We start from the raw sequence: 140,812 nt of genomic DNA on the forward strand, positions 1-140,812 counted from the left end.
GGATGAGCCGATCAGGCTAGATGATGGGTCATACAACCACACTGATCGATACCTCATTAGGTTTTTCTGGTCCTTTGGCCAATGCATCGAAGCTTTCAGGCATTGCAAACCGGTGGTATGTGTGGATGCCACATTTCTTAGCGGCAAGTACCATGGTAACCTAATGACAGCGATGGCGGCGGATGCAAACAATCAGATAATTCCTCTTGCGTATGCATTGGTTGAGAGTGAGAACAATGATAGTTGGTTGTGGTTCCTTACCTTGGTGAGGACACGTATCGTCGGCAATAGAGAACGAGTCTGCATCATATCAGACTGCAATAAGGGCCTCTTGCATGCATTGGATGTGCTGCATGCCAGCACAAACCCCTCCATTGCTTGATCTGATGTGGAGAGAAGGTGGTGCATGCGACACTTAGGTGCGAACCTTTACTCAAGGTATCACAACAAGGGTCTTGTGAAGAGGTTCAAAGGGTTATGTCTTCAGAACCAGTAGGCGAAGTTCAACGAGATATGGCGAGAGTTAAATGAGACCACTCGTAAGATGATGGCACAACAAGAAGCACAGGAGGACCATCTCCGGACGCAAATGGTGGGGGGCCAAACCATCATTAGTCGTTCACGTGGTACATTTAGCCAGTGGATAGCGGAAAAGCCGGCGGAGCGTTGGGCCCTATTCCATGATACTCACGGTTCCAGGTGAGAACATAGCATTTGAAAGATCGTAATTTCCTTTTGGTTACGCAAAAAATTGTATCTAAAATTGTTGTATCTTATAATAGATATACGATCATGACAACGAACATAGCTGAGGCATTCAACAATGTCCTAAAGGGTGTACGCGGCCTCCCATTGTGTGCCATAATTGAGCTCACATTCTATAGGACGGCTGACTACTTTCGAGACCGTGGTATAGCTGCAATGGAGTGCAGCACGCGGTTCGCACCTAAGGTGGAGGAAATCCTATCCAGAAGGAGGAGTAAGGCACACTTTCATCGGACTAGGATCTACGACCGGACCAACAATGAATTTGAGGTCATGTGTCGTCGTCGGTACACTTCTGGATACAGTGCGGGGGACACCGTGCAACAATATCAAATTGGTCCTCACGAGGTGAAGTGCACATGAAATAAGCCAAAGCTGCATCATATCTCGTGCTCCCATATCTTGGCCGCTTGCAGGGACATGGGCGGGAACGATGGATCACAATACGTATCACCCTATTTCACGATCGATGCACTGAGGAGCACATGGCTTCCAAAGATGCGTTCATTTAACATCGGATCCAGCTACAAAGCAATCGAGGGGTCTAAGTGGGTACCTTATCCCAGGGCCAGACGCACGGATCCTAGAAGGCCTAGAGCCACGAGGCTTCAAGGTGACATGGATGCAGCAGGTGCTGTTGATGGACTACGTAGGTGCAAAATATGCAAGCAATCCGGCCATGACAGGAGGACTTGTCCGACCCGGCGGTAAACTATTAGGCTACGATCGAACTGGATTGTATTAGCTTTGGTGCTAGTGAGTTTGTTATATGAAGTTTGTTGGAAACATGGATTGTATTGTAATTTGTTATGAATGTATTAGGTGTTGTACCCATTTTGTAATAGCTATTGTCTTACTTTATTTTATAATTGAACCATGAGGCTTGAAATCATTGGCATGGCTCACGTTCACCTTCCTGAGCTTCTTTAACTACGGTATGACGAGAACCACAGGGGAAGGATGATTTTCGCAGGGCAATAGGTACATCGATATTACGTGAATTTCATTTGCTCTAATACCTTGGTACTTACTCTATAAATGTATTTCATACCTTTGCAGTTGCTCCCATTGCGTTCCAGGAGTGTGTGCAAGCTTAAGGAGTTAGACCCTCGATTCCACGAGCCCCTCGCATAGGTCGGACTCCTACCGTTTGCACTTATGATGGCAGGAGCTCCCATGGAGGGTGGTGGCAAGACTCCACTGCCGCCGATCGAGGTCTCACTGCTCACAGGCCTGGTCGACCGCTGGCGTCCTGAGACGCACACGTTCCACTTTCCTTGCGGAGAGATGACCGTTACTTTACGGGACGTTGCCATGCTGACCGGGCTCCCGATAAGGGGCACCCCGTTAGTACTTCCACGACCAGCAAAGGAGCAGTGGAAGAGTTATATTCACGACAGGTAATTATTTGTTACATAAAGCATTTCACACATTGCAGTGTTGTTCGTGGTTCATTGATTCTCTGCATCTTGTAGGTTTAACGTGCATTATGACATGAAGGATGTAGGGCTCTCCATGTCACGGATTCATGACCTACCACAGTTCAGCCCTTGCCCACCGAATGTGGATGAGGCAACAATTATGCAGCATTACGAGGTGTACTTGTACATCTTGCTTGGAGGCATAATGTTTTGCAACACGGTGGGCGATTATGTACTTCCGCATATTGTATGGTTAGCGTGTGAGCTCACATCACGTCCGTACGAGCCGACACATTACAGTTGGGGATCTGCTGTGTTGGCTGCTACATACAAAGGATTGTGTGCCGCAACCCAACGGTCAACGAAGATAGGATCTATTTCTGGCTGCCTACACCTTCTACAGCTCTGGAGCTGGGATTATCTCCCGTTGTGTCGACCGTGGGTGAGCAAGACCTACTATCCAGTTCCCATCTCTGACGGCGTCGCCGACGACATGAGACCAACGATGGGTTATAGGTGGCTTCATGCCAGGCTGCGATGGAGTCACCACCAAGACCATGGAAACTACTCCCGGGTGATCAGTGACCTTGATGTCCTCAGCGCCGATCTTGTGGAGTGGGATCCATGGCGTAATGAACGAGTGGCCGAAATTGCGACTAGCGGCCTCATCGCACCATCTTGTTTCCGTGACTCCGACCTATGGATGACTAGATGTTTTTTGCTTTATATGAACAATGTAGAAGTGTATTCTCCTGACCGTGTGTAGAGGCAGTTTGGTCATCGTCAGTTGGTGCCAGTACCTCATCCACGAGACGCTGGTCAGGCGCACGAGTAAGTGTGTTACTGTATGTACCATTTTTATGTTACAAAATTTTAACTATTTATGTCACATACAGGAGGAGTGCCCAAGGAAATGCAAGCACCCACGACTGGTCGGAGATTAATGCAGAACACATAACCCGGTGGATGGAGTCTGGCCCAATGGATGTTGTCGTTCCTGCGGGACAGTACGACGATAGCTCGTACTGGGAGTACCTTGTGTGGTATCAAGCACGAACGTGTCCCACCTTACTCAGCGGCAGCGTACCGCCAGCCTCTAGACCCTTCCCCGAAGATCGTGCCCGGCTTCTACATGTGGTGGTAAGTGATGTTGTACTTATAACAATTTTCATTAGTTTTTTATCCATATTACTGACATAACCCTCAACAACAACAGACCGAAGCGGGGATCGAAATGCATAGGCATGCGGAGCATGAACGTGGGGAAGCGAGTGGGTCAGCCACGCGAAGGGATAGGCACCCTCTCCAGGACTACATGAGGACAAGAGGGTCTCGCCTTTGGTCCGTGATACGTTGACTAGGTGGTTACGCCCCGCGTTATAGGGGATACGACGTACCCGCCATGGACCCGTCCCGTGCCTCCCACAGCAGACGCTCATCCAGTGCTCATGAGGCACATTCACGGAAGGCCCCTTCGTCTGCGGCACATCATGGGACACGTTCTTCTGCTGGAGCCGAGGAGGTGATACCTGAAGCTCCTGCTCCTGAGAAGTGCATACTGGGTTCTCAGCCCCCTACGTTCACTTTCTATCGCCATTTTAAGATGATCACTGATACCTTGTTAATCTTGCGCATGTTCGAATATACCCTGTTAAGACTATTGGTCGTCTTAAAGACTGTTTTTTTACTCATGCATTTTAAAATGTTTTAGATTAGCAAATTTTTAATTTTGTTACATAAATTACACAGTCAAATCACGTAAATAGGAGGAGTACGAAGATAACATGTATTTCGGCACACCGTGTGCCGAAATACGCTTTTTGTTGTATTCGGCACACGGTGTGCCGAATACAGTCATTTTTGGCATATCGTGTTCCGAAAATTCGTTTTCGGCACACTGTACACCGAATACATGTGCTAAAATTGTAAATACGAAAAATAGTTATCCATTTCAGCAAATACGGTCACGTATGTAGTACAAAATCGTATTTTTGCCTCTGAGAGCAGAATCCAATTTCATCGTGCGCCTCCCACCTGCAACATCAGAAAAGACGATGGCACTGTTTATCTTTCAATTGCCAGCGAGCCTAAGGTACTGAGATCACTGTTGTACCTCTCAATTAACCCGATAAGGTTTTCTCGTTCCTCTGTTGATCCTCCGCCGTCAAAGAAGTCGTCAACTGCGACTGTCAGAAGAGTATTTTTGATTGATTCAATGTGGGCGTCGGATAATTCCGAAGGGAACACGGTGGAAGCCATAAAGATCCATATATATCGTCAGTGCCAACAAGAGCTGATGAGTCTGAGGAGTGCGAATGCAAGACGAATTGTTTCCGATGCGAATGCGTACCATTCCTGACGTGCTCGTCGCCGACGTTCCATGTCATGAGCGCCAGAACGCACACCAACGTGGAGGAGATGGCGTCCTTGCCGAGCGAAGAAAGATGGAGGTCGCCGCCGCCGAGGCCCCAGGAGCCGTCGTCGTGTTGGTTCTGCATGATCCACTCCACAAACCGTGGGAAGCGCGGTGTACGAGGAGCACCCTGCGCCGGCACCGTGGCGACCCAGGCCGTGTCGTAGGAGCTGGATGGCGACGGCTGCTCGGCGCCGGCCCGGAGCTGCTCCCTGATCCTATCCTCCCCATGATCCCTCGTCTGCCGCCGCCGCTGCCGCAAGGTGCATGTTGGCTCTAGGTAGCCTGGCATGCATGGTAGTGAAACGATCGAGGGTGAGGTTTGTACACGGAATCGGCAATAGCGACCGGTGCAGTACTCCCGCTGCCTCAGCCTCTACGAGCTCGACGTCGGCGTGACGTGGTAATATAATCAACGTACCTTGTGAGACCATGAACCGTACCTGATGGACCGCACGCGCGCAATTAGGACCCGGCCCAGACCTGGACTCTCTACGTTTTGCTATTGCCGATTCCGTGTACAAACCTCATCCTCAGATCGTTTCACTACCATGCATGCCAGGCTACCTAGAGCCAACATGCACCTTGCGGCAGCGATGGCGATTTCTTTTTGCGAGTTAGTCGGATGTGTGCGTCCGACTTATACTCGAAAAAAAAAAATCCAGTGGCCGAAACGAAAAGCGTAGAGTGTAATCAACTTCGTTTTCAGTTGATTAACACGTCCCATATAACTTCTCTGCATCCATGAGAACGATTTGAGCTGCTGGTGCCTATCTTGAAGGGCAGTTGAGTCAGACTAGTCCTACCAATTCAGCCTCACAAATTTGTCTTTTTAGGAAATCATATCTTTTTTTAACACCGGACCCCTTTTATCGAGGTCTTCATTGGAGGCTAACAGGGAATGCGACGTCGGGGGATTGAACCCCGGCGGGCTCGGCTCTACCATTGGGCTCCTTACTCGTTCACCTCGTGAGTGTAGTATTGTGAGTGTGCCATCGGTTTCAAATTCTATAGTCTATGTTTTACCCACACGAGGACACTAGCAGTGATATTTTTAAATGTGTGACAAAGGACGCGCTCGCGAGTAAGTGCATGTGTTATCCTTACAATAGAGAAAACAAATTGCTTTTCTTTATGTGCTAACGAGACTCATGAAATTTAGGGTACATAGACCAATCGAGTGCTACAAGGAATCAGATCTACCGACTTGCACATGTATATCAAGGTCTCTCTAACAATCTATGTCATCTAGCTATAGGGGTGCCACATAAGATTTTTTTACATATGTGGAAAGAATTAATAAAGAGAAAGAAAAGTTAGTTATTAATCAGTAGATAGTCTACTCATTAAATACAAATATATTGTAGTCTATTGCATATGAATTTATAAATTGCAAAAACCTACTTGCAACTATAGGATTTGTGACAAACCCTACAACTTTTTTTTAGGACTGTCTAGCTATCCGTTAATAGATTTTGTAAGCCAAAATCCGTCAAATTTTCAGCCAATAGAAAGCTGCCATGTGACAAAAGAAAAATCTGACAGATATTAAACAAAAAATATGTCATATTTCTTAAATAGGTTGACTATTAACGTAATGGGTTAAAAAAAACCCAAAATCCAATAGCAATGAGATTACAAACTCCATCATCAGAAGTATAGCAGACATGCTCAAACAATAAGCTAACAGACATGGCTAACAATCCATCCACTCCGCCTTCAATTTCTCACAACAACCGTACAACCAGTTCCACCATTAGAATCCAAAATATAACAAACACATAGTCCCATCAAAAAGAAGATCCGAACACAGCAATCACATAATTATGATTGTATGGTGAGTAACATCAAGCAATCACATTGAAGGAAAAGCAAATATACAAACAAATAGGGAACATATATGCAGACTCACATTCAATGATGTAATTAGTAGATCTAAACCTGATAATTATAAAAGGAAGACCACCAACATCAAACAAAAAAGATTGGTGCCAACTGTTAAGTAGATCAGATAAAAAAAATAAAAGTATGATTTTTGCAAGCGCTATAGTGGAACAAATCATAACATATCAACATGTGAATTAAAAAATAGTAATTCTTAGTTACACTTATGTTTGCAATGTTGTCACTGAACAACAAATCATTGACAATTTGAACTCGAATGTTCTTAATGTTATCTTGAGATAACTCATCCACCAACTTCGCATCGACATTCCACAGTTCGATGTAGTTGATTTAAAAAAAAACACCATAATCAACACTACATAAACAAAGACATGAGAATAAAGAGATGATAGAAACATAATAATAACCACAATTCAATAAACCTACGCATTGTTTTCTTTCATATGGATAATCAATCTTGAACATGTGAAAAATCAGCACAGATAAGGCCATCCCATACATACCTGAAATGTGGTACCTATATTCATAGTTTATAAATTTTATGAGACAAACAAATATATATAGCTATAAAAGAGAGAGAAAAAGATACGAAAACATAAATAAAGAGAAAGAGAGATAAATTAGAGAATGAGAGGAATAGAGAGATTAATATAGAAAGAGAGAGGGGTGGAAATATATAGAGAGAAGATAGGAAGATATAGAGATGGAGAGATATATATAGATACAGATAGAGAAATAAATAGAGAGAGGGGGTAGAAAGAAAGATTGAATGAGAGAGAGAGAGAGAGAGTGACACAAAAAGTGAGATAGAGAATAAGAGAGAAATAGATAAATAGAGAGTGACAAATGTAGAGGAAGAGAGAGATAGAGAAGCAGAAATAGAGATAGAGTAATATAGACTTGATCTATTGTATCTATGTCGTGTTCCAGATACTAGAATAAATAATATCCAACGATTGTTAGATTGAATTCCCACTTTCTTGGATACGCACGAATAAAGAGAGAAAGATATATAGAGAGACATTTACAGAGAGAGAGATGGAGAGGTATATATAAAGAGCTACACATAAATAGAGAGTTAGAGACATATGTGGAGAGAGGTAGACAGAAAGAGAGATGGACAGAAGAAGAGAGATACATATAGAAAACGAGAGAAACATATAGAGACATAAATAAATAGAGAGTTACACATAAACAGATATTTAGATATATAGACATAGATAGAGGTAGAGATAAAAATGTAACCTAACAAGAATACAAATGTACTATAATACAAATATAATCTAATAAAAATATAGACAAACATGCACTACTAGTCATAATACTACATGTGAATTTTGTCTAGTAGACAACAATATCAAGTGTACTTGAGCATATTCAGATAATGCTTAGGCATGCTCATGCATTCTATTCAACAATATACCTTATTATTGAACAACTAATATAAGTTATATACAAATCAAGTGTACTTGAAGCTAAACTAGATACGATGATTCACATTTAACAAATTCAAAGAATACCCTTTATTTAGTTTTTTAAGAGGGAATTCCTAATAAACATTTACCAGAACTAAGGTATAAAACAGAACAAAACATGTGAGAGGTAAGGTAAAGCAGAATAAAACATGGCAGTAGCACATACATGCCATATACAATTCAAGCTCGTCAATGTCAAAAATTACAGAATGCATACATGTGAACGTAGAGTATTTATAGATGTTTCAAATAACTGAGACCATATATTGCTTATTAGAGGGGAAAGGATAACAAATACTAGCCGAACAAGATCCTAGCTAGACACAACCTCGACAGAAAGCACAGACAGGCATCCATCTCGAATCTTCTTTTACAAGCCTTGGGTTGTAAAAGTACTTGATGTCGCCTAAAGGGGGGGTAAATAGGCATTTTCTGAAATTTAAAAAATTCATAGCGGATTAAACACTACCCGAATACTCCGGTTCAATCTGGACACTCCGGGGTCCGGAGTCTTCGAGTTCACCCGGATTATCCGGCCTATACAGGAACTTCGAAATCAAAGAGAACTTGAGCAAGTCTAGATATATTTGTGTGTTACCACAAGCTCTAATAGAAGCCTAAAGGTCTTTTCTCCAATATCCTGCAGCCACAAACTCACTAGCAAGTAGATCGGAGCAAATCGCTCAAAATCCACTAAAACAATGAAAAACAAAAAAGTAGAGGAGACAAAGATTTGTTCCCGAAGTTCGGCCACTCTATAAAGAAGTGCCTACGTCTCCGTTGAGGAGCTCAAAAAGATCCGGATTTCTTTCAACCCTTTCCTCACCCAAGCGAACACAAAAATCGAGCTAGGGTCTCTTACACAAATCGATGGGTAATACAAACTTCCCGGGGCACTCCACAAGCTTGGGTGCTCTCTGGGCGATGCAAACCGTCTAGGAGCTCAAAGCTCAAAGAGTAAAGAATGTAAATCGAAAGCTTTGGCGACGAACTCAAGTGCTCAAGGATGGGATTTAAGCTTTCTAGCACTTAATCTCACTCTTCCAACTCTAATCCCCAAACCTAGCAAGAATCAAAGCTCCAGAGAAGATTGGAGGGCCATTGGATGGCAAGCAAATGAAGAGAGAGGTGAGGGGTATTTATACCCACCCTCTCAAAAATTAGCCGTTACTGTGCTTTTTGAACTAACCCAGAGTATCCGGGTTCACACAGAGACTTAGGGTAACACTTAGCCCCAGCCGAAAGCACAGTTCGGAGTCTACCCGGAAGGTCCGGGTGCTTCAGGACCCGGAGTATCCGGACTAACCCGGAGGCTCCGGGATTAAAAATAATTCCGAACCGAGAGCCTCCTCCCGGAGCTCTACCAGAAAGGTCCGAGTGCTCCAGGACCTGGAGTATCCGGACTAACCCGGAGACTCTGGGATTTAATAATAAATACAAACTGAGAGCCTCCTTCTGGAGCTTTACCCGGAGACTCCAGGAAAAACATCAGAATTCGGAGTATCCGGGCTAACCCGGGACTTTGGGTTCAGAAAACTTTTTCTTTTTTCTAGTGTCCGTGGGTGATTGTGTCTCTCACTTTTGGTTCTAAAAAGGATACTTTGAGCACTGAGACATCATCAAGACTATCATTACACATTCCTCTTGATAGAGCGGCATTTCTAAACTCAATTTCAAAAATAAAAGAATTAAACCCCATTGAACAACTACATCACATACAGAACAACCTAATAACAATTCTCAACACAATTATTAGTTCATAGTTACTATCATTAATTACCAAAACTACACTTAGAAGCTAGATAAAACTTCAGCTATCCAAAAGTTAACATAGAATATCAAGTTTGAAAATAGACCACCACAAAAGTCCACCCACCCCAAAAGATTATCATGATAAAAATCCATCTGAATGTGTGAAGAGAAGATGATGCTGACTTGGAGTTCAAGTTCCACCAAGCCATGTATTAGCAACACGTCAATTGACACCTCCTCAGGTGCAATGCTGCAGTCCTCCATCACTCTCAACTGGATAGCATCCATAGAAATTTCAAGGAAGGGGCTAGGAAAGCTATCGAGATCGGCGAGGGAGGGGAATTTTGAAAGGCCAAGGAATGAGGGGGAGAGATAGGAATACCATCAGGAAGAGTTGGCGTTGCTGAAGGGTTTGAAACCTTTTGACTACGCTTCTTCCTGTGAGTAGAAACTGAAGTGACATCTCCCGTAGAACCCTAGAGCTTGGCCTTCAATCTCTTGCTTCAGTGCAGGTTGTCCTGAAGAAAAGAAGGTGAATCATGAGCACTCGTTGGCTTAGTGGTCAACCTGGGGGGCTTAAAGAACACATTTTTGGTGGGGGAAGTGTACTTGATCACCTTCTTCCTTTTGTAGGTTTGATTGACATGCATGCTGGCCTTGGACTCATACTTGTCTTTCATCTAGGCCTCATGGATTGGAACCTAAATGTATGCGGCCATATTGGGGGTCTACACCATTGGGATATTCGTAGAAGTGAGCACCACATGACTGGGACCAAGCATTCTGGTATAAACTTCTCTTCTGTCACCCCGAAGGGAGAGGTCCATGATGAAATGCAAAGAACAGTTTATGGGGCTGAAGTTGGGCTGCTATTGGCGCCACTAGGCAAAAGGTGAAGCTTGAGGAAAGGTGGAGGCCCACGTGCACTAATTCTTCCGACAAGAATGGCTCGATCCAACTGGGTTGCACATCCAACTGATCAGCATTGACTAGCTGGAGATCTTCCTGGTGCTGGGTAAGCACCGACATGTTCTAGGCAGAGCAAAGGTGCCAGACTTGGCCACTGTCAGAAGAGGAACTAGTAGCCGCAGAGCTGCTGTCGAAGAGGGTTCATTATGCGGGTGAAGCGGGTGCTGAGGGACTTGTTGAGGAACTAGCATACCAGGTGGCCAAGTGTTTTGTTGCTGCTGGATCTCTACCACTGCATTGTCCCATATAGGGTCCAGTTGGGCTATTGAAGCTGCTGTTGAGGCTAGTCTTCCCCAATTTCTGGTTCCACCGGAATAACTGGAGGCTAAAAAGGGTGTGGATTACCATTGTTGGAAGGGACATCATCTTCATCCACCAGGAAGGGTTAGCAAACTCACACCACCCATTCTCACTCCCTGTCTGATGACCAAGCTATGAGGAACTGATTTGGCACTATCTAATAGACACTTGACTATCTATTCAGCACTGTCGAAAAAATACCCCAAATTCCTAACATGAACTCTGAACGCAAACCCATCCGCACTAAGCATATGGTTTGAGCACCCGACATAACAATCGAGCAACGCTTTCGACATCCCCTCTTGATAGTACGACTATTGATCATATAACCTGGTCTCCCACTAAACTTCTTGAGATCGGCAAAACTAGAAAACATATTATAGTTATACCTTTGCCTTAAGTCATCCCGTCAGACTTGACAAACACATCATCCAAACCCTAACGCTTCTTATAGCCCTTCAAGGCTCATCATCAACTCTTCTTCTCTTGATGACGATTTTCCATTATCAAAGGTTCGAAGTGCCAAAGTTGTGTGCAATCTAATTGTCGGTGTATCAAGAACCGGGAGTCCCTGAGTCCCGAGGCCCGGCCAGCCATCCGCCACAAGGCGCCATCCCACGAGGTCCCTCCTAAAGGATGAGAAAAGTTTAAGTCCCGGGAGAAGGTGCTTGGGGCCACAGTCACTGGTCCCCGAGCACCCCAGTTCCCCGATGATCCACAGAGTCTAAGTACCGGGAAGAAAGTGCTCGGGGAGGTGCCCGGTCACCCCTGAGCACCCTAGTCCCCTAACGATCAGAAAAGCTAAGTTCCGGGAGAGAGTGCTTGGGACTGCGTGTGGCAGCTCCCGAACGCTCGGTTCCCCGAGGATCCGCGTAAGAGTGCTCGGGAGAGAGTGCTCGGGGCTGCACGTGGCAGCCCCTGAGCACTCGGTTTCCTGAAGGATCGAGCAAGAGTGCTCGGGAGAGAGTGCTCGGGGAGGTGAACAGTACCCCCGAGCACTCGGTGCCCTGACGACCCAGAAAGGCCCCCGAGGGACCCGCCGATGAGGTGTCCACCAGTCAGAGGTCCGAGGCCACATTTATTGAGCGTGCGTGGCCTGACATCTCCAACTGCTCCCGACGCGGTGTCAGTTCCTGCCATGTTTTGGCAGAGAGGCGTGGGGCTATTAATTGCACGGGTCCCGTCCCGTATCATCCGGCTTGTCTCAGGATAACATCGCAAGGATCAAGGCATTCCGTCTGTCGCCCTGCTGTGGCAGAGGAACAAGACAGGGCGGGCACGCCGGGTTGCTCTACGGCTGCCCGGTGGGCCCTCTCCACGGCGCCCGTTGCCAGGGCGTTTATGGTGACAGGTGACCGGGCGTGCGGCATTTTTTCCACCTCCGGTCACTTCACCCAGAAGAAATGATGACGCCTTTCCCAGTCATGGCGTCTTGGAACTTGCGCCCCCCTCCTTCCCGTTCGGGGCATGTCTCGGCCGGCAGGTGCTTAAAAGAGCCGGCAGCACAGAAGAGAACCGAATCCAACAATCTGATAATCGAACAAGAGACCAAAAGCACCCAAGCATCATCAACTGAACCATAGACGAACACAAGGCACAAGGGACAGTCCCTGCCGAAGAACAAGGAGCCTCAAGCTCTTAGTTAGGCCAATATTCTTATAACCAGCAACATCCTTGAGGGACTTCCTCAGGACAGTTATCACATCCATACAGGAGTAGGGTATTACGCCCCCGTGCGGCCCGAACCTGTCTAAATTCCGGTGCATTTACTTCTTTTTGCACTAGGTCGATCACCCCCACCACCGGCCGTTGCATTTACTCTCATTCATTTCTCTGATGAACTTATTCAGGATCATCCCCCCGGCCGAATCTCTAAAAAGGGGTCTCTCGGGATCCCTGCGACAGGAGTTAATCCTCCGACACTAATAAACATCGAAAGGCTCACAAACCTACCGAGGAGAGAAATTTGGCACCACTGCAACTCATACATTTAGATATTTACGAAATGAGTGGTGTGTTGACTAAGGGTGAAAAAAGATATTTCATGACTTTAATTGATGGTATGCCTAGATTTTGTTAGATGTGTCTGTTGAAAATAAAAGATGGGGCTCTAGACTACTTTAAAATCTAAAAGGCAGAAATTGAAAATCAATTGTAAAGAAGAATCAAAGACTTAGGTCGAATCGTGGTGGAGAGTATTTCTCTAGTGGTTTGACTTATTCTATAAAGAACAAGTATTATTCATGAGAGAACGTCTCCTTATTTGTCCCAGTCAAATGGGGTATGTAGCATCTAGGCCCCTAGGTAAGAGATAAGAGTTTCGGTGATTAATGACAACTGTATCATTATGACTAACGTATGTGCTTTGAACAGTATAAAAGAAAAAGAAAAACTTATTTGACAATGATGTCTTGATACACTTGCCCGTTAAAGAGCTTATATGGACGATCAAAGGACCGGTACATGAAGGATAAGGATCTTCTAGTTCTAAGTGTCACAAGAAGATGAAGGACACTTAGAGTAGTATAGGTTCTATTTCTTTTTAGTCTTTTGACCGTACTATAAAGAGGGGTTAAGAGTTGTAGCTTGACCTAGGTGAGTCTAGACATAGTCGATGCACACTTGTGATTTTCTATTGCTAGGTTGGCCATAAAACCTTTTGGTTCAGTATCCAAGAAGTTAGAACTCAAGACGGCTTTGAAATAGATACATTCAACGAAAATTCAACTCACCGGATGATCCTCTGTATAAAGAGTAATCTCACCGGAGAAAATTTCTAAGAGTTCTGACTTGAAAATTTGTTGAAGACCACGCCGGATAATCCGGCGTTCGAGTGGTGAGATCACCGGAGAAATATTCGCAGTGAAGTCTCGGATTGAGTCTACATACCGGATGGTCTGGCGTAGCAAAGAGTAATCACCGGATGATTTTATACAGAGATGTTGCAAACTATCATCTGGCCGGTTTCAATGCGCCGGATGGTCCGGCGTAGAATAGAGTAATCACCGGATGAATTTACACAGAGAGGTTGCAAACTATCATCTGGCCCGTTTCAATGCGCCGGATGATCCGGCGTAAGTCCTGATTAAACGCCGGAGCTTTAACGGCTAATGGAACAGTTAACGTCTATTTTGTCAGGGGTATTATCACCGGATATTCCGATGTGAAGTGAGTTGTCCACACCGGAACTTCCGGCGTTAAGAAAAATTCTGGGTTGTTAGGCAACGGCTAATTCTGGATCCTTATCCTATAAATACCCACCCATTTGGACCTCTCAGCACCTCTTGCGACCCTGTAGCAGCTCATACACTTGGTGTGTCATTTAGAAGTAAGAGAGAGCACTTATGTTAATTCCAAGTTCTTAGTTGAAGATTAGGGACTTCTTTAAGTGCTTGAAGAGTAACAAGTGTGCATCTAGCTGTTGTCTAGGCTTGGTCTTTGTCAAGTGAAGCTTGAGGCTTGTTACTCTTGGTGGTTGGCAACACCTAGACGGTCTTGGTGATCGGAGGTTCTCTCGGTGAGCTCTTGGAGGACTTGTGGGAGCTCCGGGAAGAGATGATGTACTTGGTTTGATGCCCGCCAATCCGGAGATGGAGAAGGGGCAATCAAGAGGGAGCACTTGAGTCTTGGTGACTTAAGGGGGAGCTACATCCTTGGTGGATGCTCCAACGAGGACTAAGGGGAAGTGCCAACTTCTCAAAATCTCGGGAAAAAATCGGTGTTCTCTTCTCCAACTATTTACTTTCCCGCATTTTACTTTGAGTATCTTTGCTATTGCGAGTCCTTTAAAATTCTCTCTCTTGGCTATCTTGCTTGTTTAGTTGCCTTGTCCTAGTTTAAATCACGTAGTCGCATTCTTTTTATCTAGGCTAAGGTTTTATATGTTTAAGCGGTAGAAGTTTTAATTAGCGCCCAATTCACCCCCCTCTTGGGCCATTCGATCCTTTCAGGGTAGCCGAAAGGAAGAACAACATCATGACTGACTTAGTTAATGTCATGTTGGATACTTCAAGATTATCTAAGGTATGGTGGGAGAGGTCTTGTTGACTTCATGCCGTGTTCTAAATAGAGTTCCTACTAAGAATAAGAAGAAAACCGCATATAAAGAATGAGAAGGGAGAAAATTATCACTTTTTTAATTGTGCACTTGGGGATGCTTGACAAAAGTCAATGCACTAATAACTAAAAAACGCTAGCTGATGCCTAAAATTGCTAATTGTGTCTTCCTGAGATATGTTCATCTTAGCATTGACTATATGTATTTAATAGTTAAATGTGAGTACCTGATATGCTTGTCGATGCAATTATGGAGTCTAGAGATGCTACTTTGTTTGAGAATATTTTCCCATAAAAGAGATACTTACATAACAATTCTAGTCAAACCACTGAGAGAATTACTGGACCTATCACATCATTTGAGTATTCTGAACAAACACATAAGCTAATTCTTGAGGAGGATGATAGTAAGACTCTAAGGAGTAAGAGACAAATGATAATAAAATTATTTAGTGATGATTTCACTATGTACCTTGTGGATGAAACTCCCAAGTCTATTTCAGAAGCATATACATTTATAGATGCAGACTTATTCACCTATCACTACATTGACCATGATTAGAGTTCTACTTTCTTTGACTGCATCATATGGTCTTCTCGTTCATTAGATAGACGTTAAGACAGCTTTGCTTAATGGATAGTTGGATGAGAAAATTTATATGGTTCAACCTGATGGGTTTGTAGTAGAAGGTCGTGATGACAAGGTATGTAAGCTGTTGAAATCTTTGTATGGTCTTAAACAAGCTTCTGAGCAATAGCATGAGAAATTTGATAGAACTTTAACATCTATGGCCTTTGTAGTTGATTAAGCTAATAGATGTGTGTATTATCACTATGGTGGGAGTGAGGGAGTTATTCTATGTCTGTATGTTGAGGACATATTGATTTTTAGACAAATGTTGATGTGTTTAATGAGGTTAAGTCATATTTGTCTCAAAAATTTATATGAAAGATTTGGGAGAGACTGATGTGATCTTAAACATCAAGTTGATCAAAGAAGAGAATGAGATTGCACTTTTGCAATCCCATTATGTGGAAAGGATCTTGAGCCACTTTGGCCACATGGACAGCAAGACCGCTCCAACATGTTATGATCCTAACTTAATACTTCAAAAGAATAAAATGGTTTGTAGGGATCAACTGAGATACTTCCAGATAATCGGATCACTCGTGTACCTAGCTAATGTTATAAGGCATGATATCTCATTTGCTATGAGCAAATTGAGTCGATTTACTTCTAACTTGGGTGATGATCATCGGCATGCGCTTGAGCGAGTCATGCGCTACCTGCTTGGTACCCATCAATATATAAGGTTATAGTAATTCAAATTGGATATCCAATGCTAATGAGATTAAGGTCACAAGTGAATATGTATTCACTCTTGGCAGTGTTGCTATCTCATGAAGTTCTTGCAAACAGACCATATTGACGAGATCAATCATAGAAGCAGAACTCATAATATTAGACACTGCCACTATTGAGGCAGAATGACTGTGTGAGCTCTGGACTATTCTTATCGACTATTCTTATGACCAGTGGTTGAAAAACCGATATCGACTATTCTTATGAATTGTGTTAATCAAACGGTTATTGTTAAAGTGAACAAATCTAAGGACAACATAAAATCCTCAAGGCATGTAAAGAGACGATTGAAATCTGTCAGAAAACTGAGGAACTCTGGAGTGATAGCCTTGGACAATATCCAAACAGATAAGAAAATGGCAGATCAATTTTCAAAAGGACTAATGTGGAATGTGATAGATAATGCATTGAAGATGGGTATGAGACCCGTGTGAGCTATACCATAGTGGTAACTCAACCTATGTGATCGGAAATCCTGTAAATTAGGATATGAAAAGAATAAGCTATTGGTTAACTGAAAGAGAGTAGTATGCAAACCACTCCGATGAAGATGCAATACTCTCGGAATATGTAAGACATGTTGACTATTGCTTTAATGTGTTTTGTTGGCTTTAATTAGCAAATATGTTGTCCTACAGAGCATTCTTGAAAGAACACATCTATATGAGCCTGACTGTTGGCCGCAATCTGTGAGACTTGGGTAATCTCTAATAAGCTCATGAAGAGACCAATGAGTACGACTTATATGCTCCACCCGATGGATAGTCTACTAGCAACCAAATATCAGTTATGACTTTTAGTGAAATTTATTTGCACAAAACTTGCAATTCAAGGTATAGTCCATTGTCCAAGTTGTGAATGAATATAGCTTAATGCTCTAGGTGAAAGTTCAACCCTAATATGTCTCCATCGAAATACTGGTATATCAAACAGTATTGAGAAAAAATAGATCTCTGTGGGACTTTGAGATCTGGTGGGAGACTGTTAGATATATGGGCATAGCCCATTATATTTAAGAAGAATTCCAAATAAATCTTAAAGTTCTAACTAAATGGAGGTGGAGGGAGACCAATTTAAAAGGAATTATCTTCTTCACCCACTTAGCATGTGTGGATGAGAAGACTAGGAGAACACACATGCTCACTCGCTCGCCTCACCACACCCTGTTGGGCCAGGCTGGGCCAGGTCAGGGCCATGGCTGGGGTGGGCGGGGGCGGGAGCGAAGGGCATGGGTGCACTCGGGTCCATTAGCTTGCGCATGTGTGGCTTCTTTTTGCAGTTTTATTATTTTGTTGCATGGGTAAACAGATATATATACAAACAGTGTAGGTCAAAGAATTCGATCGTGACACGTAACTGAGTTCGATTGTGACACGCCTCAATCATGCAATTCTCTCTCCATATATTTGTCGGCCACCATCATAAAAGATATACACAATTAGGATTTTGCTTATTTCTCTCTGCTGCGCCACCACACGTAGTCTACCCTATCCCGCTCCGCCAGCGTGCACCGATGATCGGAAGAGCAGATCTCCGGACCACGTTGTCCTTGGGATACTGGACCGAGAGAGGACGAATAAGGTTTTTTAGAAGCGCTTTGCACGACTGCTCGTGATCTGCTTCCTCATCATCATCAAGCACTCATTTTTTGCTATCTATTCGTCATTGTCTTCTGTGTCACCATCGCAGAGGCCTCTGCATCTCATTCTATCAATGGTACGTTCACTATAATCCATCATGACTGTCATAACTATTTTTCTGCTGCTTTCGTTCTGTAGTATATTATAGAGATATATGTTTAGGATAGACTCTTGCAATATGATAATGCTAATCGATTCATATTATATTTAGAAATTAAACTAAATGTGAAAGTGCCCTTTTATCCAGCAGGTATTTGGCATTAAAAAAACTTGCAGGTGGAAGACTGATTAAAAAATAGTTGTAGGAGGGTTTCTGATAAACCCTATAGTTGTAGATGGGAGTTTGTAAATTTTCCTAGACAATGCTATAATTATGTTACTGGAGAAGTTAACTATTGTATTATCTATTGGTGGCATGTACAACTTTTATAGATATCAGTTATCTATATTGTTAGAGATGCTCTCAATAGCTAAAAAAAGCCCACCGGATTTGACATGTTGCCTTTCTATAATAGAATCCAAACTCACGCCATGGAACGCTAGGTTAATCAAGTGAGTAAACACCATATTTGTCAGTGTCGTTAGGATCATAACTTGCTCCGCTATCCTCTACGACTATATGATGGTCGTACCACCCATAAAGGATCACATGATCACTCCCCCCCCCCCCCACCCCCTGTTCCTTTCTTCTCCATCCACTTAAGCCCTCAATGAAAAAACATCAAGAAAAGCATAACAAGGTTGGAACTCCTTTCCTCCGTGCAACACCGCACCATGAGTAGCAGAGAGCCTGCACCTATGATGTTCTGAGTTTGTGGCTGTATGTAATTTCTGATTAAATCAACAGTTATTTTCTTGTGCTAAATGTAATTTTAGTATCTTGGAAAAATGATACTCCTACGTCCTAGAGTCTGCTCCTTTCAAGACCCTATCCCTCAGCAGTTTTTGGTTTCTCCAATGCATTTCTACGGGTAAGGATCTCAAGGATCGAGGTAGTGTTCCATGATCCTAGAACGGCATCCCAATTAGTGTGTCAAAGACGGAAAGGATCGTTGTTCTGTAGCTGACTGGGTCGCCACCCATCTATTGTGGCATGGTCATGCAGCATAGAACGTGATGTACAGAGTAACGGGGATGAGAGAGGAGAGGAGGAAAAGATAGCGGTTGCTATTTGTAAGAGTAGTGAAAAGAAGAGAAAGTCATGGGCAATCAATTTTGTTGGTGTGAGATGTCGCCTGCAGTGATCAATTTGTCACCGGAATGTTGCATTGTGTTGAAGTAGAGAGAGAAAGATACAACGATGGTTGCCATGTTACCGTGTACGGTAGGCGGGCTGATGGGCCAATAGACAACAGCCCAACTCTTCTTTCCTTCTCTTTTCTTTAGTTTTCCTTTTCCTTCTGTTTCTACTTGTGTGATAACTCATCGATCCGAATTAATTGAGAAAGTGTTCAGTGTTTCGAACTGTCACCCCAAAGAACAATACCCAGTTCGATCCACATGTTTAGACACCCTCAACCCATATCCCTTGACTCCAACCCACGTCCCTCAAACTCCAATTGGCTCAGGTTTCTGACGACTAAAATGAGGTAGCACTAGACTAATCAGAACAGGGGAGCAAACGAGCGTGTGGCTCACAGGTAAGACGTAAGGGCGCGTCTTCACCGATTCAAGGTTCAAACCCCGGGTTACACCCGTTAAAAGGTCTTAAATAAGACCCCAGCCAAAAAGGATCCGGTGTAAAAAAAATCAGAACAGAGGAATCCTCACATAAGTGACTGATGCGTCTTTGCCAGTTCTGTTTGGTAGTAAGTGGTACTAGCTGGTAAGCACCAAATCAGTACATTCCAAAAGGGAACCGAAGAAAAAACATCTTGCAGATGCCACTTTTCCCCAGGTTTCGCTGCTTGTTTCTGCTGCAGGAGGTGCGTGTTTCCGGAGGGAGGAGGTTGGTTGGGGTCTTGGCGCTGAGCTCGTCGTACCCAGCGCTGTTGGCTGTTGCTTGCCGTTGACAAACCGAGACCACGGCGATGGCGATGGCGATGGCAATGGCGCTGCACCTGGTCCCTAGTTTGCATCGTTGCATGCATGGCGCTGGCCTGATTCACCAACCACACACCTGGCCTCTTGTGCTTGCCACTGAAATGCTGGGATATATGGGCTTAGCTCATTTATTTTTAAGAATAATTTTTAATAAATCTAAATATCTATTAAAAAAATTAGAGGTGATGGGTTTATTGAAGTATAAGTGACTTGTTCACTTTTTATATCAGTTTATATTGGGTGAACTGGTTGGTGTATACAGTTTAATTTAGTATTAGCGTTAAAGGTCTTAAATTCGAGTCGTGACGGACATAATTAAACAAAAATTTACAGTCGACTCCTATTTTCACGTCTAAGTCCTAAGGAAGCCTCCACGTGAGGAAGATTGTTGAAGTATAAATGAATTATCTTTTTTTTTTCTATCAACTTAAGCTTTTAAGCGAATTGAGTGGTACATGCAGCTTAATAGGGTTTAGTCCCACATCACCAGTAGAAGTGAAGGAAGATCAGCTTATAAAGAGTTGTGTATTCTACTCCCTTAACACATATGGATGAGTGGACTAGAAGGCCACACGCACTTGCTCGCTGGGGATCCGTGTCGGGGTGCAAGTGCACGCAGGTGGGTGCGATATCTTCATTTTGCAATTTTATTCTCCACACATCTATCAAGAAGCAAGTGTAGTTCACCATTTCTCGTCCCCTCGCCCCGGCATAGCGCTTCGCCGAAAATTTTGGACGTGTCCAGATCGATCAGAGGTTCTCTTGCTACACGGAAAATGATCCATGATTATTTACAGAAGTCGTGCCGACTAAGAGACCAACCGTGACGCGTAATTGAGTCCAATCATTACATGTCTCACCCACAAGGCTTCTCTGTATATATCTAACGGCCGTCACTACAAAGGTTATATACAATTAGAGTTTTTTCCCTTCTTCTTTGCTACGCAACCACAGGTAGTATACTTTGTTTCATTGCATCGAGGTGCACCAGTGATCAGAAGTGCAGGTTTCTAGAACCTATCGTCCTTTCGATCCTGCATCGGGAGAGTGCAAATAATATTTTTAAGAATGGCTTTGCACCACTATTCACGATCTATTTCCTCTTCGCCATTGACTGAGTGCGATCCGCTTCTTGTTCACCGATGCCTTCTACGTCAACATCATAAGGGCTTTTGTATCTCTTACTACCGATCGGTATGTTCGCTATGATCAAATTTTATTTAGTCATGCTTATCATGCTCAACATTACTTTGATGTTCTGGTTAGGGAGTACTTTTAAAAGTTACATGTACAGTTCTATTATATACATATCTATTTTATACTGTCACTATATCATGATGTTAGTCTAACAGTTTTTGCTCATGATTTATTTAGAAATTAAATTAAAACTAAAAGTACGTCTTTTTTCCGACAGAAACTCCTTACGCTGTGACGGAACCGAACTGCTCTCTCCAACTCCTCAAGGCGGGCAGGAAGCGTGAAGCTTCAAGGATCAGACTCCAAACCACAAGGTACAGATCGAGACGACAACCGAACAGACGCTTCCAACAGGTCAATGACTACGCCCGGACACGGCCAAACACGCTGGCGTACTACGCTGGGACACATCGCAGCACAGACACAACGCATCGATCTGCATTTGCACGCCAAGCGTTGCACGCACGCATGCCTGCTCTGCTTCGTTTGGGAGTGGAGGTTTCAGCAACTATATCGGCACCGGCGGCCTACCCTTCCAAAGTGAATAGTGGCGGGGAGGTCAAAGATAGGAGCCAGAGGAGGGTGATGTCCTATCAGTAGAAAGAAATTTTATAAGATCGATTTTAAAAAATTATCTCTCAACATGACATATGTTTTCTCTTTCTCTCTTTTTTTATGTGCATTCATTAGATTGAAAAAGAACGATATAAATCAAGTCTCGCAAGAATCTTCTACATATACAACCATAAGATTAAAAAAATACGATATAAATCAAATCTCATAAAAGTCTTTCTCAATCAAATCTTATAAAATTTCTTTCCCTCTCAGCCATCACTGCAGTACCGCACTGGAAACGGAAACGCTTCCTTGCATGACGCGAAGGCCACTGGTAACTGAAGCTTGGCTGCTTTCTAATGTTGACTCGCGTGTGGCAGCCGGGTGCCGTATCAGCTGGAGTAAACAGCCTTTCTATAGCACTGCGTGAATGTTAAGCCACTCGTAGTGTCCGGAGTAGTGGAGTGCCAAAAGGGGCTTATGGCTGTCTTGTCTGCCTTGACAAGTTGCACCACGTAGAATCACTGCAGGAGAGAATCACTGCAGACCTCTCACCATGCCCGTGCAAGTCTGGTGGCGCCACCCGTATTAAGTGCGTTTGGATGTGTCCATGCCCCGGCCGCCCCCATATATCGCGCTCCAACAAAGCCACGGCCGAACAAGCCAAAGGCAAAAGGATAGAGGAGGAGGAGGAGGAGGAAGCAAAAGGATAGAAGGCAGAGCCGAAGCCAAAGACGATGGAGGGCGCGCCATGCAACGTCGAGCCGCGACGCCGCCTGCGGTGGCGGGGGCTCGGTCGCCGGCGCAGGAAGGTCCTGGTCGTCCGGCTCGGCGGCGGTGGCAGGGGAATCCTGCGGCGGCTCCGGCTGCGGTGGCTCCGGCGCGCGGCCCGCAGGCTGGCCGCGATCTACATGGCGGCGCTGGTGGGCCCGCCTGGCGCGTCGTCGTCGTCGACGTGCCCGCCGTGGATCGGCCTGGAGCCGTGCTTCGCCACGCCGTTCGTGGCCAGCACCTGGCCGTGCTGGTGAAGCGCCGGCGCCGCCGTGCCAGGCTCTCAGGCGGCGGCGGCGGCGGAGCAGGTGACCAAGGACGTACGACTCTCCTGGAGACATGAGAACGTGCGGCTTTGGTGCAACAACCAGTCAAGAGCTAGCAGTAGTGATATCCATGGCGTCCGCATCAGTTGCATGCATACAAGAGTACGAGACACCCTTCTTTTAATTATCAGTAGTTCTTCTTCTTGTTCCTCCCCCACCCCACCCCCCACCCCCGCTTCTTTTTTTCTTTTGTTTTAGAAGCAAAGAAAAGGTAATAACAATCTAATGTGTTCTTCATTTCTAATTCCCCTTTTGACCATCGGCGATCTGTGGGTTCACTAGCTCCTTCTCTGTTTCTTGAATCGAAGTATTGCCCGTTCGTTTTCCTTAGAAAGATCTACTGCTAGCTCGTGTGTGTGTCTATATATATATAATCTCAAAATCAGGCGATCATCAGTAGGGGGACCAAAAAATCAACCCAAAATGGAAGGAGCAAGAGGACAAGCAGGGCATTGTCGTAAGTAAAACCACAGATATTTATCAGGGTTATTGATAAACGGGATTTTCGAATTTATCATAATTCTATTGAGATAGACAAATTTTCAAGTTAAATTTAGAAAAAACAACTCAATTTATCTAAAAAATAACCCTATTATCCCTATACTATTTAACATAAAAACTATATATAATAATATAGAGATAAGATAGTATCACTGATTTAAAGATATAACGTTAGTAGTATACCGGTATGCTACTAAAGAAAAAAAAAGATTGATAAAGAAATTTACCGGATTCAACTGTTAAAACAGAAATATCGGAATCGTATCGCTGATAATTTTTTCCTGAACCTAAGTCAAATAAAAAAAATAAACTAAATAAATCATCGGTCGGTCCGTTGAGCATAGATGAGGTGCTGCAACGTCGATCCGTCCCTGCCTCTTGCACATCTAATATAGCATACTCCAGTTATCTGGATGATTTCTCATTTGAATCGTACGATTCTCTTACTCGACCATGTGAACACGTCAGAGTTAGGATTGTAGGGTTAGGGACCAGGATTGCTGGAGCTTCGTTGTCCGACGGGCTTAGAAAAAGGGTTCGAGAGAGAGAGGTAGGCCAGACGGTGGTGGGGAGAGAGACAGCGAGAGACGCTAGCCGCGGGCGACGGGAGACAATCGGTGGGCTAGGTCGGGGCGGGGACGTCTGAGTCGACGGGTTAGCATGGCGGGGGCGGATCCGGTGGCGAGGATGGTGCTGGGGACGGTCGGAGGAGGGCGGGAGCTAGGGGAGCAGGCGAGTGCAGACGGGGAAGGCGGGAGCTGTTTGGAGGTTAAAGATGATATCGGATCATTCGATCACAAGATCTAACGGCAGATAATTCGTATGAGGAGAGTTTTTTTTTTTCTGGATGGGCCATAGACAGCTCCTAAAGATATGTAACTGAATCCTTGGAGACAAAAAGAATATCGCGAATCCTGAGCGAGCGAGAGCTGCTGCTGCTGCTCCCGACGATGCTTCATCCAGCACGGTAAAATCATCATCGCTTCAATCACCCATGTGTTCGTCGTCGGTCGTTCCAAGGAAGCCCGTCTACGGTGGTTTTAGCAGCACGCGAAAACTGGGAATTTTGCATCCCCAAAATCATACAGAGGAAAATGCTAAGAATGCCGTTCATTAAATCGGGAAAACAGGGAGATTGTCGAGGTGCTGTAGCAAACGCTGAGGAGAGAGAAATGGCTGAATTCCTGCAGTGTCTTTAGCAGCACGCGTAGATTGAAAAAATACGCGTCCGTGCTATCGGCACGGGTTTCAAGCACCAGATAACAGCAGGGTTACTGCAAGAACAAGGCACCGCACATCAGCTGGAGAGTCGTGGCCATGCCTGATGCCTTATAATTCCACGTGCTATCTATCCTGCACATCGATCTCCCCATAGATTCAGACTTCCGCAATCCGTAGTCTCTGAAGGGCATATAAAAGGAGGTTTCTTTTTGTCACAAAGGCCTTAGGATCTGAACCTAACCCACTGGTAGAATGTGTAACGATCTGACGAAAAGGAGTAGACCAGTTAGTGCCCATGACCGTGAGCATTCCGATTGGGTCTGCATTCCAAGGATGCAGGGAGCAGTATGCGAAGGATTCTGACATCTCACCCCAACTCTGCCCGGCAAAGACGATGGCCTCCGTAGGTGGTGGTCTGACTCCAATTATGGGGCAAGTGGCTTACTGAACTTTTGCAGGCAGCACCACATATAAATGATCTGATCTGATGCCTGAATGCCACTTGATAGCTTGGTTTCACCAAAGCATGCTACTTGCGTGTATCTTCGTGACCAGCATTCAAATCGTTTCATTTCCCCTGAAACCAGCACATTATTTTCAACATGAGAAAGAAAGAACGGGGCAAAATGATAAAAATATACAGAGGCACCCAGTCGAAGGAAGAACTATTCCAACAAATCACTCTCAGAAACCGTCCTCAGTAACCCCTTCGCGGACAGAATCTTCCCCCTCAAATTTATACAGGACACAGAGAAAACACTCAATCTGCGCAACAACAAGACCCAAGCCCATAGCAGTGCTGTAAACAGGGTTGTAATTATAAAAAAAAGTATTCATTTGTTCAAAAGATTGGAAAACATGTTTATATAGTTGCCGAATGGGATTGGGCCTTATGCTACGGTCATTGAATTAATCATGCTTAAATGCAGATGAGGTCGCAATCAAGGAACCGATCAATTACTTTTTACAGGTGAAGCTTTTCAATCCAACGCCAATCATGGCACAATCTAATAAGGTCTCTGCTTCCATTAGTTGAAGCCGCCAAAGAAAAACTTGCGGCTTCAATGGAAAGAGCTGCCGGTCAATGGGATGCTAATCGAAGTCTAGGAACTCCATGCTTTTTCTCATTGATCCCTTAGACCATTTCTAAAGGAGTCCCTTCGGGGACGAGAATCTCTTCGCGAAGGGTTTCGTTCCATTTAGGGATGAAAACGGACGGAAACGGTCGGGAAAACCCTCTAATCATTTTCATTTTCACATTTTCTCAGTCGGACGAAAACGAAAACGGGATAGACGGGAACGGAAACGGTCGGGACATAATCGGATGATCGAAAACGAACTAATCCGATAGGGAAAATGGCGGTATCGGTCGGGATTCGAAAAACACAACGAAATTCGAATGAACACTTTCTAAAATCATCATTTTATTTTTATCACAGTGACTAGGACACTTCCTAATATTTTATTTTCGTCAAAATGACACTCAATATCGCAACATTTCATTTTCATCACAATGACACTTCTTGAGGCTGGACAATGACAAAGCTCACTTGCTCTGGACAAAGCACACAGCAGCACAAAGCACACAGCAGCACAAAGCACACAGCAGTACAGCACAATTGCACAAAGCTCAGTACAGCACAATTGCACAAAGCTCACTTGCTCAGTTGCTCTGGACTTCTGGAGCGCGGTCACCACGGAGTCGGACGCCACAGAGCCGGACGCCACAGAGGCGGACGCCACGGAGGCAGAGCGATGGCGGGGCGGGCCGGCGACTGGCGGTCGGACGCCGCCGAGCTCCTGGCGGGCGGCAGGGCGGCGGCTGGCGCGGAAGCCACGGAGGCGCAGCGTTGGCGGGGCGGGCCGGCGGCTGGCCGGCGGACGTCGCCGAGCTCCTGGCGTGCGACGGGCCGGCTGCTGGCGTGGACGCCGTCGAGTGCGGTCGGGCGGAGTTGCAGCGGGTGCTGGCGGGCGCGGGCGGGTGGAGTGGCGGCGGATGCTGGCGAGCAGCGGGCGCTGGACGGCTGGAACCTGGAGCGCGCGGCCTGGCTGGCGGGCTGGCGGCAGCGCTGGAGGGCACAAAGCGCAGTAGCGTGGGGGTCTGGGGGAGTTGCCGAGTTGGGGAACCGGCGGCTGGCAGCTGGGGCGTGGGGGGCTGGGATTGGGAGCCTGGGAAGGGATGACCGACCGGATGGAAAATGATAGCAGGCCGGCAGACCGTAGATGGGCCTTCGTGGGCTAGGGTTGATGTATTCGGGCCTTATCCCGCGAAGGAAAAATGGGATGAAAACGGTAATATCCCGAATAAAAACGGGAAAATAACAAAACGGACTATCTCAAACCGTTTTCGGTACCGTTTTCGCAAGAGCTATACCATTTTCATCCCGTTTCCGAATAAGACCCGAAAATACGAAAACGATCGGAAAAAAATGGGATACGGCACCGGGACGGGACGGGATTTTCCCGTTCCGTTTTCATCCCTAGTTCCATTCAACGTTCTAACAGTTTCCTATAATGGTTCTTATCACGAATACATTCTCAAAGCTATTCCCTAAAGAATAAGATTCTTTCTTCTTTTCTTTCACGAATCCTTTTAAAGGAAAGCTATTAAAGATTAGAGAAGATAAAGGGACGAGAATAAAAAAGAAAATCATAAAAAGAACGAAATTAAAAAAATATAGTTAGAAATAGTCTTAAAATGTCTAGCGTCCTTTTCTACTTTCTCGGCCTGCGTGGAGGAAGGAGCAAAGTCTTAGCACAGGATCTGACAGCGCAGTATCCGAGAAGAGGTAATCAAGCTTAAGCATACAAAAAAGAATGTATAGGGCAGCACACTGTGCACTTCAAGAGACAATCAAGGGTTTCAGAACGAAGGTAGCATATTTGGTATATAACTAACTATACAGAATGGATACTGAGAAGCTCAACTGCTTCAAGTGGAACTGCAACTAAGGAAAGAACATCTTCTATCTTTATATTTATCATAAACCTAATAACAAAGTCATACACAGACACTAAAAAAAGAGCACAGGGTCCGACAGAACTACTATGCAAGATAGCTATGCATAGAAGATAAAGCGCCAATAGGAGACTGGGGCAAAAAAACAACTAAAAAATGAAAAAGAAAATATCTACGTTACACACTAAAAGCACATTCGAGAATTATAATTAGAGGAGTGGTTGGCCGTTGGCCTATCAAGGATTTTATTTGATGCAAACAAGAATTAGTAACGGGGCAAAATCAACTCAACTAATAGCTCTTCAAGTGTACTACTAGTTTAAAATAATTATGACAGATAGCATCACAATCCACAGCAAAGAGATAAGAACTAGCCGGCCTAGTGCAATTAATGCGTCAAAGGCCATTTCTCGCATATTGCAAATATATCAATTAACTCCCTATATCATGATTTCCTCTTTTCCAAACTATCAATTAATGATTGAGACCACTGCCCTGGCTAACATGGATCCTCAGGCTATCACAATAGCATTAGACTATCCCAACGCAGAATCTCTTTATAAAGTTATTTTTATTTTTTTAGTATTCCAACAATTTTTCTTCATGTTACTATCACGAAAGGATACACAAAATCATTACCTTCAAGACGGGTGTCGGTGACACAGGAACCAGGGGTCCCCGAGTTCAAGGCCAGAACAGCAGAGTGCCACGTGGCGCCCTCCCTCAGAGGATATCTCTCCGAGATCCGAGAAGACTAAGTTCCGGGAAGAGGGTGCTCAGGGCTACGAACAGTGGTCCTCGAGCACCGAAGTCCCCCGATGACCCAAGAAAAGCCAAGTTCCGGGAGAGAGTGCTCGGGGCCGTGAACAGTGGCCCCCGAGCACCCGAGTCCCCCGAGGACCCAAGAAAAGCCAAGTTCTGTGAGAGAGTGCTCGGGGCCGTGAACAGTGGCCCCCGAGTACTCGGTTCCCCGAGGATCCGAACAGTCAGTTCTGGGAGAGAGTGCTCGGGGTCATGAACAGCGACCCCCGAGCACTCGGTTCCCCGATGACCAAGAGAGGGCATATCCGGGAGAGTGCTCGGGGCTACGAACAGTAGCCCCCGAGCACTCACAGTTCCCCGAGGGCCTAAGAAGTCCTTCGCCGGTGGTCCCCACAGAGGCTCAACAGTGAGGTGTCAACTGGTGAGAGGCCCGATGCTGCATTTAAAGAGGGTGCATAGCCTGTCACTTTCAACCACTCCCCTCACGCCTGCTGTCAGTCCCTTCCACGGCTTGGTAGGGAGGCGTGGGGACATTTAATGCATGGGTCCCATCGCGCGTCATCCGGCGCACCTCGGGATAGCGTCGCAGAGCTCGAGGCACCCCGCCTGCCGCCCTGCTGTGTCAGGCTTGCTTTGACCGAGCGGGCACGTCGGGCTGCTCGGTGGCTGCCCGGTGGGCCCTCCCCACGGCGCCCATTGAAAAGCGGCATGATGATGAACAAGATCGGATGGGGGTGCATTTTCGACCCTCCCCGTCACCTCGCGCAGCAGCTCATGATAGTTACTTTCCATTTATGATGCCTTGAAACTCGTGCTGTCCTTTCTGGACACGCTACCGCCCCGATGGGTACATAAGGCGGGGCGGGCTCCCCGGAAGATAGAGGACAAGTCTAGAAGTCTCGAAGAACACAAGACACGGAACAGACAGAGAACGCACAAGACAGAGGCTTAGATCAACCGAAGAATAAGGAGCACGAAGCTCTAGACTCAGACAAATATTCTTGTAACCCAGCAGATCCTTAGTGAGATATTTTCATAGCATACACATAGGAGTAGGGTGTTACGCTCAGTGCGGTCTGAATCTGTCTAGAAATCCCCTGAGCATTTACTTCCTCCTGCATCCGATCATTCCATCTCTATCTGCATCTCATTTACTTCTATTTATTTCACCTACGAAGCGGGTTCAGAATCATCCCCCGGCCGAATATCAAAGAGAGTCCCTTCGGATCCTCGCTTGAGGAGTTCACTCTCTGACAATAAAATTCTCTTCTTTCCCTTCACGAATTCTTTCGAAGGAAAACTGTTGATGAGAGAATAAAAAAATGAGAACGAAAAGGAGAATCGAGAAGAAAACTAAATGAAGAGAATGTGATTAGAATGATCTTATAATCCAATAGTGTTTACATAGACTCTCGTGGATCAACTGCTAGGCCAAGAAGTAAAATAGTGAAGATTAACCAGTGAAAGGGATACGAAGAATAGACAATTAAAATAAGGAAATAACTGAATAGAGCAAGCGACTGACAAAAACTTTAAATATAACAATACTTGGGAACAGTATATCTTTCAAACATGAGTGTAAGAGCAGAAACACTTGCCCGTCTTATTTCTGCCTCTGTAACACATATCATGTGAGCAGGGAGTTCATCCTTTTCACGGTCCTGCTCAATTCAATACCGAAGACAAAACATGAATACAGACATGAATTCTGTCATGGTCATCTACTTGGCAAAAGTGGTCATTACCAATTCGCCAATTAAAACAACGTTCTCTCCATGGATGACATACAAACAAGGGAAACATCACAGTACAATGTTCTCTTCATGTATTGAGAAACCGTTGCTATCGGATGTAATGCAGCGATCTCTCGAAAGAACAATTACAAAAGAGGCATAATGTATAGAAAAAATTATTTATTCTTTATTCATCTGTGTTTACAATGAGCTGCTTCATATATATATATATATATATATATATATATATATATAAAATCAAGCAAAAAAAATATAATCAAACATTTTAAGAGATTAAAATAGACCTACATTCAATTGCAAACTCCAAATTTACTAACATTTGGAACCAAAGAGCAAAACAGAACCAGTTATTGAAAAGAAAGAACTTGGAAATTGACAGGTACAAGAAATGCTTGGCACCGAGCCGTGTTTTTAAAAATACAAGAATTCGGTAAGATTTTTGCCAGGAAAAAGAATAAATTCAATGAGAAAAGGGAAGTTTTTCTAGTGTACGAAATTCAGTTCGGATCGTGGAATTTCGACCTCGGCAGTATCTTCCAAAACAAATGAACAGTTGAAATACTAGCAACACACGATTTTTTTTTATTTTAACTTTTTTGAAACTAATATTTTAATACCAGCACGTGGGCATCTAAATTTTTAAGAACTAGCCCATTTTGTCACGCTAAAATGACTAACGTGACTCCCTAATATAGTCACACTATATTTATTAGCGTGATCAAAGTGACTACATTGACGGAAACCCCGGCGCCCGTAAGGGTTGAAGTGTCACTGCCGGATAACCAGTGTTTTCAACGATTTCAATTGTTCTTTTTTCTTTTTTTCTATTTGAATAGTAGGTTTGCCGTACTTTAAAATTCATGAAATTTTTTCTATATGTCCTATAATTCATGATGAATCCATTTTAAAAGGATTCACCTCAATACCCCATCTAGGTTTCGAAATAAAAAACTCCAAAAATGACTACTTTTAGAAATTCTAGCAATTTTTAAGGCCTCAAATAAATTCCCAAAAATCTGATAAAATTCACTAATATTCCTCTCATATGGCGTAATAATTTCTAAAATTATTTCCAACCCTAGGTTACTTGGTGAAAAAATGAGTTCGTTTGGAATGCTCCATTTATATGCATTTTTATCATTTCATACTATTTAGCCTTGTAAACGTCCTCTAAATAATTAGCAATTATGTTCGATTTTTCTCAAAACTTTGCCGGCGCTTAATGCAATATGTACCGGTCCTATTTGCAAACATGTGTGTGGTTCGGCTAAAACATATTCTCGGATAGTTCTAAATTTTTGAGGAATATTGGTGATTTTTCTCAGATTTTTGGGAATTTATTTGAGGCCATAAAAATTGTTAGAATTTCTAAAAGTAGTCATTTTTAGAGTTTTTTATTTCGAAATCTAGATGAGGTATTGAGGTGAATCCTTTTAAAAATGGATTCATAATGAATTATAGGACATACAGAAAAAGTTTCGTGAATTTTAGAGTATGATAACCTCACTATTCAAATAGAGAAAGCGGAGAGAACAATTGAAACCGCTGCAAACACTGTTTATCCGCTGAAAACACTGTTAGAATCCACGTGTAAAGACGCCGGGGTTTCCGCCAGCGTGGCCACTTTAGTCACACTAATAAATATGACGTGACTACATTGGAGAGTCACGCCAGGCACTTTGGCGTGATAAAAGAGGCTAGTTCTTGAAAATTTAGATGTGCACGTGCTGTTATTAAAATATTAGTTTCAAAAAAGATAAAATAAAAAAATTCGCAACACACAAGGGCACCGTAGGCAATCTTACTTCTTGTTTGTGTGAGATACATTGACAAAATAAAACCTTGTTATCTAGAAGTCTTTTATCTAATTAGAAACTGCTTAAGAGATTCATTTTGTTCACTTGGAAGACGTTCACTTTCAAGAGGTTGTTTTTATAAAGCCTAGCATCGAATTTATATCATATTCCAATATCCTCACCTCGCCTATTGATACGACGCTAATGATGTTTTTCCCTCTTTGACAAACATCACTATTTACCAATTTAAATTATCGTAACAAAAGAGTTCTTATTAAAAGGCAATCTGTAACTAGTACATGCAAGAATAGAGATGAGTTAATTTGGTCTCTGAAGTTTGCCGAGGCTCAGTTCGGTCCTTAAGACTATCTCCAATCATATTTTTTTATTTCATTGTCTTACTGATTCCCTTCTCTATTCCTATTCTCTTTAAAGTCATAGGGTGACTTCACCCCGAAATCCCGCCGTTAGCTTCCAATGCTCCAATCATACGGCTGCAAGACATTCGACCTCGGCCCACTTGCTCTCGTTCCTCCTAGAGACGAGACACTAGTCCAACCCTCCTCTCGGAGCCTCCCATCATTCGGATCCCCTCCGCCTCCGCTCCCGCCTCCCATCGGCGCACCAGATCCAGATCCCGTCGACCTCCCCTTAGCCCGGCTCCTCTCCGCCCCAATGTCAGATCGTGACGCTAGAGCTACCATTGGGGCACGCAGCGCGGCTAGCGATTAGCGAAGAAGGTGGAGTGCCGCGCCATCTTCCTCTTCGGCGCCGAGGGGAGGTCGCTCCACAACATCCAGGACCTCCTTGACACCGCGTGCCACACACTTGCCCCCTCAACCGCGACCGCATCGTGTAGCTAGGAACGAAGCTTTAACGATGAGCTACAGTCCTAGCTTCCCAGTCCCCATGGGCTAATTAGGGTTGTGTCATATGTTCTGGTGAACTACTACTACTACTCCATCTGTCAAATTGATTCTTCGTTGTCAAATTGTGGTTGTCAATTGGCTCATGTTTAGTTTGAACTTACCCCCTCTGTATGGTTCCATAGCTTTCGTGTAGTATTCGGATTCCTCGCCGAATAGAATTTAGTCATCCTTAAATTTAAGAGTAAACTTTCTCAATTAAAGAATATTTAGAACTTATGGGCAGTTTCTATACATTCAAAGACTCTTTTTCCAAATACATTCGTATACTTTAAGAATTAAAAAACCATGAAGAATTTGTATATATACAGATAATAGTATATGATAGTTTTATACTATTCTCATCGGCATTTTTTACACTGCAGGTCATACAAAATTGTTTGTTTCTCCTTGTACTCTGGTGAATGTACCCATATATTGCAGTTTCACAGTCATTGGAGGTGTCACCGGTGGTGCTGCAGCTGCTCGCGGTGGACTTCAGCTTTGCCGGGCCAGGACAAGGACACGACCTAGAGTATGTATATCCGTTACCACCTCTATTAGACGCTAAGGTTAATTATCTAGCTTTACCTTTTCCTTAGCTACTTATGTTGTATCTCTTAGCACCTATTTTTAGATGCTAAAGTGATTTAAAATATTTAATTTTGTTACTAAAATGAAGTTTAGCACCAGTAGTCAATCTTAGCGTTGATGCCATATATTCTAGTCTTAGCACTCATACCTACATCCTTTAGCACTGGTGGTAACTCATTTATCTCTCTATTAGCTTCTCCTTAGCACCAATAGATGTACATGCTCTTAGGCGAGACGAAGCCCAGGACCCCATGGCTGCCACCGTCGGTGGTGCCGCTGCCGTCGCATCATGTTGACTTACGCGCACATGGACCTATCGCTAGTCCAACAGTGTCTTCAGTTGCGGGCTTGCTCCCTGCTGCAATACTTGCTCGGTGAGGAACTGCTTGGTTCACCGATCACCTGGAAGATCACGAGCGAGCCACTGCGGAGGGATTGATTTCTTCAGACTCTCCGATGTCTTGCGAACCATGTTGTTGGGCCGAACTGGCACTTTAGGTTTCAGTGGGCTAGTTTGCTTCAGTCGTTTAGCCAGCGCATAGCACAGGAGCCACACGTTCGACGGTAGATGGAGCGGTGACTGTACGCTCGTGAAGTAGAGGATTCCAATCCCATGTGTACACTGGAGTCAGCCTCCAGGTAGGAGCGGGGTTCAATTTATCGTCAGTAACCACTAAGTTATTATAGTTACCGAATAATTTGATCTACACCGTATTCATTAACCGAGCGGTTATCGACCAAACTTAAATTCAAAAAAAATCGAAAAATTAACAAAATTTGACCGATTTTTATCTATTTCAACAAATTACTGTGCGGTTACCGCTGGCAGGCGGTTTTCAAGATCCAATGCATTTGTGAACCTTGGGTAGGAGATGCCCATTTTTCCCTGGTTAATACAGCATTGAGAAAAGAGAGGGGGAAAATAGTTTAGTTTTACACGTAAAAATAGAACGGTGGCCCGATTTCGTCCGACTTTTGCTGGCTCGGCAGGCAGGCCTATGCACAGATTTAGACCTGAAACAAAGCCGTCTTTTTTGCCCGCCATGGCCGGGTTGAAGTGAAGGTTAGTCTCGGCCCGACCTGGCCAGGCGCGGCCCAACAAGGCAACAGCCATCCCGCTCGTCCCAGGGCAGGGGCACGGCACGGCAGGGACGATTCTCCTCGCCGCCGGACGCGACGGCCACAACACCGGAACCGGAAGGAGAGAAAATAATCGGAATAAATCCGCATTCCCCACTCCCCATCCTGGAAATATCCCTCAATCCCTCGCCCTCCTCCGCCGCCGCCGGCCGCCAGATCTCCGGCCATGGACGACGACGCCGCGGACTCCCCCTCGCCCTCCCCGTCGCGCTCCTCCTCCCCGCTCCCCGTCACCATCGCTGCCGCTCCGCCCGGCCACGTCGCCGTCGCCATCCCCCTCCGCAAGCTCTCCCCCTCCAGCGGAGGCGGCGGCGGCGGGGGCCGGGAGGACGCGTGGAGCGACGGCGCCACCTCCGCGCTGATCGACGCCTGGGGGGAGCGCTTCGTCGCGCTCGGCCGCGGCAGCCTCCGCCACCCGCAGTGGCAGGAGGTCGCCGAGGTCGTCTCCTCCCGCGGCGGCTACTCCAAGGCGCCCAAGTCCGACGTCCAGTGCAAGAACCGCATTGACACCCTCAAGAAGAAGTACAAGATCGAAAAGGCCAAGCACGACTCCTCATGGCCCTTCTTCCACCGCCTCGACGACCTCCTCGCCCCCGTCCACAAGCCCGGGCTGCCCAATTCTTCCTCTGCGGCTTCCGCGGCGGCGGCGGCCGCCCGGAGCGCCATGCCTATGATGCCGCCGCGCCTCAATTTCCCGCAGCGTACCCGCACGCCACTCCAGTCTTCGGCGGGGGCCAAGCGGAGGATGCCATCGCCGCCGCCCCAGCCGTCGGCGTCGTCCGAGTCCTCGGACGGGTTCCCACCGGAGCCACCATCGGCCGTGGCGAACGGGAAGAGGCGGCGCGTGGAGGAGGCGGCCCCCGCGAACGGCGCTGAGAGCAGCAACCGCGCGCAGGGCCTGCGTGAGCTGGCGCAGGCGATCCGGCGGTTTGGGGAGGTGTACGAGCGCGTCGAGAGCGCTAAGAGGGACCAGGAGGTCCGGATGGAGCGGGAGCGCCTCGACGCTGCGCGGCAGCTCGAGGACCAGCGCGTGCAGTTCTTCCTCAAGACGCAGATGGAGCTCTCCAAGGCCAATGGCGGCGCCCCCTCGTCCGCAACCATGGCTGTTGCCACCGCTGCTGACGGCGACGGCTCAAGGAGATCAGCCATGGCCGCCGATGTCGCGACAAGCAGCAATCACCGTGTCCGGTACCGCATCAAGGACAGCAGGCACCGCCACACCCCGCAGCACCCACATTACCAGAACAACGCCGGCGCGGCCTCCCCTGCCTCTGGCAACGGCAGCGACTCGGACAACAAGGAAGATGAGGAGGACGTGGACGATGAAGAGGAATAGAGCCAGCAATGGCTCTCCTCCGATCCTCTCTATCGACGGTGATTCAAGCAATTTTTATCTGTCAATTGGTATTCTTCTCTTTAGAATTGCTCCCAGGAAGGCTGATCTGGGAGCTAAGAAATGACTGGTGAGTACAACTAGGTGGTAGTGGTGGTGTTAGCAACAAGCAATGGAGTGGCAAAGTTATGGTAAGTACCTGTGAGAAGTGGGGTGAGTGTGTAACCTGTACCTGCCTGTTTCTGCTCGTGATTGTGATCTTGGGTCGAGAAACTGTCGTGGAGAATGTGTCAGCAAATGTAACATGTTTATTTGTGTGGCAATGCTAGCTGTATCTGCGATTGTTCTTGGAATGAGTATCGGTGTCTTGTGTGGAAAATGCGTCCAATGTTCTCTTTCCCTGGTTGGATTAGATCTCTGAACTGTGCTTTATAATCATCATGCGATGTGCGCGTACTACTCTGCAGTTTCTGCACACGATATACTCCGTCTTATCATAAATACTTATAGTTTTGATCAAGATTTAGTCAAACTTTTAAAATTTTGATAGTTAATAGTTTCTAAAATATTTAGTTTAGAAACATAAAAATTATTAATATAGATTTGTTTTAAAAAATATTTTTATAATTTATATTTTTATGAGATATTATAGCTATATTATAATATAAAATAATGATCAAATTTACACGTTAAAGAATAAAAATATTAAAAATAACAAATATTTATGACATAAGGAAGTAGCAAACATTCACACGAAACTAACTTGCTCATGAATTACTCCACCATCTCTTATATATCACACTAATTGGTACGTAGCACAGATCATTCATGACAAAAATATTGAGTTCCAATAATCCATTGCATTAAATTCCAGATGTGCATATGGACATTACAGAATTGAAGCACCGTTTGATGCTACCTAAGCTGGGCCCTACCAAAATCTAGCTTGCAGCTGTACTCCTACGTGTTCATTTTCATCGAGATAAAGTTGGTGTCCATTTACTTTCACCAAATTTATTTTTTTAATCTCACCATTTAATCTAAAGTTCAATTATCAAATCTCAAAGTCACATGATTATGTATACATGTGGCTTATAGATAGGGCTATAAAAAGCTCGAGACTTGCGAGCTACTCGAACTCGACTCGCTTTAGACTTGATTCAAGCTCGGCTCCAAACTCTAACAAGCCAAGCTCAAGCCTAATTGTAGATTCTATCAGATCTTTGACTCGAATTAAGCTCAGCTTGAGTTTCTATCAAGCTGAAACTAAACACGATAGGTTCACTCGAGCTCCAATTGTCAACAGCCTACTTGTACATTCTCGACATGATACAACTTAGACGAGTTGGAAGGCATGATCCCCCTCCCTGCCCAACTGCTTGGTTGGTTTCCCTGTAATGAGGCCTCCCAAGCAACTAACTTAAGCTTACATGTTGTTGCGGCACGGCGGCACCATCATTCGAATCTCGTAACACAACATAGCGAATTCTTTTTTTATTATTATAAGTGACACACATCACACTCATACACTTATAAGTATGTTCCTGTCATACGTCTACATATAATACCACTGAAAATACATAAGTGTGTGAAAATCATGTGTATCAGGATTTAAATTTTAGTGAGTGAGTCATATCCTCATGCTTCCGACACCATATTAAGAGGTGGTTCCTAACACTAGCCAATTATGATGGTATTCTCATGGTCTTTAATCATTTGCAGTAAGGTTTCAATTTTGATATGGAGTCGTTTTTTTGTGTGTATTGCACAAATTTATCTCATTCACCTCTCTATTTTTTTTCAGCCACGCTTTGTGTTTGTTGCATGAGGGTTGAATACTTGTTACAAGCTCGGTGTCTCGTTAAAGTTTAGAGAGTTTAACTTCATGTATATAAGAAACAAGTATTTTCTGACGCGAGCTGGTATAGCTATAATAATTGTCAGAGAGACCCTGGTTCTCACTTAGCCCAAAAGTGTTTTCAAACGTAGCCAAGAGATTTTTCTAGCCTTGGCGTACGAATAACTTTGAACTCACTTGAGACAACTTTCCAAATAGATTCTCTTTTCTAGCTTTCAATCTCAATAAACGATGGACTTTGAACTCAGTGTTTGGAAACTTTGAACATATGCGTCCCTCTGCAGCCCTGCCCCTGACGACATCTAGATCAGGGGCTAGCGAACATGAACCCTTACCATGCCACTCGTACTCGAAACACGAATCACAACGTGAATTTGACTGCTCGAGATTTGGATGACTTTTTGATTGATTTTATCCGGCAACACTTTACTAGAAGCTGAAAACTATTCTAGCGGCAAGGGGCCAAAAGAAATTGAAAAGGTGGGCAAGCATTTGACCGGGGCAAGCAAATGCATCAACCGTTGGTTGCGGGTGGCGGACTTTTTCCCTTTTTTTCCTTGTCCTTTTCTTCTTCTTTTTTATTTTTTATCTAAAAAATTAAAGGGGAGAGGGACTCTCGGCAGGGTTAATAAATGTGACAAAATAATTTGAAATGCCCGATTTTCAACCGATTCGGTCGGATTCGTATTTAGAAACTAAACAATTTTTTTTATCAAATTCAAATTCATAATTTAAAGTTTTAACAAAATTTGATTGAATTTGACAGAATTCTTCTGTTTTCGAAGAATACGTTGGGATCCAATTTTCAGTCCGGGTCGTATTTGTTAACCCTGCTCTCAGGTGCTTTGGGGCTTGAGCCCTTCTACCCATCCATCCAGAATGGGATCCCCTGGCTTCACCAACCGGTGTCAAATGACTTTAAATTAACGTGAACTGTTGGATTTAAGATGAATAGATCAGATCTGATGCTATAATACTGTTTGAAGTCACGATAATATTTATCCTCTCACATTTCATTATTCATCCATGACTTCACTATTCTAAAGTGAGGGGATTTCGATCCCATCCGCCCCTTGCGTCTTTTGCCGGTGAAGAACTCTCCATCGTTTCCTTTTAGTTGTTTTTCTTTTCCAGCGTGCAAGCCAGGGCGCAAAGCCGACCGCGGCAACGACGACTCGGCCGGGATTAAAAATGGCGCGCGCAAGCCGTTACAATCCACCCATCCCGAGACTGCTCCGGGCAGAATAAAATCATTTTCGGGATCAGGACGCCTGCAGCATCTCCTGCAAAGCCCCTTTTAAATTACCACTAGTGCTACTAATACAATATTGCCGCTTAGTTTAGTGCATCATTAAACTGACTCGAATCAACTGCGTAGCCAGACTTTCGATTGAACTTTCGGCTAAATCTATATTTATCTATACCCCTATAAACTAGATGAATTATGATAAATTCGAACGATTTTTATCGTCCTTCTAAAATAGTAAAATAATCATCGTGTAAAGTTAGATCAGTTCCTCCTTTCAGAAATATTTTTAGTTTTCTCATCTTCGAATAAGAAATTAATAATAACTGTGCTCTCTTTTGGCACAACATACGTGTGTTTTTTAAAGTTCGATATGCAAATATTTCTTGTTATACAGTATTTTATTTTTTAAAATTAATATATTTTAAATTGATTTTTTGTGTGTGAAACATATATGTAATTGCTAGTTGCTAGTAGACCAACACTTCACCTTATCTAAACTCTAAAGTGCCGTGGTGTTACTGCGCTAGTGATTCTTGTCACTCACTGCCTTGCGAGTACGTATTTATCTCCCTTTTCTCTCTTATATGATTCTGCACTTTTTGTCTCGGTGTGAAAGAATCACCAGCTTATCGAATCGTCCATATAGAATCTATATCTTCTTGCGACAGCTATTCTCGACAAAAAAATCTCATCAGGACTATTGGAATGAAAAGGACGTGGGGTTTATCTATTTGCTTCAACATAACTTTTCTAGTTTTCTCTACAAATAACCCAGAGAGAAATATTATATTTGAGCTCTGTCGAATAAAAATCAACAGCCAAATTTGATTTTTGAAGAACTGTCTATATCCGGAACATCACTTTGGCCGTGCCGATGGAGTTCATTTTCACTGTCAGTTTCTTACTTTGGTCTATAGTTGTTGCTTAAAGGCTGTAATTCAGTGGTGAAATAAAATGACTTTATTAGTCTCAACAATAATTTGATGATATTATGTCGACATAACCACATGTAAAGGTAAGAAAGAAAACTGTCATTGGCCAGTAAATATTCGTACACATCTCATCATGGTCCTATCAAGTGCTAGTGTCACATGTGAACTGAGCATATCTGAGTTGAATAGAGTTCTTGCAGTGGAACATGCTCATCTAGGTTTAACTTCTAGACCATATTTTGTTATGATTAAATCTTGAAAGGAACATTGCTTTGGCCGGGTTCGAGTCTATATCCGGAGCATCACTTTGGCTTTCACTGTCAGTTTCTTACCTTGGTCTACAGTTGTTGCTTAAAGGCTGTATTCAGTGGTGAAATAAAATGACTTTATTAGTCTGAACAATAATGGGATGATATTATATCAGCATAACCATAGGTAAAGGTAAGAAAGAAAACTGTCATCGGCCGGTAAATATTCGTACACATCTCATCATGGTCCCATCAAGTGCTAGTGTCATTTGCGAGCTGAGTATATCTCGGTTGGATAGGATCTTTGCAGTGAAATCATCCTATACAGATTCGAGTTCTAGACTCAATCTATATATTTATATTTTTTTTATTAAAATTTAAAAGAAATAGTGCATGCGCATGTTGATGTGTTAAGTGGTTAAAACATATGACTATGCTACATAAGGTTATGACTCGAATTTTATAGAACACATCCACATGAGTGTGAATGTAACAGTGGTACGTGTCTATATGTACGTTCCACTTGTATAAAATGTGATGCGTTTCACTTGTAAAAGAAAAATGCTGCAGTCATCTGCACGGATCAAGTGGGGATACTTGGCCGGGACGAGTATATAACCACCCGCCCGCTTCCCCTGCCTACACTTGTCACGCAGGGTCACTGAGACGCACACGCACAAGAAACAAACAGTCTCGGCTGGGCTCCCTCTTCTCCAGGCGTCCAGAGGAGAAAGCGGGGGAGCGGGAGCTGAAGCGGTTATTCCTTCATCCCTTCCTCTCCTCTCCGGCTCGACCCCGTCAACTGGTGAGCTCACTTCCTCCTCCGCCAGAAGTTCCCCGTCGATCTCACCGGCGGCGCAGGTAGTTTCTTGCCCCCTTGTGTCCCCGTGTTTGTATTGTGAGATGCGAAGCTTGTCGTCTTGTTCTTGCATGTTTCTGTTGGAAGGAGATGGTTGGATTTTTGGTTCGAGTGCATGCCGCTGGTGGGTGGATTGCTCTCGGGACTCTGATTCTTGGCTTATCTTTCCCTTGATTGAGTGAGTGATTGCGGCGGCCTCGGCCGTCTCGTCTCCTCTTGCGCGGATTTTTCTTGGTAGGATCAGTACTCTGATTTCGTTAGACGAAAATGTTTTTCATCTGTAGGCTTGATTAGTTTGTTACTTACCGGCCTTCATAATCTTGCGGTTTCTTAATTACAATGTATTTTAATATAATCAAAATAAAAGGCGGCTTTGATGCACTGGAGACGTGCTTCCCGAGTGATGGCTTCTATATTCCTAGTCTGTCCCATTTTTGTTCTGAATATACTAAAATTTGGGACCAAAGGAAAAAAGAAGGGAACTAGTGGCACTGCGTTGTGGTTACACTGTTCTTATCTGACTTCCTTTGAGTCGATCCATTTCTTTATGCAGCAATTTGTTCAGATGCAAACGGTTGAGTTAGAAAATGTTATAAGAGTTGCTCTTGAAATCTTGAAGATTTTTCTCAGGGGCAGGGAACCAATACGTTTCTAAATGCAATTGTCAGACAACTTGAGAATAGATGGGAGAAAATTTTTACTTTTCTTTAATCCGGATGGCCTGGTTGACCATATTAGGCAATACATAATAGTAGCATTTCATTACAGACTTCTTTTTTAAATATAGTCAACTTGCTTTACCCATTTAGAAATCTTGAAGTGGCTGTTATACCTTCATGATTGATCTTCTCCATTCCTCTAGTAACTGAGAAGGGCCTTTGTTCTCTCATTGCATCCATCTGAAGTTCTGAAGCTTCCAGCTCTGTCTCACGAGCACTTTTTTCAGGCATCAATCTAGTTTAAGCCAGAAAAGTATTTCTGTGGATCATACAAGCGAGCAAGATGGGCGGTTTCGTGGATCCCTTCATTCCGGCTCAGGACGTCGTGTTCACCGGCTCTTCCTGGTCAGGCACTGCTTCCTCTCTCGCCGATGCTGCAGGCGCGTATGGGGGAGCTGCACCAGACCAAGACATAGGGTTCGACCTCCAAAACGGCCCCTCGCCGGCATTCTTACATGGCAGCGAGAAAGAAACTGTGTCACCTGTGGAGCTGCACGAGCAGCTCTTGCAAGGACAGCTTCAGGACGACGTGACGCAGGGCCTGAACTTTGAAGTGGAGTGTGCTCTGATGGCCGGCACGCTGGGCTCGGTACTGAGCACACCTTGCGCGATATCCCTTGCCGACAGCGCCCCGGTGGTGTGCAGTTCCAATGACAGCAGTGGGAGTGAGCACTCCGGCCTGCCTCAGTTCCTCTTGGAAGAGCAACCTATGCCGGTACCAGCTGCGTGGCCTTCAACGTTTGCGCACATTTCTTCGCTGGTCGGGGAAGAAACTTCGCAAAGCTTTGGTTTCGGTACCGTTAGCAACGATGATCTTCTGCACGAGGGCTGCCCTCCAGATGGGAAGAAGTATCCGCAGCTAGGCAATGTGTCCTCTGCACCACTGCTGCTACATGTAAGTGACCAGAAGCATAGAGACTTGAATTTTCCGCTTATTTATAACATGCTCTTACTTGTGTTGGTTATTTTGCACGTTATATGCTTGCAGGATGATGTTGAGTTTAACACTGGAACGATGCTCTCTTTCACTCCTCGACAGCAAGTGAATACAAACTTTGACAACCTGCAGATCAGTCACAAGGTCAGTCTGAGATGCCTACTTTCTTGTTTGTCTTTTATCTCAGACATGTTTCATTTGTAATAGAAGCCCATTAGCTGATTGTGCCGGCGAGCCATCAAAATAAAGCTGCACGGTACTGGTTAGCTGACGCCTGATGGCGTTGACACAGATTGAGATTGTACCATGATGCGTCTGTTTACCTAACCTGATTCCAACGTTACAGGAATTCAGCGGCCTGCATCACCTGAACCTCTCCTCATTGGTTTCTGGGCAGCTTTCATCATCTTTTAACGCACCAGTAGGAGCACATAATCCTAAACAGGTTTCTTTCATCCTGGTCTCTGTTGAGCCAAAGTTTATTTGAACTGATCATATGAACAATTTCCCTCCATGTACAGTCCAACGAAGTCAGCAGTGGCAACAATGGTATGATTGCTCCATTCGTAACTCGATCTGAAGGCACAAATGGCAATGGGATTGGTGCGAACGGGGCTCCCAAGCCTCGCGTTAGAGCTCGCCGAGGCCAGGCCACTGATCCACACAGCATCGCAGAGAGGGTGCGTCCATTCATGTTTTTTTTTTCCGGTCTGAATTTAATCATCAGTCCATCCAGAACATCAGGTTTGAACGTACTGTGGTTACGTTTGTTGCAGCTCCGAAGGGAGAAGATCTCCGACAGGATGAAGAATTTGCAGGAGCTTGTTCCAAACTCCAACAGGGTACTGAGTTACTGAACTAACTCTTGTAGAAAACAACTCTACTCTCAAAGCCAGTCAACTTCAGTGTATACCTGTTTCTGAACCCTCATTTCTCCTGTGCAGACTGACAAGGCATCCATGCTCGATGAGATCATCGACTACGTCAAATTTCTTCAGTTGCAAGTCAAGGTTTGCACACCACCACCATCTCCCTGTTTCACGCAGTAGACTCACCACCACTTGCCTGATAATGCCATTGCTGTCACTGAAGGTTCTTAGCATGAGCCGACTTGGCGCGACCGAAGCCGTCGTTCCGCTTCTGACAGAATCTCAGACTGAGGTAAATTATGCAAGTCTGAATTGAGAGTACATTTTGTCCTTGTAAACCATCTAGGATCCACCTTTTCTTTACTGATGATGCACGTAATCTCTTATTAGCTTATTACTTCATTAGAGAACAATGAACAACATTAGCTTAAGCATGTTGTAACTTGTACCGGCAATGCAGCAGAGCTCTGGGCTCCTCCTGTCCCCGAGATCCGGCAGGCAGGGAGGAGGAGGCTTGCTCGAGCAGTCGGAGCTCCGGGATAGCTCGGCCTTCGAGCAGGAGGTGGTGCAGCTGATGGAGAACAACATGACGACGGCGATGCAGTACCTGCAGAGCAAGGGCATCTGCCTCATGCCGATCGGGCTGGCGTCGGCGATATCCGACCAGAAGGGGACGTCCTCCGCGGCGGTCCGACCAGAGAACGGCGGAGCTGCGGACGATGGCGCCGGCAGATGCGGCGGCAAGGGTGACGTAAAGAAAGTGCTGGAAGCAATGAAGCCTTTTAGCAGTCCAAAGGAGATGAAGTCCAGAGCTTAAGCGCCCGCTGTCTCTGAGAAAAAGGAAATCAAGCCACCCAAAACCGAGTTTAGATGTTTAACAGTTTGTTACTGTGTTTCACAAGTTCTTTCTTTGCAACTTGTAGCCTGGAGTCTGGATCTAGCTTACATGTGTAGTGTCCTTTGTTCATCAGAATAACTTCTGATTAATTCACCCCTAATTCAATTCCCTTGAATGGTCCCTAATGGACAACCCGTGTATAACTGCGTAGGATTGAGAATAGCGACCAGAGTATAATTCATCTTTAATTGAATTCACTAGAATGGTTTCAAATGGACAAATCGTGTATACCTATGTAGGACTGAGAATGAAGAATAGAGGGAGTAAATATGCGCCTTATAAATTTCTTTCGAAACTGATGATCTTCTCTGTTATGATCACACAACACACTTTAAAACTCAAGCGGAAACAAAATTAAAGAGAAAGAAGTTGCTATGGAAATCAAAAAACAAGTTGCTATGGAAATAAAAAAACATGGATCTCATAATTAGAATAGAATACTAGGTTTTATGAAACTTAATCTATGCGTCATCGCACATAAAAGCTTGTAACTTAAAAAACAAACAATTAGATCCAAATAGGTAGACTTTGGATGAAAAAACTCTCTAAATTGATGATTTAGAGGTAATGGATTTTAATACCTACTTATATATATTTGTATGTGAATTTTATGCATTTAGCAATAAGAAGAACAACTTAAACAAAAGACAAAATTTCAACCCTTAAGCGAAAACAAAAACTGCAATGAAAACTGAAAAACTCGTACTAACGAATAGAGCCAATAGGAAACTAAAAGGAGACGAACACAACCATTAGAGCAAGTTTAATCTTCATTACTTACATAGATCAGCCCTATTTTCGACAAATTATAAAATATTTTACTAAAAAAAACTCTCACCTACACATATTAATTCGATGTCCATTTTACCCATCGTCGAACCATCCGACGACTGCAAGTCTACCTAAGCCAATCTGCAACCTCTCCGAAATAAATGCTCCAGTGTACACTACTTTCCAACACCGGATCATTCAGCATGTACTTCATCTTTTTCTTTTAGGTTCAAAATGCTCTGACGTAAAATCTTTTTTGAATGCCAAACCATTCAGCGTGTTCGATTTTTCGAGCACCGAATCATCTGACGTGTACAATTTTCTTAGCATAGAAACAAAACACTACAAGTCTATTTCTTTCTGTAATTTTAGTTATTCATGATCATACTTGCAGTACATAAACATGTTCATGTAATATAATAAATCATTAAACCAAAACAGCAAACTTGCTAACTACTCATCACATATAAATCAAGGCATATTTTAACTTAATTTTTCAATCTTTCCTTGATGAGTGCATTGAAAACTCTTAAAACACAAAGATTTTGGTTTGAAAAAAAATTCAACAAGAGAAACTCAACCAAGTGAAAAAAAAAACTCCAGAAAGAACAGAAAATATCAGTTGGTATCAGAAGGATTGTAAAAACCCGAAGAGATATAAAGAAAAGCTCAATACAATGCTCATTTGATGAATGCACAATTTCATTATATAAGATTCTTATTTGTGATTTAGTTCATATTTTTCCCCCTTTAAAAATGCAAATATCAAGGATAAAACACAATACAATGTATGAACAAGCAATCCTAATGAGTTTTTACAAATATACCACAAAGCATTTGCAAAAATTAAAAATATCAAAGAACTATGAAGAGTAGGAAGTGGAGCTCACAATTACACAAAGGCTAAAAAGATACAATATTACAGTAACATGAAACTACACAAGCTAAACCGAAAAATTGTTAACTCATTTAAGTACGCACAGTCGAGCCATGATAAAAGTTACAGCCACATAAACATCTACTTACACCGAGGCAAGACAAGTATTGAGGGCTAGCAAACTTAAATCTCAAGCTAAGCAGACAAACATTTATGATAATACTATTTACAAACCTCACATATGAAATCAAGACTTATTTAGATCAAGTGATTAAAATAAAATTGATCATTTAGACATATTTATTTGTAATTCACTTTATCCTCAAGTTGACTTAAACTATCATATGTTCACTTCTTTAGCAAACCACATGAAGCATCAAGACAACCTTATTAGATAAAATTTTAGCATAATAAGATTATTTAAGATTATTCAATTTGCACAATTTATTAAGTTTGTCATAAGATCAAGTCAAATAGTATCTTTACGACATAATAAATACATGTTACCATAAGGTTCTATTATATTTGACAAAGATAAAAAAATATAGTACAGATCAATCTACGATTTTGAACAAGAAACTTAGAGCAAGATATTAATCAAACTAGCATTAACTAAGACAAATCAATTACGAACATAATGATCAAGAATATATCATTTTATAGTCTACATGATTTATAAAATTACTAAATTTCATCTTTAAAAAAGCTAACTTCTTAAAATATTAATATAAAAGCATCAAGAGAAGTCTAAAATTAAGAGAAATCTAAAATTAAAAACTTACACTGCACAACAACTTAATTTAGTACAAATTCAAGTCTAATAACAAAATACTAAATACATATAAGTCAAAACGTAACTATTATTATTATCTTATATGATAAGATATAATACAAATATAATAAAAATAAAATAAAATATATACAACTACAACTCCCCTATACTATAAAATTGATATACTCCAAGCTCTTTAAAAAATGTAAACCTAGAGCGCATTAGAACATAATATTTTTTATTTTTAAATCTATAATAAAAGTTAGATATATGATATTTTAAAATAGATACGTATATTTATAATTTTTATTTAAAATATAAAAATAAAAAAGTTCTCACGATAATCCCGAAAGCGTGACCTCTCCTTTTCTGGATACCGCATTCTTCCCCGATCCGCGCCGACCTCCGTTTCTTCAGCCGTCTTCCTCCGCGCGTTTGGGTCACTCCGCCGTGCCACCCCGATGCCACCGTGGAGCCCCAAGCCCCGCCGTGTCGCCCGCTCGCGTCACACCGACTGCTAGGAAGCAGGATCTGTTTAGGCGCCCAAATGCTCCGATTCGTTGCGGGATTTTGTTCCTGTGAGCCCAAAAGCTCCGATTTGTCGCGGGATTCTGTTCTCGTAATCTTGAAGAGCCCACCTGTGAAAGGAATTGGGCGCTCATACGGTGAAGAAGGAGATCGGCCGCTGTGGTCCTTGGCCGGCCGTGAGGAAGAAGGCCGCGCCGGTGCTAGAGCTGGGTCTCTCGGAGGAGAAGGGGCGAGGAAGGATAGATCGCTAGTGGAGGGACAGCATGAGGAAGACAGGGCGCTGGCTGGAAGAGACAAGGTGCTGCTGGCCTGCTGGGTGCTCGACTGTGGACACAGAGATGAGAACGAACCTGGTCAGGAAGAAAATGCATGACAATACTGAAAAAATTCCCTGTCTATTGCGGTCATTTTCCGCATTTGAGCCAACCTTTCATTTCCCGTTCTTCATTTTCTCCTGAAGATGCAACAAAAGCTCTTATTATAGAAAAAATGTCTAGCAACTCCTGTTGTAAATCATAACCTGTTGTTAAAAACACGCATCAAAACCTGCAGCTTTCAGGGGGAAATCGTCTACTGCCTTAGGTCATCTACAGCAGCTATCTCAAATTTTCATCCTCAAAAATACTATTACAGCATCCTCTATCACTATTACATCATCCCTTATTTTTTCATCTCCAGCAGTTCCCTCATTTCCTATCTTCTACTCCTCTTTTTCTCTCTCTGGACCCGTCTGTCAGCCTTTGTGAACAGTGTGTGCCTGCCAGCAGTGTTGCTACAGTACTGCTACAGCGTACTACAGTACTGCTACAGTAGCCCCCAAAATACAGGTCCCCGTTCTCCCTCCGCAACACTGTAACGTCACTGTTTGGCACTGTAGCACTGGATAAGGTATCTGCTGGAGTGCGGTTTTCCAGTTCTACAGTACTTTGCGGAGTACTGTAGCACTGGATATTGACTTTCCTGGTTTTGCTGGAGTTGGTCTTATGTAAAAAGTGCATAGCAACTCCTATATAAATTGAGATGCAACTCGAAGATTATCAAAATTATTTCCTAGCAACTTCAATTCAACTTGAGGAGCAACTTGAAAAGATTAAAAAAACAAATATTGGGAAACCAATTATCATGAGTAGCAATTAATATAAGCATTATATTTCACAATAGTAGTTTTTTAAGGGTACAAAGAGGACATACACTATTTACATACTCCACACTCACATTATATATATACACACGTATGTGTGTCTATACACACGTTAAGAAAGAATCAGAAGGCTCTATATCTCCAATACGTAGAAACGTATAATATCACTAAATCATATATATATACCCTAGTCTAACTCGGGCTTAGTCCGGGCGCTACGAAAAACCGATGAGACGCACGATCCACACGGACTAGGCGAACACCATCACACCAAGCTAACCGAACTAGCGTTAGGTTCTCTTCACAGTAGTAGCTTGGAGACACAAAGCATGGAACAGGCCAGCCCAAACCCGCACCGTAGCCCATTATGCCTTGCCAAGGATTTTTTTTATATTTTTAATATTTACAAAAGTATATGACTATTTCAAAATATTGTATACATATGCTACCATCGTCTGTTAGTTAGGCGACAATAAATATCGCCCATCCAATAGATAATATCTTTTTTAAAATATAAAGATATCACTATTTTAACGGATGATATCTTAAAAAAATAAAAAAACACTAACATCATCAAAATAGTCATGAAAAATTCTAAAAACATATATATTGTAGAGGATGCTATAATCTATCTCTCCAAAAAATTTCAACTCAAACTATACTTTTACAATGAGAAAAAAAAGATAAATTTTATTATACACAATCTGACAAATTGTGTATAATAAATTTTATCTTTTCTATATCTCATTGCACAAATTATATTTTTATCTGAATTTTTTGAGATCTAGATCATAGTATCTTTACAACATATGTTTTTTTAGAATTTTTTATTACTAGTTTGATAGTGTTATAAATTTTCAAAGCAATAGAACATAGTGTTTTTGATTTTTTTAGTACCGCTCATTAGATGGTCAACACCTTGATTTCACCTCACCAACAAGCCATGATAGGGTAGATATACAATATTTTGAAATAGATATGTATTTTTGTAAATATTGAAAAATAAAAATAAAAAAACTCCCTTGCCCAGGAGCTAGTAAAACATCTAAGAAAGCTTCGGCCCACAGATTCAGCCCGGCCTGTGACTACTCTGAAGATGATCATTGAGGACTTTTTTATTTTTTATATTTTGAAAATAAAAATTGTACAAATAGTCATTCATTTGAAAAAATTGTATAACTAGACTACCATCACCTGTTGGAAGAGTGCTATATTTAAAAAATAAAAAAAAATTATGTTCTATTGCTCTTAAAATTCAAAACACTATCGAAATAGCAATAATTTTTTTAAAAAAATTTTGGTGGTGTATATGATACTAATCTACGTCTCCAAAATATTTCAAACAAAACTATGATATGTACTATGAGAAATAAAAAGGACCAATTTCATTATCTTTTTTATTTCTTATTGTACAAGTAATTATTTGTATTGAATTTTTGTAAAGCTAGATTATAGCATCATGTGCATCATACTTGTTTTTCAAATTTTCTATGATAATCTCAATAGCATTTTAAATTTTAAGACATTTTAAATTTTAAGAGCATTAGAATGCTATATTTTTATTTATTTGTAGCATATCGTCCGTTAAAAGAGCCATATGTTTATTATTTTAAATATATTGTTTGTTGGAAAGGGGACAGGTGACCAGGCAATAATAGCCTAGGTTTGCAAATTTTTCGAACGAAGGTCTATTTTTGTAATTTTTATTTTCGAAATATAAAATTAAAAAAAAATCATCATTGAGAGAGGGTCGAATCTGCCCGGCCCATGCTAGTCTCCACTATCGCCAATGCTTCGAGCGAGGAGCAACTTCTTGATCTGCTGCTACTGCTCTTGTTCCTGCGAGAAGCCCAACCCACAACGAGTCGTCCACTTCGCGCGGCGGCGATCTCTCTACTCTCCTCTCGCCGCGGCGAGCTCCTCCCTCTATTGGCTACTGCTGAGGTGGGGGCGGAGGGGTAGGAGCAGGTGGGGAGCGGGAGCAGGAGCAGGAGGAGGCCATGGACACGATGCGGGGCGCACTGGAGCGGGCCAAGATGCTGGTGGGCATGGAGGTCGACGAGGAGTCCGCGCGGCCGCCGCCCGAGGAGCAATCCTTCTTTGACGACATCAACCGCCACTGCACCCTCAACACCACCCAGGCAAGGATCAATCCCCTCCTTCCTTCTCCTTCGTCTTCCCTTGTTCGCCTCTCGGATCCGAGGCGGCGAGCCGTGTCCCTACCCAGATCTGGCCGCGGATCTCGCGAGCTTCTCGAGTTCCCGGGGACCGGCGAGGAGTTGCGGGACGAGTCGCGGTACAGGTCGCTCGAGCAACGCGGCCGCGCTAACCATGAGTGATCTCCTGTGTGCAGAGGCTGTACGGTTTCGCGATATGCTTGGCTGCCGGTCTGACGTGCACCTTCTTGGTGAGTTTACCTGCCCCGCTGCCTTATGGTCTCAGTTCAGGATAACATTGCCTGTCATTAGCTAACTGATGTTGGCATTGTTTCGCGAAATGACAAGAAGCAATCTTACGGAAGTTAATAGGTCAGGCAACTAATTGAAGTTGTAATATGTTCCCTAAGCTCTTTTTGAGACAAAAAAGAGTTCAAGCCTTCTCATATGATGATTTTTTTCTTAAGAGAATCCGCGGATAAGTTAATTCTATTATATCGAAGCGGTGTATTATCCGTGGCAGTAGACAGCAGCTACCTGCCCAAATTCTTGCATCGATCTATCCATTATGATAATCTAGCAGCTGGAGAACAAAGCGAAAGCACAATGCAATTTTGCTCTGTCCATGGTTGGACTTGCGCTATGTATTTATATCCACCTAGTTTGTTGCAATTGCCTTTTTTCTCCCACTCTCAAATTCTTATGGATTATTTGACATTTTCATGTCTATCATTGCAGTCAATGCTTGTTTTCTTCAATCCAGTGAAATTCGGGGTAACATTCACCCTTGGCAATTTGATGGCCCTTGGCAGGTCTGTTTCAATAGTTGTGAAAGTTTTGTTTAATATATACCTGCGCCCTTTTTTAGAATATATTTGTCTCTTCTTTAGATCTTGGTGATGCAGTAAAACTGAGTTGATGCACAAACTATGTTTTTTTATTTAAGATACTGCTTCCCTATATGTGAGATTATCAATGACCTAAGTTTAGATCAAAGAATCCTCTAGCATATCATCAGTTCTCCCTCAACCAAGTTATATTTGTTTTGTCCTTAGATACCAGTAATATCAGCATGATGCTTAGTTTGCGAACTAATGTCTAACTGTTGACTTTTACATCTGGATCAAAATCAGTACGTCCCTTTACACTTTATACCCTGATAAGCCCTTTTCATTGTCTGGTGAACTTGAAACTTCTTGAATGATATTATTACAAAAGTTATCCTGCCAATTAACTTAGCCACACAATAACAATTTCCATTACCAGATATATATATATATATATATATATATATATATATATATATATATATATATATATATATATGTGTGTGTGTCCGCGCGCGCTATTCTACACCTATTCTGCACCTAGGCAACCCAACTCATTCACAGTCATCCCAATTTGTCCCCTGTGCCACGCCACGTGCCCCCGAGCCGCCCCCTCCCCATGCGCGACCCGGCTATCGCGCCGCCCCTCACCCGTGCCCTTCTTCGCCTCCCCACGCTGCGCCGATCCTACCTCCCCCCGTGTTTGTCGCCCGGTCTGCCGCAACATTGTTGGCTGGCCCGCGCCGCCCTTAGCCCTCCTCTGCCGCGCCACCCTGGCGCATCCGCCACGCCACCCCCCCCCCCCATCGGTCCTCCTCCACCGGTGCCTCTGTTGCCCTGACCGCTGCGCCGCCCTGGCCCCCCTCGGCCCTCTTTCGTCGCCTCAGTCGCCGCGCCGCGCCGCCCACGCCCTCGCGCCGCTACTGAAGCACTACTGATAGCTACTAACATTACTGCAAAACTACCGAACAAAAACTATTGAACAAAAATCACTAATGAACAAAACTACTGACACTATTGAATAACTATTGAACAAAAAGTACTGACACTACTGAAAAAAAAAATTGTGACTTGAAACTACTGAACAATTACTGATAGTACTGGACAATTACCGGCACCTACTAGGGGCACGTGGCGCAGGCATGCGGGTGCGGGACGCGGGGACGCTGCTAGTGCGGCCACGTGGCGTGCCCTGGCGTGTGGGTGCGGACGCGGCTGGGGCAGCCACGTGGCGCCCCTTGGCTAGCGTGGGGCGGGGCGGATTGGCGTGAGGGGCAGGGCGTGCTAGTCCGGGCGGGGCGGGCTGGGTCGGACGGGTGTAGATATATATAAAGCATATTTGGTACTCTCGGGAGTATGTACTCCCATATACGTATCTCATAATATAGGGAGCATTTCATGTGATAGATGATATGTACATGGAGCATGCGAGTATATAAGATCATCTAAGTGGTATGCATACTTTTTTAGGTGGTTTGTACATATATTTTTTAGTATATTAAGTTTTATGTACAAATATGAAAGTATTATCAAAATCTATATAGTTCACATCGGAGTATCTTAGAATGAGTATATAAGTATACTTATAGTGATAAAGGAGTATATCGAGTTCATTTATGTGGTATATCATAGTATGGAGTATATACTCGCAGGAGTACAAACCATGTTTTCATATATCTCTAGAACCACAGATCCGATTCTCGATCCATTTGATGCATATTGTTGGAAAAAATGTGCTTAACAAAATAAGATCCATCAAGACTATATTTTGATGAAGTTTTAGAATCATAAAGGAGTTACGTCCATATAGTTACAACATGGTGAACATTGCAGTTACAACATGGTGAATTGCAGTGTTCTCTGGTGGTGATAGGCACTTTAGTTACAACATGGTGAACTATTTAGTTACAACATGTTGAACGTTATAGTTGCAACATGGTCAAGCAGTACAGTTGCAACATAAAAAAATCAAATCAAATTAATTGCATCATGCAACTAAAAACAGTTACAATTTGGTGAACACTACACTTACATATGGTGAAACTACACTTACAATATGATAAACAATCTAGTTACAACATGCATATAGTTGTAACCGCTCTGTTTGTGGTTGCAACTAATAGTTATAAACTCTCTGTTTGTAGTTGCAATCACTCTATAATACATGTTGTAACTCATCTATACACCTAGTTGTAACTGGCTGCAAATCGCTACTCACGAGGTGGGAACGTGCTAGGTCATCCAGTGGGCCTGCGGGGTAGGTGGAGGGGAGCGCGCTGGGTCAGTGGGCAGTTACAATACAATATACGGCTAGTTGCAACTCGTGAGTTGCTATTCTGTGCATGTGCGCATGCTGCACATACACGCTGCGTATAGGCACAGAATAGCAATAATATATATATATATATATATATATATATATATATATATATATATATATTGCGAGATTATTCTGCACATATGCGCAGTTGCTATTCGCACTGCGCATATCCTCCAGTTACAACCCGAAACGCTGTGAGTTACAACTTGTTAGGTAGACTAGTTACAACTTCACATCTAGAAATGCATAATTGCAACACGAGAAACTAACACTGTGAGTTAGAACTTGTTATTTGCAGTGCGCACATCCCCAAGTTACAACCCGAAATACTATGAGTTACAACTTGTTAAGTAGACCAGTTACAACTTATCCAGAAATGTATAATTGCAACATGAGAGACTAACACGGTGAGTTACAACTTGTTATTCGCACTGCGCACATCCTCCAGTTATAACTCGAAATACTGTGAGTTACAACTTGTTAGGTAGACCAGTTACAACTTCACGTCCATAAATACATAATTGCAATACGAGAAGCTAACACTGTGAGTTACAACTTGTTATTTGCACTGCGTACATCCCCAGTTACAACCCGAAACACTGTGAGTTACAATCCGAAACACTATAAGTTACAACTTGTGGGGTGTGCGCAGACATGAACTACAGTGAGCATACCTGCAGAATATACATACAGTATATATACACATACATATGTACATATATATATATATATATATATGTATGTATATGTATGGTACTATCGGAAGTATATACTCCCACATACCTATCTCATAACATAGGGAGTATCTCGTGTGATAAATGGTATGTACATGGGGCATGCGAGTATATAAGATCATCCAAGTGATATGTATAGTTTTTTAGTAGTTTGCACATATTTTTTTGAGTGTATTGCATTCTATATACAAATACAAAGGTATTACCAAAATCTAATAAAATTGATGGACTTCTTTTTTATTTTTTTATGTAGTTTATATTGGAGTATCTTAGAATGAGTATATAAGTATACTCGTAGTGACATAAAAGTATATCTAGTTTATTTATATGGTATATTATTGTAGGGAGTATGTATTTCGGGAGTACAGACTAGTTTTTCTATATATATCTATTGCCAGGGAACCTTTCTCCATTATTTATTTATTTATCTTTATATGCCTCTCAAAGGTTTTCGCCATGTCAACTAATGTTGGGATCATTTGTTTGGCAGTACAGCATTTCTTATAGGCCCCAAAAGGCAGTTTGATATGATGCTTGATTCTGTGCGAATATATGCCACTGCGATATACATTGCAAGCATCATAATTGCTCTATTCTGTGCTCTCTATGTAAGTAAACTGATCTTTAAGTCTTAGCAGAAGTAACAGGCATTTGTTATAAATTTTATGTCGATGCAAATTGTATAATCAAGTTCTGCACCAAATAGGTTCACAGCAAGCTGTTGACTCTACTGGCCATCATTTTGGAATTTGGTGCACTTGTTTGGTAAGTTTAATTATCCTTCAATGAGTGAATTTAACCATATGTTTACTTGCATAATGCCTGCCCAGCCACATTTCTTCTCCTTGAATAGTCGGTCTGACTTTTTTTTGCCACCTCAAGTACTATTTACTAACATTCCCAGCCAGACTCCACCCAACGAGGTATCAGAGTGTTTGCATATACATGACGTGAGCAAATGACATTACATCTTGCCGAAGAATTGTTGCTTCACATGTCATGGAGCGCACAACATGTTCGCGTCTATATAGGAAACAACCGTATAAAATTAGTGTTGCACGTGCATGGAGATTGATTGATATATTGAAGTTTCAATTGTTGGTGCCTGCAGGTACAGCCTTAGCTACATACCTTTTGCCAGGTCAATAGTTTCGAAAGTGATGACCTCTTGCTTCGACACTGATTTCTAGATCAACCATCCGTGTCTACCTGCCATTGTTGGAAGAGTAGATATTGGTAATTACAGATGAAGAGGGAATACCTCACCTCCCCCAACAAGCTCTTGTAATCATTGTGAATCGAGTTATGCATTTATGCTAGAAGATCGTGTTAATATTATCCAGTGTTCTCCCCTTTGTTCATACATTGGCACATGAATGCGCTCTTTTCTGTTTTGCTTGGGCTTTCCATCTGTGAGAAATGCTTGGCGCATTCACCGTGGATGTAGAGGAACAACATTGTGATATCCCTGCAATGGTAGTGTTGTTATTGTGTGCACTGTTTGGTTGTTGAGGTTTGCTGATTCGGTGCTGTAAAAAATTTCACGATGCATCATTGGTTATGATATTCTTGATCTGCTATGCTTGGCAGAATGCCCATGATTTTGGAGCCTTTGTTACCTCACAAACTTGACACGGTCTTTGGTACTTATTACAAACTGACATGTTCCATACTGTCTGACTCTGTACAGATACCTGGGAGGCCGGTGACTTATTTTTCTTTTTTGGCTTCTTGTGCTAAACAATCATAACAAAATCCTCATCTAAACGACGCCTGAAATCGTTATGCTTATTAGATTATAGTTAAAAGGATTTAGAACCTGCCCATAGAAAAAAGGATTTAGACAACACCATTTTGCGCATCCTTGCCCCCTTTCGCTTCTTGCATTTCCATTGTTTGAAGTTCTAACATCCAGCAGCTATTACAATTCTTGAGCATTATGTAATATATTATGACAGTCTGTACGACAAACATAGATACTGAACCTGCTCGGCTATACTCTTCCAAATCCTGCTGCGAATTATGCAAGCCCTGAGAGCGGCCGGGCAGGGTGTGCTGGGGCTTGAAATAGCACAAGGACGCTGCACATTCTGTTTCATTTACAAGGCTAGTACTTACATTGATACAACTGGGATTAGATTTTACAGGTTACACTAGAGCTGTCAGAATCAAGAATCACATGCCTATGGCTCTCGACGAGGAAAGCTCAGCTTCTCCATCCACTTCGCTTCCTGCTCCATCTCCCAATGCCTATCACAATTTTCAGATAAGTATTATTTTGGCATCAAACAGTATGGCTCTAAAGATAACGATAAGAAGACATTGTTCAAGTAACATCAGACAGGAAGCAAGTCAAATACACAGGATTTAGTAATCGTTACCTTCATCTCGAAGAGATATCGATCCAAAGCACCATCACCGTAAAGGATCTTAGCTCCGCAGCCAGGTCGGTCCACTGATCCGACTGCATCTTCATCTACAACCACTGCATCGATTCGCTTCTCCCCAGATTTTGCATCTGGGATCTGTAAGGAAGCAGCAAATCTTTGAAAAAACAATAGAAGCAAGCTCCATTGAGTTTACGTGTAAAATCAATAAAAAGAAAAACAAAATAAAATCTACATGCGACAAACCTCATACATGGAATCCATGAGAATATTCTCAAGGATAGTTCTTAAACCCCGTGCACCCGTATTTTTGGACATTGCCTTTTTGGCAATTATTCTAAGTGCACCATCTGTAAAATGAAGCTTAACCTGAAATACAATGTTGAGCTAAGCTGAGACGCCATGGAGATATCGCTTTTCATGTTTTTTATGGTGAATTTACTCACATTATTCATGCTAAACAATTTCCTGAATTGTTTACCCAGTGCGTTCTTTGGCTCCATCAGAACCTAGATGGATAAAATTGTTATCAGTGCACTGTGAGATGTTCTCTAATAATCATATCGAAATATGAATATAAACTTTTCCAGATAAGGTAGCATGAATCAGAAGATGATGTTAGGAAGAAGGAAAAAATCTACAGTGGATACCAGGGATACCTGAACAAGCTGGTCCTCATTTAGAGCCGCCAAGCTCACAAGGACAGGAAAACGTCCAATAAACTCTGGGATAAGTCCATACGCTATTAGATCACCACTCTCAACCTGAAAAAGGAGGCACAATGGAAGACCTCTTAAAGTTTTACAGCAAATACATTTGAACTTATACATTCATTCTCTCAGACAGAAAGTCATCTAAAATAATTGGCAACAACTACTCACTGATTCCAACAAGGACGATGTCACTTGAGCACTTGAAATACCACCAGCCCTCATGTTTGCACGGACTGGTGCCCCAAAGCCAATAGAAGAATCCTGCCGTCTAAAAGAAAAGTGGAAAACACCTTAAGGTGAAGACTAAGAGGAGACACCAGTGACAGCAGATTCCAAAAATTTAATGACAGTACCTCTCTGATATAGTTTTCTCCAAGTCCACAAAAGCACCACCACATATAAAAAGAATATCCTTCGTATCTATCTGCATGGATGCAAAGACCATTATAGAATTGTAATTAACCAATGTTTGCATTCTTCAGCAACAAATGACTAAAACGCAGGGTCAATATTTACTTGGCTCCGTGAACATTCTTACTCTAGGCCTGACACTTGTGGTGCAAGGAAACAGTTTGGGTTGTTTCTAAATTAACCAGCTTGTAGATGAAACATATCCAAGTATTTGTTATGTTTTCACAACAAAGAAATGGTCTTCGCTACCACTCCCACTGTTTCATATAGAAGTATCCTCTATACGGAGTTAGTGTCAAATTAAAATGGCCTTCAACTGTGAAACAGAGGAAGTAGAACGACCATATCTCAACAAATTTCTCTCTTTGGTCTACCATTCAGGAAAAGATAGGTGAAAAACATGCTATGCACATATTTTCTTGCGGAGTAGAACATCACAAATGAGCTTGCTAAGTTTACCTGTATATTATCACCACGAGGATGCTTCCTTGCTCCTTTCTCAGGGACGTTTACTATCTAAGCATGTCAAAATTTCAAAAAGAAAACAAATAATACATCAACATAGAGATAGGAAACAAACAATAAACTTTTGTTCGTCCGAAAATTAAAATGTCCCCACGAAGACTAACTGGCAGCTCTCTAGTTCAAATGGTATGGTACCCATATCTTGTGGCTAATAGTTACAAATTGGGTCCCACTAACTACAAGATAGGTGGGCCTATTTGTGGATTTTGATACTGTGATCTCAAGGTTGTAAAGCCTTAAGGGTAACTATGATTACCAGTTCCACTCCTTCATGCAAAAAGGAAAGAAAGAAAGAAAAAAAAACTCCCAAAGATTGACCTATATAATCGCAACCAACTAAGTGAACCGAGTTCCTTTAAAATGGATAATTGGATGACCAATGAAACTACAGAATATTTGGTGCCTTGCATTTGACACATTGCAAACTCAATGTCGATATCACAAGAGAAGCTCCAGAATGAACTTTGCAATATACAGCATACAGTAAAGGGCAATCCATACTAGGAGTACTGGGTAACAGCAATTCAACCACCACTGTAAATTTTGATACAGATGCAGACACAGTTTGTTGCTATGCTGTTTCATTTGACCAAGGATATTATGTATACATTATGCAACAATCTGTATTTAAAGCCCAGAGACATGTAAAATTTCAACTCAAATTGCAATTCAGTATGCCAACTACCAAGAGACACATGATTTGACTAGGTCACCGGGAGGTTACTACATAAGCATTACCGTGCCTTCCAGCATTTTTAGCAACGCCTGTTGAACACCTTCACCTGATACATCTCTACTAATGTTAAGGCTCTCAGCCTGCACGTTAGATAATAAACTGATTAATGTCCACACTGAGAGGGAAAATCCAAGCCAAAGATAGTTGCGGCATACCTTCTTTGTGATCTTATCAACTTCATCTATGTACACCATCCCTTGCTGTGCTGCTTGCACATTAAAATCCGCCACCTAGTTAATGTCAAAATAAAACAGCCACAGCCAAAGCTCACTCTCAAAGGCAAGATATTAAGACAACTCGCAGTTCAACTTATTTCGCTGCATGTATACGAGTCAAAATGCATACCGTAAGTAACTTGTATAATATAGATTCTACATCCTCTCCTACATACCCTGCCTGCAGGAAGTCGGAAAAATTCAATCCTTAGTGCTGAAACCAAGTGCATATGAGAAGGGGGGGGGGGGGGGGACTATTCCATTTTTGTTATTCCATGCAGTACCAAAAAGCAAGAAATGTCACAGTAAGAGCTATTGGATATCCGAGTCTACGTATATCTAACATTTTTAGCTCATACCCTACACTTTTCTAATTAACGAACTAAAATAATAAGTGTAAACACTCAATGTTGAATTAGAATAAATGAGATAGGTACAATATAATCAATACCTACACATGCAGAATCGTTAATAGCATACTTCTTGCTACCATAGTTTACATGATATCATTGATGGATGCCCATAATACTGTCTATAAAATGACGTTTGTTGTGTGCTTCAATATTATGCATTTCTGATATTCTCTCGAACGCAAAAATTCAATACTTGCCTGGGTCAATGTCGTTGCATCAGCAATTACAAATGGTACATTCACAAAGCGAGCTAATGTCTTCGCAAGTAAAGTTTTACCTGTGAAAGGAATGAATTATCGAAACAAAATACTGCTGAGTGCCCTTTCTTTTTTATCTTTTTACAGTATTTTAGTTGATCCAATATAGTAGAAGACAGAACAGACCAAAATCTATAAACTTTAAATGGCTACAAGTGTCTTACCTGAGCCAGTAGGTCCCATTAACAGTACATTGCTTTTATCTAGTTCTATATTGTTATCATCATCAGCTTCCCCAACAAAACCATCCAAATCTGCTCCAGACCTAATTTTTGAGCTTATATACCACATAGTTAGTCACTGAAAGACATGTATGAATTCTAGTTTTTATGATTGCAGAAATAAACATCATTCATTGTTTTGTGAAACTGACCCCTTTTGTGAAGATTGATGGTATATCCGTTTATAGTGGTTGTACACTGCAACAGATAACACCTGCAGGTTTAAAAGGCTACATCAGATCAGGACAAATCCATGCAAGTGCTATTATTGAGTACTCAAAACTGAGGCAGAACAACTAGATTATCATGGGAATTGGATCGAATGAATAAATATCTATGTGAAACTTTCACTATTCACTGCAATATATCTCAATTCACAAGTGAGAAGAACTTAAAAAATATCCTCTACTAAAAATTAGATCAACCGACAGTTCTGACTGGACAATAAATCTGATTCTTTATCATTCTTTCAGTGTCAAAATGGATGTCACATGTGCAACTAATCAAAACCAGTAATAGCAAACAGATCACAGTTGTCAGATAGCAAGGGCCTAACACAGTAAAACCACAGTGGGTTAAGTGCATTTCTTTTATTCTACTGCAATTATATACCGAAATCCATTTCCAAATAATCAGTTCAACTAAAACCAACATTTCATCTATTTCCTTCTTTCTAATGGGGGAAAAACATTTCTTCCATTTTCGCCCACTACAGGTAAGATAGTCTAAAATCCCAACTCTAAAGTGGAATTCAGATGGAGAAAAAATAAGATTAGAGGACACTCTCATTTCGTTGAACATGTTCCTGAAACAAAGTATAAATGGCAATTTGTTTCCTTTGAAACATTGACTTTGATTCATCAAGCTACAGTTAACTAGTTAAAAGCATGCCCTTTGCTCTTCTTACACTACCCGCTGTACAACCCAATTAAAGTTCACAGAACAAGCACGACAATAACTGCCCATTGCCCCATTCTAAGCATCCAGCATAATTAAAGTTCAGAGAAAGTGAGACTGCCAGAAGTATCACTTGACTATTACCCCCCTCGCATTCAACCAAACGAAAACTTAATTTTGTTCCATAATGAGAGCAAAGCCCAAAACTTTCTCAAATGGCCACAGTAAAAATTCAAACTTTGCTGTAAATTCGCCTCTACGAGAACATAAACAATCGAATTAAGCGTAAAAGTCCCTCAAGTGAATAAGTAAAATCATCAGAAACTGCACATTTCGCACAAGCTGACCAAAAGGCATCATCAAGATGCCGACTCTAAATCTTTAGCCACGAAAGTAACCAAAACGAGCGCACGAGCTACACATAAACACCAAAATTAAATCAGAAATAGTATTTCACCTTCTTGGCTCTGTCCTGCCCAATCACATACTTGTCGAGCCCCTTACAAATCTCTTTGGGCGTGGGCAGATCCTTTCCAAGATTCGGACCGCCCCACCCCTCCTTCCCCGCTCCCTCCTCACCACCACCGCCCCCACCGCCTCCTCCGCCGGCGACGCGGACGACGTTAAGGTTGGGGTGGAACGGCGGGCCGGGCGGCACGTGCACGGCCACGCCACCGCCGTCCCCGTCGTCGCGCGACGAGGAGCTCGCCCGGATGGCCTCCCAGAAGGAAGGGTCCCTGGCCCTCGTGGCGGGGTGGTCGAGGAGGTCGGCCCGGACGCGGCCGATCTCGACGAAGGTGCCCTGGAGCGGCGCGAGGAGGTGGGGGCGGAAGAAGTAGGCAGTGCGGCAGTTAGGGCAGAGGTTGAGCGCCTGGTACCCGCCGGCCCCGGCGGGCGCGGAGGGGGGTGGGGTGCGGTGGGAGAAGAGGATGCCCATGTGCTTGGAGCAGCGCGGGCAGTGGGCCTCCGCGCGGATGTGGCGCGGCTCGGGCTCATCGGTGGAGGACGACGACGAGCTGCTCCCGGAGGAGGAGGACTCCCACTTGCGCCGCTCCTGGAGGCGCCGGTGCGGCGGAGGGGAGACGGTGACGGCCGCGGAGCCGGCGGGGGAGCACTCAGCGGCGGTGAGGGTGGAGGCGGCGCGCGTGGCGGCGCCGGCGAGGCGCCTCCACCGGAGGAGGCCGGACATGGTGGTGGGTGCGGATTGGGAGTCTAGAGAGAGACGGAGGTGAGAGAGAAAGAGAGTGATCCAATACTGTGGGATTTTTGTTGGGTGTGGATAGCGAATTTCGGGCTGTGTTTTCTCTCGTGTGCTCGTTGATTTTCCCCTAGAATCTTTGTACTTACTGTTTTGGTGGATGGGAGGTTCCCTGAATCTGTATCTTTCAATTTCAGAATTCAGATGGTTGAAAAACGGAGCTTCCTTAATTCCCTTTTATCAGGAAGGGGTGAGCATGTACACTGGATTATTTAAAGAAAGTGCTTATGAAAAAAATTCAGATTTTTTTTAACTACACTAGGACATATGTTTACCCGAAGACAAGATATTTAACATCAATATTTATATTAATATTAATAAGATAGTTAATCATATTTAAATATATATCATATTTTTTAATTATAAATTATAATTTTTATATAAATATTTAACACTCTCTTTCTTTAAACCCCTAGCTATAATCGTCTAGCATTATTTATACTTTGTAAGGTCCAATTTCCCGGGTTTGGATTTTTCTCACAACACGTTACATCTATCCGAGAGAGAGTATGAAATTGCAAGAAGACAATGGGACCTAGCTAGAAAAGACGAGGATGCTTTCCTACAACCTGTTGATGATCCAGGAGGTACTCATCATGTTTTCTAGAACATTAACAGTTGAGCAGCACATGTGAGAACTAACAATGTTTCCCTTCCCACACTTGTGTTCCTTGTTATCAACACCTCTCGGCAGCACCCACGACTTGTTCATCGCGCTTGGTGGATATGTCTTATTCCGAGAGCCACGGATCTAGAGCTTCCCAACCCCTCGCAATGTCCAATGCAACGGTATAGGAAACTCTTCTAGACATTTAGTGGCAATAAATATAAATACAAGATCTCGTGTATTTATATATGGGATTAAAAAGGTGGATAGATGTGCGACGGAGTGACAATCACGTGTATTATATTGATGTCATGCTATCATATTATTTTATAATGATATAAGTTTTTAACAAAGCAAAAATATCTTCTCCTATTGAGTAAGTTTTTAGTATATTCATTGGACTCGTTTGTGTCTTATTGTAAAATGAGGAGCAACGACATCATATGAAAAATGCATACTGTCTTTTAGAGATTATTAATGGAAATCTTTACCAAATACGGATAGAGGTTCACTATTCGCATATGTGTTTGAGCGTTCTATTTTTCATATTTTGGTTTCCTATAGGTTCTTTACTTCTCTATCATATGATATTTTTTGCTTTAATTATGTAATAATGGACGATTACATACATCATGTGATACATGATGTAGAGGTTAAGATAATATTTGTTCCATCATTAAAAAACATTTAGATTGGGATCTGTCAAATCTTCCCCGTTGTTGTGATTATTTGTTTAATTGCTATTATAAGTATTATATTAGTTTTATCATTTGAATTCATACTTCGTTCTTGATTTCACGCAACTTGCTCGATATCTCAAAGCATCCAGAATTATGGGACGTAGCAAGAGGTACTGGGGCTAACACTTGTCGCAAAACAAAAGTTTATATATAAAAAAAGATAAGTTTTGAGAACAATTACTAGTCACGTTTGGGACCAGATGGGCCCACTAAAGAACCTACTAGTCACGTTTCTAGTGGAATAATTCTAATTTTAATTGTGTTGGCTGCTGATTAATCACTAAAATACCACCTCTCAAGCAAACGAGATGGCACGCACGAGTGGAGAACCGATGAGTTACACCCCTCATGAGTATCTCAAACCGCAGATACACTAGATATTTAACTATCTGTTATTTTTATCGTGCGCTAATTGTCGAATCAGAGAACATCTCTGGTACAGAATTTACCACATTTGTATCTCACAAACCAAATCGTGTTTGAATTTGAAATTTTGTGTGGATGGATAACATGGTCTCACCTACAGCTGTGCAAAGCTTCAGAGATATTTGAGAATACTTAGATATGGTTTTTGTTGAGTTTGCACTGTTGCACTGTTTTTAATGGCTGTGGCATTTGAACCGTAAGCGTAGTTGAAACCATTTAGAATTTTTTGTGTCCCCAAAGTTCACACGTTCGGCTGTTGCACGGCCCCATTTGCGGTGAGGTAATAGAAGGGGCCGTTTCATTGCTGCAAATTTCTAGACAAGGTCAGGCGGGTCTCATCCGTTGGATCGAGCGATCCAGCGGTCACGGAGCAAGGAAGAGCGAGCGGTATCCGTATCCCGTTGCCAAGATAGGCCGACAACACTCACACCCGGGCCACACAGAACAGCACATGGCGAGTCCTCGCGCCGCCGCCATGCTGATCCCCGCGCCAGCGCCGCCGCTGCCGCTCTCCTCGCTCCACGCCCTTTCGTCCCACTACTTCCTCCTCCCCTCCTCCCCCCACTTCCTACCCCCTGGCGAGGGCCGCCCCCTCCGCCGCGGCGACCTCGCCATCCGCATGGGCGGCGGGCCGCGCACCTACCCCGGCGGCGTGTCCAAGTGGCAGTGGAAGCGGATGCAGGCCAAGAAGTCCCGGCAGCTCCTCAAGGCGCGCCTCGCCCGCGAGCGCCAGCTCTACGACATGCGCAAGCGCGCCGAACTCCGCGACGCCGTCGCGCACCTCGAGCGCCCCTGGGACCCCGAATCCGCCGTCTCAGCCGCCGATGCCGCGCCCAACCTTCTCTCCGTCGCGGCCGACGATCAGCTTAGGGCGCTCGCGGACCGATTCCACCGCCCCGGCGGCGTCGACCTCTGGAACGACCGCGACGGGCCCCGCGTCTTCGAGTCCCCGGCCGCCGGCGCGGCCTCCGCGAGGTTCTTCCCCAAGAACGCCGTCCACAGCGTCCAGCCCTACGCGCACCTCGGTGCTGGCGGAGAAGCCGGCGCACCGCGAGCTCGCGGGAACGCTGCCGACCTGCTGCTAGGGCGCGGCGACGGCGACGGCGCGCAAGGTGTTTGTGAGAATGCTAATGAGGAGGAGGCGTTTGGTGTTGGTGACCACGAACCTGCGGTTGAACTTATGGAAAGGAATGGAGCTTGGGAGCCGGTGAATGCCTTGGGCGACGGCGATGACACTAATACCGGCAATTGGAGTTCGGATGACGATGACCATGTCGTTACCTCCGAATCAGAATCAGAGGGCACGGGAGATGTCGGTTCTTGGCGCAAGGGACGAGCAATGGTCAGGAGAAATGGAAGGAACAATGGTGTGGCAAGATGGGACGCGGCAAGCGCCATGGGTGTCGGTAGAGATGATGACAGAGGCTGGAGTGGTGATGCTTTCTTCTCAGACTCAGGAGGAGCAATGGAAGGCCATCCTAAACAAAGATGGCATGAAAGAAGTGGTGGTGGGCGTGCAAGGAAGCGTGCCGGCGGGAGATGGAATGTCTTGAACACGGCGGCAGGCAGTGGCACCAGCGAAATGCGCCGACAAGATGCTGGTTCGTTCTCCGACTCTGAGGTGATCCGTGGTGGTTCTGGGCCAAAATGGAGAACAAGGAACAGAGATGACACAATGAATGGTGCGAGGAGGTGGAACGCTCCTAGAAAGGATTGGATGGGTGACGAGTTTAATCCAAATTCAGACGGTGCTGGAGGTGGTAAACTGAAACCAAGATGGGGAGCCCAAAACAAGTTGAATGGAAGAGGAAGATTGAATACCAATGATGGGGAGAGGCCAGGGAGATACACGAGGGCCAACAATGGCGATGAGCACGCGAACGATAACAGTGGCGATGGAAGATATCGGTTTGGTGGTGGCTTTGCCGAAGACTTGGAGGCGCCAACATGGAAGCCAAGGAGAATGAATCGAGCTAGGAACAGCAACGGAGGCAGAGACGATAGCATGGTTGGGAGATTCAGGAGAGGTGACAACGGAGCCGCGAGATGGTTACAGGAAAATCCTAGGAACAACATTGATGATCGACGAAGGATGAGCAGGAATGGAGGAAAAACATGGTTGGGAGATTGAGGGGGGACCAATACTCGCTACGGCCAACATCAGAATTGTACAGTTCTTGGAGGGAGATGGGATCGGATGAATTGTAGTTAACAGCGATAGACTGATGTGATCTGTTTGTTCTAACATCTGTAAAACTATACCTCTGTTGAAAAGTAATGTACTGATATTTAGCATATGCTTTTTGTTCAACTTATGCCAGATGCAGACATGCAGTAATTCATCGCCGAAAAAACTTGTTTTGCTGCAAAACTGCTAGGTTATTGCCCCCACCAATAATCAATGAACATCGCAGCCAAATAACTCCCAGAAAGAAACGATCAAATTCAAGTGTAGGTGGACACTATCAAATCAAACATGCACATAAAAGATTCACAGGAATTGAGAATAATAAGAACATTGCCATTTCCAAATACCAAGTATATGACAGGGTCCCATGAACACTAGTCTGACCAGTACGAATGTTTCCCTGGTGGCCTGGTCATAAATTACATGATGGTCATGGTTGACCTTATGAGCTCAAACTGGAAAAGATCAACAATACCAGTGCTTGGTAAAATTTGCTCCAGCTACTTTTCCTGCAACATGCAATATCACCAATTATTCACACAAACAATACGAATGGAATGCGTGTTGTATAACAAATGATGGAAAGCTAAGCAGCCTTTTGCAAAGGCCCTTGCACTAAAACAGATTACAGGAGAAACTAATTATTTATACAAACTTCGAATCGTAACCACAAGGTCAAAACCCAATCATGAGGTAATTCTTTGTTTTTCATTCACAGAGAAGTATCGTGATCTTTTTAATCAACCTAAGCATAAATATAGGCAAATGCCCTCAAATTAACAATCTAAATCTTAATGCAGTGATAAAATGCATTTTTCAGAAGTAAATCAGCTTATTAAAGGATGGAAAAGTCTGTGGCATAACATAACCATTGAAATTTCAACTGACTTAAAATGTTTCTTATATATCTCGTGACTGCTGAATCTTGATATAATCGTACATGAGAACTCCAACTCATCTGCTAATAAGAGTTGCTAGTTTTCATTTCACAAAAGGGTCCACTATGAATCGAAGTAGAACAACAAGTCCTTAACTAAATCTGAGAAGGAAAAAAACATGATATTTCATTAACAATAGTAACTACTCAGGGGATATGAAGAAAATGGGTAACACATCAATTATGTGAAATAGGTATCATTTACAACTTAAGTTTAGGAGGGCAATCAATCTGCGATCCAAAGAGTATTATGTTTGCATGAATATACATCGCAACATGTAATAGGCAACTAGACAAAAACATATAACTCTGGATAGGTCTGTGATAAAGTATATCATGGTAAATGAGTTTGAGTTGACCAATATATGTGGTGACTATTCTAAAACAACAAAATCTTACATTAACAAAACATGTAATTCAGAAAGTACCGCAACTAATTATTCTTAATTTACATGCTAGCAAAGAACCACACACCAATTTAATGGGGGTTATAAAACTGTATCACCCAATGCAGCTAAAGGTGAGGGCACTTGATCATTCTGGGTGCTAGCTATATTTTGACTCGATATGACCACAGGTCCATGTCACAACTCACAACTTACAGTGGCACCACCGCACCACACACTTCTTAGAGCAGTTTTACAGAACTAAACCTCTAGAAACAAAATCTTGGCCACATGTCCTCTAAGGTCATACCATGAATATTGTTATGCACCTTTCAAAAAAGTTCAATATACATATACTATTAATCCATGCCTATGGTCATCCATTTCACAAGGCTTTTTGGGAGTTCAATAAATGCATCTTAATGCAAATGGCAATTTAAATGACATGAAATTATAATACTGGGTAAGGAAGTTTAAAGACTGAACCTTAAAACAAGTTCCTCAATGATGCATTGTTCATGTTATAGATTGAAATTTAGCCTGTATACAAAGGACAATCATTCATCACTCTTAATACATGTTGTTGTAATTAATCCACATTCAGGTGAGTTACTCCAGTATTGATGGCTTCAATTACACTGAATTAAAGTTAGCAAACCACATCACTAATACTGGAGAAGAATGCTTAGAGGTTTCCAAGCAAAAAGAGTGGTTTGACATTTCAGTTAGCATTGTGTCAAATCTGAAATGTGTAAACTGGTCTCGCAAGATCGCCTGAAAAGTTTAAACCCTAAAATAGCTATCATGTTAAGTGGACAACTGGTGATCAGAGTGACCACAAATGCCATTCGACTGATGATGATTGCATACAAAACATTATGCAGGTAAGTGACGCATTCTGGTCCCAAGCTTTGGGGAACATCATTTACGCAGGCTGATTAGTGATCACTTCAGTTTAATCGAAACGGTTCTGTAGTTCCCAGTTTAATCGAAACGGTTCTGTAGTTCCAGTATGTGCGAATTCATAATCCGATCCAAAGGAAACAGTACAGCGCAATCCCAAATAGACAGATCTACGCGACAAATCCTACCACCAAATCCTCCAAATCGATCGTCCAATTCAAACCTACCTGACCAAACAAACCCATTTCAACTCAGAAAAACAGGGGGAAATGGTGGGTGTTACCTCGGAGGCAGATTCCGGCCGGAGATCTAGTGGTGGTGGTCGCCGGAGGGGCGGTAGAGGCGGTTGTAGGCGGCCTCGCCGACGAGGTAGATCCCGAAGGCGACGATGGCGATGCCGAGCCCCGGGGTGGCATGGCGCAGCTGGTTCCCCACCAACGGATGCCTCCGCCACTCGTCCCGCCGCCGGAAGAACTCCCCCGTCGCGTTCAGACCCTTCCCTCCGCTCGCCATCGCCTCCGCCGCACTCTCTCTCTCTCTCTCTCTCGCTAGCTCGAAGGAGGACTGGAGGAGGATGACAAGGACAGCCACACGCAAAATCACCAAAGCCCAGGTAATGCAACACGGCCCAACTCGCTGCAACTTGGGCTTACCCGCTTACTCGGTCCAAATCCACCTGCTGAGCGATCGAGCGAGCGAGACGAAAGCTCGTCGGCTTCGGGTGCTTAGCGCTATCTCTGTATCTCATGGCGATGGCGACCTCGTCGGCGCCGCTGCTCCCGAATCCCGCGCTACCGGCTCCACCCTCTCCTTCCTTCCCCGTTCCTAAGACAAGTTCCAGCCGCCAGCGGGCCATCCCCGACCACCAACAAGCTGACGGCAAGCGGAGGAGGCAGCCGAGCGGCCCGCTCCGTCGCGGCGGGGGAGCGAACAGGCGCCTGCGCAGCCTCGTCCAGCGCGGGGAGATAGAAGACGCTCTCGCACTCGTCGATTCCATATCCTGCAGCGGGAAGTTCCCCGCCGTCGTCCCCTGCAATATCCTCATCAAGCGGCTCTGCGCGGGCGGCCGCGTCGCGGACGCGGAGCGTGTGTTCGCGGTGCTCTGCTCCTCAGCTACCATTGTCACCTACAACACCATGGTGAACGGGTACTGCCGAGCCGGCCGGATCGAGGACGCGTGCCGGCTCATCGACGCCATGCCGTTCGCGCCGGACACGTTCACGTTCAACCCGCTCATCCGAGCGCTCTGCGTCCGCGGGCGCGTCCCCGAAGCCCTTGCGGTGTTCGATGATATGCTACACCGCGGCTGCTCCCCGAGCGTGGTCACCTACAGCATCCTCCTGAACGCCACCTGCATGGCGAGCGGCTACAGGCAAGGCATGTCTCTCGTCGACGAGATGCGCGCCAAGGGCTGCGAGCCGGACATCGTCACATACAATGTCCTCATCAATGCCATGTGCAAACAGGGAGATGTTGATGAAGCTCTCAAGATCTTGAGCAGCTTGCCGTCCCATGGATGCAAACCAGATGCTGTCACCTACACGCCGGTGTTGAAAAGTTTGTGCATCTCTGAGCGGTGGAAGGAGGCTGAGGAGCTCTTGGCCGAGATGGCCAGCAACAAATGTGCCCCAGATGAAGTGACATTCAACACGATAATCACTTCTTTGTGCCAGAAAGGGTTGGTTGATCGTGCAATCAGAGTTGTTGATCAAATGTCGGAGCATGGATGCATCCCAGATATTGTCACATACAGCACTATTCTTGATGGTTTGTGCAACGAAAGGCGTGTTGACGACGCAATGGAATTGTTAAGCAGACTGCAATCCTATGGGTGCAAGCCTGACAAAATTACCTATACTACCGTCTTGAAGGGCCTGTGCAGCGTTGAGCGGTGGGAGGATGCTGAGGAGCTCTTGGCCGAGATGGCTCATAATAATTGTCCCCCAGATGAAGTAACATTCAACACAATAATCACTTCTCTATGTCAGAAAGGGTTGGTTAATCATGCAATCAAAGTTGTTGAGCAAATGTCAGAGCATGGATGCATCCCTGATATCGTCACATACAATTGTATTATCTATGGTTTGTGCTACGAAAGGTGTGTTGATGATGCCATGAAACTGTTGAACAGTCTGCACTCCTATGGGTGCAAGCCTGATCTAATTACATACAACACCGTATTGAAGGGCCTGTGTAGTGTTGAGCGGTGGGACGATGCTGGGCGGCTTCTGGTCGAGATGATCCATAGGGATTGCCCCCCAGACGAAGTGACATTCAACACAATAATCACTTCTTTATGCCAGAAAGGATTGCTTTTACAAGCAATTGAAATTCTGGAGACAATGCCCAAGAAAGGTTCCATTCCCAACTCGACCACCTACAAGATAGTTGTTGATGAGCTTTTGAAGGCTGGAAAGACCCAGGGAGCCGTTGAGCTGTTGAGCGGCATGACAAATGGCTGTACTCCGGATTTATTTACTTACAACACGGTAATCGCCAGTATATCCAAGTCCGGCAAAATGGAGCAAGCTCTTCATTTGTTGTATGTGATGGTATCTAAGGGTCTTTGCCCAGATACAACTACTTACCAATCTTTAGCTTATGGGCTCTCTAGAGAAGATGGAATGGACAGGGCTATCAGAATGCTCTGCCGAGTTCAGGATATGGGCTTATCACCTGACACTACGGTGTATAATGCTATACTGCTTGGTCTTTGTAAAAATTGGAGAACGGACCTAGCTATTGATTGCTTTGCTCATATGGTTTCTAATGGTTGCATGCCTGATGAATCAACCTACATTATTCTCATCGAAGGGCTTGCTTATGAGGGTTTTGTGGGTGAGGCAAAAGAACTGCTAGGGAACCTTTGTTCTCAAGGAGTTTTAGATAAGAGCTTGATTGAGGAAGAAAGCCACTATTCTTAGACTGAATATGCATGTTTATCGAGCTGTGGTGAAGTTTAATGGTGCCTTTGCTTACAGTAGTGCAAGCGTTGAAATGCTTGCTTTGCATCCTTTCAAGTCATGACGAATTGTGCATACTTCTGTACAGTTGCTATTTTTCTCCTTATTTTCCTACATACACTTTGTAGCTTTAGCTTCAAAATTTTCATGGACAAAGTTGTTCTCCATCATTCACCTACCACAGTGCCGTCCAATAGGTTGCCCTGCTTACCGATGGTTGTTCAAAGTTTTGTTCTAATTCAGTTATAATACTTGTAACAGTATGCTAATTTTAATCTTTCTTGCTGGTTTCCGATCTTGCAGTTTGCCTTTAATTTGTATTGTTTTGTTTCAACTACTTCTGTCAGTGATTTGGCCTCATGTTTCAGCAATAATCTCTCCTAGAAAATCTAATCTTCCTTTTGCCATAACGCCTATTCTGGGATGAGGCCTACTTTTTAAAAAATATACTTATATGTGCCTAGTGGAGGTGTTAAGGCTGCAGACATTCGTTTGCTGCAGATGAGAGTTCAGGGATAAAACTTTAGTGTCATGTACTCATGGTGTATAGGTAAAAGTTGTGCTTCGCAGCTCCTGCGATGTAGAAAATGTCAAAGTGTTGTTGTTTTTGGCTCTTAACGGCTAGGCATTTCACCGTGGTGCTACTTCTGCTTTATGGTTTAACTGCTAGCTCCTGCAAATCTTATATTGGCAGCGCTTGGTCACTGGAAGTGATAGCATATCGCATTGCCCGTGTAGCGAAATGAAACATATTGTTTGTGCTTGCCCGCACGGAACACATCCTGTTTTGTGTGGATTTTAGTATTCTGGCATAAAAGTGATATGCGTCTACAAGGACAAGCACTTTTATCCCTTCGAACAAAATAAGTCCCGTTTTAAGAACATGGTGAGGGTGCTGGATTCAGCCGGGAAACTTATCAGCAACATCTGCTCACAGCATCGCCAGAATAACAATCTCTGGTGACAAACAGTAGGCGATTATCAAACATACTAACGCATCAATTAATTACTGAACACAACAGTTTCCAACTTTCTAGCAGTTCATCTCACACTACAATGACAGCAGTTAGCCTGCTAACACAACACATCACCGCCAGCTACCATGTCCATTACAACAACACACGATGGAACTAGTACAACCACCGGCGCACCGGTGCGCTAAACAGGTGAAGCGGTTCTAGGCCCCTTCACCGTTCCTAACATTCTACATACGTCGACAGGGAGGAGCGTCCCAGGGGTGTCATTCGCGGCTCCTCTTGCTGTTGCAACTGGGGCACTTGTACTGCTTGATGTGCTCCGCCTTGGCAGGGGTGATCCGGACGCACTTGCCGTGGAACCACTTCTCGCAGATGTCGCAGCAGATCCAGAACTCGCCGTTCGTGTAACTCTCCCCGCAGGAGCCACACAGGTATGCTTGGTCCTCGTCCCCTGCGCCCTCCTGCCCGCTGTCTTCCTCGTCTTTCGGGTGAGCTGGCTTTGCAGGTTTGCTGTTAGAATTGCTCTGTTTCGATGGCTGAAAGAGAAGGCCAAACAAGTGAATGAGGGGTTGTGTTAACATGAGCAGGATGTAGCATATGTCATACATAGCGCATATACTTACTTTTGAGTTGGACTTGCTGCTTTTGCTGCTGCCGTTGGGAGCTTTTGATTGCTTCTTAGCAATCCCCGTCACAACTTCATAAACAGTGGACAGATTATTAATCATGGTGAAGAGCCTTCTCCTGAAATTCAAGTGCCACCAATGGATTATCATCTCTTGTTCTCCAATAACTGCCTAATATTTTCCGCAAAAAGAGTAAATGTTGATACACCCTCTAGAATAAATTCTGTGAATCCTACGATAACAGTCACATAAAAGCACAAATTATATATGAGACCTTAACACGTGGAATAAAGATGTTACACTCCTATCATTTTATTTAGTAAAAGAAAAAAAAGTTTTGATGAAGCAATGTATCAATTTCACATGTTGCAAAAATATCCACATGAATGCACAAAAAATGGCAACAACAAAAATGTCATACAAGTAGAGAGGGGCGTAAGGCCGTCATGATTTCAATCCATGTGAGCAAAAGAATGGCAGATAACTACATACATGAACGAAAAAAATAGAATCACCTAAATAATGGAATCCCATTTTCTATTTTTCTCACCTAAAATGAGACAACCCCAACTGTGGCAATATAATGGCTGGGAGCCCTCCATTGACCACAGCCTTAAATACTCCTCCTTAGCTCTCAACTATCAAATTCCCTACATCATCTCCCTGATACACTCCACAAAGCCCACCAATCCCTCTCCAGTCTCCACCACAGAGACTCCTCCAAGCTCTGTGGAACCAGATTCCCCATCCACCCAGCCAGTAACTAGACCCTCTGCATCCTTCCACCCCCATGGCCCCACCCAAACCAGAACCATAGGATGATAGCAAGACGCCAGAATAATATTTTTTTCCTTTTCTTTTTGTGTCGAGAATAATATATTTTTTAAATAAAGAGGAAAATAATTATGAAAGTAAATCTGTGACCGAGGTGATCTATAGCACGAACAGTTCCACAGTGCAATCAAAAAGCATGAAAGGGAAACACAAGTCCAGTATAGGAGAAAATAAAAGAAAAGCAACGAAATAAATCTTTGCAATGAATACTAAACACAAACCTGGCATCTTTATCGAATCCAAAGCGAGCTCCGAAGTAGAATGCAACAGACAGTAGCCATGCATCACTATGAACAGCAACCAGAGATAACCAATCTTTTTCAATCATTCCATCACGAGCAAAGTTTATCCCCAGTGCTGGCTCTGGAAGTTCAGGAGGTACTTCCTCAGCGGGCAGAGTGACCTCCCAGGTCTCATTCGGTAACCCATAAAGGCACAAGTTCTCTTTCTCTGGTGCAAGAGATACATCATTATACCAATAAGACAAAATGAAGGGAATTGAACCTGATGTCTTCAAGTAATCACTAGTAGTGTACCGCTGAAGAACATTTGTAGACAGTGGAGCACCGGATGCTATTCTAAATGTTAATATTTAATGTGGATGATGGAAAGATGACTAGAAGTCAATTTACTCACAATAGTCTCCCTTTAATGCACGCCATCATTAGTTATGATATTGGATAATACTAGGCCTTGTCACCACGATTTCTGCATCTGAGTTTTATCTTGTCTCCACTTCTTCCTACAATTTGAAATTCCTTCTACTAACATACGTTCCTTTTCATTCCTTTTTCATTCACAGTAGTACAACCTAGGAAAACCAGGTTCAAGAACTCCCACATCATGTATCAAGTGGAAGGCACTAGTTTGATTTGGTAAGATTTTATAGTTTGGACCAGATTTCAAACCTCGTGGTAGTAGTAACTTGAACCGTACATGTAATCAAAATCTAAGACTGAACAAAAATGTTCATGGTAATTACTGAGTAACATGACATGACCACAATTTATCGTGACTGCACTTATAGTACACACTGGCATGCACTTATAGTCAAATGAACACGTGCCCAATCAATTGACACTGCCCTCAGATAGGTCATAATTCCCTCTCTTAACGAACAAGATTCGCAACGGTTCCTCCCAAGCGTTATGCATGCAAGCAGAAACACAAATTACCTCAGCTCTAGCATCATTTAGCTACATTTTGTAAGGTCCAGATGTCCATCCATGAAGTGTAACATCTATTGCACTTCAGATTGCCCAAACTTGACCTTCCAAAATCCCAAACACTTCCTTTAGCTGATGGACTTGAATAGACCCAAGTTTCTTTTTTCTGATGGACTTAAATTGACCTAAGTACGCTGGCGGGCGCAACGAAGTTACCAAACTCGCACGCCAATCGCACACTGAAACAGACATACCTGACATGGGTTAGGGCTCAAATCGAGCTACTATTCGAGCTTAAGTATCCAACGAAGCCCTGAACGGCAACCGGATCGAGCTCCATAAGCAAACAAGGGGTCGGTGCAGAGTGAAAGGCACAGCTTAGCTCGAAGAAATGAGCAGCACAAAGGGAGAAAAAAAGGGGAACGACGCCTAGTGCCTCACCGGGGTCGCACTGCTGGTAGAACTTCTCCACATCTGCGCACACCACAGAAGCAGCACGGTGAGCAAATCCGTCAGCGAAGCATCCACAAACGCAAACGCCAGGAGAAAGCTAGGGAGCGCGAGGCTGGCTAACCCGTGGTGAGAGCCTTGACGATGCCGGCGCGGCGCGCGCGGAAGTCGCGGAAGACGTCCTCGGGTGAGCGCGCGTGGTGGTGCACGGCTGCCGCACCCGCCGCTCCGCCTCCGTCCCCGTGCATCGCCGTGTTCCGCTCCCCTCGGCTAGGGTTTGGGGAAGCGAGGGCAGTGGTGGACTGGTGGTGGTCTCGTAGTGGAGAGCAGGAGATTGAGGATTAGACAAGCGCAAAACCACGGCGAAGGATTTCGGAGGGGTAAAAATGGAAAAACGGAAACCACCAGAGGTTTGTTTGAAATTGTCCCACTTCGCTTTCGCTAGGATCCCGGAGAGTCTGGCTAGCGACCGCTCGGCGGGCCACATATGCGCTTATTGCTTTTTTTTTTATCTGTATCTATACTTTATTTAATTCATTAGTTATTACAGATTTAAACATCTTTACAACCTATTTGAATTGATCAAATAGTTACAGTATAAAATTGAATTTTATTTTGCTTTAAAAAATACTATCAACCATTTATTATTTGATTTATATATCTAGACGTCAAATTTTTGACATCTATATATTCTAAAAATATATTTATTTTATTATTATTTGTTTTCTGTACCTTTTCGGATTAATATATCATATAAATAATTTTATGTGTATAAAATACGTATGCAGATTAGTTTTGCTAATTGCCTTGGCAGGTGTGATGTGGTTGGGCCGTATGGGCCGAGCCTGTATCTGCTAGGATTGGGCCGTATGGGGCGGCTGTATGAGTTTTTATTTTATTTTTATATTTTTTTCGAGTTTAAATTTAAATAAATAAATTCCCGGTGAAAAGATTTGCAAAAGTAGACGCCCACCGCCCTCTCAAAGGGTTGCAGCCCTCTCAGAGGGCGGGTACGGGTGCTAACCGCCCCCTGAGAGGGCGGTTAGGGGCTTTTTTCATGTGAAATTAATTTTTTTTCTATTTTATCCTATAAAAATGTATTATTTTTGTAATTGAAGAAAAAAAAAGAAGGGGCGTAAGGAAATTAAGAAATTAAATTTGGAGTAGGTTATGTAATAACGGGAGAAAAAAATCAGTAATTAGTAGTTGCAGCATTTTACGTGGGTATGAGGTGCGAACGAGGACAAACATAGTATTGAACACATGGTGAAAACATTACAATACACTGTAACCGCGACAACACGATGAGGAAACAAAGGTGCCATGTACGGTTCGCACTAAGACCTTATTAGTGCGCCGATCCTAATCATAACATGTCTTAGGGAAGGAAAGTATGTCGGGTTACATTAGGTACTCTCTACTGCGTGCATCTAGTATACTTTCCCTTTCGGAGGGCATCGGGACCTGCCGCCTTAGCACGGCGGGCTCTCTTCCGCTTCCGTTCCCTCTCAGCCTCTCGAGCCTAAGCCACGGTACGGTCGTGCGCCGCCTTCCTCATGTGCTCTTCTTCCTCCCGTTTGAGACGAAGTTCCTCTTGCTGTTGCTCGTACTCCGGACGTGCGTACGCTTTCCTTCTCCACCTCATGTTCATGTCGACCCACAGCTTTTGTGAGTCATTTTGCTCATTGTCGAGCCACTGAATAAAATCACAGAGCGGTGGAGGGGACTGAACAAATGGAACAAAATGAGCGGTTAGTAAAAGAGGGTGCGTAATCGGAAGAGATGAGGCGGACATCTGTTACCGTACCGGTCGATAACCAGTTGTTGCATTGCGAGGCTTGTCATACTCGTAGTTGGCACACATGAAGAAGCGTAGTCCATAGGTGTATGAGATGTCCTGCGACTCGCGGAGCTTACAAAGGTCACCACAGAAGCACATTGGTGGTTCGAGACCTTCAGGTACGGTAGTCCTCCAATGTTTCTTTGGTGGGCTCGATGGAGCTGAGGAAGACATTGCACTTGAGAGATATGAGAAATGAGCGATGCTTCTACGTAAGGAGGTTTGGCTACTTATAGTTGGGGGAGGCAGGAGCATTGGATTCGCTCTTAAAGAAAGGAATTAGGGCATGGGCGTAGCTGGCGGGAGGAGCATCGAATTCCATCTTGAAGAATGTGACAGTTTTGTCGTTGCCCATGGTCAGAGATTCCACGTTTATTGGTACCCGTGTTGTCATTTACTGATTTGAAAAAGCTGGGTAGTGTTGTCACATCTTGTTTAAAGCCTGCGGCAGGAGGCATGTGTTGTCAAGTCATAGTTAAAGTTTAGTGGTGTGGTCACTTGTTCATTGAACGTGTCTGAATATGAAATGCATTTACGAAATGCTAAGTCGACCATACAAAGTGAACGTGTCTTAATACATATGAGCACATCACGAAGCGAATACGCATATGTTAGTTACAAAAAATGTAAAATGCTACTCATGCCTCCCTCGTTGCCGTCGTCCGTGCGCCCCATCGTGGTCCCGATGCCGCTGGTTAACCCTCACGTGACCCCTGGAGTAGGTGAGGGGGTCAGGTGGGCCGACGTGTCTGGTAGGCCTAGTAGGGACCACCGGTGTCGAGGGCTCATCGTGCATGGGCTGGATCCGAAGCGGTGCACTGGAAACCTGGGACCGCTGAAGGACGTCGTAGTCAGGTGTGCCCCCGAAGAAGTCACGGACGATGTCGTATGCGGTGTCGGGGCCAGCCTCATCCTCCTGACTAGGGTAGGAGGACTGTGAAGGCTCGGCAGGCGTCCATGTGTACTGGCTGGAGGGGCCTGTGAACAAATAATCACGTTAGATACGAACAATATGGTATTGGAAGTAGTAGTAAAAAGATACTACAAATAATATACTACAGGTAACAAATTGAAAATAATATACTAAAAATAATATTCTATATTCAACTATTATCGTGCAATTTTCTAACTAAATTTTACAATTTTCTAAACCCTAGATCTAAATATCTAAAATCTATGTCATATACTACTACTGCACTAATTAACAACAATAAAAAGGATAAAAAGATTGACCTGAATTTTTTTTCCAAATCCACAGCCCAAATGCAGCAGGGCTTCGCCGATCTCTCTTCCTCCCCTCTTCTCTCCTCTCTTCTCCTCTCTCTTCTCAACTTTTTTTTTTCCGAATTTTATGGTTTTTTCTCCAATTTTTGGGGTTTTTATAGACTCAGGGCGCAGGGGACCGCGCGCGGGGCGGCGGGCGGGAGGAGCCCTTACCGCCCTCTCAGGGGGCGGTAAGGACCTCTACCCGCCCCCTGAGGGGGCGGTAGGCTCGGACACCAGGCGGGAAGGCCTACCGCCCTCTCAGGGGGCGGTTAGCACCCGTACCCGCCCTCTTAGAGGGCTGCAGCTCTCTGAGAGGACGGTGGGTGTCTACTTTTACAAATCTTTTCGCCGGGAATCTATTTATTTAAATTTAAACTCGAAAAAATATAAAAATAAAAAAAACTCGCAGCTGTATTGCCAAAGAGCCTAATTGAGTCGTTCCGAGCTCCCCGTGTCCCCCACAAATACTACCACCTATTATTTGAACTTTGTATCTATATATTTAATATTTGATTTCTATATATTTTTATTATTTTTTCTACATACTTCTTTAAATTATTATATTTACAAATAATTTTACGTTTGTGAAAAATGTGTGTAGTTATAGTAGGAGGAGGGTAGTTGTTTTTTAAGGAAGGGGCTGATTGCCTTGGCAGGCGTGACGTGGCTGGGCCCGTATGGGCCGAACCTGTATCGGCTAGGATCGGGCCGCATGGGCCGGCTGTATTGCCAAAGAGCCCAATTGAGTCGTTCCGTGCTCCACTTCGCTTGCGGTTCTTCTCCTTCCCATCGTCTCGGTCTCGGTTCACCGAAGCAGCTTGTGCGTGGCTGCAAATGGCGGAGGCGGCGTCGCGGCCGAAGCTGTACTCTTACTGGCGCAGCTCATGCTCCCACCGCGCCCGCATCGCTCTCAACCTCAAAGGTCCCACGGTCTCACTCCCCACACCCTTCATCGTTTCTTGGATGGATCGGGTCGGGTCACGTTGACTCGATATCGATGTTTCTTCAGGTGTGGATTACGAGTACAAGGCGGTGAACCTCCTCAAGGGCGAGCAGTCTGATCCAGGTGGGTACTACTACTGTACTAGTATTACCGTATGCTACCGGTGCTTGGATTTTGAGTGCTGCTGTAGCTGGCCAAGCTTTTTTTTGGGGGGGGGGGGGGGGGATGGGGTGCGCTGTGTCTTTTCTCGCTTTCTAGTGGGCTTTGGAAGTGCAGAGTAGGGCCTAAGCATGCTCGATGTTACACTCGTCGGTATCATTGCGTGACAACTTCAATTATTGTAGTAGTTTGTGTGGAACAGAGCTGGATGCAATTGGATTATGCAAGAACTCTTGTTTGGACATTCAATAATAGGTTGATCTTTGTGGGCGACAGAATTCGTGAAGCTTAATCCTATGAAGTTCGTCCCTGCTTTGGTTGATGATGATGCAGTAATTGGCGACTCTTATGCAATAGCCTTGGCAAGTATTGAGATACTAGTGTTTTCTGTCTCAAAATTGGGTATCGCTCGAGTCACTTGTTCCTTTGTGGCTTTGCAGTATTTGGAGGACAAGTACCCCGAACCTCCTCTTTTACCTCAAGACCTTAAAAAGAAGGCTCTGAATCACCAGGTAACGATAAGTTCTGCACCACATGTTACTCATAATTCATTGAACCTAAAACTGCCATTTGTGGATGGAATTGTAATTTAGTGCACAATATTCTTCATTATTTAGGGCCCGTTTGGTAGAGCTCTCCAACCTCCTAATTCTGTGGTAGAAGTGATTCTGCGGTAGAAGTAGATTCTGTGGTGAAAGTGATTCTGTTTGTGAAATCGTTTGGTATGTTAGTGGTGGAAGTGATTCCTGAGAGAAGATTGTGTTAAAATTGAGGAGAATCAGTCGGGAATCGGTGGAAGCTAGATTTTTCGGCTCCCACCTCGCAGTACAAAACGTGGGAGTGATTCTCTCTGATTCTGCCGCGGAATCGATTCTGCGGCAGGGCGTTTGGTAGCGCTCCTGCCGATTCTGGGGCGGAATAAACTCCCAGAGCTCTACCAAACGGCCCCTTAAGACAAACACAGTAAACATCCAGATTCTCTGATCTGGAATGTTCTGCAATCATTACACTAATTGTTTACTAGTTGCCCTTTTTGCCGTTTCATGCCTTTTCTAAAGAGTTTGCGGATATCTTTTTATATTGTTCAGGGAATAGCCCAATAGCCCAAGAATAGGCCCTTAGAAGAAAGTCAGTCCAATCATATGTAATGGCACAAGTGGTAATTCCCGTATGCCACCAAGGGTAAGAGGGGGATTTACCCTTCTCCCTCATATATATAAGCAGAGATGGCCAAATGGGCCATTCGGGCCGGCCCGGCACAGGCCCGACTCGGCACGACCCTGCTACGGCATGGCTGGAACGGCCCAGCTACTGTAACAGGTCGTGTCGTGCCGGCCCGTGTGCCTCCCCCTCGGCCCACGGCACGGCCCGTTGGTCACCGTGCCGTGCCGGGCCAGCCTGGGCACGATTTCGGCCCGGCGGGTACGGTGCCACAGGCGGCCCGTCGGCACAGCCAGCCTGAAAAAATAAAAAAGTAGCTATAAAATTAAAATATATATATAAAATAGATAAAAATATAGAAAATAGATAAAAAATAGCTACAAAATTAAAAATATAGATAGAAAATAGAAAATAGCCGGGCTCATACGTGTCGGGCCAGATCGTGCCGGGCTAGGTTGGGCCGTGCCCGTGCCGGCCCGACTCAGCCGAGCCGTGCCGTGCCGGCACGCCGTGCCGCACGCTCGGCCCAGGCACGACCCGTGGCCTTGTGCCGTGCTGGCCGGGCCCGTCCTGTCTCGACTCGGGCCGGACCGTGCCTACAGTGTCGTGCCTCGGGCCGGCTAAGTAGGCACGGCCCATTTAGGCATCTTTATATATAAGACCCCAAGGGGGGTCATGAGCTCTCAAGCTCATTTTAGCTGTCCACCGTTCCATGTCCCTCATGCTGTGGTTTTTCACCACAACAATATTCCAATCCAAACCCATCAAAATCTGCATTCTGCCATCCGCAAATTCATCTTAGGAGGCTAAGTCACTAAGATCACATAAGTAGCACAGCAGAAAGGACAAAAAGGGAATAAACCATTAGCTTTGTACAAATGCAGAGATGGATAAATTGGTAAACACCATTCTTTGTGAGCCAACGTGTGGGGCTAGGTTCACATGATAGCGATGCATTGGATGGTATTTCCAACCCACTGTAATGATATCGGACAAGCTTACCCAAAAGGAAAAGAGTGGTAAGTGGAAATGTAATTTCAAGGTGATGGGATTGCAGAGCGTGTGGAAGTACAGGACAAAACAAAGCTAGTTCTGAAGGTGTATAGAGTTGGGCTGTCATGCACTTGAATTTCATTGTGGCCTGTGCTACACATGTATGGAGTAAACAAGGACTCGACAAAGGTTAACCAACTAAGGGATAGATAGTACAAATACTAGAGATAAAGCTCAAGTAAAACAATTACAGTTGGAGTTGTTGGAGTCCATGCGTGCGTGTGCAAGTCCCTCAGCTTTGCTGCATGGCAAGGCTATTCTGCTGTTGTCAGGGTTAGCGGGTGGCACACGGGACACTACCGCACAGGCGCAGCACAGTGACATATAGTGTACCATGGTCTAACCATAATCTAGAATACAATGTGTTGTATGTTTGCCTTGTTTTGTTTTGTTCTGTTCTGTTGTCACCAATTCGTCATGCCTAATGTGAACTTTACTATTTTCTTTATGGCAGATCGCAAGCATTGTAGGTTCTGGTATTCAACCTCTCCATAATCTTACTGTGTTGGTAAGTAACTCTAAATTACTTCTATCCAATTGAGATTCTTCATATAGAAATTGATTGCTCAGCGCACCTGAGTTCTATACAGGAACAGGATACCCGTTTGCATTGTGCAATGAGCCAGTAATGCAATATGTTTGCTGCAGATTGATTCTATATTCAGACAACTTGTTTTTTGTAAAGTAAAATATATTGCACAGTTCGTTTAAAGAACAAAAGCTACTGTACAGGGACATTACTTGACGTGGTGCCTATTTCTTTGCAGAGGTTCATTGAGCAAAAGGTTGGTGCAGGGGAGAGCCTCTCGTGGACCCAGCAACAAATCGAGAGAGGTTTCACAGGTTGTCTTCACAGACATAACCATTCATTACTGACTGAAGTTACTACTACCTTTGCTGCACTACTTTTACTCTCATCAAGCAAATTGTGCTTCAAGAAACCATGCAGTTCTGTTGCATCACATGATTATAGAAACTCACCATAGTTCTTTTTTAGCTCAGTTATTGTTATATTATCACTTAGCATTCTTATTTTCTAATCCCTATTGCTTTTGCGCTTGTTTGCTATTCTACAAATGCTTACTTTCCCTAATGGTTTAGCTATTGAGAACCTGATAAAAGGCTGTGCTGGCAAGTACGCAACAGGAGATGAAGTCCAACTGGTACATTTACTTCCCTGAGAATTGTCTCCTTTTTTTCGGATTGGGTTCTTTTCCTACTGTAGGGAATTTTCCTTGCAGTGGTTTCAGAGTGAAGTGGCATCATATTGATCTGACGTAGGTGCCCTTTTGTCAATCTAACACTTATATAGCGGTGTGTGCGTGAAGAAAATAAACAGAATTATAAAAAATGAAGAATCATCAGCTGTTTTTTATATTCTGCTAAAAACAACTAAAATTGTATAGATTTTTTTTTTAAAGAAGTTTGATATAACAGCGTCTATTCCTTGCTCAAACTAAAGGAGACGGTATGGGTTATTAACTCAAAATGAACATAAGTATAAGGCTGTGCCTTGCTATTAGCAAGGGATGGAACTGCCTTCTATGCTTTGTTATGATTTCAGAACCTATTATGCACATGGCGCGCAGGTGGTCTTCTCTGAAGTGAAATAGAGTTCCTAATATAACACCAACGCCGAATGATTCAAATTGCTATTGATACTTGTCCACCTAGGAGTTCCAGTTCATCAAAGATATGCACAACCTCATGTAGAATTAAACCCAGTATTTGGTAACTTGACTTCTGTCTGTTATAGGAATGTACGACACTGCTAGTATAGACCAGCTGTTAGTTGATTCGTTTGTCATTTGTACACATTTTTGCATGCAGGCAGATGTATTCCTTGCACCACAAATTTTCGCAGCTGTGAATCGCACTAAAATCGACATGGTACTGCCCTTCTTCTTTCTTGTTACAGGATTCTAGATCACTGTCTCTATTTTTTCAGTCAAGAACTAATGAAACGTGCTGCTTTGCCACAGTCAAATTACCCCACCCTTGACAGGCTCCACGCTGAGTACATGGCACACCCTGCATTTCTAGCAGCGCACCCTGAAAATCAACCGGATGCCCCTTCCTCTACCTAGGAACTGCAGCGCTGCGGCTGCATCTGCCTTGTATATTGGTTATCTGAATATAGATTTGGAGTCGGGTCTTTCTCGTTGTACCATACTCTTCCTATTGTCTTAGCTGTAACAATAAGCACAGATATTCCTGCGCAAAATGCCAAAAAATTGTTGTTTCAACGACTATCCGAATCTACCATATTCCTGGTTTGTGTATACCAATTTCGCCCCCTTGTGCGGTTACATCATGTACAAATGGCATCTATCAGATCTTCTGTGTGGGCATTATCTAACCATTCATTGGATTCTGGCCTGTGGTTCCTCATATAAGCCTCTTGATCCCACGCGATCTTCCTCTCAATCGGTCCCGAGGAAAGGAGTTGGCTCTTACCCACGACGCCTCTGCCGCTCAGTCCAGCGCCACCGCACGTCACTCCCCGAGCATTGTTCCACCTCCGTGTCCTTCTCAGGCGAAGCACTTTTGTATCTTACCTCATGTACTGCCACTTCCAACCCACCCGCTATCCTCATTGTGCCCATAAAGGATCAACATATGGTCTAGATGGGTGAATAGGCGTTTTTGTAAATAATAAAACAAAACAACACAATGAAAACAGATATTGGATATTCCGATCTAGATGATCGGATGTTCCGATCTATACCGGAACTTCCGATATTCATGATCGAAACTTCCGGTTTGCTTGGATTTCAAACGTAGCTAGATTTACGAGCAACAATGAGTTAACCTATGAAATGCAAAATGCAACAGGATAAGATGCTATTCACTAGTAAAACTACCAAGCATAAAGTCTTACTCGATATATTAAATAAATTGCTCGAAATCACATAAGAGGAGAGAAATAACCAAAGTTGGGAGACGCCGCGAATTTATTCTCGAAGTTCGGATCCTTGAGGGAATCCTATGTCTCTGTTGAGGGGCTTGATCGTACTTGAGTCGGATCTCTTTCAACTATTTTTCTCGTGAGGTTGCACAAAGCACTCCTCAGCTCCACTTGTTATTCCTTCTCTTTCGAAGGCGGAATCCGGTATTCACAAACTTTTCACGACGCACCACAAGTGAATTAGTGGCTTATGAGTGACTCCTAGCTGTCTAGAAGATCTCAATCTTTAAGAGTAACAAATGCACACGAAGAACGCTTAGAGATAAATCCTAGTGCTCAAAGATGAAAACAATTCACTTTCACTAGATCTCTCACTCAAATCCCCTTCTCAAGTTGTAGCACAAAAGCGAGGGAGAGGAGAGGTGAACTTTGAGGCTCTAGAGAGGTTCTTTTTTGTCAAAGCATCAACAGCCCAAAGAGAAGAGAGAGGAGGGGTATTTATAGTGTACCTCTAAAAACTAGCCGTTATACACTTTTTTGTCCCACATCAAAACTTTCAATTTTATGGTCGAAACTTTCCATCAGTACAAAGTAACAACATTAATTTGTTCTACTCAAATCAAATCTAGAGATATACACATATCGGAACTTTCGATTTGACACATCGAAACTTCCGATTTGCAAAAGATAAAACCAAGCTGAGAACTTAAAGTTTGAGAAAACTCTGGACATTCCGACTCAAATCGGAACCCTCCGGTGCGATCGGCTCGGGACCCGTGCCAGGCACTCCATGGCCACGTCATCCAGCAAAGCTGGGATGAGCTCCCCCGCCCACAGCCTTCTTCCTCTGCCCGCACCGCCATAACACGTTCTTGCACGTTGTCCTTCCAACCAGAGCAGTAACGTTCTGGCTCGTGGGCTGCTTGGAAGGTTTCTTCCTCTCTCTTGACGACGGCGCCCATGAGCGCAGTGCAGTGCAGTGTGGCTTCTTGTTTTCTTGTGATGTTGTGGTGTGATGTCCGTGAAGGGCTTTGGCTGGTTTAAGTAGAGGGAGGGTGAGAGTAAGGACAAATTTGGTTTAGGATTTGATCAGTGCTAGGTACTGTGGTTGAGTAAAAAAGAACTTTCTGTATGGTCAAATAATAGCTTTTTCAAAAAGGGAGTGAAAATAATAGTGGTGGAGTGAGATATTCTAGTGGGAGGAGCTAATCTATAAATCTAATGTGTTTTGCTTGAGTGGTGATATTTTACTCAAATTGATTGGCAATATTCTTTGATGGGGGTAAACAGAAGATTGATGAAGCATATGAATAACCACCAGAGTAGGAGGGAATCCTAGTGGGGTGGTGATGGAGAGACAGGGAGTGAAGTTTGTTTTAGAAAACCAAGTGAAGGTATTTGTTATGTAATAGATTATCAGTGTTAAGTGTACCACACACATTCTAAATAATGCACTTATTCTCTTTAAATTTGATAAGATAATAGATTATGTGGCATTCATAACACTTCAAAAAAACTTTGTATGGCACATTTGTAAAGGAAATTCAAAAAACTTATTTTGAGAGGTCTCGTGATGGCAATGTATGACAACTAAGTGCTTACGATACTTGTGTTTGTGTTTATGCGCTTTACAAACACTCAATCCACGTTCAATAAATCTAAAAGTAGGAAAATCTGTGGGAGGAAAAAAACACCTCTTTAAAGATAATCATTTTGGAAATAGTAACCCTTACTTAGGCCGTCTCTAGCAGTGCCTGCATCGAGAGAGGAGAGAGTAGACCGTATCACTGTGCGACAGAGTGAACAGGAGATGACGGTAGATCTGAAAAGAGATGAAACGTAATAGAAAGTAGAAAATAACGTAGCTGTTAGAGATAAAAAATAGAGAATATTGTAATAGTGTTAAAAAATACTGTAATACTATTATAGAGAATAAGAGAATAAACTTTTAGAGTAACCTTTGAAGATAGCCTTATTTAGTTTCTAACAGAGAAGCAACTAGCAAGTAAGAGGATTCCTTGCATTTAAATTTTAATGGATATGTCACCGATAATCACTAGGGATACCATCACACAGCAAGTCAGTACTAATCTCACAGCAAGTCGGTGCTAATCTCACAGTTTTGCAAGAAGATAAACATAATTTGAAAGACAGTAGCATGTGCTCTAGTATAAAATCTTCATTTATTTCTTTTGCGAGGTCTGGTTTTAAATCTTGAATATACACATCAATACGATGGCAAGTTAAGTGCCTTCGACACACAGTACAAGACACTGTTGCAAATCTGCATGGTAACACGGTCATATGATTCTAGCATCCAAATGAGACCATCACCCATCACGCCTGGCCTGAACCATCTGCTCCCTTTACTACCTCATAGACTGCAGAAAAATCCAGGTCCCCCAGCCCCAGGTTTCTGGCCTTCTTGAATGCCTGCAATTGAAAGAGTTGGTGTCATGTGTTTTACTTCATCCTGTGTTTTACGATGTATAGCAAGTTGAAAGGGAAGTAGGGCGCACCTCATTTGCAGCTGCTGAGACCGGCATGGAGACGTCATTTTCATCTCCCAGAGCAAGAGCTAACCTCATGTCCTTCTGCTGATGTTTCAGAGGAAATGCCGGGTTGTAGCTACCCTGGAGCATTGAGGGGCCCTTCAACTTGAACATTGGGTTTGCAATTGCACCGAGGTCCTTTTAAGCCAAAAACATAGATGCAATTATTTGACAGTGAACGAGTGCAGTCACAGGCTCACAGCAATCTCGAAATTACACAACATAATACCAGGACATCCAGAAGGGTCTGCGGGCTCAGCCCACTTTTGTCAGCCAAGCAGAGCCCCTCGGACAAAGAATTCATCATACTGCAGCAAGAAACAAGTGTCAAAGATGAGTAAAATAGTTGCAGTCAATGAACTTACAAGATGTGCAACGAACATAGTTAGAACACTAAATCGTTAGAACAGTAAATCCTATTTGAGAGAGAAGGTCCATGAATCCCAATATACAAAACAGGAACTAGTTTTGAATGCCTGATAAATTTGCTGACGGTCTGTACCAAGATGGTTTATATGTTTGCGCAGTGATAAAATTACATTTAGATGGGATCTACTATTCCGCATAAGAAAATATCCAAATTTGCAGTAGCAAAAATCTCTACCGTGTGACTATGTCAGAATTTATTTTCATTTAGTATAGAAAAGGATAAACTTAGTTCCAAGTTGCAAGGCAGCAGTGGTATGTATTCCATTTATCATTGACATAAATATTAGATTGCACAGAATTACAGATCACACAATTGCACTTAGAATTATTAGAGTCAGGTGCTCCAGTGTCAATTAATAAATATCTACCTTCCCATGATCATGTTGACCACCAGCTTCATCTTTGCTCCATTTCCAATCTCTCCTAGAAAGAATGACTTTTTCCCTAGCACAGCAAATGCAGGCACCATATCATCATACAATGCCTGAAATGTTACATGTGAGGATGAGGATCCAATGACCAAACAAAAAATGTAGGAATATGGTTATGGTGTTACCCTGTGCAGGGCAGTGCCAATATGTATCTGATGGCTGACAAGTTAAACATAATCATAAACTTGTGTATATCCCTCCATGAACATCATATTTGGATCCACAATCCATGTCCAATTTATTAGATGCTAATATCTGCACCATATCTCCTTACACTTTTTAAGTAGTTGTTGATATCTCTCCCTATATAAGAGGAACAATACTATGGTTTTCTGGCAAGTATTGCAAAACTATAATTTAAAGTGAATTATTTATTTAATTTAGGTGTTACAATAGAAGTAAAAAAAAACCAAGCTGGCCACCCAGATACAGGGGAGAAGAACCATTATTGGCACTAGAATGATCAAAATACTTAAGAATTTACCTTTCCATAATCAGGAAAGCTTATTATCATTAGACCCATAGGAAGTCAACCAACAGCATCAACCCTAGCAACTACAGTGAACAAAATTGCATCCGAAGAATTGTTGGAAAATGGATATGGTCATATAAGAGAGCTTTTGCGAACAGTGAAGTACTATAAGCACATCTAGTTTGTAGTCATAGTAGCAAACGACCATCATAACTTCACAACACAGTGAATTACCTTGTCCCCTGCAGCAAGAATGACCAATTGACCATCTTCAGCAGGCTTCTTGCTCCCTGAAACTGGAGCTTCAAGGAAAGCTCCGCCTTTTTGTTTAACTGCCTGCAAAAATTTGACAAGGAAGACTCAATGTAAGAAAATTTGTTGGAGACTATTAACTAACATAATCAATACGGTATTCTGATAAAGAAAAAAATTGGGATAGGGATATATGCTCCCCAGGCTCCACAAATATATAATACATCTCAGACTAAGCACAAGTCTGCACTAATTCACACATCATACACATACACATGATGATGTACTTGTGCCTATGCTATCAGATGGGACATCCATGGAGCACAGATTCATGACTTTATGGATTTTTCAGGACATGCACAATGATATGTTAGGCTTCATGATTGTTAGTCTAAATGTAAACATAAATGAAGGCCTCACTTTTTTTTCCTATTATCTCTACGAGGATCATCACAAATCACAACTCCTGACACTACTGCCACGGATACTACATAAATGTTCTTGCAAATATAATGAGCACGATGTTACAACTGTAGTAGCTTACATGTATAAAGTATTGACTTCGACAGCCAAACTTTGTAACACCTTATTTCTACCCAATAAACGTAAAATACAAGCAATAAAAATTTGGGAGAAAATTATTGTGATCCATCATGTGATCTCAGAATCTCAGCTGAAGTAGTTTCCTCTCTGAAATATTCTATTACCAATCAATGCAATGAAATAATTCAACCTGTCTGAAATACATATCAATCTTTTGAATATGGCATTGACGAGTGGCATCAAGTGAAGGACTATTCAAGAAGAAATGAAAAGCGCACGTGTGCCACTTTCATAGTTTCCCTGACTGGTCAGTATCTTATCATTTGGGAGGTCTTTGCAAAGCATCACTTTTACGGAGATGACCAAAGAAACATATATTGGTAGTCCTTCTATTTATGTTTCTTCTTTCTTGCCTCTCCTAGTCTCTCTTCACTTCCTCATTCTAGAACTGTATCCATGGAGGATGCAAAACTAGTTGTACATGTATTTAGATGTCATATCTTAGCCCTCTAAAATGCCTCAAGATTTGTGAAAGTTCGTTTGAAATGATAGAAGATGGCAATGTCGTTTTAAAGTTGAAAATTTGCATTGATCTCAAGGCACATTTGATGGTGGTGACAGGACATGTACCTACACGTGCAAGTGGAAAAGCCATTAACCTCTATTCACATGTTATGTGTAATACTCTACAAGTGCCATTGTATAATCGTACCAGCGGTGAGATCGTTCAAAGAGACCAAGGGGCATGCAGACCACTTAGGTAATATCTCCACATCCATGATAAGGAATACAGATGAAGTTGTTGCGATTGTGTTCAGTTGCTCATCTCAAATGGTAGCAGATATAATGTATTCGGACAGGCTTGCTCAAATAAAAGAGTATGGCACGGACTTGGTCCCTATCGGTGTTCAGTAGCAATCGATACACCCAGACATCTAAATAACCCGGCCGTCTATTATTAATCGATCAAAGAGCCATTAAGAGAGTAAGCTGAGGCAAAGAAAATGCCATCTAATCATTGCACGATAGCTCATAGACTTTTCACATAAAGAAAAGCTAATTGGGGCAAGATACTAACAAATCTAACATAAAATAGGCAATGAGGGAGACACCTCGCTGATCTTGGAAGAAGTTGCGGCATCGACAGTGGACATGTCCACATAGCCTTTGCCATTCCCAATCTGCTCCAGCACGCCATCCTTGTCGAAGACAACCTAGACAGATGAACACAAGGACAGACACACAGAGAGATAAAAAATCCATTCAACAAAAGTTGCATCTTTACAATGCTAAAAAAGAGATGAGGGCTGAGGGGTATGCATCGTGTCTTAACTGATAGCGCGGCGCTGGGGTCGGAGAGCATGGCGATGGTGCAGTTGCACTTGCCAACGACGGAGGCGGGCGTCTCCCCGACGGTGGCGCCCAGCGTGACGAGCTCTTGGCACTGCGCGGGATGCAAACAAGGGAAGACGCTAAGGATCGATGGATGAGACCACTACGGTGCAGCCGGCGTATCTAAGACTACATCAAGGGGTTCAATCGGACGGGATGAATAGATTTGGATTGAACAAACGGACCTTGGCAAGGGTCCGGTTCCAGACGGTGACGCGGAAGCCGTGGCGGAGGAGGTTGGTCGCCATTGCCTTCCCCATGATGCCCAGCCCCAAGAAACCCACCTCCATCTCTCCGCCTCTCGCTGGGAAAGAAGGGTGTGTGTGTTTGTGAGTGACGCCGCCGCCGCAATCGAGGCGATACACTTGTGCTCGTCCTCCCTGCCAATCCTCGATTTCTCTATGTGTTCCCCTTCTTTTTTTAATCCTTTCTGTTGCGATGGGCCTGCGGAGCAGCAGGCTCGCATCGCCTTCCACGGAGCATCGGACGGTCCAAATGGGGGCTGAGCCGGCAGACTGGCAGCCTCGGACCGACATGTCAGTGAAAGTTGGGCTCGATGTGCGGTGCTCGTGTCTGTTGGGCTCGCCTCGGCCTGCCGCCCGCATCAGCTCAGCGCGCGCCGAGGTGCCGCCTGTAGAAACGAGTCAGACAAGGCCTGCTAATGGGTTCAAACTCAACCCAGCCCATACAACCCAACTCCATCCAACCCAGCAACAGCAGTGAGATACCAACCCAACCCACCAAATATTTCCACCCAACCCAAATCCCAAAAACGGGTTGAACCCATTTTTTAGCTAACCTCCTCCTTTCGGCGCTCCAAAGTTAGCCTCGCGGCAGAGAGTCGCCGCCGAGCCAAAACGAGTTGCCGCCGGGCAGGTGCGTGTTGATCTTGCTCCGCGTGTGTTGCCTCGTGTTGCCGGTTTTTATTCGGTGGTTGGGATGCGCTGGTGGCGTGTTGTTGCTGTGGCGAGGGAAAGGCAAGGACGCAGCGGCTAGAAAGGTGGTGAAGATGTTCAAGATCTGTGATATTGAGAAATTAAGTTGAGATGTGTTTTGATTTAATTGTGATGAGTTATTGATAACGTTGGATTTGAGTTGAATTTAGTTGGCATGAACTTGGTTATGCGTGATTTTGTTTCAGCCTAACCTAAGTTAGAGTTGGAGTTTCTGTTTTATGTCCAGGAAAAATGAACTTATCGGAATATCCAGTGTCTAGAAAGTTGGTTTTACCGGATGGTCCAGTGTGATGTTGAAGCTGACGCTGGGGCAATTATGTGCTCAAGCAAAAAAACAAAAGATCAAGTAGGCTTAGAGAGCACTAAACCATTTTTTATAGAGAAGAAATTGTCGGTGATAAGTGGAAGCTCTCATCAGATGATCCGATGATGCAATTCTGATAGCATTGGAGTCTTTTCTAATGCGCGGTAAAATTTGAAATTCGAGTTTGGCACCAAATTTGAAGAAGTCACCGCATAGTCCCGTGTGGGAGTTTGTGGACACCGGATAATATACCAGGCTAATTTTTACAGAGATGTTGCAGAATAAGAAGATAAAGACACTGGATGGTCTGGTGATAGAAAAGTGAGCACCGGAGCTTCATACCGGACCAATTCTTGCAGAGAGCATTTTTCAGTGCGCTGAATAGAAACACACTCACCGGATGTTCCGGTGCTCAGTGAGTGAACACGCCGGAACATCTGGTGCTCATGTTTTATGTAGAATGAGTTCTGAACTAAAGATTTGTGTTATGGGCTAACTAGAGATATCATTGGAATTTTAAGATATATATTTGCTTGTTTTATGGTTTGCAGGTGATGGATGCAACTTGACAGTTGACGGTGGGATGATCGAGACCAAACGGGTGCTTAGTGCTAGATGATCAAGAAGATCAGGTGAAGTCAAAGGTAATCCTAGCGATACATGTGGAGTTCAAGCTAAGTATGGAGAGAATGAAGGATGAAGACGTCGTGTGATAAAATCAAGTGAAAGGGTTTCATCCAAAATCATCGTAGAGCATCTTGGTAAGGTTATGAAAATTTTAGTTGATTAATTTTTTGTATTTCTTACATAATCACAAATTTAGGGTCAAATCTATTTTCATCACTATCTGTCACAAATTATCTGTCACAAACTGCTTGCAAAGATTATAACTCTTTATCCAAGATTCGATTGACTTTATTCTTATTGGAATAATATTGTAACATTATCTAGTTTTTACTGTTAAAATTTGAGGGTAATTGAACTAACATATTTTTTTATACATCGTTTTTAGTGACAGTCTATCTGAATTAATTTTGAGATTAAACTGAATATTAGGTTAGAGTAAATTAAAATTTGAATTTAGCATATGCAATCATTCATCCCTTTGATTACATATTTTACGTGTAACCATCCTACATTTTCCAAGTCAACGTGTAAGACCATTATAAACTGATAAGAAGAGGAAGCCGTGGAGCCATCATGCTTCCCACTTCTTTTTTTGAATAATACACGGCCCTATTTGACATTCTTGAGGGAGAGTAGGAACCAGGGGGGTGGGGGTCTGAAGAGCTTGTTGGCCATGGCCGGAGGAGGAGCCAAAGCCAGCGGCGGCGCGGAGATAACACTCGAGCACACGCCGACATGGATCGTCGCGTCCGTCTGCTCTGTCATCGTCGTCCTCTCCCTGCTCTTCGAGCGCATGCTCCACCGCCTAGGCAAGGTACTTGCGTCCCGGCAGCTATCACTTGTCCTTTTTTTCCACGGCGAAAAGTATTATTGTTCAGTGAGTTTTATGCACCGACCAGTACTAAGTAAACCATTTCTATTCTTGCATGAACAGAGGCTATCCAAAGGCCGCAGGAAGCCGCTGTACGAGGCCCTCCTCAAGGTCAAAGAAGGTTGGACATCATGCTTCTCTTAATCTGTTCTCCAAATAATTTTGCAACGTAGCCTGAAGAAAGATTGTGCAATTCTAACGATCTCTTGCGTCGGTGCAGAGCTGATGCTGCTGGGGTTCATATCCCTGCTGCTCAACGTGTTCCAGGGTGCCACGCAGAAGATATGCGTCCGGGAGAGCGTCATGAACCACCTGCTGCCCTGCCCGCGGCCGCCGCCACGCACCAGCGCCAAGACCGCGCGCTACGGCGCCACTCGTGTTCACCAGCGTGCTGGGCAGCACGAGGAGGCTCCTGGCAGGAGGAGCTAACAGTGACTACTGTCTAAGTAAGGTACTCGTTTGCTTTAGTTTGCCGGACGGAGTTCCGGGCAATTGGCACTTACCTGCCTTACTGGAGCCTATTCAAACTATATATCTAAATTTAGTCGTCAGTATCTTTTTCAATATTGGATTCAAACGTGTAGAAATGATATTCGTAGATTTTTCTCAATAAGTATATTCACGATATAGTAATTTTTCCTACGTTGTTTAGATGTATATCATCTTTCATGCATTCACCTTCTTGGACTACTTATATATGGTCATTTTCTGCAGGGCAAAGTTCCAATTCTTTCAGTTGAAGCTATTCATCAGTTACACATATTTATCTTCGTCCTAGCGGTCACACATGTGGTTCTCAGTGCTGTTACAATTATTCTTGGAATCACACAGGTATGGAAACATGAAGCTTTGTGTTCAAAATAGCTTATCACACATTTTTCTCTCTCTAAAGATTGTGTCCATTATCATCTAGACAAGAAACTGGAAACAATGGGAGGCGAAGATCCAACAAAACGACAATAGTGGTACATGATACACATACTTGGCAGTTTAGCAAGTTGACTCCTCAGTTTTGCTTAAGCTCCAAACTGTATGTTTATTTCTGTGCTGTTGGGGCAAATTTTGTAGGTCCTCAAATGATCAAGCATGTGTAAGAATTCAAATTTATCCAAACTCACTTTAAAGGTCACGGAAAACGATGGAAAATATTCGGTTGGATGATATCTTACTTCCCTTGTATTTTAAAATGTTAGCACATATATTTATGTTATTTTGTTTTTAACACCAGTTAAATACAAACTAATTTATCTTATACTTCAGCGTTCTTTCTTCAAACAATTCTATGGGTCAGTCACTGAGGAGGACTACACAGCCATGCGACTTGGCTTCATTATGGTAGTCAAACATGTTTCCTAATATGTCATATTATGTAGAAGAAGCTTACATTTGCTTGTCTGTTTTGGTAGAAACACTGTAGGGGACATCCAAAGTTCAACTTTTATAATTATATGAATAGAGCACTGGAGGCCGATTTCAAGAAAGTTGTATGTATAAGGTAAATGCCCGAAGCTATTATGTTAATATACAAACTTTTCACATAGTTTATTAGTACTTAACGTAATGATTGAACAACTAATGCACATGCTTTTTATCACAGTTGGTACCTTTGGTCTTTGCTAATGATATTCTTGCTACTGAATGTTCATGGTATAATTCTATGCTCAATGAGTATTGCTTCCAATTTTACTAGAACAGATATCTAAGACACGAGCAGTAGCTACTTTAGTGCTTATATTATTTGATTATATTATCATGTAAATTTCTTTAATTAAAATATTGATTGCTTATATGACATTTTAAAGCTACTCTATTGTTGTGTTTGTCATAGGATGGTATGTCTACATTTGGATATCAGTCGTCCCTTTCATTGTAAGTAAACAAAATATTTTGTCATGACAAATATTGTTTGAAATCCAAATTCTATATGTAAATATGATGGTTATTTGACTTGATAATCTTCTAAAAGCATAAATAAAACACATTGTTATTGTTTTAAGTAAGCAAGTGTGCTATATAAATTTCCATGTCACCGGTACAATCATAACATATTTGATACATTATATTCCTTACAGGTGCTACTTGTGGTCGGAAGTAAGATGGAGCATATCATAACCGAGTTGGCTCTCGAGGTTGCCCAAAAGGATACGGCAATAGAAGGGGATCTAGTTGTAACCCCTTCGGATGAATTGTTTTGGTTCCACCGGTCTAAATTAGTCCTTCTCTTGATCCACATCGTCTTGTTCCAAAATGCATTTGAGATTGTATTTTTCTTTTGGTTGCTAGTAAGAACAGTAAGCATTACTTGCCACGCAATCAAAATATGAACACAAGTGAAATTGAGAGAAATATGATAATTAATGGACCATTCTTATATAAAATTATGTCATTGGTATTTATTGCAAATGAATTGATACAATCAAAATGTAGTCTGCAAGCTATTTTTGTTACGATTCTAATGTAAGATTCACATATCACGATCAAACATCCAAACATATAAAACATACATCAAATAATCTCCAATAGTTTGACTTACTCTTAAGACCATCTACCTAATATATGTATAAGTAAAGTAGAACACACCCTACCTCTCATCAACCCTTGTAGGTAATTTATGGGTTTAAGTCATGCATTATGGGAAAACCGGCATATGTTATTGCTCGACTTGTAATAAGGTATCCTAAAGTTTTCTATGTTAACATCTTAAGCATTTAGTGAATCTAGAACTCATTATTTAGGGGCAATTTCTTATATACCATCGCTAAAACTCACAAATCCCTTATATACCATCACGTGTCTATGACACGTGGGCCCACCTCAATCAATGACACGTGAGGCCTAATGGTATATCAGGGATTTAAGTTTTAGCCAGTAGTATATAAGGACGTATCCCTATTATTTATGTGGTTTCAGTGTTATTAGCCAACTCCTCTGCGGTTACAACACCCTTCCTCTCTATGCTATCATCTCTCAAGTAAGTTGGCTTAATTTATTTGGGTGCAAATTGAACTCATATTATTAGGCATACTTTGATTCTTTTTCTATTTTTAGTAAACTAGTCACCTTAACTAAACACTTAAGTTGGTTAAGTAAAACAGTAACATAATTATAAAAATGAAACATCAAACTTCAAAATGGTACTATATTCTATCTTTTCTATGCCACACATGTCCAAATAGTGTCATCATAGGTCGTTATTAATGCTTTCTAACTACTTTTGCTCTCAATTTTGATGCTATTTTTCTATATTTCTTACTGATGAAGATGGGAAGTTCGTTCAAGAAAGCCATATTTGACGACAATATATCTGTAGGCCTCGCGAATTGGACTCAAAATGCTAGGATGCGTAAAAGAATACCAGCGAAAAATGTAGGTGACAATTCACCTGTTGGTGTGGTTGGTGGAATTCAAATGACAAATGCACGCAGAGACTCGGCAATGGAGCAAGGGATTGCTAGGCTAATCTAAGTGAACATATGTACATGTCAGTATACAATGTATAGATATTTACAAATACAAATGTTTTAGTAGTTGCTAACATTTTTGTTCTTGCAACGGGTTAGTTGGAAAATTTGGCTTTGCACCATAAAGATATTGTGACTTAGGAAAAAACCACGGAGTGCTCTGGTTGGTTTGAATACTACCAAATTGTGCCTCCATTAAAGTTTTTCCACTCTGTCCCCACTTTTTAGGTTTTCCCACTCTGTCCCTATGTTTTGAAGGGCTTTTTCTTCTTTTGCTTTTTTCTCATTTCTGGAAATAAACAGGAGGGAAATGCCAATACTGTGCCTTATAGTCCAATTTATACCCAACCTAACATGAGTAGGAGCAAAGCACATCTTCTCTATTGAAAAAATTCCTTTACCTCATCCTACGGTGTTGGAGTGGGATCACATATACTTTGGGAACTCTTGGCCAATCTGGTGATCTTGGATGTTGGTGGTAGCACAATCCTTTGAGTTTTATTACAGGAGCAAAGTTTACTAATTAATCTCACAAAATTAAAAATCTAGGTTGACCTCCTGGCAGAATAAAAAAATTATCAAATAAATCCAGGTTGACCTTTTGGCAACACTATATAAAAATCTTAGGTTGGCCTCCTGGCAGCATGCGACTAAAAATGCTTACTAATATAATGCAGATAAACAGGTTACCTCCTGAAAGCGCTCCATTTATAGTTATCGAGCTTGACTTTCTTTGTACCTTAATTCTTCTTCCTAGCATCTCCGGACGCAGGGACCAAGGTTGACGCTGCAGGATTCTTTTTCTGATAGCCTTTGGTTGTGGCCGCTTCGGGCTTCTTTTTCTTTCAGTTTTCAGATGTAGCTCTGAAAGTTTCCTTCTCTTTATAATCAGGGCAACGACGAGCCACGAAATCTATTTCAGTAGAGCGTATGATGTCGATGACCCGAGGTAGAGCACTCAATGGGCTAGGGTGGCCCCCATTTCATGGAATGCAGCTCCTTTTCTCCTGGACCTTAATCGTGACCATGTTGCAAGTATCAACCATCATACTAAACTAGAATGTTTGTGTAGCTCCATTAATATCAAATTTGATATCGCCTATCCCAATATCAATGCTTGCGTTGGCAGTGCGAAGGAATGGCCTTCTTAGGATCAATGGAGTTTTGCTGTACACATCCATTTCTAGCACAACAAAGTCAACTAGGATGAGGTAGTCTTGAATCTTCACGGGTACGTCTTTGATAATTTCCATTGGATAGCAGATTGAGTGATCCACAAGCTCTAGGCACATGGATGTAGGTTTGAGTTCTAGCAAATTAAGTGTGTTGAAGACATATTTTGGCATGACGCTCGCACTTTCCCCTAGGTCACATAGAGCGCACTCAAAATGTTGCCTCCCAATAGAACATGGCATAGTTAGGCACCCTAGATCTTTCTTCTTCACTAGACTAGTTTTGATGATGGCAACTGTGCATTCCTCGGTCATCTTGACCACCTCTGTGCTAGGAAGACTTTGCTTGTTGAAGAGGATGTCCTTTAGATAGCGCGAGTACGTAGGTACCTGCATGCTGCTTTGTGACACGTCCTTGTTATACGCTTTTGTTCTCCCAATATCATTTCAAAGAACATGCATCACGAAATCCCTACAAGGAATCTAGGTTTAAATATCAATCCTTTATGGAGGCAGATGGTCTACCAAGCTTGCACTAAGATCTAACTCTGCAATCACTTAATACATTGCACTATGAAAAGACAAGGGAAAATCTGCAGGTGTCGTAAGTAATTGCGATAATGCACGTGACATGACGCATGAAGATTGAAGAGGTCACCCGCAACTGGTTGACCGCTCCTGCGTCCATGTAGTCCGAATGCATTAGGACTTCGTAGCCACTTCATCATCTCCAACTCTCTCTCTCTCTCTCTCTCTCTCTCTCTCTCTCTCTCTCTCTGTGTGTGTGTGTGTGTGTGTGTTTGTGTGATCTGATCTGATCTCTTATCGTCGTCGATGGCGACGTCGCACCCACTACTACAGAAAGGATCATCCTTGCCCCTCTTTCACTATCGGTTCAGTAATAACCAACAGTGATGATATATCACTGCTGGTTCATAAGCTCTAGATGCACATAAAAAGCCGAGCCAGTAGGAACAGACAATGATAGTAGTTATCACTGCAAGTTTGTGTTACAAACTGATAGTGATATTCAAATTATCACTGCCAGTTCGTAAAAAAATATGCATAAAAAGACATGCCTTTCATAACCGGCAATGATAATATTTATCTTTGCCGGTTTGTATTCCAAGCCAGCAGTGATAATATTTATCTTTGTCAGTTTGTATTCCAAGCTAGCAGTGATAATATTTATCACTGCCGGTTCGTAAGCTCCACCGACGGAACAATAATTGACGATGACGAACCAACGATGTTAATTATTATCACTGTCGGTTCGTATTCCAAACTGGCAGTGATAATTCTTCTATAAATAGTGCTCATCTCTCTCAGAAACCTCATCTCACTTCTCTTCCAATCTACCAATCGAAGCCGCTCCGGAGGGATAGTGGCGGTCTAAGTGGCTCGATGATCACTGTCGCCACTTGGACCGCATCTACCCCTTGTGCCCAGCTTCCACACGTCCTTCGAGCTAGTTGTTGTAGCCACCTTGCGACCACTCCGGCCTTTGTCGTGCTCCCAATCTCAAGAAGCCTCTCCCGAAGGGTAGTGGCGGCCGAAGTGAAGCCTCCACTACGGCTCACCATCTCCACTACGGCTGCCTCTACCCCTTGGGCCCGGCCTCTATCGAGCCAACATGCGACCGCACATTTTTCATTTCTCCTCATCTCCTCATCTCCTCTCCCTGTCTCCGAATGAATGTTGTGTGAGCGTTAAAGATTATGACAATAGGTAGATCTAAACTAATGGCAAAATACACAAATGTGTGTTGAAAATGATTGTGATTTTACCATTCATTTAGACTTACTATTATCATTGTGAATACAGGTTTAGATATTGTTTCGTTCAAGCTAGATTACGGCAATAAGCATATCTAAATGAGTGGTAAAAAATATATTTTATTCAAGATGATCGTGTTTTCGTCATTCATTTAGATATACTATTGTCACTCGGATATCGCAAGATGTAAAACGGATGTTTTGTCATATAAAATATTATATCTCGAACATTTTGACATGTGGTATGAGTCCATCTCAAACTTGAGACTAATCTTCGTACTGAAGAGTTCGTGAAGAGTTCGTGATAGAGTATTTTTGCATATGTAAATAGATTATTATTGTCTATTCTAGCCTTCAACATAATTGAATTATCACTATTAGTTCATAAACCAGCAGTGATAATTTATGATTATCACTACCGCTAATTCACTATCGGTTAAAAACTAGATATCAGTTTTGAACCAATAACAAATATTTTTTTTTTTCTGTAGTAGTGGCCTTAGCAGCCGGCCACCAACAACATACCCCAAGTTGTTGCTCGTTCTTTCATGCAGCGCCGTCTCTCACCTCGTTCTTTCATGCAGCCAAAAAAAATTGTTTCACTTGATTTGAAGCTCAGATGAATTAGTTATTGATTTTACAAGATTGTGCCATTTTTTAGGTTTTTTGTTGAACTGCGCTGAAATTCGATAAAACCGCTCGATAAATCGAGAAAACCGAGCGGTTACCGATCCAAACCGCTCGGTAACCGACCAAAATCGAGCGGTTACCGAGAGGGCAAAAACACGATTTTTTCGCAAAAATTCAAATTTTGCCGAATGAATTTTTCCGAATTTTTTTGAATTTTTGACCGGTAACCACGATTACCGCGAGATTTCAGTACCGCCGGAGCTCGGTAACTGAGCTCCGATCGGTAACATGAACCTTCTCTCACCTCGTTCTATATATCAAGTGTTCAAATTGATCCTTGCTGGTGGTGGTGGTTTCTCCCTCGGGAATCGATCAGCGTCCACTCTTGTATCAGCTCTTAAATTTACCAGCCAACCATGGCTCGCAACTACCAGTAGCGCGTCAATTAACAACCAATTCCAGCAGGTGTAGTCGATGCACGCTCACCGGATGACTTGACTTACCGGCGCTGTATACGGCGAACCTGCAGTCTTCGTCGTCGTCTTCCCTGTCCTACACTACCATCCCGGTGGTTGATGCCCGGTTCGATTCGGTTTGTCCTAATCTTCTTCCAAGTTTGGGGAGGATGCCACACAACTTCGCATCCACGAGCCCGCTTGCTCTGCATCTTAGTCCACTTGATCACGCAGCTCATCCGATCAACGATGCCCGCGTAAGCAGCTGCGATGCTCTGTCGTCCCTGTCGCTGCATCACGACCATTGGCATGCTGCCTTCGATTCTTGACCTGGGAGGTAACACTCACTGAAATAAATCATCTATTTTTTATTTATTTTTTGATTGATACAGCCATCCTTCGTACGTAGGCATTATCATGGGGACCTTGTCGCTCGTACGATCATGGACTACAGTGGCGGATCAAGGCACTGGTTCATTGACGCATCTACTAATTTTATAAGATATTTTACAGAAAGATTTTCGTGAAATCCTGATCTATATTTATTTTAATCCAACAGCTAACCCTTATAAGAGAGAAGAGGACATGTGTCATACTGAGTAAGATGTTTTTTAATCCGATCCTATAAATTTTTCTTGTCATTTGTACTTATCCAAGGCACTATTATGGACTAGTTCTAAGATCAGAGGGGCAGTAGAAGATAATACAAAATACAGAAACATGGTAAGGAAGAATAAACTATATAATGCATGGAATGTGGAGCACAACATGGTAAGGAAGGACAAACTATAATAATGCACGGACATGTGGAGAAGGTGTGGCACTCCGTTGACTAATAAAAAATTCAGTCTTCTCAAAGACAAACAAAATGCACGTTCTAACAGTTCAAATGGCAGCATGGCCCAGTAAAATATAGAAAGATCTCAACATTTCTGTCCTTGTTTTTCTTGTAGTCTCTTACTCAAATTTTCCATGTCAGCGTGTAAGACCATTATAAACTGATAAGAAGAGGCAACCGTGCAGTCATCAGGCATGCCACTCCTTTATATGAATAATACCCGGCCCTTTTCGACATTCTTGAGGAAGAGCGGGAACAAGGGGGCATTGTAGGAGCTCAAAGTCTGAAGAGCTTGTTGGCCGTTGGCCATGGCCGGGGGAGGAGCCAAAGCCGGCGGCGACGCGGAGATAACGCTCGAGCACACGCCGATATGGATCGTCGCGTCCGTCTGCTCTGTCATCGTCGTCATCTCCCTGCTCTTCGAGCGCATGCTCCACCGCCTAGGCAAGGTACTTGCGTTCCGGCAGCTGTCACTTGTCCTTTTTTTCCACGGCGAGAAGTATTATTGTTCACTGAGTTTTATGCACCGACCTGTACTAAGTAAATCATATTTCTGTTCTTGCATGAACAGAGGCTATCCAAAGGCCGCAGGAAGCTGCTGTACGAGGCCCTCCTCAAGGTCAAAGAAGGTTGGACATCATGCTTCTCTTGATCTGATCTCCAAATAATTTTGCAACGTAGCCTGAAGAAAGAGTGTGCAGTTCTAACGATTTCTTGCGTCGGTGCAGAGTTGATGCTGATGGGGTTCATATCCCTGCTGCTCAACGTGTTCCAGGGCCCCGTGCAGAAGATATGCGTCCGGGAGAGCGTCATGTACCACCTCGTGCCCTGCCCGCGGCCGCCGTCCAGCACCAGCGGCACCGTGTTCACCGGCGTGCTGGGCAGCACTAGGAGGCTCCTTGCAGGAGGAGGCACTAACAGTGACTACTGCATGAGTAAAGTACGGGTTTGGTTTGCTGGGCACTTACGTAACTAGATTTGTCTAAAAAGTATATTCCCGATATTGTGATTTTTCATGCTGTTTAGATATATATTATTATGATCCTAAGATCATCATTAGGATGATAAATATCCACTAGAAGGATAGTCGGACGGGATCGATTACTAGTGGAGAGAGATTAGACTATAGATTAAGGAGACTTAAATTAATTCTTCTTTTGTTTTGTTATAAGGATGTACCGACTACCTCTTTATATAGAGAGGGGAAATTATAATCCTAATTCAATTCTACCTTCTAACTTATCTCCTACTAAACTTATCTCTAAATAATCATAATTCAATCCGACTTCTAATTTATCTCCTACCATCTCTAAACTAATCAATTCGAATACTAACATACCAATAGATATACTAATTAATCTATCCTAACCTCCCTGATCTCATGCTACAGTACCACGGTTACTGTTCATGTACGCGAACAATAATTCCTGTGTGCAACAATATGATGGATAGATCTAAATGATCCTAATGAGCTGGATAGGATATTTCACCCCTCTTTTTGAGCAGCTCATCCTCGAACTGCAGGATGGCCACCATAATTGTAGCCCTTGAGATCCTCACGTTGATGAACGGTTGTAGCGTCAGCCTCCCATCACGTGAAAGCACCAAGTTGGCCAGAGTGTCTTGCCCACGGTGCTGGTGGTAAGCAGCGCCAATGGTGGCTCCGTTGTTGTTGCCCATAGGTATAGCGACAGCGACACAAACGGTGGCGGCGATGAAGATGAGAGCACAATGAAGCCATGAGTCGAGATGAGTTGTCTTTGATACCAAATGTTATGAACATAAGATCATTGGGGGATAAACATCCGCTAGGAGGATAGCCAGATGACGTCAGCTGCTAGTAGAGAGATATATTAGACTATAGATTGGGTAGATTTGGAATATTGGGGACGGCTTAGATTGATTTTTCTGTTGCTTGATTACAAGAATGTGCCAACTGCCCCTTTATATAGAGAGGAGAAATTACAATCATAATTCAATTCCAACTTTTAACTTATCTCATACCAAACTTATCTCTAAACAATCATAATTCAATCCGACTCCTAACTTATCTCTTATTAAACTTATCTCTAAACCAATCAATTTAAATCCTAACATACCAATAGATATACTAATTAATTTATCCTAACTTCCCTGATCTCATGCTAATTAATTTATCCTACTAAACTTATCTCTAAACCAATCAATTTGAATCCTAACATACTAATAGATATAGTAATTAATTTATCCTAACTTCTCTGATCTCGTGCTATAGTGCCGTGGTTACTGTTCACATGTTTAAACAGTAATTTCTGCGCATAACAGATGTGATGGACCGATCTAAATAGCCATAATGCATCAGTTACACATATATCATCTTTCATGCATTCATCGTCTTCTCAGACTACTTATATATGGTCATTTTCTGCAGGGCAAAGTTCCAATTCTTTCAGTTCAAGCTATTCATCAGTTACACATATTTATCTTCGTCCTAGCAGTCACACATGTAGTTTTCAGTGCTGTTACCATTATTCTTGGAATCACACAGGTATTGAAACGTGAAGCTTTGTGTTCAAAAGGGCTTATCACATTATTTTCTCTAAAGATTGTGTTCATTATCATCTAGACAAGAAACTGGAAATGTTGGGAGGAGAAGATACAACAAAACGATGATAGTGGTATATGATATACACATCCCAGTTTAGCAAGTTAACTGAACAGTTTTGTTTAAGCTATAAACTGCATTCTTATTCTGTGATCTTGGATGAACAAATTGTAGGTCCTCAAATGATCAAGCATGTGCAAGAATTCAAGTTTATCCGAACTCACTTTAAAGGTCACGGAAAATGGTGGAAAGTATTCGGTTGGCTGGTATCTTACTTCCCTTGTATTTTAAAATGTTAGCACATATATTTATGTTGGTTTGTGTTAACACCAATTAAATACAAACTAATTTATCTTTTACTTCAGCGTTCTTTGTTCAAACAATTATATGGGTCAGTCACTGAGGAGGACTACACAACCATGCGACTTGGCTTCATTATGGTAGTCAAACATGTTTCCTAATATTTCATATTACGTAGAAGAAGCTTACATTTGCTTGTCTGTTTGGGTAGAAACACTGTAGGGGACATCCAAAATTCAACTTTTATAATTATATGAATAGAACACTGGAGGCTGATTTCAAGAAAGTTGTTGGCATAAGGTAAATGCCTAAAGCTAACGCGCTAATATAATTTTTTTTTACATATTTTATTAATACTTAAATGTGATGATCGATCAACTAATGTACATGCTTTTAATCGCAGTTGGTACCTTTGGGCTTTACTAATGGTATTCTTGCTACTGAATGTCCATGGTATAATTCTATAGTTAATGAGTATTGCTTCAATTTTTTCTAGAACATATAGCTAAGATACAACACTAGTGCGGCAGCTACTTTAGTACTTATTGTCGACTATATTATCATATAAATTTATTTAATTTCTTTAATTAAAATATTGTTTCCTTATTGGAAATACTAATGCTACTCTATTGTTGCGTTTGTCGTAGGATGCTATGTCTACATTTCGATATCAGTCGCCCCTTTCATTGTAAGTAAACAAATTATGTTGTCATGATAAAGATTGCTTGAAAATCCAAATTCTATATGTAAATATGAAGATTATTTGACTTCATAATCTTCTAGAAGCATAAATAAAACATATTGTTATTGTTTTAATTGTTTCATAGTAAGCAAGTGTTCTATATAAATTCCATTTCACTAGTAAAGTCATAACATATTTGATACATTATATTCCTTACAGTTGCTACTTGTGGTTGGAAGTAAGATGGAGCATATCATAACTGAGTTGGCTCTCGAGGTTGCCCAGAAGCATACGGCAATAGAAGGCGATCTAGTTGTAACCCCTTCGGATGAATTATTTTGGTTCCACCGGCCTAAACTAGTCCTTCTCTTGATCCACATCGTCTTGTTCCAAAATGCATTTGAGATTGCATTTTTCTTTTGGTTGTTGGTAAGAGCAATAAGCATTAGTTGCCATCCCAACAAAATATCTATTGGTTTCAATCAAAATCATAATTGAGAGAAACATGACACTGAATGGATCATTCTTATACAAAATTATGTCATCGGCATTTATTATGAAAAGGATTGATACAATCAACACGTAGTATGCAATCTATTTAATTTGTTGCAATTCTAATGTAAGATTCACATATCACAATCAAACATCCAAATATGCAAAACATGCATTGAATATTCTCCACTAGTTTGACTTAATCTTTAAGACTTTTTATGATTAATATTTGCATAAGTAAACATAGAATTCACCCTAGCACTCATCAACCCTTGTAGGTAACATTTGGATTTGAATCATGCATTATGGGAGAACCCGCATATGTTATTGCTCGACTCGTAATAAGGTATCCTATAAAGTTTTCTATGTTAGCAATGACTTCTTAAGCATTTAATGAATCTAGAACTCATATTATTTATGTGGTTTCAGTGTCATTAGCCAACTCCTCTGCGGTTATAGCACCCTTCCTCTCTACGCGGTCATCTCTCAAGTAAGTTGGTTTAGTTTATTTGGGTTCAAATTGAACTCATATTCTTCAATCACATTTTGGTTCTTTTCCTATTTTTAGTAAACTAGTCACCTTAGACACTAAAGTTGGTTAAGTCAAACATTAACATAATTATAAAAATGAACCATCAAACTTCAAAGTGGCAATATATTCTATTTTTTCTATGCCACACATATTCAAATAGTGTCATCATAGGTCGCTATTAATGGTCTCTAACTACTTTCACTCTCATTTTTATGCGACTTTTCTATATCCCTTACTAATGAAGATGGGAAGTTCGTTCAAGAAAACCATGTTCGATGAGAATATATCTGAAGGCCTCAACAATTGGGCCCAAAATGCTAGGAGGCGCAAAAGAATGGCAGCAACAAATGTAGGTGACAATTCACCTATTGGTGAGGGTGGTGGAATTCAGATGACAAATGCAAGGAGAGACTTAGCAATAGAGTAAGGGACTGCTTGGCTAATCTAAGCGAACATATGAACATGCCAATATACAATGTATGCTTCGTGGGCTGTGTATTGTCCTGTTTGGGCTTTGGTCTTCACACTGGGCTCTTCAGACTTGTTGAATTTGATTTTTCTCCTATGAAATGTTAGTTCAAGTCATATACAATACAAAAATATATATGCATGCCGATCCTATGAGTTTTATTACGAGAGCAGAGTTTACTAATTAATCTCACAAAATTAAAATTCTAAGTTGACCTCCTGGCAGAATAAAAAAAACTATCAAATAAACCCGGGTTGACCTCTTGGCAACACTACATAAAAAATCTCATGTTGACCTCCTGGTGGCATGTGACTAAAACTGCTTACTAATATAATGCAGATAATCGGGTTGCCTCCCAAAAGCGCTCCATTACAATCATCGAGCTTGACTTTCTCCGTACCTTAATTCTTCTTCCTAGCATCGTCTCCAAACAGAGGCACTGGGGTTTACACTGCAGGATTCTTTTTTTTAGGAGCCTTTGGCTGCAACCACTTCAGGCTTCTTTTTCTTTTAGTTTCCAGATGCAGCTTTGGACGCTTGCTTCTCTTTATAATCAGGGCGGCGATGAGGTGGCATGTTGCTCCTTTTCTCCTAGACCTTAATCACGACCATGTTCCACCCCCACAGAAACCGTGGGGGTTTGTCACAAGTCACAAAAGCCATGGGGGCATGGGGGTTCATTTGTTGTATGCAAAAAAAAAATATCCCCAAAACATCGGATTTGGGACCGAATATCACTAACGGTTGCAAAACTAGCAGTGATACTACTAAGTATCACTGCCGTTTAATCACTACCGATTCCAAAACCAGCACTGATACCATTTTTGAACCAACGGTAATGACCTTTTCTACATTAGTGATATTTTGGCATGACGCTCACACTTTCCCCTGCGTCACAGAGAGCATGCTCAAAATGTTGCCGCCCAATAGAACATGGTATAGTTAGGCATCCTATATCCTTCTTCTTCACTGGACTAGTGTTGACGATGGCAATTGTGCATTCCTCAGTCATCTTGACCACCTATGTGCTAGGAAGGCTTTGCTTGTTGAAGAGGATGTCCTTCAAATGGCACGAGTACGTAGGTACATGCATGTTTCTTTGTAACACATCCTTGTTGTCCGCGTTTGTTCTCTCAATGTCACTTCGAAGAACTTGCAACATGAAATCCCTAGAGTGACTCTAGGTTTAAATACCGATACCTCAAGCAGTTGGTCTACCAAGCTTGCATTGTGATCTAACCCTACAATCACTTAATACTTTGGTTGTAATGTAGGAAGGATTTAATATTTGTACATAGAAAACCCTAAATAATAATTATACTATTAAATGCGAGAAATAAATAATGCTGAAATTAACAAGGATAGCAGCAATGGTTTAAAGTAGGGTAGATGACACACCAGAACCATGTAGCTAATTGGTCGCGTAGATCGGGGAGATGATCAACATGTTAGTGCATAAATAAGGTAAATATTAATCGTAGGAAATAAATATGCTTATCGCTTGGGTGGCATGCCCTAATTTCCTCCTATTGGTCGGTCTCTTGTGGGCTTTTGGAGAAGAGCAATCATCCTTCAGTGCACACGACACCGTCGCCATACACATTTATCAAGGGACGAATCTTGGAATAACACCTTACATGTCATGGTTGTACCATTGATTCCCAGTGAAACTTCTTCGCTGCAACTAGGTATAGTCCCTTTCACATAGCCTCGATCTACATCCTGGTCATCCACACAGGTGTTGCCTCCCTCTGTATATCCAATCTTTGTATTTGTGGCCAAACAAACCTGAAAAAAGCGAGAAACAAACAAAATGGTTTGTATAGGAAAAGACTACGTTAAGATTACTCTCAATCTACACTAACAATGCGCTACATGGCACTTACATGCCCTCTATCCCTAAGGGGACTACTCGCTCAACGCAATGGAAATTACACTTATAATAGTAGATAGGAAGATCATCATCAAATAAATGAAGAACATAATTGAAGGCAAAGATGAATAACTTCATTGATGCGATAAATGTTTACACCAAGAAAATGATGGAGGAGACCTATTACAGTGCATCTAATGAAGAAGATATAGAAGAACTATGGTGGAAATAGTGGTGACTAGATTTTCTGACGGCCTTTGGTGTCTTGTGGTGGTTCTGTGGTCATCCCTTGATGTAGATCGATATTGTCTTTAAATAACCACTGGGATAGGATTTTGTGCTGCCCATAGAAGTCATTCGACGCTGCCGCCTTCATGGATGTTATTTGGTTTGATGAGCTGGGCCCAAACGGAGGTGGTACGGTCATTTGGTATAGTCGTTGGTTACCATACCGCACCACTCTAAACCTTCTGGAAACTACAATCAGAGTGTGATTGGTACGAATGGCTTTGTTTTCAAAAGATCTTCGCATCTATCTGCATGGATTGTGCAAAATATCCCTTTTTTCTGTGGGTTTAATAAAAAGGAACATATCTCATGCAAATAGCAGTTAATCAATGGTTAGTCGAACAATAATTATCAAAGATATTCATAAAATAACTAGGAAATACGTATTTTTCACGCATCACTGCATTGTGTCCATCAAAGGAATATTGACATAAAGCTTTTTTATCACCTCGATGAATTTAGTGAACTGCTCATCTTGATTTCTCCGGAAGCGAGGCTTTGCGGGAAGGATAGTGGAATCACCCACATGGCCACATGACTTGCTTCTTCTTCGGCTTCAGGAAATTCAGTTTGTTGCGCCTTCTCTATTACTAACGCCTCTAGACATGTTCTTGCTTGCCAATCTGGATCCTTCAATATTTCCAGATCTTGATCATATAGCTTTTAGCATCTCAGGTGGCTTCTTTGGCTGGCCTGGTAGTTTATCCGTGCTTGGTTTCACTGCTCAAGCCACTTGAGTGATTTGATTCTCTAGCATTTTGCTTAGATCGAGGAGAAACATTGCCCAGTGCACCTGCTATCTTGTCGATCTTGTCATCTAGTCCCTCCACAACTCGATCAATAATTCTGAATTTCTCTGAGACACCCTTATTGACCTTTATTTGCTCGAATATATTGGCTCAGCTATGCATGGAGTGGTGTTGGAATGGCTAACTCATTCCTTGTAGGTTAACGGACTTCTAGTTTTACGTCTAGCTCCTGAACATACGTAGTGGCTTGATTATAGGATCTAGTTAGTTGATCTCTAACATGTATGTGTATATGTACTCGATCATGAGCAATGCAAAACTCAAATGTGTTGCCAACCACTTGCTCTGCTTTCACTTACATACGGGTTCAGGTGCGACGGAACGACTCTAGATTATTCCTGTCGCAAGCTCAGTATGCTGAAGACCTTCTTGACCACAGGAGCATGGCTAACTGCAAACCGGCACCTACGTCGATCGACACAAAGCCGAAGCTCTCCGCCGCATCGGGCACTCTAGCCTCTGACGCATCGTTCTACCAAAGCATCATGGAGGCACTGCAATATCTGACATTGACATGCCCCGATCTGACTTATGCAGTGCAGTAGCTATGCTTCCACATGCACAAGCCTCGGTACATACGGATGGCCTTCACATCCATGCTTCGTCAAGCTCAGACATCATTGCTTACTCGGACGCTGAATAGGCTGGCTGCTTGGACACACGACGTTCCACATCAGGATATTGCATCTTCCTCGGTGGTTCACTAGTCTCGTGGTCTTCAAAGCGGAAACCGACGGTCTTGCGGTCCAGCATGGAGGCCGAATACTGTACTGTCGCAAACGTAGTTGCCGAGTGCTGCTGGCTGCGACAGCTACTTGGAGAGCTCCATGTCAACCTCGGCAAAGCCACTGTGGTCTATTGCGACAACGTGTCTGCTGTCGACCTCTCGCAGAATCCCATTCATCACCGACGCACCAAGCATATCGAGTTGGATATCCACTTTGTGTGCGAGAAAGTTGCCCTCGGCGAAGTCTGCGTCCTGCACGTTCCTTCGAGCCAGCAGTTCCCCGACATCATGACCAAAGGCCTTCTGACATCGGTGTTTGAGGATTTCAAGTCCAATCTCTGCATCGGCGTCGGTGACGCATCGACTATGGTGGGGTGTTGGAATGGCTAAGGGCCTGTTTGTTTCAGCTATAGATTCTAAAAAGCAGCTTTTGGATTCTGAATTATGAAAAGCTGGATTATGGAGAGCTGAGGGTTCAAACGCTGAGAGCTATTTGACAACCTAGATTTTGGATGGGTTGGATTGCTGTTTGTGCATGTTAAAAGTCTGAAATGCCCTCATTTATCTTGAGTGCTATGTTTACTATTTCGTGACACGTTTCTCATTCGATCGAACTTGGAGTTTATTTGTAAAATACGAAAATGCATAATTAAATTGCAAAAGATACATCATTCATACAAAATTGAATTCATAGTTTTTAGACTTTTTAATTATTGATTTAACCAATTATAACACATTTATCAAATTATACAAATTCCAGCAGGTCCCCCTTGTTGACCCCGGTCAAAATTGACTGGAGGCGGCCATAGCGGCTCTGCTCGAGCCCGCTAGCGGCGATTGGTGACGCAGAACGGCAATCAGAAATTAGAAGGGGCTTCGGGACGCGATAGGAATCCATCTAAGGTATCACTTTGTCAACAGGGACCCCTGGAGTTCGAACGATGACGGCAAGGGTGGCACGACGGCCTTGAGCTGTGTGGCGGTGATGACCGCGAGGAGGAGTCGTGGGGAGGGCATTAGGAGATGGGCTTGAGCATCAGGGCGTCTCCGAGGAGATCACCGAGGGGTCCATGGCAGCGGAGGATCTCTCGAGTGGCCAGTTGACGGTGGGGAGATGGTCGAGCTCACACGGTAGCCGGGGTTGGGGAAGATGGCTTGCGCGCGAGCTCGATCGACGGGGAAATGGCAGCATCACTCAGATCCGGGCCGAGGAGGAGGGCAGACATGCAGCGGAGGAGGTCGGCGGTAGCTGAGGGCTGGTGGGCGCGACAGAGCACGGAGGTGAGGATGCGAAGTTGGGTGCGGCGCGGAGGAGTACGAAGGGGGCGACATGGAGGAATGTCAGGGAGGAGGAGCAGAGGGCAGCAAGGAGGGAGTTGAGGACGCGGGTAGTGCGGAGGGGGGCAGTGGAGAAGAGAGGGTGGCAGCGGCGTTTGGCGGTGTCGCGCGTGTACTGGAGTAAGGAGGGGTAGTGGTGGGTAATTCCACTTCAAGCCTGATAGGCAGTTTGGTCTTTTTGCAAATCAAAAGCTGAGGAAAGTTGATGGACAGTGGATTGTGGGATTGTGACAATCTAGCAATCAGATTATAGAATCCAGCTTATAAAAGCTACTTGTTTGTTTCCACTTTAGTTTATAAAAGTTGTTTTTCATAATTTGTAGTGGAAACAAATAGGCTCTAACTCATTCCTCGTAGGTTAACTGACTCCTAGTCTTACGCCTAGCTCCTATACATACGTAGTGGATTGATTATAGGATCTAGTTAGTTGATCTCTAACCTGTACGTGTATATGTACTCGATCACTGAGCAATGTAGAACTCGTGTGTGTTGCCAACTACTCGCTCTACTTTCACTTACAAGTGGGACTAGGTTATGTGATGAGTTACCTTGAGTGTTGCTAATGTTACCATAGCTAAGGCTTCGGCTGGTTGTACGGTCTCTGTCTTGCTGCTTCCAATTTGGTCCAGCCTCCTTCCCAGCTTGTATATCCATCTCGTTCACTTCCAGCACGCTCTTAGCGTTGCCGGTTGATGCAAAAGTAGTACATTCTGAGCCGCAGCCTTGGTTCTCCAAGATGGTTTTGATCAGCGTCTCAGCAGCAGTAACTCCTTCGCTAAAAAAAGAACCTCATGCTGACGCATCGAGGTTCTCCTTTGATACACGTTGTAGCCCTTCTTGAACTTCTGCAAGATCTACCATTTGGCGTAGCCATGATGTGGGCAAGCAGTTATGTACTCTTACGTTCTCTCCAAAGCTTCAATGATGGTCTCATCAGTGTTCTGAGTGAAGCTTGTGTTCTTGTTGCGTAGCTGGTTGGTGTTTTGCGAAAAGAAACACTCCCTGAAGGAGTTTCCCTAATTGCGTATGATTGATAATATGCGAGGCATGCTAGTATACAAAATATACAAAATAAATAACATGGGCATTAAATATGGGAATGATGATCTTTATTAATCCTTTATAAAATTACAAAGTACAAGTTCTCCTTTGGGATTTACATAATTTTACGCCTAGAAATACATCTGACTACCAGTCGATTATTGATTGTACATTTCTTAGTCCCCGTGGCCTTATGAAGGCACCAGTTAGTTACATCCACGGCTTTGGGTGACCAGGGTGACCACACCAGACCCTGCGTTAACCTCGGTTGTGTATTGTGCAACTTGTCTTCTAGAGCTTGTAACTTCGTCATACAGAGTCAGATGAGGAAATTTTTATATGAAAATTGTAGCTCTCGATGAGATCTACAATTGTTGTATTGTGATGTTTCCCATTTGAGGTGGTTAATATGCCCAAATATTGAAAGTAAGCTTGAGGTTGCATATTGGACACCCGTAACTCCTTCACGTTGGCTCCGATTTAACTCCTTTCATCGTGTTTCATCCATGGGAGATCCATAAAAGATTTATTATGCATAAAAACAAATAAAAACTTACACTAATATGATAGAAAATAAATATATGTAATGCTCAAGTATAGAACATGAATATAGAGTTTTATGCAACATAACAATAAAAGCACATGTTGCAGAAGGCATTATTGAAGCATTAGCATACTAAAATAATGATACTATTTTGATATCATCAAATACTACCAAATTGTTTCTCCATTTAGGTTTTCCACTCAGTCCCCGCTTTATAAGGGGCTCTTTTTCTCTCTTTCCTTTTCTCTTTTTAGAAATAAATAGGAGGGAAATGCCAATAACATGCCTTATGGTCCAGTTTGGACCCAACTTAACATGTGAAGGAGCGAAGCACATTTTCTCCATTGACAAAATTCCTTCACCACCTCCTATGGTGTTAGAGACACATCACATATCCTTTGGGAACTCTTGGCCAACCTGATGATCTTAGATGTCGGTGGTAGCACAAGTGGATCATCGAGTTTCATTCCCCTCTATATATCCTGAATACTATAATGTGTTTTGGGTATGTCGTGCTGCCCCTAGGTGATGTGATAGTATTGGAGGGTAAGATATTTTTTATTGGAACTTTTGGTGGGTAAGCCTCTAATTCCCTATTATCTTTGTGATCCGTGTTTGTTTAGAGTAAGGCATGGATTTGCAATGGAGGATACCAAATTTGGATGGGATCAGGGACATTGGATCGGCTCGGGGAACGAAGTATAGTGGTGGAGAATAGAATGTGTTTGGTGCCACAACAAAGGCAAAAGAAGAAAGATGATGGCATAACCCTTTAAGAGAATCTATCAAAAAAAGTTGCATGGAGGCTAAATTTGGTCACATTAAAATTAACAAGAGTGCTTCGGCTACATTTTTTTCATGATTTTTCAATGTGACAAACTCCGAAGTTTCCAAATTAGGTCGATGTTTTATTGCTTAATCCTATTTTAAATTTTTTGAAAAAAAATATAGCGAGCTTTAACCTACCATAACACATTTGCACTATCCAACTAAAATCATGAATGCATCTAAAACTAGATAATTAATATTGATGGCATTACATAATGGCATGTTAAGGAAAAAAGAAACACATATTTCACCCAACCCAATTTGGCAAATGTGAGATTTTATGCAAAGCTCTTTTTAATTTCTTTTGAAAAAGTTTTTATTTTCTTGGTTTTAGGAATTTGGGCTGTTACATAGAACATATGGTTCGTAGCATGGGCGTCAATGAGCACCGCTTCGACATAACCCTGAGATCAAAAGAAGTAGTGGGGAGCGATACAAGAATTGTCACTCATGAGGTGAACCTAGGACAAGTTTTCAATGGATGGTGCGAATTCTCTTGCAACAAACCAAAGCTTTTACATGTCTCATGTTCTCATTTGCTGGCTATATTATCATGGGAACCTCAGTATATATGTCACAATTTTACTTGAAGGAAAATATGCTGCTGACATGGACTGGAGACTTTTGTGGATTCAGTGCACATGGTGACTTCACAGTTTACGATGGAGATATGCCAATATGTCTGCCCCCTATGATGTTCCTTTGACATTCCCATGGAAAAGGTGGTCGGCCACAAACTAGGCGTATTCGTAACAATATGGATGAAGTTGAAGTTGGTAGGTCTGTGAGGAGGTGCAACAAGTGTGATGAGTACGATCACAAGGAAAAGGATTGACCACAACATAACCACGGTGATGCTGCAGCAGGGCTATCCACCGGTAGTCGACGTGGAAGAGTTGTACGTGGAGGACAAGCAGTGCACTGTATTGGGGTAGACCATGACAGATATGCTATCTAGGAACTATGTGTTTCTATAGTTATTTGTATATTTTTTATGTTCTTGATGTAAAAACTATGTGGTATTATTCGTGTATTATTTCTGTTCTCTTCGTCATATGAAGTTTTTTGTGTATGATTTATGTTGTTGATGTAAATTATGTGGTCATCAATTTAAAAGAACTATGTGTTATATGTTATTATTTCTTCGCAGGGATGGAGGTGTTGTACGAGCTTCTCCGCCGTTCTATGGATGAGCGTCAATGTGGCTTCTTACAGACCACGCGTGGCCCTTCAAGTATGCCTATATTTCAGATCTGTGCGCCAAAGATGACTTGGCGATTGCAACTGTCGGTGATATGGGAACCGGGGGTCCCCGAGTCCCGAGGGCAGGACAGCAGAGTGCCACGTGGCACCCTCCCTCGGGGGTTATCTCCCCGAGGTTCGAGAAGACCAAGTTCCGGGAGAGAGTGCTCGAGGCTGCGAATAGTGGCCCCCGAGCACTCGGTTCCCTGAGGACCCAAGAAAAACCAAGTTCCGGGAGAGAGTGCTCGGGGTTGCGAACAGTGGCCCCCGAGCACTCGGTTCCCCGAGGACCTAAGAAAAGCCAAGTTCCAAGAGAGAGTGCTCGAGGTCGTGAACAGTGGTCCCCGAGCACTCGGTTCCTCGAGGACCAAGAGAGGCATATCCGGGAGAGAGTGCTCGGGGCTGCGAACAGTAGCCCCCGAGCACTCACAGTTCCCCGAGGGCTTGAGAAGTCCTTCGCCGGTGGTCTCCACAGGGGCCCAGTGGTGAGGTGTCAACTGGTGAGAGGCCCGATGCTGCATTTAAGAAGGCGCGTGGCCTGTCACTTCCAACCACTCCCCCCACACCCGCTGTCAGACCCTGCCACGGCCTGGCAGGGAGGCGTGGGGACATTTAATGCACGGGTCCCATCACACGTCATCTGGCGTGTCTCGGGATAATGTCGCAGAGCTCGAGGCATCCCGCCTGCCGCCCTACTGTGTCAGGCTTGCTCTGACCGGGTGGGCACGCCAGGCTGCTCGGTGGCTGCCCGGTGGGCCCTCCCCATGGCACCTATTGAAAAGCGGTATGATGACGAACAAGACCGGACGGGGGCGCGTTTTCAACCCTCCCCGTCACCTCGCGCAGCAGCCCATGATGGTTGCTTTCCATTTATGGCGCCTTGGAACTCGCGCCATCCTTTCTAGGCATGCTACCACCCCAGCGGGTATATAAGTAGGGCGGGCTCCTCGAAGAACGACAAGGAAGATCGAGATCAACCAGAGGACAAGTCTAGAAGCCTTGACGAACACCGAAGCACAAAAGACAGATCAACCGAAGAACAAGGAGCACGAAGCTCTAGACTTAGACAAATATTCTTGTAACCCAGCGGATACTCGGAGAGACATTCTCAGAGCATTTATAGCATACACACAGGAGTAGGGTGTTACGCTCAGTGCGGCCCGAACCTGTCTAAAAATCCCCTGAGCATTTACTCCATTCTGTATCCGATCATTCCACCTCCACCTGCATCTCATTTGCTCCCATTTATTTCACCTATGAAGTGGATTCAGAATCATCCCCCCGGTCGAATCTCAAAGGGGGTCCCTTCAGATCCCCGCTTGAGGAGTTCACCCTCCGACAGCTGGCGCGCCAGGTAGGGGGGTTGCATCCCTGAATTCGTTTTGTTCTCTGCAGAAAAGATGGCAGGTGGACATCGTCTCCAACGCACCGGCTCCAGCTCCAGTGAAGAAGTGGAGCCCATCGCTCAGGAGGCCCCAGTATCTGCTTCTCCTCAATAGCAGCAGCCACGGTCCGTCCGTACGGCGCTCCCCTTTCATGGGGACAATGGCGCTGAGCCCAGCAGGGCCGGCGCCGCCGTTGCAGGCGTGCTGCCTAACCCTCAGCAAGTGGCAGACACTCCTGCTGCGAGATCCACGTCCGGACAGCGCCGGGCGCCGTTACGACGCAGGCTCACCTTCGGCGACGCCAGTCCTGGGAGCGCGCTGCTTGCGGTGCAAGCGCTCCTTAGGCACCCGCCTGTCCAGGCGGCGGGGGAAACTCAGATGGTCGCTGGCTTTAGGAGGTGGCCGCTCTGGTGGGCACAGCTCATCGGCAGGTGCTGGCCAAAAGCTCCCATGCCACCTCCCACCACGGCGCAACCAAGGCCGGTCCATCCTCAGGTGGCGGCCGAACCGGCCGGGGGGCCTCCAGGCGGAGTGCCACCCCCTGGCCACAACCGGAGCTCAGGACCTCCGCTTGCACCTAAACGATTGGAGGGCTGCCAAAGATGCGTGTGTCACCCTTGAGCGCCATCGGGAGTCCTGGCACGAGGCCGAGGCAGAGGACCAGGCTTCCCCTATGTCAGCCCATGACCGCCGCGGTTCCCCAGCGCGTCGGTGTTCGCCTCCCAAGGGCGTTGCTCACGCTGCAGGGTACGGCACAGGCTACCGCACCTTCACCAGCGAGCTCCGTCGGGTCAGCTGGCCCACGAAGTTGAGGCCAGAACTGCCGGAGAAGTACGACGGGTCTATCGACCCCGTCGAGTTCCTCTAGATCTATACCACCACTGTCCAAGCGGCAGACGACAGTGAAAAGGTGATGGCCAATTATTCCCATGTAGCCTTGAGGGGCTCTGCCCGTTCTTGGCTTACCCCTAGGGTCTATTAGTTCCTGGGATGATCTGCCACCAGTTCGTGGCCAACTTTTAGGGCACGTTCACACGGCCCGGCTGGAAGTGCGACCTCCACGCCGTGAATCAGTAGGAGGGGGAGACGCTGCGGCGCTTCATACAGCGCTTCAGCCAGGTCCGCAACACCATCCCGCGGATAACCCCCCACGCCATCATCGTCGCATTCCGGCTGGGCGTCCGCGATGAGCGGATGCTCGAGAAGCTAGGGACGCACGAGGTCAAAACCACCGCGGAGTCATGCGCGTTGGCCGACAAGTGTGCAAAGGCGGTGGAGGCTCGGGCGTGGCATGTCCCGCGCCCCGAGCAACCCGCAGCCGACCAACCAGGTTCTTCCTGCTTTGATAAGCGGGAAAAGAAAAAGAGAAGAAGGCGTGATGCTGCCCCGGTTGTACCGGCGGAGGGCCCTGCCCGTAGGCCGGCAGAGGGCCTGGACCGCAGGCCAGCGCGTCGGGCGGCTGCCGACAGAAGGCCTGCTCCCGCGAGGCCTCCAGCTCCCGTGAGGACTCCTGCTCCCCCAAGGGCTCCCGCTCCCGCGAAGCCTGAGCCAGGAAAGTGGTGCGATATCCACCAGACTGAGTGGCATGACCTCACGGAATGCCGCTCGGTCAAAGGCCTCGTCGAGCGGCACCAGAAGGAGCGCGAAGAATGCTGCAGGGGCAGCGAGCCACCCCTGAGAACCAAGAGCTCGGGTTCCAAGAGCCTGAGCACACCGTCGCCTTCTTCGACGGGGGCGCGTACACGCCCTCCTCCCGCTGCTACTTCAAAACCATGCGGCACGAGGTGTGCTCAGCGACTCCGAGCACGGAGGCCGCAAGGCCCCTGAAGTGGTCGAACGCCCCGATCACGTTTAGCTTGGCGGACCACCCCGCGAGTATTGCAGGCGTGGGGCGACTACCCCTGGTAGTGTCCCCCACCATCTGCAATGTAAAGGTCAGCAGGGTGCTGATCGATGGGGGTGCAGGCCTAAACCTCCTCTCTCAGGAGGCCTTTGAGAAGTTGCAGGTGCCTTCCAGGCACCTAAAGCCGTTGCTCCCCTTCTACGGGGTGACACCGGGGCACACCCTGCCCCTCGGGTAGGTCGAGCTGCCCGTAACATTCGGGAGCCGAGATAATTTTCGGATGGAGAACGTCATCTTCGATGTCGCGGAAGTCCCTCTCCCCTACAACGACATCCTCAGGCGCCCGGCGCTCGCTCGGTTCATGGTGGTCACGCACTATGCCTACCTCACGGTTAAGATGCCGAGCCCTGCAGGCCCCATCTCCGTGCCCACCGAGACCGGCAGTGCCGTCTCCTACGCCGAGCAGCTCTACTCGGCCTTGGTCTCTGCTCGGGCCGAGGTCGAAGGACACCCAGGGGGCCTGGGACCCTCTTCATCCAAACCCCGACTCTCCGCCGACGCCTCTGTTCCTACGAAGGAGGTCGTGGTGGGCGAAGACGCCTCCCAGATCGTCCGAATCGGCGGTGATCTGGGTGGCAAATAGGAAAGCGTGCTCGTCACCTTCCTCCAGGCTAATGTCGACGTGTTTGCATGGCAACCGTCTGATATGCTCGGGATCCCTAGGAAGGTGATCGAGCACCACCTTGCTATGCGCCCCAACGCACGACCGGTGAGGTAGAATGTCTGGCGGCAGGCGCCCGAGCGCCAGGAGTTCATCCGGGAGCAAGTCGGCAAGCTCCTTGACACCGGCTTCATTTGAGAGGTCCTCCTCCCAGAGTGGCTGGCAAACCCAGTCATCGTCCCGAAGGCCAATGTCAAGCTTCGTATGTGTGTCGACTACACCGATTTAAACAAGGCTTGTCCGAAAGATCCTTTTCCTTTGCCCCGCATATTTCAAATTGTAGATGCCACTGCGGGGTGCGATCTTTTTTGTTTTTTAGATGCAAATTCGGGTTATCACCAAATCCGCATGGCCAGACAGGACAAGGAAAAAACTTCTTTTACCACTCCGGTGGGGACCTATTGTTATGTGTCAATGCCATTTGGTTTGCGCAACGCTGGGTCATCCTTCCAGCACGCCGTGCGCATTACCCTTGATTCGCAGGTTGGCCGCAACGTCGAGGCTTACATCGACGATCTCGTGGTCAAATCCCGAGACCGCGCCACCCTGCTGGAGGACTTAGCTGAGACTTTCAACAGTCTCTGCACTACCCGCTTGAAGCTCAACCCCAAGAAGTGCGTCTTCGGGGTGCTCGCGGGCAAGCTCCTCAGTTTCTTGGTTTCCAGCCGAGGAATCGAGGCCAACCCAGAGAAGATCCAAGCCATCGAGAAGATGTGTCCCCCGGCTCGACTCAAGGAAGTTCAGCGTCTCGCTGGTTACATGGCGGCCCTGGGGCGCTTTATCTCCAGCTCGGGGAGTGAGGGCTCCCCTTCTTCAAACTCCTGAAGAAGACCGGTCACTTTGACTGGACGCCAGAGGCCGAGCAAGCCTTCCACGACTTGAAGAAGTATCTCACCTCACCACCCGTACTGGTGGCCCCCTCCGAGGGCGAGCCTTTATTGCTCTACGTCTCGGTCACTCCTCAGGTCGTGAGCATGGTGCTGGTGGTGGAGCATGACGAGTGCTCGGGGCAAGGTGCTGGGTCCCAGCTCCCGATCGCCCCCGAGCAGCCTTCAGTTCTCGGGGCTCCTGCCGAGCAGGGAGTTGAGCCCTAGACCACAGCTCCTCCCGACCAGGGAGTCGAGCCCGAGCAGTCGGTTCCTCCCGACCAGGGAGTCAAGCCCGAGCACTCGGCCGGCCCCGACCACTGCGCTGAGCTCGGGGGCTGTGACAAGCCCTCGGGTGAAGCCACTATCTGGGCCCGCCGCTTACAGCGACCGGTGTACTTCATCAGCGAAGTCCTCCGAGATGCCAAAACAAGGTATCCCCAAGCCCAGAAGCTGCTCGATACCGTGCTTGTCGCTTCCAGAAAGCTGCGCCACTACTTCCAGGCGCACAAGGTCTCGGTGGTTACTACATATCCACTAGGGCTGATCCTCTGGAACCGAGAAGGCACTGGGCACATCTTCAAGTGGGCAGTGGAGCTGGCGAAGTTCGATTTGCACTTTGTCAGCCGCCAGACATTCAAAAGGCAGGCCCTATCTGACTTTGTGGCAGAGTGGACGCCCGTCCCCGAGATCGACCATGAAGAAATTTCCGCATATCCCAGGCACGATGTGCCCAGGTACTGGGTCATGCACTTCCACGGCTCCCTCACACTGAAAGGCGCGGGGACTGGAGTGGTTCTCACCTCCCCAACGAGTGAAGTACTCCGGTACGTTGTGCAGCTGCATTTCCGAGCAACCAACAACATGGCGGAGTATGAGGGCCTCATCGCTGGCCTCCGGGCGGCAGTGGGCCTTGGGATTCATCGCCTGCTGGTCAAGGGAGACTCCCAGCTGGTGGTCAACTAAGTATCCAAGGAATACCAGTGCATGGATCCTCAGATGGCGGCGTACGTGGCGGAAGTCAGGAGGTTAGAGAGGCACTTTGACTGCCTAGAGCTGCGATACATATCTCGCCGCGATAATGCTTTGGCTGATGACCTCTCTCGCCTGGCCTCTTCCTGGGCACTCGTCCCTACCTGAGCCATTGAAGAAAGACTCACACGGCCTTCTATCCTGCCTGCCGACCAGGACGAAGGGGAACCCTCGAGCCTAGTTGAGGGAACCCAAGCGGCGCCCTCAGTGGGAAGTCCCGTCAGGGTGCCGCCGCCCGGTGAGTGCGCTGCGCTTGCTGGCGGTTCTCAAGATACCTCATGGATCGACAAGATCTGATGGTACTTGAAAGAAAATATCCTTCCCGGGGATGATGCCTCTGCCGAGAGGATTACACGACAGTCCAAACGCTATGCCATAGTAGATGGGGATCTCTATCGGAGCAGCACGGGCGGTGTTCTCCTGAAATGCATCACCTGGGCAGAAGGCGGTGAGCTTCTCACTGAGGTCCACAAGGGCGAGTGTGGTGGCCATGCATCGTTCCGCACGCTGGTCGGGAAGGCCTTTCGGCAAGGTTTCTACTGGCCTATAGCTCTCCAGAACGCTTCCGAGTTGGTTCGGCGCTGCAGTGCTTGCCAGTTCCACGCAAAGAAAATTCACCAGCCAGCTCAGGCTCTCCATACCATCTCCCTGTCATGGCCCTTCGCGGTCTGGGGGCTGGATATCTTAGGTCCATTCCCCTGAGCAATCGGGGGCTGTGAGTACCTCTACGTTGCCATCGACAAGTTTACTAAGTGGCCGGAGGCGGTCCCAGTTATCAAGGTTACCAAGAACATGGAGCTTCAATTCATCCGCGGTATCACAAGTCGCTTCGGCATCCCGAACAGAATCATCACCAATAATCGCACTCAGTTCACAAGTGCCCTGTTCGGGGACTACTGCGAGGACCTTGGCATCAAGCTCTGCTTCGCCTCTGTCGCTCATCCTCAGAGCAATGGACAGGTCGAGCGTGCAAATGCTGAGATACTGAAGGGGCTCAAAACCCGGACCTATGACGTGCTCGCAAAGCACGGGAAATGGTGGATCGATGAGCTGCCTGCTTTGTTATGGGCCAACCGGAACACGCCAAGCCGCGCCACCGGGGAGACTCCATTCTTCCTCGTCTACGGTGCCGAGGCGGTCCTCCCCTCTGAGCTCACTCTTGGCTCCCCTCGGGTGAATGCCTACTCCGAAGGTGAACAGGAACATCGAAGACGCGACGATGTCGACTACCTGGAGGAGCGCCGGCGACGCGCCACCGTCCGAGCAGCCAGATACCAGTAGAGCCTGCGGCGCTATCATCAGCGTCACATCCGGGCCCAGTCACTCGAGGTTGGGGATCTAGTTCTCCGTCGCACTCAATCGCGTGAAGGAAAGAATAAGCTCTCCCCTATGTGGGAAGGCCCCTTTTCCGTGATCGGTGTCCCGCGACAAGGCTCGTTCCGATTGGCTACGGATGATGGGCAGCCGCTCCCAAACACGTGGAACATCGAGCATCTGCGCATGTTCTATCCCTAGGCAGACATGTTTGTGCTTGGGCCAACCAGGCCGGGGGTCCCCCGCCCAAGTTGGCCAGGGGCTGCCACCAACCATGTAAGTTACCACTTCTGTAGAAAATTGTCAATATACACTCTTATCTTCGAGTTCTTTTCTCTGGGATCCATATGTTTAATCTGTTTGGTGAGATGCTCGATTGTTCGAGAAAAACACGCTCTCTCATTTTTCCTGTTGATAAAAATGAATCCCGGTCAGTATGCGCGCAGGCAGCAGCTGCTGACTTAAGTCTGTTATGGTAGGCTGTGGTGTCCGGTTACATGGCAGTGCCCCGAGCATCACCGAGCCTCTAGGGCTCTCGGGTAATCCTACCGCTTGAGCAAAGAGTGGTCGGGACCGCCTAGACCCCAGGGGCGGGCTGTCAGTGCTCGATCTGGCCAGTCCTACCCTGGGCGCCACCGAACCATTGGACCTCTGGGTTATGCCTCTGTCTATACACTTCGCCTGTCCGGGCATTCGAGAGGTCTCGGGTCAAAAAATGAGAGCAGTCTATAATGAGTACCGCACTAACAGAGCGCACCAAACAAAGAGTCTTTTCCTATTTTCTTAAGCTTACAGATCAACAATCAAGAATAAAGCAGCTCGACTGCAAGGGCCTCAGTGCCCAGGGCGCTGCTCGAGCCTACGGGGTCCTCGAGTAATCCTATCACTCGGGCATGAGTGGTCAGGACCTCCTAGCCCCTGGCTCTCTCACCTGCTTTCCAGTGCTCGGGCATTCCATACGAGGGAACCAAGTTTCCGGGTACTCCGAGCTCGGGACGCGTACCCCTCCTGGATCGATCGACCGAAAGGCTAACAGCTGTCCAGTGAGTGACTAAAGTCATATGAATTTCCATTCTTACTTACGTAGTAAACTATTGTTCCCGAGTTATCCTCGGGACCCTCGCATTCTAATCTGTTCGGCGAGATGGTCTCCTCGCGCACAAAACCCTGCCCACATGCTCGCTTTTTTCGGAACGACAAAAACAGACAGTAGTTAGGTGTACCGTACAGACGGCGATGGCTGACCGAAGTCCTTTATGGTGGACGTGGTGTTCGGCTGACTTGGCAGTACCCCGGGCACTATCGAGTCTCTGGGGTTCTCGGGTAATCCTACCACTTGAGCAAAGAGCGGTCGGGACCGCCTAGACCCCAGGGGCGGGCTGTCAGTGCTCGGTTTGGTCAGTCCTACCCTGGACACCACCAAACCATGGGGACTCTTGGTCACATTTCCGCCCGCACGTGTCTCTGGCCTGCTTGTTTGAGAGGTCGCAGAGTGGAAAAGTGTTCACCGGTCTTGGCGTGCTCCGTTCTGGATTGACTCATCTTCCGAGCAAGGAAGGTCGTGCCTTTGTCTCTTGACTTAGCAACTGCGGACTCGCGAGGGCTCGGGGGCTGGACGCTCGGGTGGTCCCACTACTCGTGCGATGAGTGGTCGGGGTGACTTCACTCTCGGGGAAGGAAGGTCGGGCTCGGTCTGGCTAAGTACTTCTCAGGGCATCAAGTGAAAAGCGAAAAACATGAAGATAAGCACGTTACAATTTTGATCCCCAAGAAAGGCTTATATTATATTTCAAAAGAAGAACCATTCTGGAGGGGATCACTCCCATATTTACAACATTCAAAAATACAAAAAATCTAATCTAGTCGGCAGGCTCTGAAGGGGGCGAGGACGCTTCGCTGCTGCTGCTGCTGCTTGGTTCTGGCGGTGGCTCCCGCGTAAAGCACGCCACCACCTCGGTGGCGATGTCCCGAACAGCTTCCCAGGCAGCCGCTTCCTTGGCCTTGACCACTCCCTGCCGGATCGGCTCCAGCGAGAAGGCAGGGTCTCGACTGCAGTAGCAGGCGAGGACGTGCTCGACCACTACCTAGGCCAGAGCACGCCCTTCCCGAGACGCCAACTCCTGCACGGCCCTCGGGAGAGCCTTGAGGCGCCGGGTGATCTCCTCGAAGCCGAGGGCAAGGTGTCCAATTGTCTCTTTGTCCAGCCCTTGCTCGCCCACGTAGACGCGCCCGAGCCCGGCCAACCTCATGAACTTTTGCGCCTGACGAAGGATATCTCGCATCATCAGTTTCACATTGGTCCGCTTGGCCACGACGGTCTCGAGCTCGTCCTTCGCGATCTGCAACCGCTCCTCAAGGCTGATCTCCGCGGCTGCGCTGGTCGGGACGCCCTTGGTGGCGGGGGCCTCGGCTTGTGCCCGCTTCACCTGCTTGGCCAGGGCAGCGACGGCCTGTTCCTGGGTGGCTAGCTCGGCCTCTTACTTGGTGGCCTGCTCCTCCTGGGCAGTGAGGGCCGACGATGCCAGGGCGGCCTCCGCCTCGCGCAGCGCAATCTGCTCCTCCCGGGCATCCTGAGCTGTCGCCGTGATCTCAACGTCGGTCTCGCGGATGGCGACCTGCTCCTCCCGACGAAGGACTTCGGCATGGCTCCGCTCGAATTCATCGTTCCGGCGGGCTAAGTCTGCCTGGGCGGACTGCACAGACTTCTCGCGCTTGCCGACCGCCTCTTCCCAAGCAAGGAGCAGCCGCTCCCGAGCGAGCAGCTCCGCGGCCCACCTCCGCGAGGCCTGGTCGTGCTCGGTCGCCTGCCGCTCCATGCGAGTGGCCTTCTCTTGCACGGCGACAGCCTCGTCGCACACCTCCTCCAACGCCTTCCGCTCCTCGGCTACTGTGCGCATCGACCTCTCGTGGGTTGCGCGGGCCAGTGAGATACGGGCTTCCAGGAGCCTGCCGATCTCTTCCAGCTGGCCCCTCTCTTCCACGAGGGCCACGTGGTCCCTGTCGAGCTCGGCTCGCTCTGCCGCCACGACCGCTGGCTTGACGACGGTCGGGTGCTGGGTCCCCTGCGAGCCCTCTCTGCAGAGGCGCTCGGGGTCCCCGACGACTTCCACGCCGGTGTCGCCCTCGCCGCGACCACCTTCACCGCGGCCACTTGCTCCACCCTCGGAGTGCTCGGGGCGGGCTCGAACGGCGCTGGCTGCTTGGGTGCAGCCGCTGCCCTCGGCTCAGGGCAGGGCGGTGCCTGCGGCTTCGGTTCCACCGGCGCTTTCGGCTTTGGCGCGGGCGCGCTCGGCCTGGGAGCGGGAGCCGGCCTCGGTTCCTCTGGCTGCCTCTGGCCTCCGGCGGGGTCCTTAGGTGGCCTGAAAAGAAAAAGGTTTTTACCCCCAAACTAGCATCCGGGCAAACATGCTCGGAACAAAGAAACAGCTTACGTGGACTTCGGTCCGCGGTACTACCACCGGGACTCGGGGATTCTGAAGTCCAGGCCCTGCGGCTTCAGCCCGGGATCCGCCTTTCTCCTCTTCGGTGAAGGGCTTTGGCCCCCGGGTCATTGAGGGGCCACTGTAGAGACTGCCTCCGGCGGCGGGTCAGCCCGGGCACCCGCGGGGTGCCACCGGCCTGGCCCTGGTCCTCGGGCTCCCGCGCCCTGGACCTGGCTTCCATCTCAGACTCTGCACCCGATGATTGGCTGCCCCGGCCTCCCTCCTTCGCGCTGCCCACCGCCGGCCGTTGTCGTGGAGGCAACGGCGACGACGAGGACGACAGCTGGGGCACGTACGAACCGGGGCGTTTCCCCTTGTCCCCCGGGGCTTCCGCTCCGCTGCTGGCGGCGCCCCTACCCCTAGCCTGATGGCTGCTGCCTGCAGCGTCTGTCTGGCTGGTCTGCAGCCTACCGCCCGCAGCGTCCCTGCCGCCCGCGGTGTCCCCGCCGCCGGCCCGCTGCGCGCCGCCTGCCTCTTTGTCCACCCCGGGGATTTGAATAGTCCCAGGGTTCCGGCACCCCGGACGGTCCACCAGGCCCTGGGCGTCGAACTCCGGCAGTGTCGCTTGCAGTGCCACCCGGCCTGGGTCCGCGCAGAGCGCCAGCTGCTCTCGGGGCAGAACCGCCCGGGCGAGGTCCTCGACACCGGTCACCACCCTTAGCAGGGTCGCCAGCGCTCCCTCCTCCAGGTTCTCGTCCTCGCCGATGTGGGTCCTCGTGATCGTTCGGACCCGGATACATCCAGGAGGGGCGGGCCCGCTCCCGTAGGGGCGCCAGACGGCGGCGCAAGTAGTCGGCCACCACCATCACCGAGGTTAGCCCTGCCCGGCGCAGATCGTTGATGCGGTTCAGCACCGGGCGCATGTGCTCATCCTCCGCGGGGGCCACCTCCCAGGTCGGCCTGTGGGGCTCCGCCGCCATCTCCAGCAGCGTGACGCGGTCATGGGGGCTAACATCAACGTAGACCCAGTCGCGGTGCCAGTCCTCCCACTTGCTCCGCAGCACTTGCGGAATGTACAGCTTGGCGAGCCCGTCTCGCAGCCGGAAGTTGCAGCAGCCGGCGACGTCCACGTCGGAGGATCCTCTCTTCTTCCCGATCGCTCGCAGGACAAAGAAATGCCGGAATAAGGCCACCAACGGCGGCACTCCCACAAACATCTCGCAGAAGTGCGCGAAGATGGCCAAGATGACCACCGAGTTCAGACTCAGGTGGATGAGCTGGATGCCGAAGGTGTCCAGCACCTGGAGGAAGAAGGTGGAGAACGGCGGCACCAGCCCGGCGGCAACGAAGGAGAGGAAGATTACGATGCGCTCTGGCCAGTCCGTGGTGGGCGAAAAGCTTGCCGGTGACACCACCGACGCCTCCCGTTGGTCGTCAGGCACCATGAGCTTGCGGACCTTCTCCGCCCCCTCCTCGTTGATGATGCGCGACTCTGGCAGCATGCTGTCGGAGCCCTTGTCTCGGCGGCTCCTTTCTGCCCTCGGCATTTTTTGGGGGTGGGGAGTGTGTTGGAAAGGGTGGAGGAGAGAATGCGCTGCGGGCCGAAGGAAGGACGAGAGCTCTCGAACGCAAGGAAGAAGAAAGCAGAAGCGATGATCGCAAGAATGGTGTAAAGGGGCAACGGTTCGCTCCCCTCTCCTTTTTATATCATGGGGATTTCAAACGGCGCTTTCCGCGGTGCATTCGGCGAGGCACATTTTCCTCATTCGGCGCAGGTGCCAGGCAAATCTCCCTCGATCCGTGCGATTGCCAGGCGCACTATCCTTAATCTGCGCGGTCGCCACGCACGCTGCCCGCCTCGCTATCACGCGCCTCAGGAGCCGGAAGGACACGCATCCCTTCGTTTCCCCGCCAGGCCGTACCAAAAGCCTAGGCCAGAGAGACCAGCACCTAAGAACAGGCCACATGGCATCAGTGCTGGGATCGGCCTCGATGAAGACGAGGGCCCCATTCGCAGTCTCTGGGCCATCGCCTACCAATGGGCTCGGGGGCTACTGTCGGTGACATGGGAACTGGGGGTCCCTGAGTCCCGAGGCCAGGACAGCAGAGTGCCACATGGTGCCCTCCCTCGGTGATTATCTCCCCGAGGTTCGAGAAGACCAAGTTCCGGGAGAGAGTGCTCGGGGCTGCGAACAGTGGCCCCCGAGCACTCGGTTCCCCGAGGACCCAAGAAAAGCCAAGTTCCGGGAGAGAGTGCTCGGGGCTGCGAACAGTGGCCCTCGAGCACCCGGTTCCCCAAGGATCCAAGAAAAGCCAAGTTCCGGGAGAGAGTGCTCAGGGCCGTGAACAGTGGCCCCCGAGGACCCGAACAGTCAGTTCTGGGAGAGAGTGCTCGGGGCCGTGAACAGTGGCCCCCGAGCACTCGGTTCCCTGAGGACCAAGAGAGGGCATATCCGGGAGAGAGTGCTCGGGGCTGCGAAAAGTAGCCCCCGAGCACTCACAGTTCCCCGAGGGCCTGAGAAGTCCTTCGCCGGTGGTCCCCTCAGGGGCCTAGCGGTGAGGTGTCAACTGGTGAGAGGCCCGATGCTGCATTTAAGAAGGTGCGTGGCCTTTCACTTCCAACCACTCCCCCCACACCCGCTGTCAGACCCTGCTACGGCCTGGCAGGGAGGCGTGGGGACATTTAATGCACGGGTCCCATCGCGTGTCATCTGGCGCGCCTCGGGATAACATCGCAGAGCTCGAGGCACCCCGCCTGCCGCCCTGCTGTGTCAGGCTTGCTCTGACCGGGCGGGCACACCGGGCTGCTCAGTGGCTGCCCGATGGGCCCTCCCCACGGCACCCATTGAAAAGCAGCATAATGACGAACAAGACCAGACGGGGGAGCGTTTTCAACCCTCCCCGTCCACCTGCATCTCATTTGCTCCCATTTATTTCACCTACGAAGCGGATTCAGAATCATCCCCCCGGCCGAATCTCAAAGGGGGTCCCTCCAGATCCCCGCTTGAGGAGTTCACTCTCCGACAGCACCCCCACTGGTTCGACAGGTTGTACACATGGTTCAATTGGCATGCAGGAATATTTAATTTGTAGTAACTAATCAGCTCATGTATTTGAAGGTTGGGTCACGTAGGACGTCTTCTGTTTGCACTGATGATTCAAGACATAGATGAGGACGCAGGTCCGCATCAAGTGGCTGAGGGTCACGAGGACGGGGGTCAACTGGAGTGGTCATGTTGGTTCCCGTTTGACCATTCCTTTATTTCAGCTTTGGTGGACCGATGAAGGCCAAAGACACACACGTTCCACATGCCGTTTGGGGAGATGGCAGTCACACTGCAAAACATCTCCATGCTGGCTGGGTTACTGATTTTTGGTGAACTGATCGACCCCTCGGTCACTCCAACTAGTTGGCAGCAGGACTTGTTTGAGAGGTTTCAGGGAGTCCAACCAGAGCCACTAGACGTCTTGCCCATTATGGTGCATCAGAAGCATGGGCCCAAGAAACAGTGGTTGGATTAGTTTAGGATTAGTATTATTTTTTGTTGCTTCTTTAATTTCATATTGCACATTCTTTGTCCAGTTATTACCCGTAATAACAATCAATTGAATTATGTAGGTGGGTAGGATGGCCGAGGATCCAACAGAGTACCAGCTTGCTCGACACCTGGAGGTTTACCTGATGTGGTTGTTCGGTTGGGTGATGTTCACCTCCACCCACGGCAACACTGTGGACGCATGTTGGATAGCCTATGACTGGGCTATTGCTGATGCAAAAGTCACCGACGTGCCTCGGGTCTCTAGGGCTTCAACTGTTCTTTGCGCCACCTACCGCTCCATGTGCGACGCCTGTGTGAGGACATGCAACACGTCCAATTTGATGGGTATGCCACTACTTCTTAAGTTGTGGTCCTTCAAGCACTTTTAGGTTGGATGACCCTTCGTGGTGCCTATGCATTACACCTCAAAGATGTACGCTAGCGATGACGTCAATAAGCCAACAATGTGATCACTTTGGACACGCCAACGGGTATGCCCTTCAGAGTACCATCAAATTTTACTTGTGTAACATTGGTAACCTAACTTAGATGAACTGTAATTTTGTAGCTGCAATGGACGGGAGTTTAGGTTTGTTCTGCGTATGAGGTTTTCACAGAGCAGTTCGACCACTTGAGGCCTGATATGGTCGTTTGGGAGCCGTACACTGTCGACTTGGTGCTTCGATGATCTGCTGGCCGTGGGATCTCTGAATTGTGCTTCAGGGACTCGGTGTTTTGGATGATGAGGAAAAACTGGTGTTCGACGTATTCGTCGAGGACTATGCTGTCCACTGAGTGATCCGCTAGTTTGGATGGTGCCAGGAGGTCTCGGTACCACTGGAAGACCGTGTTACTGCTACAGTACACTCGTGAGTTCTACTGTCACATACCTCGTTGTATTAAGTGTAGTGCATTTCTCTAATTGATACTGCATTCTAGGTTGTCAACGAAAGGGCCATCAAGAACCATGGCTGACCTGACCATCAGGATGCAGCCCTAGGTGCGGTAGTGGGGCAACGCTCTTGCGGACGTGATCGAGTTTGGTGCGCCGTATGATGACTACAGTTACCAGCAGTACTTGCAGTGGTATACTACACGGACTCGCACATGTCTCCTTCATGTCATGGACCCACCACGTCGATCCTCTGCTAGCACTGCTGCCCTTTACCCAGGACACGCAGGAGTGGCGCTACATCTTGCGGTACATGAAATGTTCAAATTCTTATGATTTTTACATTCACATAACTACTAGTGCTAACGACTTCTTGTCTACGACAGTTCGACTTTGGGAGAGATATTCGCGAGCTTGGCACATGTGGTATGACGATCGATGATATCATTGAAGTGTTCTCCCGTTTGGCTACATAGTTGTATCGATGCGGTGAACTCCCGGAAACATGTGTTGTTGTATCGATGCGGATCAAACTTGTATTTTTATATCATGCAGAAACAATTGAGTATTGGCACATATTACATATTGTGGAGCGCACATCCTACCGGCAGTCCGACGTTGTTGTATGCGAGCCGTCGGCCACATGTACCACATAGAGGCCTCCACGACCTTTTTCTGCCTTTGGCCACCAGTACTATGCTAGTCCTCAGCCTCCGCTCCCTGAGATAATTTTTTTAGTTTGAGAATTTTTTATTTAGTCTGAGAAGTCTTAAAGTACAATAAATATTTCATAGGTAAATTTTTCTTTGTAATATTGTTTTAGGTTTACGTAATCTTAGCAATATGTTCTTATAGATCTATGTAACTTTAATTAACTAGGTGTTTTGTTGGATATATCTATTGTATGCCGCAATCTTAGTTGCTGTGCAAATGGTCAAATCCATAACGTTCCATCTGGTGTCAATTTGAGCAATTTTGCAGGACCAGTTCACAAGAGGCTCTGGATGGGCTGAGCATGGCTACGATACTCCTCAGCTGCCGCAACATGTCCATGCAGGAGGCTCTAGTTTTGCCGTGTCTGTGTGTATTCCTACGCCAGGTATGCCATAACTGTTTATTCCATAATGTTTGATTTATTACGCATTATGTGCCAATACTCAATTGTTTCTGCATGATATAAAAATGCAGGTTTGATCTGCATCGATACAACAACACATGTTTCCGGGAGTTCCCGCACTCTAGTAGGAACCCGTTCTTTGACTACGTAGGGGCCTCAGAAGTGATGGGCTCATCACAGTTGTATGGTGCACCTCCGCCTGCTCAGATTACGTAAAAGGAGGCGGAAGACACCTATGGTCTCCAGTTGCCTAGATGTGAGCACCACGCGCTTGATTGGTACACAACTTCCGCCTACGAGCATGGAACGTTCCAGCATCAACACATAGGTGAAAGTGTGCCAGAGGCAAGGCCCTGGTAGGGGTTGGGGTAGGGGTCAGAAGTAGTCTGTGTTGCTTTCATACTTAATAAATATAATTTGTTCAGCTTTCCATTTGTAACTGCTAGTTTAGGGAGTAGTTCAGTTACTATGATGGTATTACCTTATGATGCTACTATCTTATTCTACTATGTTACTAGTAGCTTTTCAGATTGACTAAACCGGACAGCATGCTAGTGGCTTTTCGGATTGATGAAACCACCTTTTATGAGCAAAGTGACCGCATGCTGCAATCTTTTATGAGCGAGATGAGCGCATTGTCGGTGTATTCAGAACCAGGGGTCCCTAAGTCCCGAGACCAGGCCGGCCATCCGCCACATGTCACCACCCCGCAAGGTAAGAAGAAGCTAAGTCCCGGGAGAAGGTGCTCGGGGCCGCCGCCTCTGGTTCCCGAGCACCCTAATTCCCCGATGATCCGCAGAGCCCAAATACCGAGAAGGAAGTGCTCAGGAGAGAGTGCTCTGGGCTGCACGTGGCAGCCCCCGAGGACTCGGTGCCCCGAAGGTCCCACCGGAGTGCTCGGGAGAGAGTGCTCGGGGCTGCACGTGGCAGCCCCCGAGGACTCGGTTCCCCGAAGGTCCCACCAAGTGCTCGAGAGAGAGTGCTCGGGGCTGCACGTGGCAGCCCCCGAGGACTCGGTTCCCCGAAGGTTCCACCGAAGTGCTCGGGAGAGAGTGCTCGGGGCTGCATGTGGCAGCCCCCGAGGACTCGGTTCCCCGAAGGTTCGCGCAAGATCATTCGACGACCCGAAGGGTCCCGTCGTCAGGGTGTCATCCAGTCAAAGGCCCAATGCCGCATTTAATAGGCACGCGCGGCCTGACATCCTGACATTCTCAGCTGCCCACGCCCCAGTGTTAGACCCTGCCATGCACTGGCAGGGGGGGGCGTGGGTCCATTAAATGCACGGGTCCCGTCCCGTTTCATCCGGGTGGCTCGGGATAACGTTGCCAAGATCGAAGCGCTCCGTTTGCCACCCTGCCATGGCGGAAGAACAAGACAGGGTGGGCGCACCGGACACCTCTGAGGCTACCCGGCGGGCCCCCTTTATGGCGCCCGAGGGCTTCCACAGTGGCGGGTGGTCGGATGCGCGCCGCATTTCTCCACCGCCCCTGTCACTTCATCAAGATGAAATGATTACGCCTTTCTCCGTGGCACCTTGGCATTCGCATCCCCTCTTTCCCATTCAGGATATGTTGAGGTCGGCGCGCCTATAAAAGGAAAGGATGGAGAACACTAAAAAAGGAGAGGACCCCCCGACGAACAAGACCGAAGGAACCGAAAGTGTGTGAAGAAGAGGACGCAGACGCTCGAACCAGCTCAAGCCAAGCTAGAACACGAGAGCCTCAAGCTCTTTGTAAACGGCTCTCCCCTTAGAACCAGATACATCCTTGAAGAATTCCCTTCAAGGATAAATATAGCGCTCACACAGGAGTAGGGTGTTGCGCCTCCGTGCGGCCCGAACCTGTCTAAACCCCGGTGCACCCATTTTTTCTCGCATTAGGGCAATCATCTCCCGCCAGCCATCGCATTTGTTTCCGTTCCCGCTTATTTTCCCAAACAAGCTTTTCCAGGATCATCCCCCCGGCCGAATCTCTAAAAAGGGGTCTCTCGGGATCCCTGCGACAGGAGTTCACCCTCCGACACGCATGTTGCCATCTTTTATGAGAAATGTGACCACATGCTGTCACCTTTTATGAGCGATGTGACCGCACACTGCCAACTACTCAACGTCCACTGACCCCTCACCATAGGAAGACATCCAATGCATTCACTATATGCTTCAGTGCATACAGACCGAGTATCTAATGCCCTTCGTCAATATAAGGCACCTCTATTTCGACCATCTGAACACAACGAACACTCAACATGGCAGAAAGAGGTAGATAGAGAAGGGCCATGCAAGTATTTGAAGGTCCTCCACCAAATGATCCAAGTAAGGATGTGTTCGCCAACCGCTTACCCCTTATCTATAGCTTGGACTCATCCTAACTCTATACAGTAAAATGCTGAGGAAACACATGCCCATGACCTTATCCCTTCTTCTGTAGTACCGTGCATCTTTCTCTCTCTATCAACGGACACCTTTCCAGGGAGATGTGACCCCTCACTGTCAACTTTTTGGATTGACGAAACCGCTAGCTGCCACCTTTTCAGACTGATGTGACCGCACGCTATCGACTACTCATAGTCTAGTAACCACTCACTGCAGGAAGGCATCCTATGCATGCACTATCTCCAAATTACATACCTATACTTGGTGCATACACCATCGGTCCCTGCTTATAAAATGCGAGGCCGAGGTAACGAAAAGGTCATGACATCGCAGTTTTCCAAAACACCACTACCATCTGATACCCAATACCACACCATGGCTGGCTCCTTAAGCAGAAATTTCTCGTGGACATTAAACTCTCAATGATAGCCCTACAGACTATGAGGAAGACCCAGGTAAAAGGTGATGACGTGTTCAAAGAGAAGAACCTAAATAAAGTGCCGTCGAAATGGCAGACCATGACCTGCTGTCCTTGTTTCACCAAGGAGGAATGGTGGTGCACGGTAAGCTTTGTAACCTTTAAGGACCTAAAGACGCACTTGTTAGAGTGCCGTCAGAGATACATCAGGGTGTGCGAACTAACTGACATAGAAAATTATTTTAGCAAGCGAGCACACACCATATTTATGCACTATCAACAGTACAAGGAGCACATTAAGGTACATTCATTAGTATTACATGTCCTAGTTATTTGTTAGGTTGCACTTCTGAGACACGTTTATATTTTTATATGCTCTTTTTGTATATTAGGTATTCCCTCATGATTAATAGTTGCTGAACAAACCCATCGAGAAATTTTTAGGGTTGCATCTGCTCTTCAATGACGACTGTCTACCTGAATATAACTGGAGATGCAAAGGTGGTCATTCGAGACCTTCACGGCGGTAGTTCAAGCCGTCGTGAAAGAGGTGGTCGTTCAACAACCACCATAAGAGGATGTGTTTCCACCACTTCCGTGATAACTGAATGGGTTTGTTCCGACGATGATGACTTCGTGCTTACTCCTCATAGTACTCCATGCCATTGCGAAATCTCTGACGACGGGGCAGATGAATGAGATCCTAACTTTGATTATTTTCCATATACATCGGTACCACGTAGACCAAAATCTCTAAAAATACGATTACCATTAGATAAATCGGGAGATAATGCACAGACAACTTCAAGGGCCATTTCGTCCATAATGTGTATGCTACTAATTGTTATAGTTGTTGAATTCAAGGTGGTTCTATCTTTTTTAATCTATTATCTAAGTCATGTATGTATCTTAGATATAGCCTATGTACCATTAGTAACGTTTAAATTCTTTGTATCTATCTCACGTATACATTCTAACATTCAGTATGGTTTTATTATTTCACATACATATATTTCAATATGTGCCATAAAGTTTAATTTGAATGAAACATAACAAATAAACAAGCTATGGCGCGACATCAAAAAATTTATGCAATCAAACACGTACTTTCACAAATTTACATCAAAAAAATAAATATTTTTTCCATGCATACAATAAAATATAACATAATTTATGCAAAAGTTCAATGGGCCAATTTTTGCCGAATGGTATGGCGGAAAAATGATATGTCGTCACGATTGATGGCAATTTATTTTTCTGTCAACCATTTGGCGAAAATAGATGAAAATAGGTTAGAGAAGGTACAATCGCTGTGGGGTCCATATTTTCACCATAGGGCAAAACTTATTTCCACCAAACCATTGGACGAATAGATAATATTTTTGTATTTTTTTTATTTTTTTTATTATTCCTATAATATCTATAAAAAAAGTAATGTTAAAATAAATTCCTCAGACGACTACCATACTATAAATAGTACCATCAATATTGACGTACAGTAAAATTCTACGGAAGAATTTCCGAGTGGTCATAGAGTGGCAGAGAGGGAAAGGAAGATAAAACAGATGACAGTGAGGAAACTTAAAAAAAATTATGGCAGTGAAGTAAGAGGAGTTTTTTTTATGACACTTTAAAGGAATTCTCCCAACAAAATAAGGAATCGACTCCTCGTCTCCGGACGAATCGGTTGTCCGCTCCACGCCAGTGGCGTCTCCACTCCTCGGAGAAGATCGTACCCACTTTTTCGAAACAGACTTTCTCGTCTATATTGGTGCTCCTCGGAGAACTTCGTGTTTATAACGTCGTTTCCAGAACAGAAGCAGCACACTGCACACGCCTATCTATATCATTAGATTATATTTTTCACGGATACGATTTCTCAGACGGTTGAAAATGACGAGGATTACAGTCGACAAAGAGATTCTTAGGCTGGCCCGTGAAAAGGTCCACGGGCCCATATTTCTCGGATGTTATTTTTCTAGCTTGGCTGATAATAGACTGCGCTTAATTGTCCGTATAAGTATATATTATATGAGATTGAAATAAAAAATAAGTGTTAACATGATATTTGTTTTATATAAATACACACTATAGTATTTAATTTATCATATTAAATCTTAATCTAATTTAAAATATACTAATATAAGTTAATACTCACTAATTATATGTTAATGCAATTATTAGCAGAGTCAGGTCTGCATCATGTGAGTCTGACTATGGAGAAATGCAATTGAGATTTGTTTCTCAATAGTCAGGCTTGCACAGTAATTTTACATTCTGTGAGGCAGACTCCTCCGGATGTGATACATACAACTAAACACCACGATGTTATATCATATGAACCTGTTTGGAACATATGCACCCAACCATAAGTCCTTAGTGTTGTGACTTGTGTGTGCGCCTTCACATCTCTAGGAGTCTTAGGTTTGGACGTTGAGTCACCGAGAGCTAGTTGCACGGGCGTTGGGTTCAGCCACCGAGAGCTTCGAACATTTAGGTGTTAGACTAACCGGTATAAATTTAAGAAAATATATTAACTAAAATGGTATAATTAAAGTCTCATCTACATATATCAGTTACGATCTAGCTCACGTGTCATTACTGGTTGCTCTCAAGTAACAGTGTGTTTATATATTTGGGTGTACGGTGTACACCCATGCCCTGTAGACCCGTCCAGGATCAGGGCAACGACGCCCCGTCGGTGCTCCACTGTGCACGCCGATCTCCACTCAAGCCACCAGAAACCATGCTACCGCGTAGATAGCTCCGCCTCGCTGTCCTTAACCTCTCCAACCTGTAATTCTTTCGCCCATCTCGCCGGTAAGCCGGGCCGACAAGCTGCTCCTCGCGCTCCTCTGCGGCATCGCTGCCGACCGCCTCTCGCTGCTCGCGTTGTCCGGGACACTCGCAGATGAGTTCCCCACGGCCATGGGATCCTTCCCCTCTCCCCGCTCGTTGCCGGAGCCCTCTGCCACCACCGCCGCTGTGCGTGTGTACAGCGCACGCGCCGACGCGCGTCTGCCGGACCGAGCGTGCAGCTCGCCCCTGCACTGGACTTGGTCCAAAACCCAGACAGGCCGCTGCACCGCAACCCCAAACCACCCACCTAAGCCAGCTTTGGACCAAACATTGTGCTAACATGAAATAAAGGCTTGTTTAGGAATTTCTACACCCAAGCTATTGCATCACCGAGCCCAAAACTTTATGAGTCCTATTTTGATTCAGTTTTGGATCAGAGCACACGTAGAGCCAAAGTTCAATCAATTTAAGTTCTTCTGATCTAGAGATTTACAATTAGAATTATACTAGAACCAATGACCATGCATCTTCATCTCTAAATCACGTTAGGGTTATTTCTTTTCACGATATTGATGATGTTTTCGAATCCAAATCAAACTTAGGGTTTCTTTGGTTCTGGTATCCCTCTTTTCATTTGAATTATTTTTTTATTTGACTTGCTTGTAATCCGACGTTCCTAGCCTTTTTGGCTATTTGGTTGAGGAAACCGCACCCCCGATCGAGCATATAGTGCCTATTATTTTGCTGATTATTTTATGCACGAATTAATTGTCCTTGTCATAGCTATGGCCATAGGATCACTCAGATTAACGTGATAGAAGTACCAAAACCACGATGAAGGGAGTCTAAGTTGGAGCCAATTCGGAGGAGTTACGGATGCCAAGTTTTCCTCCTAAAGCTTAAATAAATTATTTGGGAATCTTAATAACCTCAAATGAAGAAAGTTATATGTGCAACTTTGATGTAAAGTGTAACGCTCTAAAATTTTGAAAAAGGATGGAAGTCATCGTTTTCGGTTTCCGGCGATGAATTGCTCTCGCCGAAAAAGAAAGACAAAGAATTGAAGCAAGATAGCAATAGTAATTTTCTTTTTTCTTAAAAAATATAGCATGAGAGTGGGCTGAGCCAACCTGAGCTTGGGGCGGTTAGTCCAGCCCCTCCCCCAAAGACCCAGGCGTCCCCTTCTTTTTCCCCTCCACCCGGCCAAAACCCTAGCCATCCCTCTACTGTGCCGCCACCCCCCCTCCCCCACACTCTTTCCCCTGTGGTGGCGCCTCCCTGTCCAGCCTTAGAGTTGCTGCTGCTACTGGGATCCGGCCAAGAAGAGGAGAAGAAGGAGGAAGGCAAAGGTAACAAGGAAAAGAAGGAAAAGAAGAGAGGAAGTGGGGATTGGGGCTAGGGATTTTAAGGTTTGCTTGCTGTGGTGCCCTAAGGTATCAATCCTCCTGTTGTTCTTCATGTTTTTTTGATGTTTATGGTCAATAGATCTTGGTTTGAGAGGTTTTAGTGTGGGGATTTGTGGTTTGTTATCAAATTGTTTGTTATGCGCGTAGGCAGACCTGACAGTATTTTTGTTGTTAAGGTTTTGAGGTCCTAGATGATTTTTTCTGTGGAAGAAATCAACCAGAAAGTTGTAGCTAACTGAAAAACCTAGCTACCAGTAAAATTTCAGAATTGTTGGCCAAGTAGTTTAGTAGCTATGAATTTTTGAATTTTGCTGTCAGATTCTAGCGAGAATCTGGACAGTAGTAGATCTATTCAGTTTTTGTGCATCTTAGATGCCGAAGTAGTTTTTCAGAATAGCTAGGAAGTTGTAGAGGATTAGTTAATATTTTCAATGGTGTGAAGTATACAATTTTTCATTGGTTATAGCTCCAGTTACGCTGTTCTGAATTTTCTTCAATCAATTGTTGACAGATTTCAGTGTCGAAGTTCAGAGCTTGATTAGGCCATGTTAAAGATGTTTTATGTAGATCCAAATTATATAAAAGTTGAAGCTTGTATTATGATCTACATGTACACATAATTTTAGAATTTTTTGTTGAGTATTTCTGGAAATAAGCAGTTTTGAGTGGCTGCTGTTTGAAATTGACGACAGGTTTCTAAGCTGTTTTGATATGTCATTTAGGAAACCTTAGATGTATGGGAAAATTATGTCATTACAATGAAAGTTGTAGCTTTTGTTCTGTAGTTTCCTAAAATGTATTTATTTATTATCATATATGTGGTAGAAAAAATAGATAAGAAAAAGAGAAGTACTACTGCTCCTGTCAAACTAATGCGTTTATGCTGTTTTTTTGGTCGGTATTGCTTGATTGAGGATTTCGGGTGTAGGAGTGCTTTATTTTATGTATTTTCATGTATGAGGAGTGTTGGTGCTGAGTTATGATTGTGTTTAGGTGGTGGTGCTTGGTCTCATACTTGAAGCTCACCGTTATTGTCGGTTGAAGGCAAGCAAACATAGTTGTGCTGTTGCTACCGTTTTGACTTGTTATTTCATCACCTACACCATTGTTTCAGAACCATAAAAAATTTAACTATGATATGAACTTTATGCTATTATTTACATTTAAGCATGTTTAATTATTACCTTATGTCTATCTTTATATTGCTATAATTCTTGTTGAACTATGTTGCTGTTCGACTTGAGAATGAAGCTGAGGTATTTTGGTGGTGTACTTTAATACAATTGCAGCATATTTCTGCCATGTGCACTTGCATTTGCATATGCATAGAAAGTTATGTTGTAAAGATCACGACTATACCGGTACGCATTGTATGTTATCCGAGGAGGGACGCGATGTAAAAGAAGACATATCATTGCATTCATGGAAGTTAATAATATTTATATGCTATTGTGGATATGAATTTATACTTGTGGTTGTGACCTTTATTCGAGGTTATTCTTTATATTGTTGATACTATCCTAACATACCTTATGTCTTGAGAAGTCCTATATTAAATCGATGCTTAATCAACTTGTGATTTAAATAGCTTGTCAAAACAA

The 140,812-nt window shown here is 44.8% G+C and overlaps 13 protein-coding genes, 1 long non-coding RNA gene, 1 other non-coding gene and 1 pseudogene across 24 annotated transcripts; 10 read left to right on the forward strand and 6 right to left on the reverse strand.

The window, feature by feature from the left end:
- Positions 1–4,150: 4,150 nt before the first annotated feature.
- On the reverse strand, positions 4,151–4,944 carry LOC133923024 (dolabradiene synthase KSL4, chloroplastic-like). Its single transcript, XM_062368498.1, has 3 exons — positions 4,537–4,944; positions 4,300–4,372; positions 4,151–4,220 (listed from the first exon to the last, which is right to left on the reverse strand). Exons 1-3 carry the CDS (start codon positions 4,889–4,891, stop codon positions 4,151–4,153), a joined length of 498 nt encoding a protein of 165 aa, XP_062224482.1. The 5' UTR covers positions 4,892–4,944.
- A 17,410-nt stretch (positions 4,945–22,354) lies between these two features.
- LOC133920509 (uncharacterized) lies at positions 22,355–23,270 on the forward strand. The gene has a single exon (XM_062365123.1). The coding sequence runs from the start codon at positions 22,592–22,594 to the stop codon at positions 22,880–22,882; it is 291 nt and encodes a 96-aa protein (XP_062221107.1). The 5' UTR covers positions 22,355–22,591; the 3' UTR covers positions 22,883–23,270.
- An 11,242-nt stretch (positions 23,271–34,512) lies between these two features.
- LOC133921931 (trihelix transcription factor ENAP1-like) lies at positions 34,513–36,269 on the forward strand. The gene has a single exon (XM_062367041.1). It carries the CDS (start codon positions 34,750–34,752, stop codon positions 35,917–35,919), a length of 1,170 nt encoding a protein of 389 aa, XP_062223025.1. The 5' UTR covers positions 34,513–34,749; the 3' UTR covers positions 35,920–36,269.
- A 4,567-nt stretch (positions 36,270–40,836) lies between these two features.
- LOC133921932 (transcription factor bHLH68-like) lies at positions 40,837–44,593 on the forward strand. 8 transcript variants are annotated; one of them, XM_062367045.1, is made up of 10 exons: positions 40,837–41,008; positions 41,150–41,296; positions 42,009–42,676; positions 42,770–42,862; positions 43,065–43,163; positions 43,240–43,398; positions 43,495–43,560; positions 43,663–43,728; positions 43,811–43,879; positions 44,048–44,593. In XM_062367045.1, the coding sequence occupies exons 3-10, from the start codon at positions 42,065–42,067 to the stop codon at positions 44,402–44,404; spliced, it is 1,521 nt and encodes a 506-aa protein (XP_062223029.1). In that variant the 5' UTR covers positions 40,837–41,008; positions 41,150–41,296; positions 42,009–42,064; the 3' UTR covers positions 44,405–44,593. The 8 variants fall into 8 exon arrangements, with proteins under 8 accessions (XP_062223029.1, XP_062223031.1, XP_062223026.1 ...); XM_062367047.1 differs by having other exon boundaries at positions 41,150–41,240; XM_062367042.1 differs by lacking the exon at positions 41,150–41,296 and having other exon boundaries at positions 40,837–41,064.
- Positions 42,469–44,177, reverse strand: LOC133921934 (uncharacterized). The gene is made up of 3 exons (XR_009910353.1): positions 44,037–44,177; positions 42,735–43,950; positions 42,469–42,664 (listed from the first exon to the last, which is right to left on the reverse strand). It is a non-coding gene; the product is annotated as an uncharacterized LOC133921934 (long non-coding RNA).
- Positions 44,594–50,354: 5,761 nt separating the features above from the next.
- Positions 50,355–56,162, forward strand: LOC133921935 (uncharacterized). The gene is made up of 6 exons (XM_062367051.1): positions 50,355–50,715; positions 50,928–50,981; positions 51,469–51,542; positions 55,102–55,219; positions 55,318–55,376; positions 55,723–56,162. The coding sequence occupies exons 1-6, from the start codon at positions 50,575–50,577 to the stop codon at positions 55,799–55,801; spliced, it is 525 nt and encodes a 174-aa protein (XP_062223035.1). The 5' UTR covers positions 50,355–50,574; the 3' UTR covers positions 55,802–56,162.
- Positions 56,163–56,463: 301 nt separating this feature from the next.
- LOC133921936 (CLP protease regulatory subunit CLPX1, mitochondrial-like) lies at positions 56,464–62,731 on the reverse strand. Of its 2 annotated transcripts, none has more exons than XM_062367052.1 (15): positions 61,844–62,731; positions 60,642–60,703; positions 60,433–60,545; positions 60,205–60,288; positions 59,729–59,775; positions 59,539–59,613; positions 59,386–59,463; positions 58,582–58,638; positions 58,065–58,135; positions 57,880–57,979; positions 57,658–57,762; positions 57,445–57,507; positions 57,245–57,367; positions 56,993–57,136; positions 56,464–56,861 (listed from the first exon to the last, which is right to left on the reverse strand). In XM_062367052.1, the coding sequence occupies exons 1-15, from the start codon at positions 62,573–62,575 to the stop codon at positions 56,787–56,789; spliced, it is 1,929 nt and encodes a 642-aa protein (XP_062223036.1). In that variant the 5' UTR covers positions 62,576–62,731; the 3' UTR covers positions 56,464–56,786. The 2 variants fall into 2 exon arrangements, with proteins under 2 accessions (XP_062223036.1, XP_062223037.1); XM_062367053.1 differs by having other exon boundaries at positions 60,433–60,533; positions 61,844–62,729.
- A 2,088-nt stretch (positions 62,732–64,819) lies between these two features.
- LOC133921939 (uncharacterized) lies at positions 64,820–66,714 on the forward strand. The gene has a single exon (XM_062367055.1). It carries the CDS (start codon positions 64,869–64,871, stop codon positions 66,546–66,548), a length of 1,680 nt encoding a protein of 559 aa, XP_062223039.1. The 5' UTR covers positions 64,820–64,868; the 3' UTR covers positions 66,549–66,714.
- A 203-nt stretch (positions 66,715–66,917) lies between these two features.
- LOC133921940 (NADH dehydrogenase [ubiquinone] 1 beta subcomplex subunit 3-B-like) lies at positions 66,918–69,409 on the reverse strand. The gene is made up of 2 exons (XM_062367056.1): positions 69,115–69,409; positions 66,918–67,114 (listed from the first exon to the last, which is right to left on the reverse strand). The coding sequence occupies exon 1, from the start codon at positions 69,342–69,344 to the stop codon at positions 69,141–69,143; it is 204 nt and encodes a 67-aa protein (XP_062223040.1). The 5' UTR covers positions 69,345–69,409; the 3' UTR covers positions 66,918–67,114; positions 69,115–69,140.
- An 83-nt stretch (positions 69,410–69,492) lies between these two features.
- LOC133921938 (pentatricopeptide repeat-containing protein At1g09900-like) lies at positions 69,493–72,092 on the forward strand. The gene has a single exon (XM_062367054.1). The coding sequence runs from the start codon at positions 69,578–69,580 to the stop codon at positions 71,753–71,755; it is 2,178 nt and encodes a 725-aa protein (XP_062223038.1). The 5' UTR covers positions 69,493–69,577; the 3' UTR covers positions 71,756–72,092.
- Positions 72,093–72,772: 680 nt separating this feature from the next.
- Positions 72,773–76,203, reverse strand: LOC133921941 (PHD finger protein ALFIN-LIKE 7). 2 transcript variants are annotated; one of them, XM_062367058.1, is made up of 5 exons: positions 75,972–76,203; positions 75,839–75,871; positions 74,453–74,681; positions 73,395–73,515; positions 72,773–73,307 (listed from the first exon to the last, which is right to left on the reverse strand). In XM_062367058.1, the coding sequence occupies exons 1-5, from the start codon at positions 76,093–76,095 to the stop codon at positions 73,035–73,037; spliced, it is 780 nt and encodes a 259-aa protein (XP_062223042.1). In that variant the 5' UTR covers positions 76,096–76,203; the 3' UTR covers positions 72,773–73,034. The 2 variants fall into 2 exon arrangements, with proteins under 2 accessions (XP_062223042.1, XP_062223043.1); XM_062367059.1 differs by having other exon boundaries at positions 75,652–75,871; positions 75,972–76,090.
- Positions 76,204–79,712: 3,509 nt separating this feature from the next.
- LOC133921942 (glutathione S-transferase Z1-like) lies at positions 79,713–84,551 on the forward strand. The gene is made up of 9 exons (XM_062367060.1): positions 79,713–79,875; positions 79,963–80,019; positions 80,332–80,417; positions 80,496–80,567; positions 82,724–82,777; positions 83,037–83,112; positions 83,371–83,432; positions 84,100–84,159; positions 84,252–84,551. Exons 1-9 carry the CDS (start codon positions 79,788–79,790, stop codon positions 84,354–84,356), a joined length of 660 nt encoding a protein of 219 aa, XP_062223044.1. The 5' UTR covers positions 79,713–79,787; the 3' UTR covers positions 84,357–84,551.
- Positions 84,552–87,338: 2,787 nt separating this feature from the next.
- Positions 87,339–91,648, reverse strand: LOC133921943 (glyoxylate/succinic semialdehyde reductase 1-like). Its single transcript, XM_062367061.1, has 8 exons — positions 91,434–91,648; positions 91,190–91,300; positions 90,969–91,070; positions 89,296–89,397; positions 88,527–88,642; positions 87,959–88,037; positions 87,697–87,867; positions 87,339–87,610 (listed from the first exon to the last, which is right to left on the reverse strand). The coding sequence occupies exons 1-8, from the start codon at positions 91,536–91,538 to the stop codon at positions 87,515–87,517; spliced, it is 882 nt and encodes a 293-aa protein (XP_062223045.1). The 5' UTR covers positions 91,539–91,648; the 3' UTR covers positions 87,339–87,514.
- A 2,139-nt stretch (positions 91,649–93,787) lies between these two features.
- Positions 93,788–97,557, forward strand: LOC133921944 (MLO-like protein 1; annotated as a pseudogene).
- A 4,973-nt stretch (positions 97,558–102,530) lies between these two features.
- Positions 102,531–107,503, forward strand: LOC133920510 (MLO-like protein 1). The gene is made up of 14 exons (XM_062365124.1): positions 102,531–102,786; positions 102,909–102,966; positions 103,066–103,277; positions 104,748–104,864; positions 104,943–104,994; positions 105,096–105,187; positions 105,287–105,361; positions 105,433–105,521; positions 105,625–105,674; positions 105,869–105,909; positions 106,123–106,332; positions 106,674–106,741; positions 106,825–106,885; positions 107,172–107,503. The coding sequence occupies exons 1-14, from the start codon at positions 102,646–102,648 to the stop codon at positions 107,352–107,354; spliced, it is 1,449 nt and encodes a 482-aa protein (XP_062221108.1). The 5' UTR covers positions 102,531–102,645; the 3' UTR covers positions 107,355–107,503.
- Positions 107,504–113,298: 5,795 nt separating this feature from the next.
- Positions 113,299–113,405, forward strand: LOC133923308 (small nucleolar RNA R71). Its single transcript, XR_009910569.1, has one exon. It is a non-coding gene; the product is annotated as a small nucleolar RNA R71 (small nucleolar RNA).
- The last annotated feature ends 27,407 nt before the right edge of the window (positions 113,406–140,812 follow it).

The sequence above is a fragment of the Phragmites australis genome, chromosome 6 (assembly GCF_958298935.1).
Source record: "Phragmites australis chromosome 6, lpPhrAust1.1, whole genome shotgun sequence".
NCBI lineage: Eukaryota > Viridiplantae > Streptophyta > Magnoliopsida > Poales > Poaceae > Phragmites > Phragmites australis.

Coding starts and splice junctions, on each gene's coding strand:
- LOC133921939 (XM_062367055.1), top strand. CDS start 64,869: ATGGCGAGTCCTCGCGCCGCCGCCATGCTGATCCCCGCGCCAGCGCCG.
- LOC133921935 (XM_062367051.1), top strand. CDS start 50,575: ATGGACACGATGCGGGGCGCACTGGAGCGGGCCAAGATGCTGGTGGGC. Junction 51,543..55,101: donor AATTTGATGGCCCTTGGCAG/GTCTGTTTCAAT, acceptor TTTGTTTGGCAG/TACAGCATTTCTTATAGGCC. Junction 55,220..55,317: donor CTCTATTCTGTGCTCTCTAT/GTAAGTAAACTG, acceptor TGCACCAAATAG/GTTCACAGCAAGCTGTTGAC.
- LOC133921943 (XM_062367061.1), bottom strand. CDS start 91,538: ATGGAGGTGGGTTTCTTGGGGCTGGGCATCATGGGGAAGGCAATGGCG. Junction 91,071..91,189: donor ACCCCAGCGCCGCGCTATCA/GTTAAGACACGA, acceptor TCATCTGTCTAG/GTTGTCTTCGACAAGGATGG. Junction 87,611..87,696: donor TCTCAGCAGCTGCAAATGAG/GTGCGCCCTACT, acceptor TTTCAATTGCAG/GCATTCAAGAAGGCCAGAAA.
- LOC133921942 (XM_062367060.1), top strand. CDS start 79,788: ATGGCGGAGGCGGCGTCGCGGCCGAAGCTGTACTCTTACTGGCGCAGC. Junction 80,418..80,495: donor ACTCTTATGCAATAGCCTTG/GCAAGTATTGAG, acceptor GTGGCTTTGCAG/TATTTGGAGGACAAGTACCC. Junction 80,568..82,723: donor AGAAGGCTCTGAATCACCAG/GTAACGATAAGT, acceptor TCTTTATGGCAG/ATCGCAAGCATTGTAGGTTC.
- LOC133921936 (XM_062367052.1), bottom strand. CDS start 62,575: ATGTCCGGCCTCCTCCGGTGGAGGCGCCTCGCCGGCGCCGCCACGCGC. Junction 60,289..60,432: donor AATGGGACCTACTGGCTCAG/GTAAGACACTTG, acceptor TTCCTTTCACAG/GTAAAACTTTACTTGCGAAG. Junction 59,614..59,728: donor TATTATACAAGTTACTTACG/GTATGCATTTTG, acceptor GACATTAACTAG/GTGGCGGATTTTAATGTGCA.
- LOC133921938 (XM_062367054.1), top strand. CDS start 69,578: ATGGCGATGGCGACCTCGTCGGCGCCGCTGCTCCCGAATCCCGCGCTA.
- LOC133921940 (XM_062367056.1), bottom strand. CDS start 69,344: ATGGCGAGCGGAGGGAAGGGTCTGAACGCGACGGGGGAGTTCTTCCGG.
- LOC133920509 (XM_062365123.1), top strand. CDS start 22,592: ATGGAGGGCGCGCCATGCAACGTCGAGCCGCGACGCCGCCTGCGGTGG.
- LOC133923024 (XM_062368498.1), bottom strand. CDS start 4,891: ATGCCAGGCTACCTAGAGCCAACATGCACCTTGCGGCAGCGGCGGCGG. Junction 4,373..4,536: donor CGACGAGCACGTCAGGAATG/GTACGCATTCGC, acceptor CTCTTCTGACAG/TCGCAGTTGACGACTTCTTT. Junction 4,221..4,299: donor CTTATCGGGTTAATTGAGAG/GTACAACAGTGA, acceptor CTGATGTTGCAG/GTGGGAGGCGCACGATGAAA.
- LOC133921932 (XM_062367042.1), top strand. CDS start 42,065: ATGGGCGGTTTCGTGGATCCCTTCATTCCGGCTCAGGACGTCGTGTTC. Junction 42,677..42,769: donor CTGCACCACTGCTGCTACAT/GTAAGTGACCAG, acceptor ATATGCTTGCAG/GATGATGTTGAGTTTAACAC. Junction 43,561..43,662: donor TTGTTCCAAACTCCAACAGG/GTACTGAGTTAC, acceptor TCTCCTGTGCAG/ACTGACAAGGCATCCATGCT.
- LOC133921941 (XM_062367058.1), bottom strand. CDS start 76,095: ATGCACGGGGACGGAGGCGGAGCGGCGGGTGCGGCAGCCGTGCACCAC. Junction 74,682..75,838: donor CTACCAGCAGTGCGACCCCG/GTGAGGCACTAG, acceptor CTCTTGCACCAG/AGAAAGAGAACTTGTGCCTT. Junction 73,308..73,394: donor GCAGCAAGTCCAACTCAAAA/GTAAGTATATGC, acceptor CTTCTCTTTCAG/CCATCGAAACAGAGCAATTC.
- LOC133920510 (XM_062365124.1), top strand. CDS start 102,646: ATGGCCGGGGGAGGAGCCAAAGCCGGCGGCGACGCGGAGATAACGCTC. Junction 104,865..104,942: donor TTATTCTTGGAATCACACAG/GTATTGAAACGT, acceptor ATTATCATCTAG/ACAAGAAACTGGAAATGTTG. Junction 105,362..105,432: donor TGCGACTTGGCTTCATTATG/GTAGTCAAACAT, acceptor CTGTTTGGGTAG/AAACACTGTAGGGGACATCC.
- LOC133921931 (XM_062367041.1), top strand. CDS start 34,750: ATGGACGACGACGCCGCGGACTCCCCCTCGCCCTCCCCGTCGCGCTCC.